Source organism: Sturnira hondurensis, unplaced genomic scaffold (genome assembly GCF_014824575.4).
Source record: "Sturnira hondurensis isolate 20B ecotype Veracruz unplaced genomic scaffold, ASM1482457v3 Scaffold0006413, whole genome shotgun sequence".
NCBI classification, from domain to species: Eukaryota; Metazoa; Chordata; class Mammalia; order Chiroptera; family Phyllostomidae; genus Sturnira; species Sturnira hondurensis.
Genome location: NW_028079044.1, coordinates 58,154,915 through 58,276,810, shown reverse-complemented (window position 1 = coordinate 58,276,810; position 121,896 = coordinate 58,154,915). Strand labels below are relative to the sequence as shown.

Below are 121,896 nucleotides of genomic sequence, written 5' to 3'. Positions count from 1 at the left end.
GCTTTGTGATGAGTTCCTTTTCCTTTCAGATTGGCCAGGGTCTGTGGATTGTTTGCAACTAAGCACCTGGCAGATACGGGATATAAGCAAGAACAGGAAAAGGGCAAAGAGGATGAGGATGTGAGCAGGGGTAGGAGGAGGGGGGGGGAGGGGACGGGAAGAGGAGGAGGAGGAGGAGAAAGTGATTGTCACCCAGGTTGTATGCCTCCTGCTCTCTCATGCAACTCGTGGCAAATTTGTCTGTTTTTCTCTTTAAACTTCCAAACATACAGAAAAGTCGAGAAAACAGTATTTTCAACAATTCGCACAGACTTACACAGACTGGACCATTATTAACATCTTCAGGCAAGTTTCTTTTTGGTGAACCTCAGTTTTTCTCATTTTCCTTATTTTCCTCATTTGTAACACTGGAAAAGTAATACTGCCTTCCTCGAAAAGTTCTAGAAGATGAAAAGAGGTCACTTGTGCAAGACATTTCATTTAGCCTGCCTACCTTGCATGCAATGAACTTCAGGGATTTTATTATTATCAATCCTTGCAACATACACTTTGGGAGCATCCCTATGGGCTGAGACTTTGCAGGCAGCACAGAGCTGATGACATGTCCTGCAGCCTGGGTGTCAACGGGGACATGGATTAGTAAATTAAAAAAAATATACTATAAGACAGTATTCTTCAACAGTGACTCATGTTCAAATGTGCAAGTGAAAATGAAGTCTCAGACTCCCAATGTTGCCTTAACTCTTTTTTAAAAACTTCACTTTGAAACCATCTTCGGAGGAGAGCAAAGTTGCAGATGCACTTGGCCACCTGCCCTTGGCCTTGCCGCCATCTCACATGACCATGGCAGAAGCACCAAACCCAGACATTAACATGGTACAGTGCTGCTGACCAAACTGCAGACCTGATCACCTTTCCCCCTAATGTCCTCTTTCTGTCCCGGGAGCCAGTCCAGGACACCATGTTGCACTTAGGGCTTAATTCTTTTTGATGTTTTACTTAAAGCTGTAGGGGCGTAAATCCAGCTCTAAGTTTATTATGCTTTTAGTTCTTCTACACCAAAATAAACGTATGCATTAATTTCAAGCAAAACCTTAAAACTTCGAGCCGATAGAGCTCCAATTAATTTGATGCCTGGCACGGTTTTGATGAAAACCGGTTGCTACTTTGCTAAATGAGTCCGCGGCCGTGCCATGGCCTGAGTCCCACTGCGTTCTCTCTCCATTGCTGCCTGATTCGGTTCATTCCGTTCTTCCCATCACTGTCCTCTGCTTCATCGACTGCAAAACCTTCACTCGCACAGCAGGCATGACATCGCGGGACTTTGACTTGGCTCTCTCTCACTCCTCTCGTAATTCCTCACACCACTCCCCCTCCTTCTCACGGCTGACCTGAGACACTGGAATTAGGGGCGCGTGTAACCGGTGAGCTATGGACTTAAATGTCCACTCGTGGCTGACTCAGAGCGATAGTACTTTTCCGAAGATGGCCGCCCAGATAATCAGAGGTGCTTATACCTGTTGTGAAAAAAGGTTATCGTTGACAGAGAAAACAAGCCTAAAGGTTATTTTGAGGATACAAACGTAAGCCCGGTTTAGGAAAGACTGCAGTGAGATTACGTACAGAGTATGATGTGAACTGAGATAGTTAAGGCCTCCCGGACCGGAAGGGTGAGCAGGACTTACCGAGGTACACACAGAGAGGGAGGGAAGAGTACTCAGAGGAGCAGGTGCAAAGGCATGAACGGGGTGAGTGAGCAGCTGGTATTTTTCAAGCTCTAAGTAATTCTTCTTGGAGAGTCTCGGGAGTGAGGGGCAGAGGTGGGAGAGTGGGCAGGGAAGGGGCAGCTTGGAGTCTGTGACTGGGGAAGTCCCAAGCGGCCAGCAAAGGTGTTTGGATGTGTTCTCTTGGGCTTTGGGAGAACGACACAGTTTTTTGAGTCGGAGTGCGACATGGTCAGGTTTGTCCATTAGAGAGAGAGATGACTCTGTCTCCTCTGGGATGAATCTGACATCCGACAGGTGGAACCGAAAGGATTTCAGATAGATTGGCCATGGAGATCAAGAATTGGGAGAGGAATTTTGAAGATCCCTTGTAGGTTTCCAGAATGGCAACCAACAGTGGAATGTTTAAGGTTAAATGGAGTCTGCCACTTCACTGGGGTTTTTTTTTCTGGAATGATTTTCAGTGTTTTGGTTCCCAGGAGTAAATGGTGATAACTAACACTTACCTAGCGCTTCCTGTGTCAAGCACTGTTCTGAGTGCTTCCCATGTGCTGTGCGTTCCTGAGTCTAAAAGCCCATTAACTCTACGTTGCACCGTCCCTCCTGTGCCACCAGAGGAAAAAACACGGTCCATTAAACATGCCCGATGTGCAAACCTCATCCCTATTTCAGGGATCTTGAAAATAGATGTCTTGGACTCAGTGATCTATGGCATGCATTTCTTTATCTTTACAACGGCCCGCTGGGTATGAGTGAGGAGACAGAGGCCCGCAGAGATGAGATGAACTCGCTGTATCTGGGTGTTGCTGGGTGGCCAGGACTGGACCAGGCAGTGTGGCTCTGGAACCCGTGCTGTTCGCTCCAAGCATAGGCATCGAATGAAACATTATATTCAAGTGCATGGCAGCCTATGGCCTGAGTGCCAGTGTTCGAAGTGATATAAGAAACACCAGAGGATCTTCTCTGTCCTCGGGGTGAGCGTAATCCAGGAGTGCTCAAGCCCTCAGGCCAGCGACTGTGGGGACGGCTGTCCTGGCACCAAAGACCAAGAACACCCTGTTTATCTCATAGAAAACACTGTGGCCCCTCCAGTGTGGCCCTGACTCTAAGTGCTGACATTTTCTGTGGGAGAGACTGGCCGTGCAATCGGACATGTTTGAAACAACACTCGCCTGGCACAGAGCTTCACGGTTTTCATCACCCAAGGCCAACGTGTGTGGGACACAGAGTTAGGACTTTGGGTCAGAATGAAGAGTGATCATGTCACTGATTCATTTTTACCAAGACGTGTTTACCAGCAGTGTGCTATATCCCAGGCACTGAGGCAGTGTCAGGGAGCCCACAGGCGAATTAACGCGTCCAGTCATCAAGTCCAGGTGGAGGGGGCGGTCAGGAAAGTACACCACAATCCAATCACAAAGATAATCGCCATTGGTTTCTTTCAAAAAACATTCAGAATAATCCAAGGATGAGAAAGTGGTGAGGGTACAGCTGAAACATGATGGATGGGTCGTGTGTGAATTGTTGAAGCTAGGTGAAACATACATGAGTTGACTGTGCTATTAAATTTTTAAATATGTTACAAAATTTTCCTATAGTAATAAAAATGAAGGAGAAAGAAAAGAACAGAGTGAAGAATATATTCAGAAGGAGCCCATCCCAAGTTTAATTTAAAAAAATAACAAAACTTTATGGGCTCTTTAAAAATGACATTTTAATTAGCCTTGAGAGGCGGTGGTGACTTAAGGAAGCCAGAGGGCCTGGAGAACTCCCTGGAGCATAGATATTTGGTAGAGCATTACAGCCAAGTTCATTACCATTGTGCTCGTAGGATGTGTTCCTTGCATTTCAATAATAAAAATCTACCAAAAAACCCCATAAACGCCATAAAGGTATTTATTTATACAGTTCAATGAAAGTACAGGAGAATGAGCAAAATACTCAAAAGGTGCGTTTTGAGGAGCTTGTGGGTTGTGGGTATAAGGAGAAGCAAAAGGCATTCCAGAGTCCAGATTAGCATAGGCAAAGATTCAAAATCCAAATAATGAAATTGATGCTAATGAAACAGAAGGCAACTCTAGGGGTCAGTGGGACACAGGGTTGAATAAAGTCAAGTGAAATGATCTAAGGCCCTTAATTATTAAAGTTAGGAGTAGGACTTATCTCTATATATCTAATACATAGCACTTAAAAAGTGACAGATACTATGGTTTTACAGCCAGTGGGCTTTTATAATACACTCTTGGAAATAATAAAAGAAATCTTTTTGTGCACAAAATCATTCAAAATTTCTTGGAAGTCATCCATATTTTGGCAAACATGCATTTTCTATTTTTATGGCTTCCGGAAAGAACTACCTGGTTACCACTCTGAAGCCCGGGATCTTTCTTCCCGCCACGCTGCCTCCCTGAGGAGGACGGCGGTCCTGCACCTTTCCTCAAAGGGTCTCCGACAGGAGGCATAACCTGGACTGGGACTTTGATGGTTATAATAGAGACAGAATTGCTAAACCCAGAAATCCTTACCCTGCCATGACCTAGTATGGGCTCTGCTCAGAATGACCCCTTTGGTTACACGTTAACGCAGTTAACCCACCCTTTCCCCTCAAGTTTTCATCTAAGCCAAGAATTCTCAAGTCCTAGGCAAAGATAAAAGAGGTTCTCTACGAAACTGGTAGATTGACAGTTTGTGAACTGTGGAACAATGGGGGCTGCCTGTCGTTACTGCTGCACACACATCCCAGAGACATTAGGGATAAATCCACTCTTCCCTGACCTCCACCCCTTCTTCCACTATTCTTTTAAAGTGTGCTTTTCTTTTATTTCCTTCCATAGTGGATGAATGTCTAACAAACCCAGACCAAAACATCATTTTTAACACATCAATTTTAAAGAGCATTTATTTGTAATGTAAGGTTGCAGAAACACTGGGGAGAAAATACACTTCCCATCAGGAGATGAGTGGATAAAAAAAGCTGTGGACTGGCATAGCTCAGCGGGTTGAGCATCATCTGGAAAAGAGAAAGGTGGTCGGTTCGACTCCCAGTCAGGGACATGCCTGGGTTGTGGGCGGGGTCCCTGGCTGGGGCCTCGAAAGAGGCAAACTGATCCATGGTTCTCTCACACATCAATGTTTCTCTCTTTTTTCTCCTTCCCTTCCCCTCTCTCTAAAAATAAAGGTGGGGGGGGGAAAGCTGTGGTACAGACACATAATGCTATCATAAAAAGAAGGAAAATTATAGGATGGTATTCTGTATTATATAGAATATACTATATAGAATGTCACAAATCTTACCATCTGCAACAGCATGAATGGATCTCGAGAGTATTATGCTAAGTGAAGCCAGTCAGAGGAAGACAAGTACCATATGGTTTCAGTCACATGTGGAATCTAATGAACGCAATAAACTAACAAAGTAGAAAGACTCAGAGATCCAAAATAAACCAGACTGACAGCTCTTAGAGGGGAATTGAGTTGGGGGGCTGGGTGAAAATGGGACTGAGTAAAACAAACAACAAACCCTCATAGACTGACAACAGCGTGGTCATTACCAGAAAGGGGGTGGGGGAGGCACGAGGGTAACGGGGCAATAAATGGTTAAGGAAGGAGGCTTGGAGTGGGGAACACAATGCAATATACAAAGTACACAAATGATATAGAATTATACACGTGAAACCTATATAATTTTTTAAAAGGAGATTGCTCTCATGCAACATTTTTTATAACAATTTATAGATTTTTGAAATTTTATTTATCTTTAGAAGGGAAGGGAAGGAGAGAAGGAGAGAAATACCAATGTATGGTTGCTTCTGGTGCATCCCCTGCTAGGAACTGACCTGCCACCCAGGCATGTGCCTTGACTGGGAATCAAACCGAGATCTTTTGCTTTGCAGGCCCGTGCTCAATCCGCTGAGCTACACCAGCCACGGCTCAAAACCTATATAATTTTATTAACACACACACACACTACCCTACACTACCNAATATACAAAGTACACAAATGATATAGAATTATACACGTGAAACCTATATAATTTTTTAAAAGGAGATTGCTCTCATGCAACATTTTTTATAACAATTTATAGATTTTTGAAATTTTATTTATTTATCTTTAGAAGGGAAGGGAAGGAGAGAAGGAGAGAAATACCAATGTATGGTTGCTTCTGGTGCATCCCCTGCTGGGAACTGACCTGCCACCCAGGCATGTGCCTTGACTGGGAATCAAACCAAGATCTTTTGCTTTGCAGGCCCGTGCTCAATCCGCTGAGCTACACCAGCCACGGCTCAAAACCTATATAATTTTATTAACACACACACACACTACCCTACACTACCACTCTGAAATCCCTCCACCAGGCTCCCAAGGCCCAGGTCAGCCCCAACGCAGCCGGCCTGCCCGCCCGGGACTGCGACATTTGGGTTTGGACAGTGACTTTAAGGGCTTCCTGCCGCTCAGGACGTGGAAGGGAGGACAGCGGCTTTAGGCCCTCGCCGGCGGGACGCCGGTATCCCCTTCGCGCCCCCAATTCTCGCCCGCTCTGCCCCGCCACCTCCCTTTCCCAATTGCGCCACTCTCCTTCTTCCGGAAACCGGCGCTTTCCGGCGCCGGAAGTGCGTAATCAGCCGGTGCCGGCGGTGCGTGCCACACAGCACACGCCGCGGAGTCTCTGAGCTGATGCTCGTGGGAGCGCCCTGGTCTGGAGCGTGGGTTGTCGCTCTTCCGCGACACCATGCAGGTCTCCAGCCTCAACGAGGTGAAGATTTACAGTCTCAGCTGCGGCAAGTCCCTTCCTGAGGTGAGTCACCTGGGGTCCCCTCGGGGAGCTGTCCGTGCGGGTAGCCGAGGACGCTGCAGTCGCCGCGCCAGCAGCTGGGCCGTGAGCTTCGAGCGAACTTTGTAGGGTTCTGCAGGGCGGAGGCCTGGCCCTGTGGACGTTCGCAGCCGCTGTCTCTCCTAGGAGGAAACCGGGGCAGGTTGACTGAACGACATTTCTCCCTCGTTTCACTGCCGGTTCACCGGGTGTTTGTTGAGTACCCGTTAAGTGCCCAGTTCGAGAAAAAGCAGGCGTGACCGAGGCGAAGGCGGGCCTGGGTTCTGCAGAACTGATGCTGTACGGGCAGCAGTTTCTAACTCGCTGCACGTCACTGGATGTCGTTGGGTCCCAGGCACCAGGGTCGGAAGGGGCAGGGAAGATGGGTGATTCTTCCTGTGTTCTCATGCATACAACATGCGACGGCCCCAGTGAGGTGACTCATCCAGGGTCACACACCGAAGCTCTGCAGTTTATTGTTTCTTCCTTATAAATAATGGTCAGGTTTCTATGCAAAAGGGCACTTTTTGCAGAAGTTCCTTTCCGTTCTCAGATTCCTTGTTAGATTGTGGTCCTAAAACGTGCTTCATTATTGCTAGCATGCCGCAGTTGGTTCCAGTCCTGCCCATGGCCATCAGACTCCACCTAGCCCTTCTTCCGCATGGCCACCCCTGAAAGACTGGGAGCCAGTGATTAGGTAGTTCCTTTCTTTTTGGAATTCAGGTTAAATAATTCCCTGGCTTCCAGCTGTTCTTCGAGCACCAGGACCTTCTTGGCTTGTTCATTCTACGCAGCTGTGGAGAAGTGACGTGGCGCAGGCAGCCCTGCTCTGGGTGCCGGGTATCTGGGACCACGTTGGGGAAAGAGCTGATAGAGGAGCGAATGGGAGCACTTCTGATAAGATGATAAGCGCTGTGAGCGATGCATGACTTGCATAGAGCTGTTCCGGGTGAAGTGTTTTGGAGAAAGCCTTCAGGAAGGGCCTCTTTACCAGAGATGACCACGGCTGTGTGGAAACTTGGACTGTAAAAAGGAGCCAGTCACGTGAAGATACGGGGAAGTTTTTGGTGTCGAGAGAATGGAAAGCCCAAATGCCCCACAAAGGGCACACACTTGGCGTGTGGGAAACACCGCAAGGCACAGGCGTGACCATGACAGGTGGAATGAGGGGAGGGATTGGGGCAAGTGAGGCTGGAGAGCCGGCCTTGCCGTCCAGGGTGGGAAGTTCGGGTTTTCCATGTGCTGCTGGAAGTCGCTGTTGGGTTTTAAACGGGGCTGTTGTGTCGCAGGTGACCACAGTGGCGGAGGGACGAGTGGGGGCCAGTCAGGTGGTCCAGCTGAGAGATCTGGTGGCTTGGGCTGGAATGGTAGCAAAGAAGATGCTAAGACGCATGGGGTTCAGGAGGTAGGCCAATGGGACTTGCTGATGGATTGGATGGTGGTGAGAAGTTGAGATGAAAGGAAGGAATCGAGAGAGTTCTTAGGGTTGGGGTCTCAACAACTGGGTGCTTGGTGGGCAAAAAGAATCAAAAGTTGTATTTTTGGCACTTGAGGTTTGACGTTCTAGTATCATCAGTGGAGATATTGAGTCAACAGCTGTGTGTGCTAGTTTGGTGGGTTCTCTGAGTCTGCTTTTAAAGTAATTCTAACTTAACAGATTGCCCGTGTTTCTTTTTTTTATTTATTTTATTTATTCAAGTACAGTTTTCTGTTTTATATTCCCTGCCCTGCCCAGTGGGGTCTTTTTTTTCTTTTTAACAGTGAGGCGTCTGTTTAGTGTGAGAATCAGCTCATCGGCATTTCTGGAGCTCTTTTCCTAGGTTTCTGATTAAATTACGGGACAGTGGTAAAGGGCCATTCTCTATTAGCGAGGACTTTATAGAATCCAGAGACGATGGCTGAAATTAGTGACAACTTCCAGTTCTTTGGTGAACTTCGTCCCTGCCCCATGTGGATCTGAGTCTCGTGTGCCCTGTGGTAGAGCTGTCCCTTTGCATAGAAATGCCTGAAGGAGCTTTCCTTCCTTCCCATCCTCATGTGGTAGAGATTTTTAGCCCTTCAGGGTCCCAGGCTCTAATGTAGAAAGAGATACCCATCTCCTCTGCTTTACCCCACGCTTGTTCGCTCAGACTGTCCGAGACCACTGCTGTGTCAGCCGCCCCCATGTGGAACGTAACTTCCTGAGAAGAGGAAATTAACCCCCTATTAGAGGGGCAGCCGTGGTAATATACCTTTGTCCCGCTTGTATTAGGTTGATGTGAAAAAGTATATCGACTGCTCATCACTTTTACATCACTGTTAATTGAAATATTACTGCCTAAAATAAAATCAAAGACTAACAAACCTATAAATCTGTTCCATACATTAGATATAATGTTTGAAGCCTACTGTTTTCTCTTAGATTTATGAGATGAATTATTTTTCTTACATAAAACATGGTACTTGTAAAACTTTATTGTCTATTATCTGCAAATGTGTACAAGGAAAAAATCTAGAAAATCTAGATATGTTAACAGTCGGGTTAGGATTACAGAATATTTTTATTTTCTATGTTACATATTTATATAAGGTTTTAAACTTTTTAAGCATGAGCATGTTAGTTTTGCCAGCAGGAAGACAATTCCAGTAAGCATGTTCTCAAATGAAGCCTCTCCGTTTTCTTTAGTGGCTTTCCGACAGGAAGAAGCGGGCACTGCAGAAGAAAGATGTCGGTGAGTATCCCTTCCCTGCTCCATCAACGCTCCACACCCAGGTCACAACCCCGCCATTCTCTATTGTTCCCATCCTTAAGTGAGGTTGACACACGTGCAACGGGAGACAAGTTTTTGCCCTTTTCCATCTTAAGAAATCTTTTGTTGTGGCTGATATGTTCCTGGTGAGTGTGGGATTGATTTTACGGCTTACAAGCTAATAAGCCAGCCTTTTACCGTTTCGTGGGTAACAGCAGATGTGCTACTCCTGAGTCAGAGACAAGGACTCTGTCTCCCACATGCCGTGGCACACAGTGTGAGTGTCAGCTTATCTGTCACTGCTCCTTGCCCGAAGTCCCCCGGGGCACTCAGCAGGACCCAGATGGGTGTCTGTGTGCAGAGGGCCCGTGTTGCAGCCGAGGAGGGCCGGGGTCGGGAAGCGCCCTGCTTAGATAGCAAGCAGTGAGAGGGCCTGCTCCTTGTCCAGAAGAGCCGAGTTGCTGCCCCGTCCACGTTCCCAGCTGCGTACGGAACCCTGAGGAAGGCTCAGGTGAAGGAGTGGCCAGGGCCTGGCCGCCTGCCACTCCCAGCAAGATGTGCGGGGATGTCAGCGGCCCACGGGGGACTGTCTCCTACCGTCTCCACCACCGCTTTGCTCTCCCGTGTGTGAGTCGTCCTTTGTCAAGTCTGTTTGCAGTTTTTTCAAGACAGAGACAATGACCGTTTTCGTTCTGAACAAAGTAGTTTACATACAGGACATAGGAACGTGAACAATAAAAGATCATCACGGAAGATTTTGAGTCTTTAAGTTACGACAGCAGGGAAGATGGGCATTAAGGCCAGCTCTTAAATTACTTTGGACAAATTTCCATCATATCTTCTCCATTATAATTTTTTTATATATGAAGGATGACTTACTTTCTCATTCATTTTATTTGTTATTCTCTAAAAATCAAAAGACCTAAGGCATTACAGGATTTTCTCGATGAGAGAGAAATCCCCGAGGCAAGCATTTTGGAAGAGTGGGCTTTCTGTAGTACTGACGCTGGACATTGGATCTGTCCACCAGGGGGGAGCAGAGGCTGCTGCTCCGGTAGCGTTGACTGGCTCTGATTCCTTCACAGTCCGTCGCTGCCGTCAGGTGCGCTGGCGTGCGAGAGGGCGTTCGGAGCGTTTGGGGGGAGCCGTGCCTCACTGACTGTGTCTGTCAGCCCATCTCAGAGCTGTTCTGTGTCTTCCATACTCAGTGGGCCACTCCTGCTTCATTGGTCTGAATCTTACAATTATATTCAATGGACAAGGCAGTAATGGGCCATAGTCCTTTCTTAAAGAATTATTTTTTATTTATTGATTTCAGAGAGAGAGGAAGGAGGGTAGAGAGAGAGAGAGAAATCTGTTTGTTTCACCCGTCTCTGCGCCCATGGGCTGCCTCCGGGACGTGCCCTGACTGGGAACCGAACTCGCAACACTGGCACATCTGGACGATCCTCCAGCCAACTGAGCTGCCTGGCCAGAGCTAAACAGTCCATGTAATAGGCACATTGTTATGATAGCAGCCAGCAAGAATCTATACTTTTTTAAAATATTTTTTATTTGTTTATTTTTGAAAGAGAGGGAAAGAGAAGGAGAGAAAGAGGGGGAGAGAAATAGCAATGTGTGGTTTCCTCTTGCACACCTCCTACTGGGGGCCTGGCCTGCGACCCAGGCATGTGGGCTGACTGGGAATAGAACTGGTGACCCTTGATTCTCAGGCCAGCGCTCAGCCCACTGAGCCACCACAGCCAGGGCGGAACCCACACGTTCTCGGGGGAGAGAACCAGTTTCTGGGAGAGCCGGTGCAGGTTTTGGTTCGGAGAGATCTCAAGTCCCCCTCTCTCCCGGACCCTCTTGGCTGTGAGTCGCTGGTGCCAACAGAGGCACGGTGGTAGCCATTTCTTACGTAACGTAAGGTTTCGAAGGTTTCAACTTACTATTGAGAAAAAACGTGGTAAGATTTTTGTCTTAGCCATGATTGAGTGATGGTAGTGGTTTAGTGTTTATTCTATTCCCTCATTAGCCAGGTCTTAAAACCTGATGTTTTCTAATTAATGGTGTTTTTTTCCTTTTTGAAAAATTAACACAAGATACTTAGTGTAGAAAAACAATGTATGAGCTAAGAAGAAACTGTGCCGTGTGGTAGGTGGGGCTCTATTGGTGGGTTTTCCCGAGGCTCGGAGGCCCGGGGCCTTGCAGATCTGTTCGTCTTCCTGCGATGCGATCACGTGACCACTAGGCCAGCTCTCTGTTTTCTCTCTCTGCAGATGTCCGTAGAAGAATTGAACTTATTCAGGATTTTGAAATGCCTACTGTTTGTACCACTATTAAGGTTTCAAAAGATGGACAATATATTTTGGCAACTGGTAAGCATCTTTTTTGTTATAATTTATGTACATTTCATATCAGGAAATATTATGGTGGGATAGGTCACTTTTTAAATTACCCTAACACTTTACCATAAAGAATTTGAAACATAAACATATTTTTAAAAAGTATATAGTGAACTTTCATTTATTTACCTACCACTTGGATTCGCCAGTGGTTTGCTGCATTTGGTTCACCACATGTCCATCTGTCCGTCCTCACATTGCAGATGTCAGTACACTTTCCCTCTAAAAAACTCACGTGTACACCATTCACCCGAGTTCAGTGTTTATTTGTGGCTTTTTGACGTAAACTTACAGTGAACTGCAGGGGTCTTTACCATTTGATGAGTTTTAACAAATTCGATGCCCGCAGAGCCCGCACCTGTTGAGGTTGGAGCTCCTGGTGCCCGAGGCCGCCTTCACGCCCCTCTCGGTCAACCCCGCTCCCTCAGGGCAGCGGGGCTCTGATCTCTTGTTGTTTGTACCGCAGGCGAAGTTAGCCTGTTTCAGAACTTTATGTAAGTGCACCCATACACTGTGTTTGCACGAGACTTAATTCATCTGGGACTGCGTGTTTGAGCTCCACACGTTGTCACGTGTGTCTGCAGTTCATCCTGTTTAACAGAATCATTATTACCAAATAGTTCTTCCTTACAGGAATGCACTGCATTTTGTTTGTTCTCCCTGTGCTGCACCCCTGGCTGTTCACACTTCTGGCCGTTACCGGTGAAGCACCGTGCACCAGCCTGCTCGGGGGACAAGGCCAGGTCCCGGGGGACATGTGTCTAGTTTGGTGTCAGCTGCCAGACTTTTCCCACAGTGGTCGGTCATGTTACCTTCCGACCAACAGTGAATGTGAGTTTCCAGAAGGCCACTTTTAATACAGTGATTTCATACATCGCATACTTAGCATTGTATGTCACTAAGGCTCCGTGTTAACAGTACCGAAGAGCTATGAGTATGTGCATATTTGATGCGTTGCAGTTTAAGAACAGTGTTACCCAGACATTTTTGGTGGCGGTTTTGGCACACAGACCCTGGGAACTGTCTGTGTACGTTTTCTTGCTGGCCGAGCACTGCCCGTCTCTGTCCCTTTTTTAGCCACTTTCTTACCCCACAGAGGTTTGTTTGTCTGCATGCCAGTCTCTCGTCCCGCGTTCTGGCTCTGTCAGTGTCAACGCTCTCCACGTCTCCTCCTCCTAGCTTTATGTTTAGAACAGATAAGACACCATGTCACACATGTAACTAACTACATAGAACATACACACTGTTACATGTGTAACATGTGCTATATGTAGTCACGTGTGCACAATGACAGTTTGGTCATTGACTGGCTACCTATATGACAGTGGTCCCAGGAGATTACAGTGTAGCTGACAAGTGTCTGTCACCCAGTGATGTCTTGGCCACTATAATATCAGCACGACTCACTGCTCGCATGCTTGCGGAGGTGTTGGCAGGAAAACCTGTGCTGGCAACCATGTGAACCTACAGCACATGCAGGTACAGTCAGGGGGCTGTCCAGCTAGGTGCATGTGACTGCGCCCTACAGTGCTCACACAAGGATGAACACGCCTGAGGACGCAGTTCTCAGAGCGTGTCCCCACTGCTAAGCAGCATGGGACTGCATAGTGAGAGAGAGAGTGTGTGTGTGTATGATCTGTGCACTCTGCTGTCTTCAAACAGGACCTCAGGCTTTGGTGCATGCCCGTACGCATGGGACCACCATGTCCTATCTTTTAAAAATATTGGTTTAAGAAAAAGTGAGTCTATTCTTGACTGCAACCTTGATGGAGGTGCATAGGATAAAACACGAAAGGCCCGGAACTGCACTGTGCTCTCTGCTCCGGCTTCTCTCTGTCCAGAGTGCGGCGTTACCGTTGCTGAGTTTACAGAGATGGGGCACGTTGTGGATGCCAGTCTTGGGCACCCTCACGCTCTCCGCGCGCTCTGTCGCAGTGCACAACATTCTGGCAGCTTTCCACGTCTGTGGCAGCCCCTTTATGAACTGTGTGATGATTTCCCCTCATTTATTTAAACATTTCCTATCAGCAGACATTTTATTCGCTTTCAGATTTTTTGACCATTCGTAAACAGTGCTGCTGTGAACTTTCTCATGTCTTCGCTACACTTGTGGGTGTGTGTCTTTCCATTTGATTTTGTTTGTAAATTTCAGTTTACATTCAGCATTTTGCAGTAGTTTCAGGTGTACAGCATAGTGGTCAGATTGTCACGTACCCGCAGGGTGCTGCCGTGGACCAACTCAGCACCTGCCTGCACCACATACGGCTGTCACTGTGTCACTGGGTCACTGGTTGTGCTCCGTGTGCCGTGCCATGCCATATAGACCGTTCTGTGACCTCCGGGCTCTGCTTTTCTGCCTGGCACCTGTTCCACTCAGTCCCTCCCTCCAGCCCCTCCCCTCTGGCAGCCGTCCTCTGTTCTCTATCTGTGGGTCTGTTGCTGTTTTGTTTGTTCGTTCATATTGTTCTTAATGACTTAAAGTGTCGAACGTGTGAAGTCTTGGGAGATAATGTCTGAAAATAAGGTGAAAGCCAGACATGGCATATTGCTTTGATAAAATGAAAAGTGCAGGAGTAAATTACAAGTAGGTTTTCCAAAGGCAGTTGGCATGGCCCCGTTGAGACTGAATAGGGAGAATAGAGAGAAAAGAGAAAAGAAAATAAAGAGAAGGTACGTGAAGAATACAGTGTATAGTAAGTGCTTAGCTAATATTAATCCCATTCTCTCTAAACTGATTTAAGAAAAAAAGTTTTTGTATTAAAACATATTTTTTCTTTTAAAGGGGAATCTAGTTTTCATTTTTATTGCAATAGAAAGTAAGGTATCCATTGAGCATATTTAAAATATGTTTGGCTGTAGATAAAATTTGATATATTTTCTCACATAACAAACTGTGGCCAGGCCAGGTGTGCTGTGGGTGTGTTTCTATAGGACAGATTTTTGTAAGTTGAAACACACACACAAAGAAATGTGGATTCAAGGTGCATAAACACCACGTAGTTTTCAGATACTGCCCGCTGGTCCCCAGAGAAGCTGTAACAGTTTGTCACCAGCAGTGATGACGTGAGAGCACTGTGAACCCTGCCCCAGCTTTTCGTCTTTGCTGTTCTGATGGATACAGACGATTTTACTGTTTTACTCTGCTTTGTTAGATTATTTATAATCTAACACTAGATTATATGTGTTAATTACTTGTATTTCGTTTTCTGTAACTTCTTTTAAATATCCTTGCTCATTTTCCCCTTGGGACATTGGGGAGGGCCGCTTCTAAATTCTTTCCTTACATGTGGTTATAGTGAATCCTGCTTACCTCTGCAGAAAGTACATCTAGCACATCTACAGGAGACTGACAATGATAAGTGTGTCCTGAAGGTTTTACATCACAGTAATTTTTTTTATAGGAACATACAAACCTCGGGTCCGATGCTATGACACGTATCAGTTATCCTTGAAGTTTGAAAGGTGTTTAGATTCAGAAGGTAAGTAAGACGTTAAATTTGAATTCATGACAGTAGCTACTTATATGTGGCTGCTTTTCTGCTTATTGAAGTGAGAACAGGTTGTGTGTTCATTTTCTTTGCTTTGTGACAAAGTACCATAGATACCCATTTACTGGCTCCCAGCTCTGTAGGTGAAGTCCATCAGCACTCTGGTGTGTTCTGGACTCAGGGCTGGGCTCAGGGTGTCTGCCAGGTCGGACGCTCATCCAGAGGCACAGGGCAGGAATCCCCTTCCGAGCTTTCATGTCACTGGCAGCATGAGGTTTGTTGTGGTTCTAGGATCAGGGCCTGTTTCCTGGTGGCTGTCAGCCCGGGGCCACACTCTGCTCCTAGAGGCTGCCTGCAGTCCCAGTTACCCAGTCCCCTCCACCTTCGAACAACAGCTCTCAGGGCCCTTCTTGGTCCTTCTGACTCCCTTCTGCCGCCAGCGGGAGGAAACTCGGCTTTTAAAGGGCTCCTGTGGTTATAAATCGCCCCTTAGCCACATGAGGTGGCGACTCACAGCATTCACAGGTCCCACCCACACTCTCCAGACAACGGGACTGAGCGTGGGGAGGCCCATTCTTAGAATCCTGCCAGCACAGAGGCAGGTTGAAGCGGGGCAGTTCGGCCATCTTTATCAGGCGGCCTCCTGTTTGAGATCAGGGCAAACGGGTGGGGCCTGTGTCCTCCTAACTTGTCTCACGGAGACAGACTCCCTGTGCTGCTCATCATAACTGTTTCCACCACGAATGAGTAAAGAGTTACTGTTCTATGTATTGATTTCTAGAGAGAGAGAGAGAAACATCATTTGTTGTTTTACTCATTTATGCACTCATTGGTGGTTTCTTGCATGTGCTATGACCGGGGATCGAACCCACAACCTCAGCGAATTGGAACGATGCTCTAAGCAACCGAGCTACCCGGCCAGGGCCACTATTATCTTTTTTTAAGCGAAATTTTTAGTGTTCTTTAATGTCTATTTTATTTTGAACATTTCAGAAAAATTGGCAAAATTTAGAAGTCATTATGTTTTGTGAATTTATTTTTAAATTGGTGTTAGTTCTCTACAAAATCTAGTCGATGAGTACTGAGAAATTAAAAGTTTAAAGTTTTCCATTTGGTGTTTTGGGAGCAATATAATATGGCAACTTTGTTTTTATATAGGGCAAAAATTGTAGAAAGCTCAGCGTTTGTATATTACTTTTATGTTGAATTAGAATCTTTGCATTAAGTTTGCATTTATTAATTGATGATTCTGTTTTCTTCTTACTGTTTCTTATTTTTCAGTGGTCACATTTGAAACATTGTCTGATGACTATTCAAAGGTACACTTGAGTGGTTTGTGCCCTCAACACATGAATGAGTGGCATTTCTTTTTGTAATGTGTCTTTATGGTGTTTCCATTGTGAAATTTAAAATGGTTGTTTAGTAAACCTGTCATTTTCTGTTAATATATTTTTAGTTGGTTGCATGTGTAATGTATGGTGGCTTTTCAAACAACAGTGATAGAGGTAGCGTTTGTCCAATCTGACATTGAAATAAATTTTCCATACCACATAGGAAACCTTGTCTGTATTTTTAAGAATTGGCAGCAGTCATGTTTTTTCGATTCCAGATATGTGATTTTTCATTACTGCACTAAAGCTAGAGAGGTATTTGCCAGGTCGCCGTCATATTCGTATGCGAAAAGTAAAATAGCAATGTTGTATGTTTAATTTTATTAATTCTGCAAATCACTGGTCATGGCACATTCTGAAACAATTCAGAACACAGCCAGCTATGTATATATATATATATATATTTTTTTTTTTCCTTTGCCATATTCAATTTCAGCGAAAAACTTTTAATGATGCCCGATGTCATCTTGAAGGGAAATTGAATTTCCTGAGCTGATAGACTTCCTATGTTGTCTTCAGTTCTGGAAACTATGGAGTGTAGTCCATCCTTTTGCCTATGGTAGCCTTTTGTCATGTGTTTGGGGACATGTAATTCTATAATCTGTTTGACCTAGATATTGATTTGCTTTTAAATACCACCTGCAGATTTTAAAGATACCTTTGTAATTCATTAAAGTTAAGTTTATACACATCTATCAAACCCTCTGTGATGATGTGTACGTGGGAATTACTCATCGAGGGTGCTGAGCAGTGCTCTGTGCTGTGAGGTGTCGGTGTCAGAGGAGGGAAGGGCTTTTGTGTTTAGCCTTCCAGTCAGAAGGCAAGGTTTGCAGAAAAGCTCTCAAGGGTGCAGGAAGCCACTGAGTGCCCGCGGAGGGTTTGATTCTTAGTCACAGTGCCTTGTCGTGTGGGGAGCTGTGTGTGGAGATGCGTGTTTACAGAGGGAAGGAAGGCGGGGAGAGAGATCAGAGGCTTCTGAGCTTTGTTAGTTTTAGCGATGATGACACCTAAGCAAACTAATTTTCTTGTTTCATTTTCAGATCGTCTTCTTACATAATGACCGATACATTGAATTCCACTCACAATCAGGTTTTTACTACAAAACCAGAATCCCGAAGTTCGGGAGAGACTTCTCTTACCATTACCCGTCCTGCGACTTGTACTTCGTTGGCGCAAGGTATCGGGTCTGACTCCCTTTGTGTTCGCCTCCACCTCACTTCCCAGGCAGCTGCTGTTCTTAACATCGAGGAGAGGAATCGAAAGGAGAATAAGCCACGATCCCTAGTTCCAAAGCAACAGGATGTCCTAGAAATTCCATCTCTGACTCTTTCTGGCATGGTGCTGTGAACCCAGGGGGAGAGGGGCAGCCCGAGGGGGTCACATTAGTGGGGAAGCAAGTTTCTTAGCACCATTGCAAGGCGTTTAAAAGCTTTTTATTCTTACATGATGCCTTCTTTATGATTGTAAAAATAACACAGCTATTTGCGGATATTGGAAAATATAAAAATATAAAAAAGAAAAAAATCATAATTACGCCATCCGAGGAGAACCCTTATTAGTCTTTTATTGTAGTTCCTTCTAGTCTTTTCATATATGCACATGTACGTATGTTTTAGGTCTTGTATTCTCTGCGTTACTTATAAATAATAGTCTCCTTAATGACTTCATTGTATTTCCCTGGCACACGGGTGGTTCAGGTCACTTTTGTACAGGAGCAATCTCACTAGTAAATGATTATTTTTAGGTTTAGAGTACACTTTTGTATTTTACAAAAGAGTGATGGTATGTGAGTGAGACACGCACATGTAAGGGTGGGTGAAAGCAGGTTGAGTATACAAAGCAGTTTATTTTTGTATTATTAATTATTGTATCATTCTCCATACAGACAACTGTAAGCCTACTTTGCCCACCCTTGTCTATATTTTTAAAGATTATATTTATTTGAAGAAAAGTTTATCGTAGCTTACCTTTAAAGTTACCATATATTTAACTTTTTGTATTACTTTGCAGCTCTGAAGTTTATAGATTAAACTTAGAACAAGGACGGTACCTAAATCCTCTACAAACAGATGCTGCGTGAGTACTTTGGTTTAAGAATATTGCTATGCTTATTCTGGCCAGGAGGTGGAGCCAGATGCTCAGGGTGTTACTGAATAACGTTCCCTGCGACTGCGGTGCTGGGCCACTTAATTAAAAGGGAGTCACATTAAGTTTTCTTTCTTAGACAGAAAATTTACTGAAAGACCTAATGATTTCTTAAAATTTTTAATAAAAAAACATATTTGAAAGTTTCAAAATTCACTAAAAAGTTCAGTTTATTGTTTTTCATAGTCTTTAAATTTTCATTCATAATTTTGTTCTCATGGAAAATTTTGAGTTAACTTGGTACTATTTTAATTTTTTTTATGTTTTTGCTAGCAGAAATTTAAGGGTTTTTTCACTTTTATTTTATCATACATTATTGCCACATTCTTGTTTTATTTAAAGAGAAGTCTTTTAAATAAAAGACTTCTATCATAATGATAGAAGCTATCATAATGATAATGTTGAGTAGTAATAATAATAATAATAGTGAAGGGAGTTACTATGCCAGGCATTATTCAGTACTTTATGTATATTAACTCATTTTAAACTTGTAATACATTCTTATGGTGGGAGCTGAGGCTCAGAGACAGTGAGTGTGGCTTGTCCCAGTCACACAGCTAGTAAGGGGTGGAAGCTGGATTGCTTCTTATCTGTGTGTAAAGAGCTGGTTGGATTTTCCTTATTGCTTTGAAAGGGTCTTTAAAGGTTGGAAGAACATGTCCTGATAAACAGGTGAATTCTCAGTATTTCTTTTCACATTGACTTGAAATCCTCTTATTTCCTTTAAAAAAATGATAGTGCATTGTTGAATAACAAAAATTTATCTTTCCTTTAACTGTACAATTTTCTGTGTATAATAACAGCCATTTTATTTTTTACCCTCACCCAAGGACATGCTCATTGATTTTAGGGGAGGGAGAGGAGTGAGAGAAATGTCAGTACGATAGAGAGACATCGATCGGTTGCCTCGTACGCACCTTGACCAGGGACTGAACCTGCAGCCCAGCCATGTGCCCCAAATGGGCATTGAACCTGCAACCTTTTAGTTCACAGGATGATGTTCTAACTGACTGAGCTATACTAGCCAGGGCATAAAAGCCATTATTGTTGCATGTCTTGTACACTGTGCTGAGCATTTTATCGTTTTTCCATTTAATCTTCAGAACAACGAGATGAGGGAGATGAAGTATCCGTTCTTCAGACAAAGAAAACAAGGCTTAGAACAGCCTGCGCAGCTGAAACTGGTCACGGCTCAGCGTCGGCCCAGTTGCAGCCTGTGTTCTTTTTGCCTTGGGAGCAAATGTATTGAGAAAGTAGAGTGAACCTTTGTTCTCATGACCGTGTGTCTAAGGAAGTTCTTCCCTGTCTCATCCCCTGGGAGATGGAGTGTCGCCCTGGGAATCAGACACCTTGGTCCCTGTGTGCCTGACTTAACTCTTCCGTGCCTGGGAGTTTTTCACGTGCAGATGACCGAGAGAATCTGCGTGTCTTCTTTCTCCGCAGGTCATTGTTCATTGAGCGAGTCTACTGGGTGTCCCTCCCCGTAAAGTAGAGGCTAATAGGCTCTTCCTTGTTGCTTTGTTGTTTTAGGGAGAATAATGTTTGTGACATCAATTCAGCGCATGGCTTATTTGCCACGGGAACAATAGAGGTAAGTGTATCCTGACTGAGTTTTAAAAAAAAATACTTGTTTTACTTTTGATAATGAACAAAATTTTGTTTAAAGACAGAGTTGCTTGGTTCCTGAGAGCCGCATGCTAACGAGACGACAAGCCCCAGGTGTGGTTTCTGTGTAGGACGTTGTTAGGTTGCTGCCGACTGTCCAGTCTCGCCGCTGGTGTGGTGCGCTTTGACTCTGGTCTCCCGGCGCTAGACGGGAGGTCACTGCTGGGTCCCAGCTCCAGGGGGCAGCATGACAGCCATTCTTGTTCTTAACAGGAGGCACCGTGTCACGGAGCCCAGCTCTCTGCTGCTCGTTAGTTTGATGGCTGCGAATCACTTTCCCTGAGGCCGTTTCCTCTTTGGTGAAACGGGAATAATAATCCGACCGTGCCACCTTTAGAAAGGTGCTGGTGAGAACCCTGTGACCCAGCCTGCACGAGAACGTTATCACCTGTGAAGGCAGGTGGGGCTGTCACTTGTACGGCCTGTATAGTGCATCCAGTAAATACACAGTACTTTCCTTTTGTGTATTTTTTCTTTGAGGAGGGGCTTAAAAATTTTATGTATTGATTTTAGAGAAAGAGGAAGGGAGGGAGCGACACCGCACTTCCCTTCAGACCGCAGTACCTCTGGTTCTGTGTCCTTCACACTGGACAGGGTTTTTCTAGATTCGTGTTCTTAAATACAATAATGTTAAGTACCCGTGGTAGTTTTTTTTAAAAGCAAATATGTCAGAAAGATATTATTTAAAAAGTGTCCTCTGTGCCTTTCAGTCACCGGTCATACCGCCCAGAGGCACCTCGTTAGTGGCTGGCAGTGTCACCCCTCGGGTTCCCTGTGTGGATGCGCGCGTGCACTAGTGCTGGGACTCTGTAGCTCACTCACAGATGAAGTTTCCCACGGCACTCCGCTTCATGTGATGGTGTAAAAATACGCATTTTTGTACAGCGGTGCTTACAATCAATCACAATACCCAACTAATCTGTGTGAACAGATGGACAGGATTCCATCGTTTGAATATTCTGTAGTTGATGAAACCAATCCCACACGGACGAAGCCTAAGTCTCTTTACTCAAGTTATTTTTATGTTAGGAGATCAGGATTTGAAACAAGATGCATAATGTTGATTTAATGGAAACATGTAAAACGATATTGGATGTGTTATAACACTCTTATGCCTAAATCAGGCCAGTGGCTCATTCTCTTGGTTAATTCTTTTCTTGAGATTACCAAGGGAGGTTTTAAAATAGTTTCCTTGAAAAAATAGTTTTTAAATAGAGTCCTTACAGAGCAATGTAGGCTGGACAGCAGGACAGCGGTTTGAGAGGGAGGGCACCTGTGAGGCCGGTCGCTCGGCCACCAGGGCAGCCCTGGGATGCGGTGGCGGGGAGCAGACCCCTGGCCCCACGGCTGGGGTTCCTGAGGTTTCCTGATTGTTGGGGCTTGAAATTTCATATGCATAGTCAGACCAGACTTTTAAAATTCATTTTTACATTAATTTTGGTGATTTTAAGGATTTTTAAAAAGATTTTATTTCCAGAGAGAGGGGAGGGGAGTGGGGGAGGAAGCAATGGTGTGCAGGGGAAACATAGATGGGTGGCCTCTCTCGTGCCCCCACTGGGGACCTGGCCCACAATCTGGTCATGTGCCCTGGCTGGGAATTGAACCGGCAAACCTTTGGTTCACAGGGCAGCATTTGGGCCTCTGAGCCGCACCAGCCAGGGTGGTATGTTGGATTTTGATTTCTTCTGTTTCAGTTGCTCTAATATTTATTACTTGTTAGTATCAAAGTCAGACAGTGAGGGTTTGCATTTTGTGCTTTTCGAAGTGCGTTAGATCGCAGGCTTTAGCAATAGGAACAGTCACGTTTGGTCCCAAAATCACTGTGGTTAGAAAAACCATTTTGTATTTACTCTGCAATTTATCTGCACACCCATTTTTTATTTTTGAAGTGTAGACTTGTCTTCTTTATGTCTGTGAAGTCTGTTGGCTCATTTGGAGGAGACCTAGACCAGACCAGACCGTTGGGAGTTGTCTGCTGCGTGATTTATGAGATTTTGTTTAGGTGTTTGTGACAGACACATTTGTTAATAATAAACGATGAATGAGATCACACCTTCCAAATATATTTGAGGCCTTGCTTTTAAGATGGTTAATGGTGTAAGCGATTTTTTATCTTTGTGCATGTCTGTGTTTTATTACCAAGGCCTTTTTGGTGTTCGTCTAACAGCTTCTAGGGGCAGCTCGTGCCTGAAACTGCTGTTTGTCTGTGCAGGGCCGAGTGGAGTGCTGGGACCCGAGGGCGCGCAGCAGAGTGGGCCTGCTGGACTGTGCGCTAGGTGGCGTCACAGCGGACTCGGAGTAAGTGGGGGTCAGTTGGCAGTTTCAATGTCGATCAGCTTCTGTTTGCAGATGCGTCGGTACCAAACTAATGTCAGGCACCAAAGGATGGGCTTGTTCAGACTTGGGTCTGAGGTTGTAGTTTCTGTGGTCATTTTCTGTAGAAACCCTGGGCTCTGAGAGCCCACTGGGTGGGTAAGCCGGGTGGGGTCCCTCTGTTAAGATGGGTGCAGATACGGATAGGGATGGCAGGCTGCCATTCTCTGTAGGGGACGCATTATTTGCCTGCCTGAGAACCCAGTAGACTCAATTGGAAAAATATAGAAACTATTGTGAGACTTAAGTAAATTGGTTACAAAATAAATGCACAAAATATATGGCTTTGATATTTATCAGCAATGTCCAGTTAGAAAGATACGAGGGAAGCAGTTTACATTTGTAACAACAAAAATCGTAAAATACTGAGAGATAAAGTTATCTGAGAAAATGACAATTTATTAGGAGACAAAAAGTTTGAAAAAGTGAAGAAAATAACATATTACTGCACTGAATATCAATTGGAGAGTTCATCTCGAAGAGTAAATGACTGCGAATAAGGTAGGCGAGCGGCCTTGAGGTTTCCACCTGACGCGCACTGTAGTTCTGGGCTGAGGCTGTAGGGGGCGTGAGTGACACGAGGATGCTGGCAGTCAGCAGTCTGGACCGTGTGCAGGTCCTGGGCCAGGGACACCCAGGCGGTGAGTGGTGAAGCGAGGACTGGCGTTCGTTCCCGACTTGTCCCCAGCGCCTTCTCCACCCCAGCTCACTGCTCCTGGTGCTGCTGCTGGTGGCTGCCGAGTGAGATGCCTGTTCCGGGTCCGTGACCATAACCATTCATCATTCTCGGTACTTTTAGAGATTCCTGGGCCCCCCTTTGCACCCCAGTCTTTTATCTCAGCCTGGACACAGCCAGCTTTACAAAGGGGAACGGGCACACCCTGCCTGGTGTAAAGTGGCCTCCTCCGAGTTGAAAGGAGGGTGTTTCTGTAAATACCTGATCCTGACTTAAAGGGGGAGATGCTGCCCTACAGAGTCTTTTAACTGGTTTTGTATTTTCAGAAGGTTTTGTTTGTTTGTAGCTACTTTTAGAATATTACAGTTTTTAAGATGATGTACAGGTTTTTAAAGGTAGATTACTTTTATACACAGCTTATTTTTTATTTTGACTAAGAAAGTTTGGATACAATTGCCTTTTTACAAAGCAAGCTAGACATGGGACTTCCCCATTAGAATTGAAGGATTTTTTTTAATGATTTCGTTTATTGCTTTTTAGAGGGGAAGGGAGGGAGAAAGAGAGGGAGACATCAGTGTGTGGTTGCCTCTCACGTGCCCCCCACTGGGGACCTGGCCCACAACCCAGACACGTGCCTTGACTGGGAATCAAACCAACGACCCTTTGGTTTTCAGGCTGGTGCTCAGTCCACTGAGCCACACCAGCTAGGGCTAAAGTGAAGATTAATAATGAATCTGTTTCTTGGAAGAAGGTTTGGCCATGCACACAAGGGCCGTGAATGTTTTGCCTTCCAGGATAAACAGCCTACCAACAATCTCTGCTTTGAAGTTCCATGGCGCCTTGGCCATGGCAGTCGGAACATCCACAGGGCAGGTGAGTATGTTTAAGTTGGAAACTTCACATGTGAGTTAGTACTTCAAATCCGTGTATGTGCCGTGGGAAACATCCTCGGGTCTTCGCCATGGAAACGTGAAGTGAGGCCCTTTGCAGGGTGGGGCAGGAGCAGGTTTACCGCTGTGAGTACATGAAGCACAGGACTTAGTCCTACAGTATTCTTCATTGATTACCGCATTATTTTCCACACGACTGCTGTGAACCTCCTTCTGCCCCGCCCTGTGTGAGGCGTGGAGAGAACACTGTAGAATGCCATGTTCGTGGCACCCCAAGAACTGTGCTTCTGGCCTCAGGGCAGGTCCGGGGGGCACTCGAGCTGAGCTGCAGGGGGTCTGTGAGCAGAGTGCTGCGGTCTGAGCGTTTAGAATTCGGGCCGGGTCCACTCCTGGGATCCATAGTGCATTTAAATGTACGTTGAGGGCCCGAGAATTCCTGTGGACAAGAAATGTGTTTAATAAGTATTTCCAAAATGTGTTTGTCCCGGGTATGTTTTTCCTGCAGCACATGAGCTGAACCCTATGCGGTGGGGGTGCTGGTCTAGGACCGTGGGTGAGACGCCTGCAGAGGCTGCGTCCCATCTGCTCCTCCTTCCCTTCACGGCAGAGCGCCCGCTGTGAGTGCGCTCCTCCCAGACCTGGTCTGAGACCCAGCCTCCAGGACAGGCACTGCCTCTGCTGTCATGATCAAGGGAGGGCCTGTCACCTGGTTCAGAGATTGTTTCCCCAGGCTCCTGCTTCTAATGTCAGGGCTCTTCCTCTCACCACCCCCCGCCGGCCCCAACTGCCCCCAGCCATAGCCTGGCCACCACCATCTGTCTTGACCCTCCCAGGACCATCTCCTGTACGCCCGTCTGTCTGGTGTCTGTCACTCGCTGCGAGAGCACCTGGTACTCAGCAGGCCCACAGTCCATACCTTCCTCGAATTCCCAAATGACAGAAACCCTCGCAGGCTTTCCTATCTGTTCCTTTCTTGGCGTAGCTCAGGAGTTCTCGGTCTCGGTGTACCTGAAAATCGCTCTCAGGGCTGAATTTGTGAAACCACCTTCTCTGAGGGCAATCGAAGGGCTTGTTCTAGAGCGTTCTGCTGGCTGACTCGGGGACCCGTGCATCTGGGGGGTGCCGATCCTTGTACTCATAAAGTGGCAGGGAGGCAGAGGTGGCCACTGTTGTCAGCTTGTAAAGTTGCTTTCTAAGATAAAATGTTTAGTTTGTTTGCACAGAAGTAACTTGTTTTTTTCCTTTTAGGTCTTGCTCTATGACCTGCGGTCAGACAAGCCGCTGCTGGTTAAGGATCACCAGTACGGGCTGCCCATTAAGTCACTTCATTTCCAGGAGTCTTTAGACTTGGTTTTGTCTGCAGACTCTCGGGTCATCAAGATGTGGAATAAGAACTCAGTACGTGTTTTTCTGTTGAAATTTCTATTAAAACCAGTATTTTCTTAAGAATATTTGATGTTCTCTCCCCTCAGCTGCAAGTATTGTTTTAAAAATGGCAAAATCTTACGTTGCTAGTTTAATCTGCCTTCTGCTTTTCATTTTAAAACCTAGATATTTTCAGAGAAGTAAAGGTTAGCTCAACTGAGAAAACACTCATTCAGTACAGCCTTTAAGCATTCTTTGTATATAATTAATTACAAACTTAGCATCTTTAGTAAAAAAAAAATGTCACTTTTTTAAAAAAGATTTTATTTATGTATTTTTAGAGAGAGGGGAAGGGAGGTAGAGAAACATCAGTGTGTGATTTCCTCTCACATGCCCCCTACTGGGGACCTGGCCCGTAACCCAGGCAAGTGCCCTGACTGGGAATTGAACCAGCAACCCTTTGGTTTTCAGGCTGGTGCTCAAACACTGAGCCACACCAGTCAGGGCTCTTTTTTTCCCCCTTTTAATTCATTTCTGAGATGAAGTGGGTGGAAGTCTAGCAGTTTCGACCTTAGTTTCCGGAGGGCGAGCATCTGTCTCTGCTGTGGTGCTGCCCATGCCCAGGACAGAGGTGCTGCTCACAGCCCCACACAGTTCCGCTGCTTGTCAGAATCCATGGCTGCTCGGACCAGCACTTCCGTGTGGTCAGTTCCCAGAGTGGTGACCTGACTGAGCCGACGCTCTTTTCCCCTCTGGACGTGTGGTGGAGATTCTGAGTTGTCCCCAGGTCGTGCCCTGCCTCTCAGGGCCAGGTGTCTGCTTACCTCCTGCGGCTCCGGCCAAGTCAGGGAGGAGGAGAAGGCTCCAGCTTGTCTCAGTTCTGGGGAGGGTCGCCCCGATGCTCCCCCAGGAACCGACTGCTGCTCACCTTTGTTGGCTTCGAGTTGGGGGGTTGTGAGGGCTTTCTTAGGAAGTTTCCTGGTGTGGCCTGGAATTTTCTATGTTCTTTTTCTGGTAATCCAATCTAATGTCCTTTAGAACAGTATTTATTGTCAATGCTAGAAATGCTGACATTGTATTTTGTAAAATTCATAAACTGCTAGGCAAGTTAGAAGGTGCCGTTGACCTGGCTTTCATGCTAGTTCAAGGTAATGAGTGTCGTCAGTTTGGATGTGTCCTCCCAGGCCCTTTCACTGGAGCGTATTTTTCCCGAGTGTGGAGTTTTTTTCTATTCCATGCTGTTATAGTTCTCTTTTTACCCTTCCTTTTTTTCTTCTCTCTTTCCTTCCTATTTCTGTGGGAATTGAGAAGAACACGGGGGTAGCTGTGTGAATTGCAATGTCTTGAATGAGAACTTGGCTGCTGTTTTTCAATGAGCACGAACTTGAGCCTCCCCCTTGCCGTGGGAGGCTCTGCTCAGGAGCTGACGCGTGCAGGAGCTTTCACGTCGGCCCATCAAGTCCCCGGGCTGCAGTTGCTACGATAAGTTTTATTTTGTTGTTGTCGATGACTAAATACGCCCTGTGGACCAACACCCACTCTCTTGGTTTTGCTTGACTGGCTTTCCCTGTGTATCTTTCTCGTCAACTTTTTCCATTCTCATCTTACCTGCTGCCTCTTGTCTTACTTTCCTTCTGTGATTCTTTTAAAAAGAGCACGTTCCCCACCACAGTTAAAATGATGTGTGACAGCCATCGCCTCGTGCGTGTGCAGGGTTTCGGGGAGAGTTACTCTGCACTCCTCATCGTGCTCGGCCCTCGGAGCCTGTGGCGCAGGGGCAGCAGTGGTGGCCCCTCTACCACGCCAGCCCCCGCTGCTCCTCGGCTTCTCTGGGTGCCAAGTTTGACTGGGGCGTGTTTCCCAGGTTGTGGGAATTTGTTCAAGTTGGTGTACAACTTTATTTTAAACTTTACCCTCCCCTGTTGTGTAGACACTACCTTAAACCGTTTGTTTATTTTCTTGGAGAAGTCACCTCTCCCCCATGGGCCTCAGTTCCTTCGTCTCTAGAATGAAAAGTATTTGATAAATTGATCAAATGAATTCTCTAAGATACTGTTGAAAAACTTAAATTCTGTGATTCCAACGAGCTGATTTTATTTCTTCACATACCAGTATGTGTTTGAGCTATTTCTCAGTATATTTTCTTTACATGGGATTGCCAAAGCTGTCTTTCTCTATTTTAATGATTCCTTTTTTGGTTATTCTTTTAGGGAAAAATATTTACTTCCTTGGAGCCAGAACATGACATTAACGACGTCTGCCTCTATCCCAACTCAGGTATGCAGTATGTAGCCCTGGGTTACTCAGCGAGACCAATCTAAGCTATGCATTATTGGGTTTTAAACTCACTTTATTTCGTAAGACAGAATTTGGCTTCATCGGGACAGTTCTTAGATGTTGTATTTGCTTGAAAAGTCGAGAGCAGGAAGTGGTGTGGCTGATTCAGACAGTGGCCTCTCAGTGACTCAGTGCTCAGCCAGCCTCTTGTCAGTGGGAAGAGGTAACAGACAGAGGCAGGTGGCAGGTGAGGTGCTGGGTCAGTGAGCTCTTCAGCTCTTCCGTGCGATGAGTAACAGTGAGTGGGAATCCAGGTTAGGGACGGAGAAGGCCATGGGGCCGTGGGGTCTGGTGTGTGCAGGGCAAATAAGAGGAGATGGCAGGATTTAACAGTCCCTGCAGGGCAAGTCTGCGGAGAACTGGGGTGTGTGAGAACATGAGAACAGTCCCCACTCTCAAGCATGTTGCGCCGTGAGGGCAGGCACGCACGGGTCACTTGGCACGGGATGGAGGCAGAGCAGGAGAAGCTCAGTGGTGTGCTCAGGAGGCGCCTGACAGCGTGCGAGAGACCGGCTTCGACCGAGCAGCGAGAGAGGCTGTAGAGATCTCCGTTTGTGCTGCGTGTGCAGTGGCGAGTGCGGTTTCCTGGTGGCGTCTGGGACAAGGCGGTCCCTGTGAGGGACCAGTGTAAGGACAGCACGAGGCTAAGAGTGGGGTAGGTAGGACAGGACAGGCTGAGCTAGGGTTGGGTAGGGCTGGGTGGGCAGTGGTCGGGGAGGCGAGGACAGGGGAGGGCAGGGTACAGGAGCACAAGCTAGGCTAGGCAAGTCTGTGACATGATACCATCCAATGTGGCGCGATGCATGGGGCTTGCTTGGGGGAGGGGAGGTGTCTCAGTCCAGGGTGGGGTGGCCCTAGGAAGAATGAAGTGGGAAGGCAGGTGGCGGTTGATGGTGGAGGTCCAGGAATGAATGGCATGCTGGATGGTTTGGGCTGTGTGGTCTGGACCTGTTCAGCCTGCTCATAAAGGGTAGGTCCGTTTTGAACTGGCTTGAGCAGGAAGTGTGTTCCAAGCTGAGATCAGGAGCACAGAGAAGGAGCAAGTTTGGGAGAGAAGGATTATTCTTTTTTAACCATTTGAATATTAGGAGGAAATAGTGGCAGTGTCTGGCAGAGGGTCTCAAACCTGGCTGCCCATCAGTATCACCTGGGGACCTTTTAAAAGTACAGACTCCTCAGTCCCATTCCACATGTACTGACTTGGAGTGTCATAGGGCTGGCCCAGAAACATGTATTTTTAGCGGCTTCCCAAGTGATCGTGAAGCTCTGCCTGGACCTGCAGCCTTGCGTTGGTCCGGGTCACAGTAGAAAGTGTGGTCTCGAGGTGAGTGGGTCTGCAGACACCACCTTTAACGTAGGTCAATACAGGCTTTCCCAGCATGAGAGTGAACGGGATTTCTGGAGGGGAGAGAGCGTGGGAGATAGGAAGGGACAGGACCTTTGATGGGCTGACAGTGAGAGAATCTGCAGCTCTTGGAGTAGAACAGGAGCTGAGACAGGGTGATTCAGTGGGTGCTGCTCAGCAGAGACTAGGACCACCGAGGTCGAGGCAGGAGGGAAGAAGCAGACTTAGTTATTGCACCGGTGCCGCCAGTCTGGGGGACACATGCTGTGCGATAGTTTATCATTTACTCTTTTTAGAACCCTGTGTAGTTTTGAGGCACCCAGTGTTTTTTCCTTTCTGTCTGTCTGTCTGTCTTACGTCTCAGGAGGCGAGGGAAACTGTGGTCACCACTGGTGTGTGGCAGAGCCTTGGGTGAAGCCGCCTTCACTGGCCCCAGAGCCCAGGCTCTTTCTCGTTACTTTACGTGCTGTGAGCTCAGGAGAGACAGAAACTTGGGGTCTGTGTGATTAGTGCTCATCTGTGGCAGCCGGGAGGATTTTAGTGTAAGAGTGGGGTGTGTTCGACTCTGACGAGCTCAGGGCTGAACTGCAGATACAGGGTGGGTCCTATCCGGGACTGAATGTTCCACAGTGGAGTCTGGGCCAAGTGCAAGTTGAGTAAAACCAGGTGGAATTGAACTTGGAACACAGGAGGTGCATAGGTTTAGCTGGATAGGGGGAGAGTTTGAGGGCGGCAGACAGAGATGAGAAAGTTTTGGACCTGTGCTGTCCCCTTGGGTGCCACCAGCCACCTCTGGCCATTGAGAACTTGAGTGTGACCACTCTGAATTGGGGGGAGTGCTCTCTAAGTGTGACACACACCCCGGATGTTAAAGACATAGTAGTAAAAAAAAGGAATGTGAAGATCATTAATTTTTATGTTGATTACTTATTCAAATGAAAACGTTCGGGCCTACTGGGTTAATAAGGTAGATTAAAACTAATTTACTGGAATATTTTAAATCGAGTGTGTGGCGCCTGTGGGATTTCTGCGGGACACTGGTGGCCTGGACTTTAACAGAGGTCTTTCACAGTTCGGGGTGCTGGCGAGCTCAGGGCAGTAAAGTCAGCTGCGGGCGTGGTGCAGCCTCGCGTCACGGAGCGCAGCGCCAACCTCGCGAGAACGGAGGTGCTCTGCTCTTCTGGTAGTCGGGGCAGCGCCCGCCCGCCTGCCGAGTCCTTCCCCGGAGTGTTCTCTCACACCCAGGCCATGTCCAGCTGTCCCTGGTGATTGTCCCCCAGACGCCTTAGTCCATTCTTTAAAAAGTAGGATGTAATTGAAGTGTGAGTTGCACATCATTGTCGCATGTCTTCAGCTTCTTTCGATCCAAAATGGTCCCCTTATCTTTTTTTCCTGCTCCACAACACTGGGTTTTCCACGATCCGGTCATTAGTCTTGTAGAGACTTGTCCTTGTCCTGGATTTATGTGATTTCTTTCGTGCTGTAAGATAGTGTTTACCTTGTTCCTCGGGCTCCTGTATTTTTTTCTAAAACAGAAGTTGAATCTAATGCCTTGATACACCACGGGTTATGTGCTCTGGACAAGAGTAACGCCCAGGGCTGCTGGTCCCCCGTGCCGGCAGCCCCACCCGGGGCTGGTGAAGATGCACATGCTCGCTCTGTTGAGGTGACCACCAGGTCTCTTCATTGCAAAGCACACTTCTCTGAAACGTAAAAATTTTAAGAGTGATGCTTGGGACAGAGGCCATGGCTGTGCTGTCAAGTAACTGAGAAGAAGCTAATCAGACACAAAAGTAGCCAAATACTTCCTTTCAGGCGCTGGCAAGCACAGTAAGACGGGCCTCAGCTGCGTCCCTGGGGCGTGGGTCCAAGCGGGGCTGGTTCACGTGCTCCTTTCTGTCCCTAACTTCACCACGTCTTCTCCCTTTAATGCTGCTCTTGTTGTTCGGTGCTGAATCATTGTGAGCATGGTGATGTTTTAGAAAAGCCAAAATGTTCCTCCTCCTTTATCTTCTCTCTTACTCATTTTGGAGTGAAGTAGAGTCATGATTACTGTTTTGTAATGCTTTTCTGGTACTGAGATTGCTCAGAACCTTGGGAAATGGCTGCTCTTACATCCTGGCTTGTGTTGCTCATTCAGCTCTGCAGGTCAGGGCGCCCCAGAGGCAGCACTGCCCTTAGACCTGGTTGTGCGTCTGCCTCACTCAGTGCTTACTGAGCTCATGTATGACCGAGCCCCTGCCCCGGCCTTGGGCAGTCAGGGTCACCGGTTCCAGAACCGCTGGCAGGGAGAAAAGGAGAATTAGACCCAGAAAGACCTAATTTGGGCTTCATGATCATGCATATTACCCAGCTGCCATGTTCCCACCTGCCTTCTAGGGCCGTGGAGACGGCCAATACTGCCAGAGGTGAGAGAGGCTTTATTTTCGCCATGCAGAGCACAGAGCTGTTCGGGTCATCTGTAACATCCTTGGTGTCCCGTGTAGTAATGTCACCTGCTCCGCACTCAGACCAGAGTTGAGCACGTGGGAAGAAGCATCCTGGCTGCAGCTGGTCTGTGCCGAGCTGTTCAAGGCAGTGAACGATGCAGGGATGGACTGGGTTTGGTTTTGCTTTGTTTTTCAATTTCCAGTTTGTTACAGGTAGATTCTTTTGTAAAGTACAATGAAATGAATGACTACAGAAGGGTCACATGTTTGAATCTCACTGCAGTGTCGAATTGCTAACATAGGTTTATAAATGTTTCCTTTCACTTTCTACACTGTTCTGCCAGCCCTGCGCCAGCTGGGCTGGCCCCGGGACCACTGTGAGTGAGGAGTACTGTGTGGGGCGCTGCCGCTGCAGACTGGTGGGCCCCGGGGCGCGTGCAGGCCAGTGTGGGTGTGCGCAGGTTCCTGGCAGGTGCTGTTGCTAGGCCACTTCCCTCTGACTGTGGTCACACCACCCAGTGCACTGCCCTCTGGTTCACACTGGAGGTGTGTTCTTTCCACTCTAGGTGCTGGTGGTCTTTTAAAAAATATCTTTTTACTTTTGAAACCATAATAAACATCAGTATAGAGGTAATTTAAAATAAAAGCCATACATAGTTATACATTACTCTTTTCATAGAGAAATTCTTCTATTATGCACATTTTGAATTACCCTCACCCTCTATGTATATTGTCTTTTGCTTTTCAGTTTGATAATATATTTAAAACATCTTCACGTTGCTATATGGAGTTTATATTTGTGCTTTTTCGTGGTTTATAATTCGATCATGCAGGAAGTCCTTTCGTTTTGTTTTACTCAGTGGCGTCTCAGAGTCCTGTGGCCCCTAGGCTCCGCTGGCCAGGAGAGTGGCAGGTCCCCTCCTCGTTAGCTGTGTGCTGGCCTTAGCAAGTGACCCCATGGTCTGAGGCTGAAGCGCCTGGTGCAGCGTCCCACACTCTCCTCTCTCACCACTGATTGCCTTCACTTCTGCAGAACTTCCACTGGTCTGATTTTTCTGTCTCTTTCTCGTTAGGAACTTCCCAGACTCCTCAGGGCTCTGTGCAGCTGTTGGTCTTTCTCATTCCCAGTTGGGTTCCATCCTGACCGTCCCCACTTCAGTTTGGTTGGAGGTCAGCTCATGTCACTGTCCGTATATGGCCAAGTGAGGTCCTGCCCTGGTGTGGAAAACATCCGTGCCCAGTCAGAATTCTTATGCATGCTTGGACTGGAGCCTTTCCTGGGGGTGGCTGGGGAGATGGGGCTGTTTCTCTGGGGAGTGTTCAGTGTCGAATGTTCGGTGTTCAGCATTGAGCTGGTGAATCCAGGTGTGGGCATGTCTGCGGCACGAGCCTTCTCGTTGGCTCTTCAGCCATGGTCTGGGTCTGGGTCTGGGTCTGGGAGGCCCCCAGTATTGCTGCCGGGAGATGCAGGCAGCGCCTCCGAGGAGGTTGGGTCCTCCCACGGTGACCGCAGGGAACGTCGGTATCCAAGGCCAGGTGAGTGCCCAGATGAAACGTTTGTAGGAGTGAGGATCTGTGAAAAGGACTCTGAGTTTTGCTTTGCTTTTAGACACACATCCTCTTCTCGACCTCACTGTGTGCTTTCGGATGCTTTCGTGGTTCGTCTCTGCTTTGGTGAGCGTTGGTCTCGGCTCAGGGCCAGCTGCCGCTTAGGAGGCGTGTTCGAGATGTGAGTCCGCTGAGGCTGCCTGCTGTCTGATTATTGGTTGTTGACCTTATCCAAATGTTTCATTTCTGTAACAGCACAAATATACTTTTACAAGCTTTCTTTTTAAAGATTTTATATATTAACTTTTAGGTAGAGAGGAAGAGAAATACCAATGTGCAAGAGATACATGAATTGGTTGCCTCTCTCTCACCCCCAACTGGGGACCTGGCCTACAACCCAGGCCTGTGCTCTGACTGGGAATCAAACCAGTGACCTTTCAGTTCACAGGCGGACACTCAGTCCACTGAGCAACACCAGCCAGAGCACAAGCTTTGTATTAACAAAGAGCAGGAAAAAATACTTTTTAAATAAACTCAAATCGTTGTCCTTAACATTTGGTGTATCTGTGATTGTGTGGCCCGACAGTCTTGACATCGTCTTGCTGTGGTTCCTCTGCCGCACTGCACGAATAGGTTTTCTGAATGAGTGTAATTTGGTTGGTTTGTCAAAGTGTGCAAAAACCAGAGCTCTTGAGTCTGCATTTCAGCTCCAGAATTCTGTGGCTTGAGACAGGACATCAGTTAAGAGCTTTGTTTTTTGACCTGTGAGAGTGGGGTGCTGGTGGGTCTCACTGAGTTGATATACAGGGCCCGGCAGGGGGAACGGCACTGAGTGCGGTGTGTGGGGCGCGTGAGTGTCTTGCATGAGGTGAGCCTCCATTCGAACAGTTCACCTAAAATGTCACATGGTGTCCTTGAGTGTGACATTGTTATGTTACAGAATGACATACTCGTGATTTTGCAATAAGAGATTTTTATGTATTAAAAAGGGGCCTTATTTGTGCCAGACCCTGTGTGTGAAAGCTCTCAGTAATCACAAAGGACCCTGTGGTGGCCGACTGCGGAGTTACTGAAGGGCAGGACTGTGGAAGCGGCTATGAGGGTGGGAGCTGCTTCAGGGGACTTGGAGGGGGGCCAGAGGGGGGCCGGAGGGGCCTGTGCGGACGCAGCACGGAACCAAGACCAGACCCTCAGCGCCATGGCTCCGTGCCAGAGAGGGAGGGCACGGAGGTTGCTGCCGCTCCTGGGGTGCCAGGGAGACGCCCGCTGCGGGCCGGAACGCTGCCCCGACTTCTCTGCCTTTTGGGAGGCTGACCTGAGAAGACTGAACTACTAGCGGCCTGTGGGCTCTGCTGCTCCCATCTCTTCAGAGCTCACTGTCCCGGGGTGGCCGGGTCGGGCCAGGCTTGACGGGCCCTCCCGCATGGTGTTCTGTTTTCAGCAGCTGTGAACTTGAAGTCAGGCGTGCGGGACTACTTTGCTGTGACATATCATGGGAAATACTTTGCCTCGGTTCTCTGATTCCTGATTGACAGGAAGGAGCCTTTCTTCTTTCTAGCTTTTATTTGCGCTAAATAGCACATGGAAACTTCGTTTTCTCTGTGTGTCTCTGTGTGTCACTGTCCCTGTGACACGTAATGGCCAACGTGTGCTGACCTGAGCCCCTGATGGTGGGAGGGGCCCTCTCTGAGGCTCAAGGAGCCGCCCTGGAGGGCCTGGGTGGTGGCCCACGGCCTGACCCCTGGGCGCCTGGCACTGTGCACTGTGTTCCGAGCACCTCGGACAGTCCACAGTATCAGACAAATAGATAAGGGTGCTTGTCCCCACGTGTTTACCTTCTCATTGTGTTTATTTTTAGGAATGCTCTTCACCGCCAATGAAACCCCCAAGATGGGCATCTATTACATCCCGGTAAGTTATATAAATGCATGGTAACATAAAAACAGGGCAAGCAAAGATGCTTTATTTTTAAACGGGGCATATGGAGAGATTTTGGGTCTGCGTGTGGCCGTGTGAGCCACACACAGCGGGTGTACTTTTGTAGGTCCTCCTTGGGTCCCGGAGCCAGTGACAGTGTCTGACTGTTCTTTATGGGCGACAGCTCAATGTCACGTGGACACAGGCGCCAGAAATCGGTCTGTGCTCTCCAGTTTGCGTCTGGTTTTGTGTCTGGGCATTTCGTAATCTTATACTCTCGGCTATTGGTGACCAAGAGGCCACATTCTGAAATGAGGGTCTAGGGCTTGTCCAGTCTTCTCACTGGTTTGTTTCTTCTCCAAGTGAGCCACGTGTGAAAGGGACTCTTAGGTTGACCTGAGCAGTGAGGACGTGCAGTTTGCAATCCTGTCCTTTTTGAGTTTTGGTTTTTAAGAATGTTTCTCTTACCTGTGCCGGAAGCCTCCCTCCTTTACCTTCCAGTTTCTACCAGGTAAGAGAACTGGGGAGCGCGCTCTCCTAAACAGGCCTCGCAGAGCCCACATGTGGCCGGCCGTAGGTGCTCGTCGGCAGGCTCCTTCCTCCCTGAGGTTGAGGGAGAGGGAGCTCTCCAGACCGCTGCTGGCCTTGTTAGGAAGACTCTTCGCGCGTGGGACGGGCCTTTCATGCTGGCTTGGCCGTGTGTGCCTTTCCGAAGCAAAGCTGTCTGCTGGCGTCGACTTTCTGTGGTTTCAGGAAACCCATTTGTTGTTGGAAGCGCTTTGAGACGTTTCCTTTGGCTGCTAGTAGAATGAAAGCCATTCAAACAACAGCTTTTCCATTTTCCTAAGTTACTTGTTCCTTTTCCCCCGGACTCTCACAGTTTTTCATATTCCTGTCTGTTTGTCCGTCTTCCCTTGTCTTCATCTGTTCAGTACTCATTGATGGCGGCCACTGTGTGTCAGGCATGGTGCTGCTTGCTGGCACTGGGACTTGGACCGAGCATTGCCCCTTCCTCAGTGTCAGTCCCGGGTGATGAGCGCTGGACTGGCGTGTGGAGGAGGTGGGCCTGGGGCCTGGTGGGAAGTGAGGGGAAGCTCAGAGAAACCTCCAAGGGGAGTTGACTGCTGCAGAGAGACCTGCGGGCGGTGGCGTATGCTGGGTGCAGGGAGTGGGTGCGGAGTGGGAAGAGGATCTTGGGAGTGGCATGTGCAGAGATCGGGGGGCATGCCGTCCATATGTCTGTGAGGAGGGGTGGGAGCGAGGTCGAGGCTGAAGAGGCCGGGCAGCCAGCCCGTGGAGCCCTGGGAAGCCAGGTGTGGCGGTGCAAAGCAGGCAGTCCTGGGAATGGTGTAAGTGGGGAGTGCCGGGGTCACGTGTGCGTTCTGGAAGGGTTGTTTCGGCTGTGCCTCTAGGAGGATGGATTAGCATCTCAGCGGGAAGCCACTAGAATAGGTTGGAGCAGTCCTTTGGGAAGATGATGGATTTTGTGAGCCCTGGGCCGGGCCTCCCGGTGTAGTGGCTGGAACTTGGGGGTTCTAGATGGTCTGAGCAAAGTCCTACGGGCAGGCAGTAGTTTCAGGGGTTCGTAATCCTGGAATTGCCTGGCAGTGCGTGTCAAGTCCTCGACAGGCACTCGTGTAGACTACAAGAAATGCCTTCCATCATCTGGCATGGCCGACATCTGAAATGCTCATTTAAGGAGAGAGCTGTTCAGTGGAGCGACAGAGGTGGTTCTGTTAGACACTTCTGTTTCTGGTGCCAGCTGCAGCGCTCCTCGTGGTTTAGGGGGTGGAGCAGACGCAGAGGAAGCGCCGCCCTGGGAACTCGAAGCCTCCAGAGGACGTCCGAGAGGGAGCGCCCTCGGAACAGGAAGCAGCTGCGATACCTTCTTCACGTGAAAGGGTTTTTCAGCCGTAACACGAACTGTGGAAGCTTTCGGAACAGAGCATTAGCACTGGAAGGGAGATTTGAGGTTGTCTAGTCCAACCCCTTAGGTTGTAGCTCAGGAACCAGTTATTTGTTCAAGGTCAAATGACAGGTTGGTCACAGACCTGGATCTAGAGGGCATTTCTTCATTCTGCATTGCGTAGTGGAAAGAGCTTAGATTTTGGCAGTGGTCTGGCCTGAGTGTGAATACCAGCTTTGGCAACATAAACTCTTTGACCTTGAACGAGTTACTTACCCTATCTGAACTTTAGTTTCTTGAACTACAAAAGAGGGATTTTGTTGTATGTGAGGCAGCAGGTGTACTTTTTCAGTCATTTTTTGTGGGCCTGGCCGGTGACAGAGGTCGGCTGGTTGTTGCTGTCAGACGTTTTGCCGGGAGCAAATGTCAGGGGTCTCGTGGCGAAGAGTGTCCGGGACCGGGACACTGTGGGCACAGGCTGCTGTGTGGCTTTTAGAGAGAACATGCTATGGAGTAGGGTAATGGTGTTCCGAGAAGGTTCTGGCAAAGGTCAGAAACGTGAGCAAGGAAAACGACTTCAGAAATACTTTGTGGAGTTGGTCAGTCTGTAGAGATGTGTAAAAACCAGTGAGAACCGTCGCGTGCCTCTGGTTTTGCTGTCAGTTATTGACACAGAAAGCAGCGGTGCAGTCCAGTTGCTAAAATAAGAAATCTAAAAATGAAGTTAATTCCCCCTGTTTTCTATCAGCACACTCTTGCTAGAAAATGGCGAATAAAGTAGAAGAAAACTAAATACCTTCCCACCACCCAAAGCCAAACACATCAGTTTTTTGCTATTTTTCTATCGTTTAAATCAGAAACAACATTTATATGGTTTCATATCTTGCTTCCCCCCCTTAATATTCCCCATGTTATTATAATTCTTAGAGATCATTAAAAAGTGAGTTTTGCATATGAATATAAAAGTAATACATGGTTTTAAAGAAATGTTTAAATACCAGAAAAAGATGAAAAACCAACTATATTTTTCCAGTTTGCATTTGGGGATATTGTAGTGACTTTCAAGTCCCTCGAGTGCTAGGTGGGGGGAGCAGTTTCAGTCAGGCCACTCGGTGGGCACACGGCCCGGGCTGAGCTTGAGCCAGAGCCCCCCCCAGCTGAGAGAGTTGAGCCCCTCCCCCCATTCCTAAAGCGTCGGCCGCATGTGACCAGGTGCCTTCTCCACTTTGCGTGTAGGAAGGGTCAGCTTTGTGTCCTTCCCGGGGCAACTGGGACGAAGTCAGTGATACTTTTTTGTGTTACGGGGCCAAGAGGAGGAGAGCCCTTTGGAGAAAGGCTGCTGGAGCCCGTCGTTTTCTCCGAAAGATGTTTGGCCCAGCACCTCTCACTGGGTGGGATTTCAGTGACGTAAGATGCGGGGCTTTTGTTGTGTTTGTTTGGGGTATGACAAGGCCACTAGGTGCACGTCACTCCCTGTCTCTGGTTCTCTTCCAACTCCTGAGGAAGATAGACACTGGAGACTTACTAAAGGCCACCCCGGAGGGTTGAAATCTCGCCTCCTTGACTTTATAACCTGATCTTTAGATAAGGGCTCAAAGCAACGAAATTGAACTTCAGAAATAGTAAATGCAGTGGCTGGAGTAGGAGAAGGGGAACAGTGCTAAAAACACCGCAAGTTCAGAATGGGCCTCCGTCCTGCTGAGCAGCAGCATCTGTTAAAGAAGAGAAAGAACAGAGATCTGGGAGTTTACTCAGCCAAGGAACAAATAGAAAGCAGAATGTTGGCCTTGATTCCACACATGAGCGGGGACGGACACAGCGTGGTGAGAGGCCACCTTGCGTAGCAAAGGGTCCTTGGGGAACGTGTCCCAGGCTGAGTGTCGGAGAACAGCAGCGAGCCCAGGAGTCCCAATCGCCCTCCCCTCCCCGAGAAGGTGTGTTCTTAGGGTGCAGGGAAGGGGCCTGCTGTGGGGCGGGGAGCCGTGGACTGGAGAAGAGGACCGTCATGGTGGAGGCCACAGGAAGAGGCAGCAGAAAGGTGGGGGGCAGGGGCTGACCTTGGTGATCTTCTAAGAAAGAAAACAGACGCACTTGAATGAAAAACAATTCATTTTAAATTGAGTTCAACTTTGTGTTCAGAGGTGCATAGTTTTTAGATGTCTCGATTCACAATAATGCAAATGGGAGACACGTGCTTAATTTCGTTCTCAAAGAAAACATCTTAAAGATCAAGCCAAGCCTAAAAAAGATCTGGGAGGATGAGACATCCTAGGAAGGGTAGAAGACCCAATTTTAGGGAGGAAAAGATGCAAGTCACTTACAGGCAGAACTGGCAGGTAGTGGAAGAGTTAGGTTCCGATCTTGGTGTATTTCCATCACCTTTTTCTGATGGTGATGGTGACGCAAAGCGGGTACTGCAAGGGGTGGAGCGCTCCTTTTCACTGAGTTTCTTTTCCGACTCACAGCACATCGGTTGGGGCTTGATTTTACCTTATGCTGGAATTGCTTTGTAAGGTTTGGTGTTTGTTCCACCTGTAAGTTTTCAGTTACACGTAACTATCAGTGGGAAGTAAGGACAAAAGTCAGGTGGCTAAGAAAGTGCTCTGTTCTCACACAAACAGGGTGTTTGTGTCTTTATCAAGAGGAAATGTGGGCTTCCTATTTTCATCCAAACACTTTCAGGCACTAACACAGTATCTGTGACATTTTTCTCAGCAAAGGAAATCCTCTCCACTTCCCATGACAATTTATTGAGTTACAAGAATAGCAGACACACAGAAAGCGTTAACGTGTGACACTCAGGAAGTCATTTTCTGAGCATCCTGTCACATCTTCAGATGTTAATTTAGTTCTGCCTGGGTAAAAATACATAGAAGATGTCTGGTGCACATGTGACCTGCATTTTATCACGTTAGGGTACAGATGGTACTGGTGGGGTTTGACAGTGACATGTCTGACACGCCTACCTGAGAGTGAACGGCAGCTTTCTGTTCGGAGGCCGGTTACTTAGTGGGGCTCAGGGGCAGACCAGAGGCCTTGTCTACCAGCCCGGCTGGGGCCTCGCCATGGTTGTGCACCCCACCGGTCTCTTCCCGGTTCTCGGTCGGGAAGTGCATCTGGGGGGGTTCCGGGGCTGTCTTGGTGGGGCCCCGCAGCTGGTGGTGGCAGGAAAGGACACTCGCAGCCGGGGTGGGTCTTCCTCCCGCGTGTGCCTGGCTGCTTGACTCCTGTGGCAGTTTCACTGATAAATGTGCCCCTTCTCTGCTCTGGTTTTTTTTGTTATGTTTTGTTTTTTTCCTTAAAATAGAAAGTGGGTTATACAAATAAGTAAGAAATTTGGGCCACATGCTTTTTTTTTTTTAAGTTTTTTTTTAAAGATTTTATTTATTTATCTTTAGAGGGGAAAGGAAGGAAAGAAATATCAATGTATGGTTGCTTCTTGTGAGTCCCCCGCTGGGAACTGGCCTGCAACCCAGGCATGTGCCCTGACTGGGAATTGAACCGCGATCATGTGGTTCGCAGGCCAACGCTCAATCCACTGAGCTACACCAGCCAGGGCCGGGCTGCATGCTTTTAAAAAGCCCAACTTATACAGCAAATATTAGAACTCACACTGTCTTCACCTTGTTCGGCGTTCTTGGATCCCAGGAAGCTTGTCTAGCTTCTGGTGCCTGTGCGCTGAGATGACAGTTCCCAGAGCAGGACCTCTGTGTCACACTGCCTGTGCATCCCTGGGGCCGGGGACAGCACCTGCTGCTTCGTGGGCCCTCGCTGCAGGCCTGTTGATTCAAAGGAGTGAATATTGTTCTACTTCATTTTTAAAATTTATGGAAATTTTTCAAATACACCTAAGAGTAGAGAGAAATACAATGAGCCCCCTTCTGCCACCCCTTCATTTCGGTGTTGTGTCATCAGCTTCCCCATGCTTTTCTGAGGGCTGGGGAGCGGGAGGCTTGTATTACTAGCCCTTTAAATTCCTCTGGAAAGTAGTTGTTGAACGTGGTTAAATGGGAATAAGTACTTGATCTTCACATTGGCACCAATCTTTAATTAAGCTACGTATTTGCCTTCTTGAGGAAGGGAGCATCATTCTGGGTTGGAAAAACAGATGGTGTGTGAGTGAGGGTAGTGAGGCGCTTGGGAAGATGGGTTAGGTCTGCCGTCTGGATTTTTTGTGTATCTGCACGTGGTTGCATCACACGTTCATTCACTTGACTACATTGAGAGCAGTTTTAGGTGCAGAGCAATATTGAGTGAAACATATAGCGTTCCTGAATATCCCTTACACACACTTCTGTGTGCGCACACACAACACACGCCCTCCTGTGCTGTCAGTGTCTCGAACTTCTCTCCGGGAACCTACACTGACACATGGTTACTACCCAAGGTCATCAGGGCTCACTCTCCCCTCCGTGCGTTGTGAGGGTTTGGACAGATGTGTCATGGTGAACACCCACCACTGTGTACTGCATGGAAGAGCTTCACCACCCTGAATGTCCCCCGTGTGCTGCCTCTTCGTCCCGCCCTCCCTCTCCCCCAGACCCCCCGTGACAGCTCACCTTCACTGTGTCTGTAGATTCACCTTTTCCAGAATGTCACACGTTCGGAATCATACACTTGGTAGCATACCTTTCCAGTTTCCTTCATGTCTTTCTGTGGCTTGATAGCTCATTTCTTCTCACTGCGTAATACTGTTCCGCTGTCTGGAAGAAGCCCAGCTCGTTTATTCATTCACCAGTTGAAGGGCAGCTTGTTGCTGGGAGTGAGAGCATGTCTAGTTTGGTGAGCAGTGCCACCCTGTCTTCCAGAGTGGCTCCCAGCAGCGAAGGAGGGCTCTGTCGCTCCATGCCCTAGCCAGCGTCTGGGGGTGGCAGGTGCGGGGTTTCAGGCATCCGGATAGGTGTGGCCTTGTGCAGTATTTTACTGTGTAGGTAGGTCATAATTTATTCACCTAGCGTCCTCTTCGTGAATATTTATCGCCCATTCCTTTAAATTCTGTAAACCAGCGCCGTTCGGTGGAACTTTCTGTGCTGATGAAAGGTCCTAGGTCTGCTGTGTCCAGTGTGGTGGCTGCTGGCATGTGTGGCTGCCAAGCACTCGCAATGTCCCTAAGGAACTGGCTCTTACATCTCATTTTATCTTGACTTAATTTTGAACAGCTGCACGCATCTGCTGTACGAGGCCGCACAGCTCTCAACTATGCCAGAGCCAGGCCAGGTCACCGAGCTGCTTTCAGTGTTTAGTGCTCGAGTCCCTTAAAGAAAGAACTGTGATGTGCTTCTTGAGTCTAATTCCGAGAGTTTCTCTTTCAGACGCGTCAGTCCACCTCCCCTACTCACCTGAATGACGTCTTTGCACCTTACCGCGCGTCTGGAGGGAGCCCTTGGGTACATTGCTGGTTCAGCTAAAGCAAGTGGCCTTTGCTGTCCCCGAGCTACCCAGCCTCCCTTTCACTCTGAACTTAAAGATCACGTGACATTTGTGGTTTATCTCTCGTAAAGCTCTTTTTGAAAACGTTTAGATTTTATACGAAATTTTGAGGATCTACCCTAAGATTTCTCTAAGAACAGCTTAATACTGGCCCTGGCCGATTGGTTAGAGTGCCGTCCAGGAGGGCAAGGTTGCAGGTTTGGACCACAGCAACCAGTGGTTGCGGGAGCAAATAAGTGGAGCCATAGACTGACATTTCTCTCTCCCTTCCCCTCTCCGTCCAAAACCAGTAAGTTAAAAAAGAGTAGATCAATACTGCGTACTCAGTACTTCCTTCTCACAACCCTATATACACACGTGTTCTACCTGTTAATAGGACACGGTATTGTCATGTGTGAGAATTCTTTTTATCTTCCCATGGGGAAATACATGCATTTAAAACTCTGCAATAAACATTCTACCTAAGTTTATAGAAAGGTACTTAAGGAATTAATAGTTGGCCATGTTTTATTCACTGTGAATCAGAATTTGGTTCTTTAGCCTCTTCTTTTGCTCTGCACGTGGAATGTTCTCCTCGGCTTTCTTTGGAGACCACGGCAGGTCTAATCTGGCTTGGATTTAGCGTGTGTTCTTCAGGATTTCCTAGTTCCGTGCGCGGTACCCTGCGGATAAACAGTGGCCGCTGAATGTTTTTGACTCTCCTAGAATAGCACTGTTCGGGTGTATGGCCTTGAGGGGAAAGTATACGTAAATTTAAGAGCAGTTCATTTTTCCTTTGTTTCCGCCAAGTTTCCGTCACTAGGTATTTTTAAATATTAGGGTACTTCTGTTTTTACATAGACTTCAGAATTAAGAATTGGGAAGGCATAAGGATATTTTGAGAAATTATTAACAAATTCCTTTGCCTGCAAGGAAGTAGGCCGGAACCAGGAAACCACTGATGTGGTAACCAGGATAACACACCAAACCATCTGTGTAACTCTTGGCAGGAATAGAATGACCAGACAAGGTCTTGGAGAGTGCTTGTTACCAGGTGTATAGTCAAAAAGACAGGCACATTCTCATGTGATGAACTTGGCCTAGTGCCTTCCGCACCCTGGAGGAGCTGCGTGTGCGGGCACAGCCGGCCAGGTGGAGCCCCGTTAGCATCGTTGGGAGACTGGGAAGGCACAGTGCTGACGGCAGAGGAGGTTAGCACTGCCTGGAGTTGCTGTCACTGCAAACCGCGTGTGAACTCCAGGAAACTGCCTGGGATTTCAGGTGTAAAACGACGATAAATATCCAGCGGTGGTTTGTGGCGGCGGTGCGAGGCCAGGCTCTTCAGGAAAGAATTCATGGGAGACCTTAGAAGAGACATGTGTTTCCTATTTAGCAGTGGACATGTAGAAAATCGGGGCCACCTTAAGATACTGTTTCTTGAGAATGGAAGGAAGAAGATGGAAGCTGAGGATCTTTTCTTGCTTTTTAAGGCATTGTTTGCAGTTTTCATGAAAAGCGGACAGAAATGGAACCTTAGCGAAAAGGCATCCAGTCTTGCACCATTAACTACAGTGTTAGCTGTGGGGTTTTTATAGATGTTTTGTTTTATTTTATTTATTTCTTTATTTTAGAGGGGAAGGGGGAGAAAGAGAGAAAGAGACATCGATTGTTGTTCCACTTACTGATTCATTCATTGGTTGCTTCTCGTATGTGCCCTGACCAGGGATCAAACCTGCAACCTTGGTGTGTTGGGATGACACTGACCACTTTGAGCTGCCTGGGCAGGGCCTTGTAGATGTTTTTTAGAATTATGTTCCTTTCTGTGTCTAGTTTGTTGAATGTTTTTGTCCAGAGTTGGGGTTGGATTTTTATCAAATGTGTTTTCTGTCTCGAGAGTTTGTGGATTTTGTCCTTTATTAATATGAGGTACTATATTGATTTTCATATTTGAACCAGCCGTGTGAAGGCCTTGACCACTGGGTTTTCTTCTGTTCTTTTTGTCCTTGTCATATTCATTACCGCCATTTTAACTAGGTGTGGGACAGAAAGAAAAAACTTGTAGTCACCGTGGTTCCTGACACGTTTTGTTTTTGTATTTAAATGTGTGCTTGGGGTGTGCTGTGCCCCCTAACCTGGAGCGCGATCACTAAAAGGTAAAACTGACAGTTCTTCTGACCAGGCACCTTCTGTGTAATGAATGAGTGAACTGCACGTTAATGTTACATGGCATTAAGTTCTAGCCGTGTGTTTCACTGAGTATAAAATCGTAACCTCTTAGAGGTTTTCAAGATGGCCTGTCTCCTCCAACGCATTCTTGATCTCCTGCCTCAGAAGATGAAGGGCTCCCCGGAGCCATTAAAATTTTTCTCTTCTCTGGCATTAATCACAGTGTATTGTACGTGATTGTTTTCTAAACTTGTTTTACTTATGTTTGACGATTAGCACTTAAACTTTTGAATGAATGAATGGAGTTAAGAAAACTAAGAATCATCTGGTCCTTTCCCCCAAATACTGCTGTATGTGAAACAACTCTTCTCCTGCCTGGTTTCCGGCATGTGCTGCGCCCGGACATCGTGAGTAGGGAGCTCAGTAAACAAGCAGTGAGTGAAACCTGCCTCCGGACCTTGACTGGCCCTGCTGTGGTTGTCGGAACTTCTGAGCCCTCTGCCCCACAGGCTGCACGCTCTGACCATGTCGTCACTCTCTGGTGTCACTCACGGAGAGGCACTCCCTTGCCCCGTGTGCTGCCTGCATTTTGAAAGGTTTTAAAGAGTATTTTAGAAGCCGCATGTACTTGGTGTGTCACATGCTTCCATGTGTGCTGATGTAATGACACATCCACTCAAGTTTTTCCATGTATGAGCCCGTTTTGGTTCAAAGTTGTTGTTTTTTAAGATTTTTTTTGTTCATCTTTAGAGAAAGGGGAAGTCAGGGAGAAACAGAGGGAGGTACGTGCCCCCACCAGGAACCAAACCAGTGACCTGTCCCTTTGTAGGGTGACGCCCACCTGGCTGAGACACGCTGGTCAGGGCATTGGTTCAGCGTTTCTGCCTGCTGATAAAGTTCTACTGGAATAATTAAAAATTTCCTTAGTTGCTAAGGTTTTCTAAATTTTTTAAATCATTAAAAATATGAGATAATTTTTGGACTTCCGCCAAGATGGAGGCATAGGTGGAAACACTGTGCCTTCTCCCACAACCAAGTTTGAATACAACAAAGGTTTAGTAAACAGAGACACAGCCAAAGAACAGAAAATTGAACTATACGGAAGTCCAACAACAACGAACCTTTCAACTGGGACGGTAAGAGGGGCGGAGCCAGCAGCAGAGCAGGGTCGGGCAGAAAAGATCCCCCAACCCAGGCTCACAGGCAGTCCAGACCCAGTCAGGGTGCGAGGCAGACTGACCGTGGTCGCACATTCGCGCACAGTGAGACGGACCGCGCAGGCCCCAGCGGGCAAACCCAGTGGTGGAGGGCTGACCGTGGTGGCACATTTGCATTCGCCTGCGGTGGGACAAAACGCACGGGCCCCAGTGACTGTTGCAGCAGCAGCAGCAGGAGGCGGCAGACGGGACCGCCATTGCTCCTCTCTGACCCCGCCCCCGTCTACAGCGTCACAACCCAGTGACTGAGTTGCCCTGCTCTGGTGAACACCTAGGGCTCCGATCCTGATACGTAACAGGCACGAACAGTTCAAAAGATGGCTCAAGAAGAACTCAAAGCCCCAGAGCCAATAACTCTAAGCGACCAAGAGATTGCCAGCCTCTCAGAAGCACAGTTCAAGACACTGTTTATCAGGATGCTCACAGAACTGGTTGATTATAGTCACAAATTAGAGGAACATATGAAGGCTAAACTAATTGAAATGAAGAGAGATACACAGGAAACCAATAGTGATGGAAAGGAAACTGGGACTCAAATGGAATGGACCAGAAGGAAAAACGAAACATCCAACCAGAAAGGAATGAAGAAATGAGAATTCAAAAAAATGAGGAGAGGCTTAGGAACCTCCAGGACATCTTTAAACGTTCCAACATCCGGATTATAGGGGTACCAGAAGGGGGAAAGAAACAGCCACGAGTGGAAAATGTATTTGAACAAATAATAAAGGAGAACTTCCCCAGTCTGGCAAAGGAAATAGACTTCCAGGAAATCCAGGAAGCTCAGAGAGTCCCAAAGAAGCTGGACCCAAGAAGGAACACACCAAGGCACATCATAATTACATTAGCCAAGACTAAAATGAAGGAGAGAATCCTAGAAGCAGCAAGAGATAAGGGGACAGTCACCTACAAAGGAATACCCATCAGACTGTCAGCTGATTTCTCAAAAGAGACCTTACAGGCAAGAAGGGGCTGGAAAGAAGTATTCCAAGTCATGAAATCCAAAAACCTACAGCCAAGATTGCTTTATCCAGCAAAGCTTTCATTTAGAATGGAAGGACAGATAAAGTGCTTCTCGGATAAGGTCAAGTTCAAGGAGTTCATCATCACCAAGCCCTTATTATATGAAATGCTAAAGGGACTTATATAAGAAAGAGATGATGAAAAATATCAACAGTGAAAGGACAGCAAACACACAGATATTAACAACCACACCTAAAACAAAAGCAAACCAAGAGGACAGCTAGATCAGGAGTGGAACCATAGAAATGAAGAACGCATGGAGGGTTAGAAACAGGGGAGTGGGAGGAGGAGAAGGGGGGAGAAGGCACAGAAAATAGCATAGATGGTAGGTAGAAAATAGATAGGGGGGGAGGGCGAGAATAGTAGGGGAAATATAGAATCTAAAGAACTTGAGACACATGGTTATAAACTAAGAAGGGGAGAATGGTGGGGGAGGGGGTGTGCGGGTGGAGGGGAATGAAGGGGGGAAATAGAACAACTGTAATGGTATAATCAATAAAATATATATTTAAAAAAACAAATGTGAGATAATATTTAATTGCTGTTCTGTTATCAGTTATTTTCTTTCATGTTAATAGGAAAACAAAATCATTTTGTCATACTAGCATTGTAAGTAACTAGAAAATGGTGGCATTTATACTAAACTGGTATTGTGTGGATCTTTGTCTCCAGTATGTCGATAATTCTTTGTTGTGCTTCGTTAATCACCCTTGATCTGCTAACACTATCTAGTAATCCTGAGGCTTTACTTCTCCCTGACACGGTTTGGGGTGCGGCAGGATGGTTTTCAAAGTACGCTAGAGAAAGGGGGTGCCCTTCTCCGTCACCTCCCTGTGGACTTTAATGTTTGTCCTCTTGGCTCCCCACCCGTAGTTGTCTTTGTCCATGACCAGAACATAGGAGAATTCTGAGTTTTAAAATTAAATGTAGAGTTAACATTTTAGAGAGACACACTGTAATCGCAGCAGCAAATGGTCTTGGGCACGTGGCTTATACTCTGTGTGCTTTAAAATCGGTGCTCCCACCTTAACGGGTTAGAGCAAGTGGACGTTTGGCCCTGTTTGAGTGGAGGCTGTTCCACAGCCTGTTGATGGGGATTCTTTCCTATTTTGGAGGCCCATGCACGTCCGGTTGGGGCGGGCGACGGGATTGGCATTGCGGTTGCTGAGGGACCCGGTGTCCCTTTATAGCAGCTTGATGGGTCAGTTTCCAGTTCTCTGCTTTTATGACTTGTGACTGTAGGACATTTTTATAAACAAAAAGTAGAAGGTCATTAACAGATAACAGAAGTTGAAAATAGAACAACCCTCATCAATTTCCTGAAACAGAACTCTTTAGGTGAATAAAAATGTAGGTAAGCATGCAATAATCGGCTTTGACTGAATTATGCAAGGTAGCAATATGGTGACCACAGAAAGCCTGGAGACTGTGACGTAGCGGTGGGACCGCACTCCAGTGGTCAAGAAATGCTTTCTTGAAGTTGGAAAGCCTGAAATTTAGGAGGCAAGTTCCTGTGTTTTTAAGGATTAGTTGAAGGTTTATAAATTTTATAAATGAAGACAGCAAGGGATTTTTACATGTTAATTGACATTGTGGTCCTGGGCCCGGCAGGCCACGGTGCGTGTGGGTGAGCCCTCCTCACTGGTCCAGTGGCCACGATTTTGGCACCTTGCTAGCAGACCTCTGAGAAAAGCCCTCCCGTGGCTAAAACCCAAGGTCAGTGCCACTCACATCAGTGGATTCAGCTTTATTACGGTTTTTCTGATGTTTTTTTCTCTGAAAAGGAACTCAGGAAGCATGGTTAATAAAGTCAGCCCGTTAGATTTCATTTTGTTTTTGTTGGAAATATTTCCTCCTATAAAGTTTAATGACCGTGGGTTTGATTGCAGAGATCACGTACCATACATAACCAGACCTGTCCCCGAGAGACCGTTTAAAACAGTTCCATTAGAATCCAGATAACGAATCAAAAACCGTGCTGTGGAATATAGTGAAAAAGGACTATTATGGTGTTTTGATATTTTTCCCCTTCATCCCCCAAGAATAGCCAGCGAACACAGTGTGATCTTTGTGTTGTCGTGGTGTGTTGACGGCAGATCGGAGGCTGAACGGCGGAGCTCCTGTGGCGGAGCTCCTGTGGCCGGGAGCCCATTAGTAACCGGTGTCCACCGCCCAGGGGGCCAAAGGGGTCGGATCTCACCAAAAAGGGTTCTCCTGCCCAGGGGTTTTATAGTGAGGTATTTGAGTGTTTTCATCTGAATGAGGACAGTTAGACAGTTTTTAAATCATCAAACAGGACCTTTGGAGTCTCAGTACCTTACACACATGAAATCCATGGTGCATTCACATGTGTTTTGCGCATGAGTGGATTTACTGGTGAAATATTTATCGAACGCTTCCTGCTCGGCAGGTGGTGTTCTAGGCGCTGGAAACTCACCTTGTAGAACAGGTGGGGCTGCTCTTCTCCCAGAGGGACAGGAACTTGGGTCTTGTGTTCCGGAGCAGTGGCAGTGGTGTGCTTCTGTCCTGAGAGGGCAGATGGCTCTCTTTGGTCACACGCCACATGCCGTAGTTTTGCAGGGGACGATGAACGACTGTGGTGGGGGGGGCGGTGCAGACACCCTCAACGTGGCCCTCAGAAGGTGCCCAGGGTTTCCCCAGGTGCCTCCTGTGCTTGTTCCCCCTGGGCCCTGTTTCCTCCCACCCTCGCCTGCTCCCCCGTGGACCCGGTGCCCTCTCCGTGTGTCTCTGCACAAGGCTGAGTGTGTCTGCCTGTGTGCACTGGTGGTGCTCGCGGCTGTGTGCTCCCATGAGACTTTAAACTCCTTCCGGGAGCTCACATTCAGTAACTAGGTTTAGCACGGTGCTCTGTGTGTGGTGCTGTTCGGCGCTGACTTCAACTCCTGCCCTTAAAAAGTGTTCCACGCAGAGGTTTTAAAGATGCTTGCCGTTTCTTGAAGGTTTGTCTTCTACAGTTAGAGTTGAATCCCTTTGTATATGTAATTTTCTGCCTTCAAAAATTTTTTGGTCCAGGTTCTACTAATACGAAACTTGTTGGTAGGACTCTTTCTGTGCTATTAAGAGTTGCTTCTCGTGCTCACGAACCCAGCAGTCTTCAGTGGTTAGAGGTGGGGTCATTCTCTCTAATCAGGCAAAATAATATAGTGATATTAGTATGGCTGTTTCTAACATTGTTTGTTTGTTTGTTTGTTTATTGAAGAGGGCATTAGGGGCCATTTTTCTTGGCTGTAACTCTCCTCCTCCCACCTACCTTTTCCTAAAAAGTTTGTACTAGATTGAATCATTTCCACTGCGATTGCTGTTGTTTTCCCGTGTAATTGGTTACTCCCAAAGTTCCTAGGCAGGTAGTCGGTGGAAGCTCCGTGTGGTCAGAGGCCAGTGTTCTCTTTTCTGAATCCACACTCCCCAACCCCCACCAAGGATTTCAGTGGCATCGCTTCCCGCTGGACCAAAAGTTTCCGCAGTGGGCAAGCATCTGCATCAGAGCCAGAAAGTAAAAAGCAGCCTGTACCTCGTGGCTCACGCGCCGAAGTGCCCAGATTTGGCTTGTTGGTTGTAGGGTCTGTTCAGCCCTTTGCTCCTGAGCCTTTCATTGGGACCAATTCACAGATCCTGGCATCCTGTTCTAGGTTAAGTTTACAGAATTATGTGTACAGAATTTTAATTTTTAATGAATTAAATGAAGTGGACCATGCAAGAGTAAGTGTAGTTATGAAGTAAACTGGTTGAAAACCCCTAAAAAAACTACGTCTCATTTTAGACTTTTGTTCTTCATGAGTGGCAAGTATAAAAACTGTACACCATATATGTGCTTAGAGACTTTAATATTGTTTTGAATGAAAGAGGCCAGAGATGAATGGGTGGACATTGTCATTATAAGTACGCGAATTGTTTGTGCTCTCAGTTCTGACGTAAGCGTGTTCATGGATGTCTTTGCTTCCTGCCCTGAGTCTTCCTCTCACCGGCCTCAGTAGCTCCTACATTATTCTCTTCCACTACCCGCCTGTCAACCCTACGTGTTGCAGTGACTTCCGATACTGCTGCCAGAATCAGGATTTAAAAATCACATGTAAGGAAATCTGGCTGTGAGTAACAGACTCGCAGCTGAGCTGTGAGGACGTGCATTTGCTAACCTTCGCCGACACCGGCAGGTGCTGGGCCCCGCTCCCAGGTGGTGCTCCTTCTTGGACAACCTGACGGAGGAGTTGGAAGAGAATCCGGAGAGCACGGTATACGATGACTACAAGTTCGTCACCAAGAAAGACCTGGAAAACCTAGGTAAAAAGTCATTTGGTAAAGCGATGATAAGAGTGTTGTATCTCTCCCTGTTTGGTGGTGGTGGCGGACGCTTTACAAGTGGTGGAGTCACTTTGGTCTGATTTTCCAAGTCTCTGCCCAGCAGATGTTACACATGGCTCACATTGTCAGATTTACAGTGCGCTCAGAGGGAGGCTCAGGGGAGTTCAGCCGCTGAAGCTTTTTTGCATCGTGACTGAGTGAGGAGCGGCGCTCCCTCTGTGTGGAAAAAGGGTCTGTCGAGAAAGCAGCGATGTACTTTTTCAGGTGCCAGTTGAATATAATCAGTTGTAAAGCACCTTAAAGACTGCAGGTGACTGATTTCTGGCTTCCTGTCGGTTTGCTTTTTAAAAGATCCAGTCCAAGACTTGGAACCCGCAGACTGACTCCTCCGATGTGCAGACCCCACTGGGTGCTCTAGGTTCAAAGACTGCAGACCGAGAAACACCTCTTGATAATAGGCGGTACTGGAGCAGGGCTTGCATGTGCGGGCGGGATGCGCTCCCTCACCCCTCCCAGCTCCAAGGAGCGGACACTGTTGTGGTGCCACTTCGTCAGTAAGCAGGCTGAGAGTGGAGTGAGTTGCCGAAGGCTTCAGTGCCTGTACAAGTGAGGGCTGGAATTTGGCCGGGAGACCTCGCTCCTGGCCTCGGGCTCTCCAGCCTGTCAGAAGAGCGACTTCATCCCAGCACGGGTCTGCAGGGCAAAGCGAGCAGGTGCTGCTAATCCCACTCCAGAGGCGGGAAGAGGTGACGCAGCAAATCACGGAGAACGGGATGCCCAGGGAGGGGCCTTTCCCACAAGTCTACGCACCTTAGTTGTCCGTGAACAAGTAGGTGTGCAGCAGCAGCTGAGTGGTGAAAGAAAATAGGGTTGTGTAATAAATAGGTGTATTTGGTTCAGATGTATTTAGATAAAATGTAATTCGGCTCACTTTTAAAACTGAAAATAGGTACAATATTCAACAAAATATGTTATACTAGGAGTTTTTTCATGTACACTATTAGTATTTTATAATACTAAGTGAGCCATTGGCTATCATTTTTCAACAGATTTCACCATCACATATAAACCTTTAAAATAATTTATATTAAAAGTAGAAGTAAGGCTTCGTAATTAACTTCTCTTATTTCTTAAGATTATTACTATTAAATACTTACAGGTTCTGACTTTCCCCACCTATGGCCTTTAGCAGTTCCATAACTTGGTGTTTCCCAAAACGTGTTTCATGGGCTAGTGTGACTGCAGGAAGCACTTGGGGAGAGAGCGCGCAGTGGCCAGTGTCGCGGGCATTGGAGACGGATGGACACGGGTCCACATCCCACCTCTACTCTGGCTTGGCCGGTGTACTTGACCTCAGCGTGCCTTGGTTTCGTCCCCTCCAGAACGGCAGTAGCAGCAGCACCCGCCCTCGGGGTGCTCGGCGGCCGACGCACATCGTGTCTGAAAAGTACTCAGTGTGGTGCCTGGACGTAGTCAGTGAATGTTGGTTATTACTTAAGAGATTTCTTTCTGATTCACTTCCCAGGGCTCACGCATCTCATCAGCTCGCCCTTTCTCCGGGCATATATGCATGGGTTTTTCATGGACATAAGACTCTATCACAAGGTAACACAAAAGCACAGTCACTTTGGGTGGTTGGTGAGCATCCGTAGCCATGTCTTCTTTACTTACTTGCATTTTCACAAAACATACTTGATTGTAAGAAATCTGTCTGCTCTTTGACATAATAGTGACAGTGTATATGAAATTGCTGCTAACTACAGTTCTTTACAGTTTTTTTTATTTTTTCATTTTAATTTTTTTACTTTGAAAAGGTGAAACTGATGGTAAACCCATTTGCTTATGAAGAATATAGGAAAGATAAGATCCGACAGAAGATAGAGGAAACTCGGGCACAGAGAGTCCAGCTAAAGGTGAATATTGTACTCACCACTGAATTTACTAGAGGAAAGAACTTAATTTTCATTTTGTTGTTATTCCAGAGGAACCTGCCATCCATTTCTGAGTTTTTCCATCGTTTACTGGTACTTTAGGTATATTTTATTTGTCGTGCGGATGGATGCTGTGCAGTTTTATTGTGACAGACTCCATTGCAGTAGTATTATGGAAAATCAGTGGTATTGTGGGAAATCATGTTAGAGGGACTGACGTCATCTCTGCTGCGCCCATCCAGTGGCATCTTCCGATAGACATTCGGATCTGGGGGGTGGGGCTCTGTTGAGCCCCATTTATTACTGATAGCCAGCTGAATCCTAGGCCAACAGTGTGAGCCGCCAGAGAAACAGGCCATGCACAGTGCCAGGGTCCAGGCTGCTCCTGGGAACCCCCACTCTCCTGGGGCCACCGTTGCTGCCAAGGAGAGCAGTGTCTCGTGTGGTGCCAGCTCAGCAACAGGCGGGCGGCACCGGGCGGTCCATCTCCCCGAGGCCCCCCAGCCCCTCTGGCAGCCCCTGTTGATTGAGGTTGCCCCACCACATGATGTCGTCCCCCCCTCCCCGAGCATTGGCTCTGACACACGCACACCCTCTCTCGGTGCAGAAGACTTTTCCTCGTCCGGGGCATCTGTTAAGTGTTCAAGAGTCAGGAATGAGTGCTTGGTGGCAGGGGCGCTGGGCTGTGGAGTGCCTTTGTCCAGCTCTTTGCTTTTTTAATGAAGCTTGTCTTTCCTCTTCAGAAATTGCCAAAAGTTAACAAAGAGCTGGCACTGAAATTGATTGAGGAGGAGGAGGAGAAGCAAAACTCCGCACGGAGAAAGAAAGCCAAGGTGAGATTTTGTAAGGGCGGTTTGCAAAGCGTGCACCCCTGGTTTGCTTTTTGGCGGCCGGTGACCCACACCAGGCCCCGACCTGAGCTACCGTTGAAGTTTGTCGGGCTGGTTGGTTCACAGTGTTATCTCCCATAATGAAGACCTTCAAAACCACTCATGAATTAAGGAAGGAGTCCTTCCCTATAATTGTAAAGAATACTTGAAAGAATTGTTAAATCCATCAGCAGTTCATTAGTCTTGCCTTTGAACTCTGCTCGTCAAACCCTCAAGAGCTGTAATCGGTCTGCTGCCTCCGGAGCTGAAAGTCAGTGAGGTGCAGCTATGTTCTGCTTTGGCTCCAGCGGGAATTCCACGGAGGCAGACAGTGAAATATGCTGTCCCGGTGAAATGGGAAGTCCCAAATATTGGCCCCAGGTGGCTCCCGGTGACACCACCTACGTCTAACAGGTGTTTGCCGCCAGTTGCTGCGGACCCACAGTGGACAGCGACCCACCTCATAATGTCAGGACGCATTATCTGGGCCTTATCCAAACTCGGAAGTGTGGTGGTATTAATTCTAGTGAAAAGTTAATCCATCTGTTCTTTGAACAGATAGGTGCCGAGCGTGGTGCTCAGTAGGCAGGGCACCCGTGACCCATTGGTTTTGTGAGGGCTTGAGTTTCGTTAGAGCCATTTTTGATTGCAAGTGTCTTTTTCCACCTTTTCTGCCAATTGTTTGTTGCCCCGAGTCCGTGTAAAGTGCCGCTCTCGGACTCTGCAGCAGCTCGGTCATGGGGGGCAGCCGTGCGTGACCTCTGCAGGCCAGGGCTCTGAGTAGCCTTGGGGGTTACTCCGCACCATTAAGAGTTCACATAACAGTTCATCTCTCTGGGGGGAGGTACGATCATGCGTGGACACTGGGTTGCATCAGGTCAGTTCTAACCAAAAAAATTGTTTTGGGCTTTTACTGCAGCGGTTCACACACGGTTCTAGAGACCGGATATCTCTCCGAGGTTGGTTGGGGGCGTCGGCTATCCCGCTGTTTTTTGTCTCTCTTGCCCTCCCTTCCCTCCCCCTCCACCACTTTCACTTCCCCTGAGATAAATGTTTTCCCCTTTTCAGCTGACTGTTTTGGTCTAAAACTCTGTCTCTTAGTAGTGTCCTCTTGACTGGCACATGCCAGGCACTGTCTCTTGGCAGCCGTCCCTCCCAGCACCGTCCCGCTGTGGCTTGAGGGGAGTCAGCCTGTCTGTGGTTGTGACTTTGCCTGGGTCCCACTTCCGGGCGGCCCTTCCCGCAGAGCCCCCATCTTCCCTGGACACCATGCCTGGCTTTGTTTGTTTTCTCTGTAGTTACCACTGCTGAGCCCTCAATTTTGTGCCCGTTGTCCGAATCACATCTCAGGATATTTATGTGAGACCAGTTGTTAGAATAATTTTGTTTTGCTGAAAAGTCTCTTCTAATCTTCCTGCCCTGCCATCTAGACTGGGCATCTGGGAAGCCTGTCCTTGGCCAACATCCTGGGACTCACTCCCTGCACCCCGCCATGCGAGGTGGGGTGGGGGTGAGGAGAGGGTCAGCCCTGTAGGTTCTGAACAACAGGTTAACCCCACGTGCTTTTCTCCTCAGGGCGTTCCTGGGGGTTTCTCCTCCAAAGTAGGAGAGGGAGGCGGGAAAGAGGAAGAGTCCGAGGAAGTTCCCGGGGCTGGCTCTGTGCTGCCTCTCAGTGCTGGCCACTCGTTGGGCCCTCTCAGTCCAGACACTTAGGGCCTTTAGCCGGGAAACTTTCTTGGAAAAAAAATAAGTGGTTTCTCTCTGCTGTGATCCATGGCCACGGTTCATGAGCAAGGGAAGAGTTCAAAGAGCTGAAGGGACCCTCTCAGGCGGGGGGCGGGGGCCTGGCCACACTGTTGATTTAGGAAAGCTCCCAACAGCAGTTTCTTCGCGGCCCCTGTCTCGATGGTTCAGATTCTCCTGCTTGGAGAATGGCAGCCCACCACCAGCATTCTGAGAGGTGAGGCCTGGAGCTGGAGGGCGCAGGGGTGTTGGCGGGCGGGGCAGCTGCCCTTGCCCTCAGGGTGCTGCTAGCCCGGCCGATACCTCCCCTCCACAGACGAGGCCTGCAGTTAGACAACCCACGTGCTAGGCCTTCCTTTTTTGTTCCAAAATTTCATTGCTCTGGTTCCCTTTTCTGTCCTCTTCATCCTTCAGGGCCTGTGGCCTCTGAAAGCCCCCTTTCTGTTGTTTTAGTGGGGTGTTAGCGGAGCGTAGCATGAGGTGCTTGTGTTCAAACCGCGTCATTACTCAGGAGTCTGCATCGCCTTCATCTCCCCGGGACCACTGTGTTGGAAGAATGGATCTGTTTTAAATGTCGGACATTCCTCATGTATGTTACCGTGTTAGCACAAACTGTTAATGAGTTTCCTACTCAGATGGAAAGATACACTGCTTTGAGGTTGGGCCGTGGTATAAACAGTGCTTAGAGATGTTTCCCAAATTTCAGGGGCAAGTGTTTAGGGTGTACACGTGAGTATTTATGGGGCGGATCACTAGCCAGACGTTTGTAAACTCCTGTAGAACATCACTAGCTACACCTTATCCAACTTTAAAAAAAAAAAATAGCTGTGAAAACCAAGCAATTAGACAAGGAAAACTCTCTGGGGGAAATATTTTTGCAGCTAGGTCAGAAGAGTTTTTATTTATAAATGTTTCTCCAATGCATACTTGTCTTTAGGCAAAGCAATTTATTTGTTAAAAAGTAAGAAAAATCTTTAGAGTACTAGCAACATGTTCTTTTAAACATGTTTTTCTGTTTTCTATTAAATATTGTTATTTAATAAATATAGTAAGATGAAAAGGAAATTTTTTCTTGGGTTCTATTTATTTTTTTACCTGAAAATATATAGTAGGTTAATAGCTATTCATTTGAAAATACTTAGATCTTTGGCAATGTTGCCTATCCTGTATTTACAGGTAACTCCAAAATTCATACAATTGAGCCCCTCGCCTCGGCCTGAGCCCAGGCCTTGCACCCAGGCCTCTGATGGTTCCTGTCCGAACCTCGGTGGCTTCATGAGTCAATGCCGTAGGCTTCACCAGTCTTACATGGAACCGTTTCTTTTCTGCTTGCTCATTTTTTTAGTTCACTGGGTTTTTTAAAAAAGACTTAATATTTTAGCGGGAGTTATAGGTTCATAGAAAAATCTAGGGGAAGGCACAGATCCCCACAAACTTCCGTCCCCACACACGCATAGCCTCCCACTGTTCATGTCCCGCCGAGAGTGCCTTTGTTATAGTGCTCAGCCTTCATTTGCTCTTGGTGGTGTGTGTGCCCCAGGCTTAGACAAGTGGACAGTGACATGCACCCACTGTCACAGTGTCACACAGGGTGGTCTCACTGCCCTGAAGTCCTCTGTGCCCCACAGGTTTGTCTCCCACAGCCCCTGGCCACTACTGATCTCACTTTCTCCACGGTGTGACCTCCTCCGTGTCACAGAGCTGGAGTCGTGCAGTGTGTGGCCTTTCCAGACTGGATGTACTTCAACTTGATGTACACGTTTAAGTTCCCTCCATGTCTTTTCGTGGCCCGATAGCTGATTTCTTTCCAGCGCTGAATTATACTCCACGGTCTGGATAGACCGCAGTCTGTGTCCGACTCACCTCCCCGAGCACACCCGGTTTCTGAGCACAGTGTCTGGCTTCTCCCCCACCCTCTGCTGCTGCTGCTGCTGTCCGGGACGGCGCCTGGCTCCTGAGGCCCCCGGCTTCCGGTCACTAAGCTGGACGCTTGAGGAAGATTGCTTTCTTTTTTTTTTTAAGATTTTATTTATATGTTTATTTTTAGAGAGAGGGGAAGAGAGGTAGAAAGAGGGGGGAGAGAAACAATTACATGTGGCTGCCTCTTGAACTGCCCCGCCCCCCCCATCAACCCAGGGACCTGTCCCACAACCCAGGCATGTGCCCCAATTGGGAATCAAACCAGTGACCCTTTGGTTTGCAGGCCAGCACTCAATCCACTGAGCCACACCAGACGAGGTTGAGGGAAATTTCTAACCTTGCTTCTTACTCTTTTCCTCACATCTCCTTTGTAGCATCTGTCGGCTCTAACCTAAAAACACGTCTCACGCACATCCTTCCCTTACACGGGGTTGTTCCCCCCGTAGCACCACTGTCCTCACTCAGCTTGGCTCTCCTCTCGGTTTCCTGAAGGGGCCACCCAGTCTTCCTTGCAGGCCCGGCCTCTGCGTCAGCACCTGTCACACCCCGTGCTGCTGGAGACTCAAGCAGGGTTCTCTGCGTCACCCAGAACTCTGGAAGCACGCTTCTGTCACTCCGCCGCCTCTTCCCTTCCCTAGCGCTTCCCTCCCCTACAGAATACAGGTCATAGCATCGAGCGTCCTTTACAGCCAGGTCCCAGCAACAACCCAAAAAGGCTCTGCCTGAGGTCGCCGTTGTTCTTGCCCCATCAGACTGTTCCCCGGCTCGGTGGGCTGGAAGTGCTCTTCCCATGTCGCTCTCAGAACCTACCTGTGTCTTGGCCCTGCCCCCTGGTGCCACCTCCCCGACGAACCCTGCTGAGGTGTCTCTTGTTCACGTCGCTCTCGGCCTCCCCCCCTAGAGCGCCGTCCACTCCGCTCAGCGTTTCTCCTAAGGTCCCGTGTACGCACCATGATTCCTTTCTCATTAGGTTGTGGGTGAGCGCTTTGGGGTCAGGAGCGGGACCTCACCTCTGTTTCTTCCTCTAACCTGTGCCTGTCCTGGAGATGAGGTCTGGTCACTGCCTGGTATGTGTTCACTGTGATATGTGTTCACTGTGATATGTGTTCACTGTCCATCATAGAATGCAAGGTGAGAGCGTGCCAGATTTTTAAGTGCACACTAGTGAACAGCCCACATTCTGGAATGTCTCGTGATTTGACAGTCATGCATGTGTGCATAGCCACACTACACAAGCACAGGCTTGGAGCTTGGCTGCTTGCAGCCGTAACACTCTCAGGAGCAGGAACAGTCCTGTCTGTCCGGGAGCTGAGTGCACCGTGCACAGGTCAGCATTTCCAGTGGGTGTCCACCTTGTTAACCTTGCCAATCACACTAAGTAGGTTGATTTATCTGTTTTCCAAGCCTGTAGCAGATAAGGGACAATGCAGAGCCCAGAGTGTGGAAGACTCACCCGTCGAAGGAACTGGTGAGGGTACATGTGGTCTTGTAAACGCTCTGCTCAGAGTGGTGCGTGTATAGGGGAGGCAGGCCTGAGCTCCCCAGATGGGCTTGATAGCAAAGTTCGACTATGTCAGAATGACAGGGGCTTTGCCCTTGACAAAGTTAAACAGCCTAGGGAAAACTGACGAGACTCTTCTGAAAGGGGTTGAAATATTCCTGTTTCCAAACGACACACCTGGAGCGAGTAAACCCCCACCAGGTCAGTCTTGATGTGTGCTGCTTCTTCCAGTTTTGGAACATGAAATTCAAGACTCACTAGTTTTAATTCCATATATTAACTGTGCCCGTTTTGCCCTGACTGGTGTGGCTCAGTGGGTCAGGTGTCCTGCAAACTCAAAGGTCGCTGGTTTGATAACCGGTCAGAGCACGTACGTACCTGGGTTGTGGGCCAGGGGCCCAGTTGGGGGCTGGGAGCATGCGAGAGGCAACTGATAGGTGTTTCTTTCCTTCCCTTCCTCTCTCTCTAAAAGCAAATAAAATCTTTTTTAAAAAGCCATGTTTGAAAAACATATTTCCTTGGAAGGTGGTTTTGCATTCAAAATGTTAATGTAAGAAAATTCTCTCTGATGTATTAAGTATAAAGTTAGTCAGAAGTCCTGTCCTTAGCTCCTTACATATGATGGCCAAGAAACGAGTGTCGTCTCTGAGACAGAGGGCTAGCGTTCCGTGTGGGCGGGGGACAGAGCAGGGGCAGCCGGGAGCTGCACGAAAGGACCGCGTGAAACATTCTAAAGCCGTTGTGCCAGTCGAATTTTACTCAGATACTAACTTCAAACTTACATTCTTCTTNAAAAACATATTTCCTTGGAAGGTGGTTTTGCATTCAAAATGTTAATGTAAGAAAATTCTCTCTGATGTATTAAGTATAAAGTTAGTCAGAAGTCCTGTCCTTAGCTCCTTACATATGATGGCCAAGAAACGAGTGTCGTCTCTGAGACAGAGGGCTAGCGTTCCGTGTGGGCGGGGGACAGAGCAGGGGCAGCCGGGAGCTCTGAAACCAGCTCTGAGGGACATTTGTAGTGATCTGGTAAGTCACACCACGTGCAGTTTGTCAATCTGGGACCGCGTGAAACATTCTAAAGCCGTCGTGCCAGTCGAATTTTACTCAGATACTAACTTAAAACTTTTACATTCTTCTTACAGAGCCTTCCTAACATTCTTGCTGATGATCGGTTTAAAGTTATGTTTGAGAACCCTGACTTCCAAGTAGACGAAGAGAGTGAAGAATTTAGGCTTTTGAATCCACTTGTTTCAAAAATCACTGAAAAAAGAAAGAAGAAACTAAGACTCTTAGAGCAACAAGAACACCAAGACCAAGTAATGTACTGTCGTGCAGAATTTGCCGCTGTTTCTTTAGTATAAAACGTTCTTTGTAAGTTAGCATAGTCTTTCAGTGCACTTGAGAAGTGACTGGTCCGACCTTCAGCTTGGGCTATGTCTTGTTTAATGGCAGGCATCACTCTCACGTACTTGGATGGGCTAAGGCTGTTTGAAAGAAGATAACGGGTGGGGGTTTGGTCGGGGAGAGGACCTGCGTCTCACTATTTTTACCCTCAGGAAGAGGAGGAAGAACCGGAAGGAAAACCGAGCGACGCGGAGAGCTCCGAGAGTTCGGACGACGAGAAGGCCTGGGTCGAGGAGGTCAGGAAGCAGCGCCGGCTGCTCCAGCAGGAGGAAAGAGCGAAGCGGCAGCAGCAGCTCAGGGAGGACCGGCAGACTGTCCTCAAGCCCCAGTTTTACGAGATCAAAGCAGGCGAAGAGTTCAGAAGCTTCAGAGACTCAGCCACCAAGCAGAAGCTGGTGAAGTGAGTAGCACCGCCCACGGACATCAGGGCCCTGCCCCTCCTCGCTGCTCCTGGCCCTGAGGCTCCCCGCCTTCGGGCCTTTGAGGGGAGCGAGGCCCTGGGAACATCCTGGGCTTTGTCGTGCTGCTTTGTAACAGCTTTTCCATCTGTGTTTCGAATGCAGGGAGCCGTGGGGTGTAGCCTGTGAGTGTTGGCAAATGCATGCTTACCAGTTCTGCTCTGCCAAAGCCACACTCACACTGTCCTCGTCTGCTCCCATCGGGTCCCCTAACCTGCAGGCGTCTGTCTGCTGTCCACCCTACAGATCAGTAGTCTTTTGCACAGTGGCAACTGAGCTGACCTTCTTTGCCTCTTAGCAAGTTTTGTTTTGTTTTGTTTAAGATTTTATTTGTTTATTTTTAGAGGGGAAGGGAAGGAGAGAGGGAGAGAAATATCAATTTATGGTTGTCTCCCGTGCGTCCCCTGCTGGGAACTGGCCTGCAACCCAGGCATGTGCCGTGACTGGGAATCGAACTGCGATCCTTTGGTTCACAGGCCTGCGCCTAATCCACTGAGCTATACCAGCCAGGGCTTAGCAATTTATTTTTAAAAGTTAGAATGTCAGTTATCTTTACCTGCTGCGGTCCAGCCGCAGCTGGGTCCAGAGGTTCCTGAAAGGTGGGTAAGGCATCGGCGATGGAAGACAGACACCCAATTGGATGCTGGAGAACAGCCAGCCTCTGTGGGACTGACCGAACTCCTAGTTTGATTTAGGCTTTATTTTTATAGAGATTGTTGTATAACATTAAGGAACAGGTGTGTGGCATGATCAGTCAAGTAGAAAAAACAAATACCAGGAAAAGTACAAGAATTTCCATAGTTTCAGTTATGTTAAACAAAAGTTGTTTTGACCAGGAGAACCATTAATCAGACAATTTGAAATAGCTCTGTGTACAGAGTTTGAATGTCTTATTGTCTATTAAAGGTCTTAGAATTTGACATGGGGCAAAAGGTACGCTAGACCAAGCAGAGGTTGGGAAATTCATTATAAGTCTTTGTGATGTGTAACTTAGCTATCTATCTTTCTGTCTAAAATGTACTGTGGACTCTGACTCCTTCGCAATTGTTTCTTCGTGCTTAGTTTGTCCTGTTTCTTTGTCTGTCTAATTCTAATTGATATAATTCCTATTCAACGTAAAGGAGGGGCTGCTACTCCATCAACTTTTAGACATTCAGGGGCTATTTCATTAGAGGGGATTTTGTTCTCTGGTCAAGAAATTATTTTGTACATTGTAACTGATTCATGAGTTCTTTTATGGGGACAGTGGGGATAATTTCTTATTCAGGTTTATAAACACCTTGTTTATACAATTCTGGGCATGATTCAGTAGTCTGGGGAGAACTGGTTGTCTCTTCAGAATTTCTCTCAAAGTTAATCATTGACTCACTACGAGCCTCTTTCTCCTCATGGCCTGTTCTTAGGAGAATCGGGGTGCAAAGTAAGACCATGAATAATATCAGCAAGGAAATTACTAAGAGCAATCCCCCAAAATCACCCCCCCCTTTGTATGCCACGTCTCTTCCATGAAGATGGATTCCTTGAATTCCTTCTTTCCACGTCCGGACCTTGTCACACAACATGGTTCGAAGAGGACGTGGCATTTACCCTCATCTTCATTTACCTGATTGTTGAAAAGGTCACTTGGAGAAAATTGCCAGGAATTTTAAGCCTTTTGTGGGCAAACGGAGAGATTAGAGTGGTATTCTGGAGCAGTGAGGTCCACCAAGGCGCGGATTATTTAAACTTTGGAGGAACTGCCAGGCTGCTTCCAGAGAGGCCGCTCCCTTCCACGTCCCCACGTGTGCGCTTGCACCTCACCCCGCACCCCGCCCCGCCCCCGTGGGCGCTGCTCTCCATCTCTCTCTGGGCCGCACTCTGAAGCGCCTTCTCTGCTCGTGTCGGGCTTTGCTTACTTCATTCCTCGCGCCCGAACCGGTGCCCAGATGGGAGCAGGCACAGAGGGAGCCCCGCAGACACAGCCTCCGTGCCTGTGCCCAGGAAGCAGATCCTTTCAGGATCTCTGAGAAAGGACTCATCCCCCCTCCCCCACCCCCACTGCCTGGGACCAGGCTGGGGCAGCTGTTTTTAGTGTCACCGTGGTAACGGGGCCTGGCCTGGGAGTGGGAGGGTGACTGACCTTGGGGCTGGTCATCTGCTGCCTATGGGTTCAGCAGCAGGACACGAGGTAAAAAACAAAGGTGAAAATTTAGTGACGAAATAATAGTGAAGTTAATACGCTGCACTTGCACTCTTCACTAAGTTAAACATTTTTTGAGAAGAGGAGCTGTATAAATAGTAACGCTTTTATGAGCTTGAAAGGAAACCCTGCTGTTCGATGGCCTCTGGCAGGAGTAGCCTGCGGTTTGCCGGCGTCCGGCACAGAACTGCTTATCGCATCCCGGTGTCGACTGGGTGGTTTTGGCGAATCCTGAACTTGCAGTATCTTCATGTTGTTTAACGAAGCACTGATCCTTGTCCTGCCGGGAACTGAAGTGGCTCCTTAGGTTGGTTCTGGGAATTACCAGGAGGTGGACAGTGAAACACAGCAAAGTCGAGTGTGTCATGTGTGGGCGCTCACTTCGACCTCCCGGCTCGACAGCCGTGTCCGTAAAAGGGAAGAGCGAGTAGTGAATTGCAGCTCAAACTTGAGTCAGTTCTCTTCTTTGCTTGGCACAGCGACCTGGCTTTAGATAAACGTGCATGTCTGTCGACACCTTTCTGTGGTGTGCTCTGCTCCGTGTGTGAGTTCATTCATCCGCTTCTCTGTCAGTCCCTCCGCCTGCCCACTCACCACTCAAGCATCCCAGGAGAGCCTGGTGTGAGCCACGTGCCACTCTGGCCTGGGGGTCAGGAGGGAGGGCACAGCCCACGGGCCTGTCGCCGTCCCTTCTCACTGGGGCTCCACGCACCGTGAGGAGGCACGTAAAAGGCGCATCGGGAAGAAAGGGTTTCGGCTGGAGGCTGACGGAAGCCTCTGTACAGGGCTGGGTTGGATCTTGCCTTTTCGGAGATGAGCAGGTGAACACCAAAAACAGGGTGGGGAAAATGTGTTGTTTAGGCAGCGGCCACAGTGCAAGCGCCGGAGCGCACTGCGACCACTGAGGGGACAACTGTTTTCGTGCAGGGAGAGTGCAGGCCAGCTGGAGGGAGAGGCCGGAAGGATGCCCTGGGCCCAGCAGGCCCTGCAGAGCAGGGGCAGGTTTCCAGCCCTAGTTTAGGAGACCGGGTCCACCTGTATTATGTAAATCCTTAGAGAAGCAACGCGTGCTTGTTGTCCAAAATAATGACAAAACCGTTTCCCAGAGATGGTTAGCAAGAAATCTGTTTTAGAAAATTTAGGGGCAAATGGGGCACTTGGGCCCAGCTAAGAAACTACACCCAGGTTCCAGCTGGAAGTGACGGAAGCCTGACGCGTGAACTGGAGAGGAACAGACACACTGAGACCCAAGTCCCCTCCGCCTGAGACCAAGGGAGAGAAACAGCAGTCACCCAAGGCGGTCTCAGGTCACAGCCGAGAGCCAGCAGGCAGTAGTGGAAAAGCGGGCAGCGCTGCACCCAGGGAAGGACACGGTGAAGAGCAGGGTGACGGCCAGAGGTGCTGACTCCTCGTGGGACTGCGCACGGGCACGCCACCTGGGGCCTGTGGGGGGTTTTGTTGGTGTTTTAAGAACTTCTTTAGAGTGTATGACCTAGCGATGGAATTTCCTGGACCTGCAGGGTGTGTGTGATGGGCAAGGCCAGATGGGCACGTCACGCTCCTGCTCTTAGAGTGAGCCTGTTTCTCTGTGGACAGCGGCAGCAGGCCAACAGCGCCACTGGGGGTGGTGTCGGTTCCCCTGAACGCCAGCTACGTCAGCTCTGGGGACAGGGCCTTCGAGGCTGCGTGTGCAGCTGGAAGAGCTGAACCGGATTTCCGGTGGCCTTCGTCATGCATGTGGGTACCTGCTGGAGTTGCGCTGCAGTGCGCTGGGGACGGAGTGCTTGAGGCTTTGACAGACTCGGAACGTAGCATTTTCCTGTGGACTCCACGTGTGCACGCCCCGGATGGAGTCTGCGGGGTGCTTTTCTGAAGGCCACACCAAAGCACTGGCTTGAAGGTCACCTTCCACTCCCCCAGTCCGTTTTCCCAAAAGCGATTTTAAAAACTCTTAAGCACTGTTTTTAGTCAGGTGGCTTTGAGTAAAGAAGTGTTAGTGTGTATGGACTGTAAAGCTTCAAACAAGCCATCCAGCTGTGCCGTCCCCAGTGTATGATTCGAGTTCCCCTGGGAGTTTGGGCCCACTTTTCTCCTCTCCTCTAACGCAGCCCATTGGTCATTTAGGCCCCTCCTCCCTCGTGCTCACTCCCCCAGTCCTGAATGATGCTCACTTTTCATCCTTCTGTAGCCCAGCTCTAGCTTCTTAGCAGTCCTCACCAATTGGGGGGGCTTTTGTTTATCTGCGACAGTGAGATTTTCCCCTAAAGTTCTTTACTCTCAATTACAAAGTAGCCCAAAGCTGGTGGACCCGAAGCTAGGAGGGAAAGAAGCAGGACCCAGGAGGGCGGAGGGGCGGGCACGGCACTCGCTGGCACATGGCCCTCCTCCGCCAGGCCTGGCAGTGCAGGTCTCAGCGTTCTCTTCCGTTCGACAGACAGTTTTGGGGGGGTCTGTCTACCTCTTCAGTCATCTCCGGCCGAATTCACACTCAGCAGCAGGCTTCGGGGCTGCTGGGCGGCAGGCGCTTGCTGTAAACCGACTTTCAGAGGGAGGGACGGGGCGCGCGCGCTCCTGCAGCCGGCTCCCCTCCCAGCCCACGTCTGATCTTCTGCCATGGCTCCTTCTAACGCAGCTCCACGCGGCCCAGACAGGCAAGTCCCCACAGGCACATGCCCTGAGTGCCAGCAGGCGGCCAGGACTGGTCTGCCCTGTCATGGAGGAAATGGGTCATTCTTGAAAGAGTAGTAATTTCCCACAATTTACTTGAAAAGTCTGTTTCTTCCCAAATTAGTGTTTTCGTGTGCCGCTTGTCTCAGCGGCTCCATAGTCGCTCGCGGTCCCCGTGCGCTGTAAGACAGCAGACTGTTTGTAGCCCAGAAGGCACAGAAGGAGAATGAGCAGGGCAGGCAGTCTGTCAGGCCGACACAGTCCGCGTGCAGGGCCAGGGTCTGTTTGCAGAGCACTTGGGATTCTTGTTTAAAAAAGGGCTGAAGGAGATCCTAATTCCCTGGGGCATGTCATGGGGAAGCTTGTCATTTAGAACCCACAACGGATCCGTTCCCTGAACAGGACTCGGCGAACCAAGTGTGGTCTGACTGACACACGCCCGGAGCCCCGGAGTTCGTAAATGGGAGTCCCAGCTTTCAGCCGGAGCCCACGTCGCCCGACGGGCCGTTACTGCCCTCCTCCCTTTTGCCATCTGTAAAGGGTAAATACCTCTGTCTCAGGGATGTCGAAAGGATTAATTAGTTGGCCTGTAAAGAACTTTAAAGATGAAAAGTGCTTTAAAAGTGCTTCTTAATAATATTACTGCCTAGGAAAGAGTGCCACTTTTATGCTAACCGCTTTGTGCCTCAAATTATGCAAAGAAGGCGTGTTTCGGACACTGCAGCCCTCGTAAACCGGGGCTGACGCCCTCACGCCGACACATCAAACGGGGCTGCGGGCTCCCGAAGGAGCCCCGGCCTGTCTTGCGGGCCTTCCGGGAGCTGCTGTGCTAGTCACCGAGACGGAGGAGGGGGCCGTGCAAAGCACCCCTTTCTCACTCAGCCGAGTTTTCAGGGCCGATGTGCAACAGGGACATTCAGCTTTAAGTTGGGGCAAGGAGGGTGGGTCGTGTGTTTTCTTCGTTTTGAGGAGGGAGGGACAGCCAGTCTTCTCCTTTTCTTCAGTTTTGCATCAGGGGGGTGAGGGTGTGGCTTCAGTCTGTTCCAGAAGGATTAGTGCTGAAGTGAAGAAGTATTGGAAGTATCTCTCTTTGGGCTTAATTCCTTTTGCTCCCTCTAAACCCAGTTAACAAAAAGGGCCAGCGGGGGCAGGACTGCGGCAGAGGATGGGGCGCCACAGGGCGTGGGGATACCAGTTGCATAGGGGGACCCCACAGAAGTTTGGGAAGCACAAAGGAGGTGTGCCATGAAATTAAGTTGGGGGTAAAGTGTGTCACAGTCACTCAGGTGAGATGCTGAGAGGCCCCTGGGGCAGTCGGGGGACTGGGGCCAAGTCGGGGATGGACCCTCACTTGTCCTGGTCACTCTTGTTCTCCCTCCGAGTGAACAGACCGGGTCACCTGTCCAGTTCACGTTGTCCATCCCGTGGGTGAGGGTGAGGCCCAGGGCTTAGACGGAGGGAAGGGCGAGCCGGCCCTCCCAGTGCTGCTCTCTGGCTCGACCTGGGGAACCTCACTGTGGCCGCTCTGTGCAAGGAGAACGGGCTGCTGGGATACCGCAGGTGTAGAGCGCCATAGCGGTGGGGGGCCGCTGACCCTGCACCAGATCGCAGGCTGAGAAATGCGACTTAGCGGGGAGAGCGGCAGCCGTGGGAGGGCCTGGGCCACCATGCACACGGTTAGGTGAGTGGGCATCCGACAGCCACCGTCGGGGCCGCGTGTCTGTGGGCCGTGAGTGGCGACCGAAGCTCGCTGTCTGCGCCGTGCACAGTGCAGGCCATGTCTGTCTTCACCTCGCGGGCGGAGGTTTTTCTCCATGTGACCAGTTCTGATTAGGACTTGTTTCCAGTGGTAAATCATAGCATGAGGCTAATCAGTGTGTTGTTCTCTTACAGTAAAACCCTGGAGGATCGGCTGAAACTTGAAGCAGAAAAGGGGGCTCTGAGTGTGTCAGACACCACGGTTGGCAGCAAGCAGCTGACGTTCACGTTGAGGAGGGTGAGCCTGCGTTTGTGTTTCTGCACTCCCTGGCACAGCCAGGCTTCCACGGCCCTGAGCCTGTGTCTGACCCCAGGACCGCATCCGTGGGGGAGCAGCGCCCCTGCGGAGCCTCTCCCCGCAGCCAGAGGCCCCAGGGGGACAGCTGGCGGTGTCCCGGTGTCCACAGTGACCCGAGAGTTGGCACTGTTGGTTCCTGGGCCACGGGGCCACCTGACGGGCCTGGCGCCTGGTACGGCAGAAGTCCTGCCCACCTGAGGCCGTGAGAGGAGGCCTGAAGCGCAGGTGGGCTTTGATGGCCAGGGCTTCCATACATTCCTGATGGACGTCCCGCTGACCTGGGAGTCGGGTCTCAGAGGCAAGTTACTCGTCACTTTGGAGCCTGTTCTAAACCTGTTTCTGAGAGTCGTTTCTTCAGCCAGCTCTGGCCAGGCCAGGCAGGTTCTGTAGGAGGAGCAGGCCGCTTCAGTGTTTGCTATTTAATGAGTAAAAACCCTGTGGTTTTATTTTCTAAAAAAAGGTTTTCATTCAGTAGATCTCCCTTATTATATATTGTTACCAATTGGGGAAAAATGACAAAGATTCTACCTCTGACCCTTTTTTTTAATCAGATGTAATCCCCACACCATGAAATTTGCCCTTTGGGAGTGCAGTCAGGGTTTTGAGTGTAGTCACCATTACCTAATTCGAGAACGTCCTCGTCTCCCCAAAGCAAAGCCCGTAACCGCCAACAGTCACCCCGGTTTCCCAGCTCTGGGCAACCGGCCGCCTCCTTTCTGTCTCTGTGGCTTTGCCTATTGGGACATTTGCTATAAATGGAATCGCACGGTGTTTTCTTTCATGACTAGCTTCTTTCACTTAGCGTGTTTCCATAGTGTGGATTGTAGCTTCAAACTAACCCTTCATTGTGTGGGTAGCACCACGCTTTGCTTCTTCGTCCATCTGTTGCTGGACAGGGGGCTGTAGCCCCCTGTTGGCTCTTATGAGTGATGTGGCTGGGAACTCCAGGTGCGCGGTCTTGCACGGACACGTGTGTTCATTTATCCTGGGGACAGTGCCCAGGAGTGGGTATTTGGATCATCTCATAACTTTCTGAGGAACTGCAGACGGTTTCCCACCGAGGCTGCCGAATGTCACATTCCCCTCAGTACGTGTACGAAGGCTCCGTTTCTCCGCGTCCCCACCAACACTTGTCATTGTCCGTCTTTTTATTGTAGCCATACTCGTGTGTGAGGTGGCATTTCCATGTGCTTATCGGCCATTTGTGTATTTTCGTTGGAAAAATGTCTGCTCAGATCCGCTGCCCATTTGCCTCTGATTCGGCGACACTTCTCTCTGATGGCATAAGGATAAGAACGTTTTTTCAGTTAGCATTCATCATCCCCTGTAGATACAATTTTTTTAAAAAGCAAAAAAAATTTTTTTGCTCCTGATGAGCACTCTCAGGGTTCACTCTTCACTGTCCCTGTGTGCCCCCCGTGAGGCACCCACTTTGCCTGGGTGCTCGCAGGTGTCTGCCACCTTCCTCCGGGTTCCCACCCTCCCCTTCTCGAGAGAGGCGTTCATTCCAAGTGTGAGAAGCCTTTGGGGTGGCGGGTCTCTGCTTAGAGCAGAGTCCAGGTGAGCGGGCCTCACGAGCGTCTGCGGGTGGTGGTTCGTGGCTCTCAAGACTGGTGTCCCTGGCAGTTTGCTGGGCTGTCTGTGCGGTTCTGCCGCTGAGACTGTTGTCTGAGCTTGTGTCAGCAGCTCACGTTACCGAAACCGCCAGGCGTGCTTTATAGCTGCTTGGCTCTTGCCTCCATCGTGGGCCCTGCCTTGCCCATCCCATCCTCGGTGCTGTTTGGGGCAGGCAGCTGGGGAGGTCGGGCTCTCACCCAAGCAGAAATGCCTGTTGAGAGCCATGCCATCCCAGCAGTCAGTGTTTGGGATGACAAGCTTGGGGCTTTTGTCAGTGTTAATGGTAGCAGGTCTTTGGCTTTGGGGAGCAATTTTATTTTTTGAAAACAACCAAAAATTCCTTGGAACCAGTTCTGGTGAATGAATGCTTGATCGTGGGTGGGTCATAATACACTTCTAGTGCATGCGAGGTTGTTTTCTGTTTTGTTTCTAAGACATGAATAAACCAGTGGTTCTGGCTCATAAATGAAAGACTGTTCTAGAAGCAGCCAATGCCATTTTGTGAGCAGTAGTGTCTTCTGAAGTTGACCATAATCCTTTTAAAGCATGCTGTGTGTTGTCTGGAAAGTCACTGTCATGCTTCGAGGTTCAGGCTGCTCCGTCAGGGAACTTGTCTTGCCTGGGGGTTTGAAACTTTGTGTGTGACGGTGGCAGTGAGCTCTTGCCCTCTGGCTCCTGCCAGGGTGGCGTCCAGGCGCCAGACCGTGTACCCTGGGGCCTGCAAGCCACGCCTGTCCAGCAGCAGGGCTGGGACTGTCAGTCGCCGTTGGCATTCTGACGGTCACCAGAGGGAGTGCTGGAATTCTTCCTCTTTCCCTCTCCTTCGATGTTCCCTTCTAGTCTGAGCAGCAGAAGAAGCAGCAGGAGGCTGAGAAACTGCACCGCCAGGAGAGGAGAGCGCTCCGCCGCTCAGCCGGGCACCTGAGGTCCAGGCGCATGCGAGGACGGCCCTTCCACTGAGTCTGGAGAGGACCTGGCCGTGCGGCTCAGAAGGTGGATCGGCGTCAGGGCCCGCAGGTCACAGCCTTGTGTCCGTTCTTGACAGGGGTCCCGAGGCCAAGATTTGGCAGCTGTCCCTACACCTTCCAGGTCGCGCTTTGCCCCCAGCACTGCAGCTGTCGCTCCCCGTGAACCTGGTCTGCCCTCCAGTCCGGATCAGGTAGACCAGGCGGTTGTTCCCAGCCCTGCGCAGCGCGCGCTGCATGTGCCCGGGCGGCTCTGCTGTGCCGGAGACCGGGCAGAGGTGGGGGTGGGGGCACGTGCGCTAGCCCGGAACTCTCTGCCGCTGCCCCTCAACAGCGACTGCCCACCCCCCGCTCAGCCGCCCTTGGCCGTGGTTGCCTGTGTCCACATGTCCTCATAGGGTAGCTGCTGCTCTGTGTGTCCGTTTGGGATTTTTGAAAAATATTTTTATACCAAGAATATAAATTAATGGTAAGAACAACGTGAAGCATGAAATAGAAGTTATTACTGGGAATAACTGAAGTTATCTTTTATACTTGTCACAAGATGAAATAGAGATTTTTTTCGTGTTTCTTAAGTGCATAGAGATAAACTGGCTGGAGACAACATTTATAGAAATAAATTCTTTCATTTGAACAGCTTCTTTGAGAAAGACCCATTTCTTGAATTAACTTGAAAATTAACTTTGGTTTCCTGAGTTTCTAAGTGTCCGTGTGATTCTGGAGGTGTTTCTTCTCGTGCAGCTGGAACAGTGACTCGGGCTGTGCATTCGAACTGGAGATGTCAGATGCGGGAAGGCGACGGGGGCACGACCAGGCCGCCTCTGGAAGCTCGGGTCTGGTCCCCGCCCTCCTCCCTCTCCGTCCGCCTGGCTCAGCCTCGCACCTTCTCCCCAGGTCTGCCCTCTCGCTTCCTGACAGCTCGTGCCCAGCCCGTCCCGTCTCTGCTGCGCAGGCTGGCTCACTGCTGCAGGCAGGGGACTGCGTGGCCCGGCGTCCACTTCTGGGGTCTGAGAGGTACAGTCTGTTTCTGCAGAGAAAGAGTGTGTGTCTGTCCGTGTAGATTTGCCGTGTGGTGTGTGTGTGTCTGTGTGGGTTTGTGGTGTGGTGTGTGTGTGTCTGTGTGGTTTTGCGGTGTGGTGTGTGCAGACAGACATGGTCAGCAGAAAGACCCTCGTTCCCTGGGCAGCCAGCCCAGCTCGACTTGTGGTGCTGGCGGGCGCCCCCCAGCCCCCAGTTCGGCCCCTGGTGCTGACGGCTCTCCTCTTTCACCTCCGAGTCCCCAACTCCTCTGCGGGACTCTCAGCTGCCCTGCAGCTTCTCACCTTCCCGCTTTGCTTTCCTCAGGCCCAGGGTTTCAGCCAGGGAAGGACACCAGCCGGAGTTTCCCCAGGGCTCCAGGCCTGACTCCTGGGTCAGTTCCGCTCCTGTACCTGGCTTCCCGGGCCCCTCTTTTCCTTCCTCCTCTGCGTGGGGTTGGGGCGCTACCCTGTGGGAGCCAGTACGCCAGGGTGTGGAGCCCCGGCAGCAGTGCCACAGGCTAGCGGAGGGAGGTCACTTGCCCTGTGGGACAAAGCCCCTTGCAGGTCAGGGTGTCTCGGCACCCCTTCCCCTGGGCGCAGGGCCAGGAGGACCCCGGGGCGCTGGCAGCAAGCCGGCCTAACCAGGGTGGTGTCTCGGCCTGGCCGCCTGCCAGCTCCGCGTGGTGGACTGTTTAACCCCTTTGAACCCCACTCCCTCCTGTCGGGGGGCCCGGCACCTGCTGCTGGGGAGGGTCCAGGGATGTCCGTCTGCACTGGGCACGCCTGTCGGTGTTTAGAGCCATGAAAGGCCAGGCCGAGGGGGTCGCTGCCCATCCTCCCTCCAGGCCCTGCTCTTCCTCTCCTGGTCCCTTAGAACAGCCCCGGGGCTTCAGGGCAGAAATCCCTCACATTTCTTGGAAGTCTTCTGTTTTCAAAATATTATGCAAGTTTTGTACACTGTAACTTTTCTATATCTGTGATAGGGCTCTTTCTCGCCCCCCCTCCCCAGGGAAGTGAGTGTGGGGCGCTCACCAGCCAGTGGGAGAGGCCCAGCCTGAGCCAGGGCTTGGTGTTCACGCGGCCGTCCTGGGGGTTGCTGGGTAATGGCCCCTCGCAGCCCTGCCCAGTCCCCTCCTGCTTACTTTTTTTTTCACAACTATTAAGAAAAAGTTGCTTTGAGCTGTTGAGGTAGCGGTGACTGGGAGAGGTGGAAGGTGGTGGACACCCAGGACCTGGTTGGTTCTGCTCCTGAAGCCAGGTGCTCAGCTGCTGTCCCAACCTTCACCCCGTGCTGTGTGCGGGTCGCAGACACCCACTGAGAAGCCGCAGGAGAGCTGCCCAGCAGCCTCACGTGGACCCATCGTGACTGGCCGTGCCCATCTGGCCCCAACTCCACCCCAGCAGTGTGCCTACCCAGTCTCCTGTATTCGTTTGGGGGTGACCACGTGGGGCCACACTGCCCGTGACGCCCCGCGTACCCCGCTGGCCAGCCCTCACCCTGACTTCCACGATTTACAGTACGTGAGGAGGCGTTTCTCCAAGTCGCGCACACAGGGAGAGCTGCCTCATTCGCGCGTGTGGATGTCGGAGTGAGTCTGTTGTTACGTGGCTGATCCATAAGCAAACGCTTCCTCTGTTGCTCATTCCGCCTAAAAATCTAAGGAGGGGTCTTTTGAAAGTCATTTCTGTAATAACTGTCACCCAAGTTATTTTTCAAACGGACATAGTAACTTCATGAAACACCTACATGTAGTAAAGGTACCTCGGGTCATTTCTGGCTTTTCTTTTTTGTTTCTTGTTTTTTGGTGTATGAGATTTAAGAAGGAACCTCAGTTCTACTTGCTAGGATAAGTTTTACTTTGTTATCCATAGGATTTCCCATTTGTCATAAGAGCAGAAACAAATACTTTGTCACATATTGGGCAAATCTTAATGATACATTTTTTAAATTCTCGCCGGAGGATGTAGGATGTAGACAGAGCAGAGGGAGAAACATCAATCAGTTGCCCCTCCCTGTGCGGCCCCGGGGAGGGATCGAACCTGCGACTTTTTGTTGCACAGGATGATGGTCCAACCAGGTGGGGCACCCGGCCCGGGCTTAGCGACGTTCTCTGACGTACCGTTCAGGGTGTGTTTTCTTAAGGCCTCCAGCTGGAATTACTGATGTCCCCCAGGCTGTTGGGTGGCTCTCCATCTCTTGCAAACAGCCCCCATCGTTTATTTTCCATCTACTGTGACAGGACGGGTGGGAGTGGGGGGCCTGGCCTGGGCCCAAGCAGGGGAGCCCCTGACAGGCTGTGGGGGAGGAGAGGAGCTGGGCGTGGCTGCAGGGTGGTCGGCCGTGGCAGAGCAGGGTGGGCCGCAGAGGCAGTGAGGGGTGCCAGCTGACCAGTGGGGGCTGCTTCAAAGCCTGTTTCACAACCCCTCGTGGCCCGCCCCGGGAGGGAGAGCCGAACCTCGTACAGCGGCAAGGCTCAGTGTGGCTGGCCGGCCACTCTCTTCTGTGCTCACTGTCCTCCCCACGCCGACCTTGCTGTTTCTAGAACACTCTGGCGTTCCCTCAAGCCTTGGCTCCCTTGGCCCTCAGGCCCCTCCAGTCACGACCGCCCTCTCAGGCTGTCACTCTCCTGCTCTCAGCACACCCTGCACTTTTCCGGCAGCGGGTACCCGGCAGACGTGATGTACTTAGAGAAACTTTTTATTGTGGAAAATTTCAGACACATACCCCAGTAGAGAACAGTTTAATGAGCTCCCATGTACTCATCAGCAGCTCCAATAATTAACAACAAAAGCTCATTTTGTTTCATCTTGACTCCTCCCCATTGGCCCTATTATTTGGAAACATTTTGATCCCAGACGTATCATTTTATCCATAAATATCCGCAGTGCTTTGCCACCCCCGCCCCGCACCAGGGACAGAAGCCGCAAGGAAGGGGTCGGGCTCTTCGGTCTGTTCGGTTCGCCACCATCCCAGCATCCAGTGCAATGGCCGACGGGTAGTCACTACTCCATAAATGTTTAATTCTGCGAGGACTGAAGAAGGAACTTCGCCTTCAGTGCCAGCCTGGCAGGTCCCACTGAACCCAAGCGGTTTCAGGGGCGGGGAGCTGGAAGGCCCGTTCAGAGTTGGGGAGATGATAGGGAGAGGGGGGTCAGGGTGAGTGGGCTGCAGACATTGGGAAGGAGTTTTGGACGCAGAGGAGCGGAAACTAAGACGCGTGAGGCCAAGAGGGTTTTCTCCGAAGTGGGACAAGCTCCCACTGGCTGCGTGCTGCTGGGAGTAACCCCAGGATGAGGACAAAGTGAGGACACTGAGTGGCGTGACTCTCAACCCCCTAACTGGGTGTAGCAGGCGCCCACTGTCACCCACATCACCCCAAACTTGGTGTCTTAAAAAAGTAGCTCTCCAACCCTTCCAGCGGACCAGCGTTTCTGGAGCGGCTTTGCTGGGTGGTTCTGACACAGGGTCTCTCACGAGGGTCTGGCCGAGACGTCAGCCGAAGCTACAGTCCCCGGAAGGCTTGGCCAGAGCTGCAGGCCTGTCCAGGGACTGCTGAGTGTCCTCGCGACATGGGAGCCACCTTCCCCCCAGCGAGGGACCCAGGAGAGCAAGAGCCCAGGGTGGGAGCCACAGCGCTGTCGTCACCTGGCGTCAGGGGCTGTGTGTCGTCCTCGTCCCCTCCCTCTGCTTTGTTAGCAGGGGAGTCTCAGGCCAGCCCACGCACACGGCGGAGGGCTTAGACGCCATCTTCCCAGCAAAGGGCATGCCTGGTGGGGTCATCGGGCCACCCACCGGACGCCCAGAGAAACCCGGGTCTCGGACGGACCGGGGGGCTGATGGGTGCGGCGCTCTGCTGCGGTTCCCTGAGGGTGACTGTGTCTGCCTTCCTTCTGTTTCAACGCTCTCTTCAGCGTCCATGAGATGCAAAACATTTTATAGAAGCACAGTTTTAGAGGCTTAGTAAGAAGAGTTAAAAGGTTTCTGTGGCTCCTAGGGACACTTCCAGTGCATTAAAAATCTGAACTTTTTTATTTGATTGGCTTCAGTTTTGAAATGACTTTCAGACCTCACTTCGCCTGTGTAGCTGCGAAGGCGAAAGAAAAGCAAACGGGCGGCGGCCACGAGGTGACTTCACGTTTGCTAAGGGCCGTCTTCGTGCTTCGTAGCCCGTTGAGACGCATCTCTCTCGCCTTCGAGATGCTCACGGCAACATGTCCCACTTCAGGAAGGGTCCGAAGTGGATGACTGCATTCGAGTGACCAGATTCTCCTCGGAACTTGCAGAGAGGATGGCAAAGTGTTAGAAAAAGTCTAGTACAAGTAAATGCTGTACGTGGATACTGGGTTATTTCTTCCGCCCCCCAAAAGTTTGTATATCCAAATTGGCATAAATTATTTTTTTTCTCCTTGGGAAAATGTGGAATTGTGTTATTTGGGGGCTTTCTTTATAAATATGTGAGCACACATACAGTAGCTTGATTTAAGATGTTATATATCTTTTTGAACGTGCAGGGAAATTTCCAGTCCTCATCATTTTTAGTCGTAGGATTTATTTTTTATCCACTTACAAATTTTCCAGAATTCCCGAGTGCCACAGAGAACGTCTAAGTGTCGTCTAAGTGCCGTCCTCGAATGGGCTGTTCTAGGAACTGGCGGGCGGGCTGCCCACTTCTTGGACGTGGAGCCGAACCTTGCACACATACTGGGTGAAGGGGAATTCATTAGGATGCGCTCTGTCCTTGGCCTTGAAGACATGGGGGCCTGGCGCCAAGTTTCAGGAGGGACGCAGCACCCCACCCATGAGTGGTGTCTGGTGCCCAGCTCTCCTGCAGTGGGTGGAAGCCCCCCTTGCCACGGGCTTCCAGCCGGGAGAATCCCACACACACGTGACCGAGGAGGAAGCTGTCGACTTGCTGACTACTTTGTCAACCCAGGTGGGACTTCAGGGCTGTCAGCCCAGTGCTTTCCTGTGGGCTGGGAGGCCAGCTGCGTCTGCCTCGGAACCTGGGGTTTCCTCCAGGTTCAGGAAAGAACCATGAATCCAGGGGACCTTCAAGGTCAGCAGCCCAGCCACCTGCCTGGTCATGTGTCCTGGTCATATCCCTTTGAACACACCACTCCAGTTTCTGCTTCTGCGCTGGGGGCCAGTGGCCGTCTCTCCCGTTTCAGGTCCTCCAAGGGGGGCTCAGGGGCCAGGAGTTGAAGCCTTGCTCCCAGCCTGGCCCCTCCCTGTCTCCGCTCCCCTGCGGAGTCCTCTGTCCCTGGGGTGCCCTCCTGTACTGTGGCTGTCAGGCTCCTCTCCTGACTGTCCACCTTCAAGGCCAGACTCTTCGACCCTGCTTGACTCTGGCCTGACCTTGGCCTCCTGGGACTCCGCCTCCTGCTCACCCTTGCCCACCCAGGCAGGTGGCGACAGGCCCTGGGATTTCTTTCTTAATGCTTTCACTCTTCCTTACCTGGAGTCACCTCTCCCAGGTGTTCCAGAGCCACCTCCCAAACAGCCTCTGCGCCTCTCGTCTGGGAGGCCCGCGTGAGCCTCAAGTTCTGCGAGCCCGAGACAGAGCTCATCGGCCATGCCCTCCCCAGCACTGTTCCTGCTCCCGCCCCTCATCCAGGACCCCAGGGCGGAACTCGGGGTTGGGTCCCCAGTCACTGGTCACGCTGCAAGCAGCTCAGCAGAGGGCCCATTCTCACGGGGCTCACACTGTGCGGGGCTCACAGACCACGTCCAGCCACAGTGCAGCGAGGGTGACAAGGGCCAGGCAGGGCTGTCCCTGAGTTTGCAGGGCTGTGTTGGGGAGGTCTTGTGGACAAGCAGGGTCTGAGGAAAAGCTTCACGAAGGGCAGTCAGCCGGGACATCTGGGGGAGGAACATTCTAGGCAGAGTCTGACTCGGTGGCTTTAAGCTGGGGCCAGAAGCTGTTTCTGACGTGACAGCTACCAAGCTGGGCCCTGCTATGAGGGCTGCTGAGCCAGGGCATGGTCCCAGTTGTCCCAGGATCAGCCCATCGGCCACTGTGGCCTCCTCAGAACATCATACTCTCAGGATGGGCGTCTGCCGATGCCTCTGGCCCCAGCACTCCTGGGAGCACCGGGAACTGGGGATGTCGGTTCCGCAGGCTGAGCCCACCGGGAGCAGCGCGCCCACCCCCTGACCCCCTTCCGGCTGCCTCTCTCTGCCCTGCACTGTCCCAGCAGCAGCATCCTGGCCTGGGAGCCTCTTCCGCACACAGATGGCAGCGGGCTCCGGGTCCCCAGACCGTAACCACAGGAAGCTGAGCAGTTCAGGCGGCAGGGCTTCCAGAAGAACACAGAGCCGGACTGTGATGGAGACCAGTCGGGAGACCAGTCAGTCGGGAGACCAGTCGGGAGACGCGAGGAGGCCGGGTCCGCCCAGATGNCAGGCTGAGCCCACCGGGAGCAGCGCGCCCACCCCCTGGCCCCCTTCCGGCTGCCTCTCTCTGCCCTGCACTGTCCCAGCAGCAGCATCCTGGCCTGGGAGCCTCTTCCGCACACAGATGGCAGCGGGCTCCGGGTCCCCAGACCGTAACCACAGGAAGCTGAGCAGTTCGGGCGGCAGGGCTTCCAGAAGAACACAGAGCCTGACTGTGATGGAGACCAGTCGGGAGACGCGAGGAGGCCGGGTCCGCCCAGATGGGCCCGTGGGGAGCTCCGGCCTCGGCGTCCGCATCCGCGGGTGGGTTTAATAGCACCTGTCCCCCAGGACTTCAGAGGGTGTTTACAGCGCTTGATGGGGCGGGCGCACGGAGGCCTCAGAAGAAAGGTGGGCCGGCCCGGAGCACTAAGTAATTAGGTCTTCAAGCCAGGCTGAGTCTCGTTTTAAGAGGGTTACCGTGACGACAGGGTTACAAAAACCATGTGACACGGAGCGGCTGTAGATCTCACAATAATCCGTCGGTTTTATTTCGCTGGCTTCTGCGGCCGAGAAGAAACTTTACCGACCGGCTCACGTGGACAGCCCGCCCTCGCTGAGGCTTCCCCTGTGCGCCCCTGAGGGCGGGGCCGCACCGCTGCTCCTCCAATGAGCCTGCGGGGCCTGGCGTCCACAGGCGCTGGGCGGCTACCGGCTGCGTAAATGGAGAGACACAGTATGGTCGCCTCCCCCGCAGCCTCAGTCACCGCGGTCGACAACTGCACCCGACATGTTAAATGGGAAATCCCAGAAATAAACTTTATAAGCTTTAGATGGAGCACCGTTCTGCATAGCGAGAGGAGTACTTCCGCGTGGGAGGCACCCGCGTCTCTACCCTGCGCCTGCTCCCTGCCAGCTGGCCACTCAGCGGCCAGCGAGGTACCGGGTAGTCAATCTGTCACAGCTTGGCAGCACTTGTGGTCACGGAACTCCTTACTTTTTTAATCCTCGCCCGAGGATGTGCTCTTGACTAAGAGCACGAGTGCTCGGTGCTCCCAGGAGTGCTGGGGCCAGAGGCATCGGTCTGGCCCGAAGGCCGGTCCCCTCTTCCCAGCCCTTCTGTCCCATTCACGTCTGCAGCTAACTGGTTGCAGCCCACCCACCCAGGGGACCCAGGCCCTCTCCTGTGCTCAGTCCACTGAATCCAGCAGCTGCCTTGTCCACAGGCCCCCCACAGACGCGGCCAGCATGGCGTTTGACCGGACACCAGGGTGCCCCGTGGCCCGGTCAAGTTGACACACAGAATTAACCACACACTGACACCTGCCCCTCCCCTTCTACGTGCCAGGCTTAGAACACCACACACAGCAAGGTCTTCGCCAGCCTTGCGGGTGCATTGATGGCCCCATGGGCGTGGGGAAGCTCAGGGGATTCAGCCCACGCTTTGCAGATACCAGCTGCCATGTCAGGACGTCAGCAATGGTTTGGGGCGTGCGATGAGGAAATGCCAAGATTTCAGGTCGGAAGATGAAGCCGGAAAAATTCTGGAGTGTGGCAAAGAGCACGCCTCGTAATTCACAACCGGGAACGTGAGGAGGTTTGGGTTTCAGGCAGGCGGACGGCCAAGGTGCTTCCCAGCTCTGCCTACGAACTTCAGAGAAGGAGGGTCCCCTCCAGGCCCGGAAGGCTCCCGGCAGTCTGGCATGTCTCAGCCTCAAGTTGTCAGAGAGGAATGTGTTCAGGAGCATCAGGCTTTGAGTGTGAAAATAAAGAGGTTCCAGGAGGAAGACAGAGAAAAGACAGGAGGGACAATGCAGCCCGGGACCCTGGTGGATGGAGTCCAGTTGCGCTGGGACGGTGCTTTGTGGAATCTTGACACCAACCTGCGAAGGTGGCTCTGGTGGGGACCCTGAGGTCGCAGTGGGGACAAAGACGTGGCTGGTACATGGCAGAGCCAGGGCTTGAAGTCAGCGGGGCCAAGCCGCCAGTGATTGCCAAGGTCACTCGGGCCAGGCTGGCCGAGGGGCAAGGGCAAGAGAATGGACCAAGGCCAGCAGTGGAAAGCCCAGAGCTTTTCCCTGCAGTCGGGAAGCAGCTGAGGCAGCAGCAAGAGGCCAGAGGACGTGAGGAGAGGGAGAAAGTCAAGTGGAGGCCAGTGTGTAAGGGGGGCGCCGGTGCAGGGGGAAGGAGCCCTTAACGAGCGCTCCTGGGTCGGGTCAGACGGCCCTGGCAGCTGTTAATGTTCCAGAGCTGCGGGCTTCTCTTCGGGGCATTCCTCTCGCCAGAGCGGTGGGGGTGGATCTTCGGAGACTCATTGAGAAATGTCTGCTGGAAACCATTACTGTCCCTCTGGGTCTGGCCTAGTGAGTAGGGTCAGTGCCTTCCCTGCAGTCAGGTGCACGCAGGCCACTGGGGTGCTGATGCTGCTGGCTCACTCTCAGCCTCGGTGGGGGGGGGGGAGGCGGTCCACAGGGTCACGCCATCCTCTTGGCTATTGGGTTCACAAGGCCATTGTCGCCTATACCCTCAGCCCTCAAGTTAACCAACCACTCCCAGCCCTGCCCGGGCCCAGGCAACCAGGTGTCAGCCACAAAGCCCTATCCCAATCCATGCAGACAAAGGGTGGGGGAGCCAGCACCCCATGAGTCTGTCTGCCCTGTCTGGCTCCTAGTGACAGAGGTGACATGAGCAAGGCTGGGGACAGGGACAGGCCTTATTCTCCTGGGGCTGGGAGTGCCCTTGAAAAAGCCTTCAGAGTGGGAGTGGCTTGCACCTTCATAAACTTTATCAAACGTGTGGATGGAGAGTTCCATACTCGTTACAGGTAACCATAACAACATCCTGGTCTTGAGGACCACACCACCTCCAGGTAGGCCTCCAGGCGCCACATGCTCAGGGAAACCTGGACATATCTCACAATCCTCCTGGACTTCTTCATCTACCACATGGACATCATTATTTATACCTCCTGTGGATGTTCAATGAGATAAAGCCCATGAAGAATCTGACAGCTCCCGGGGAAGGCTGCGGGTGTGCCCCTTCACCCCCCCCCCTCAGCCCGCGGGCACCCAGCTCAGCCACAGGTGCAGCGGTGGTGGCACCACAGCAGAGATTCTGCACCATGAGGTCCTGAGGGGGACCCTGCGGGCGCCGAGGGGACACTGGAGTGCACAAAGCAGCCAGTGTGCTTGTTTCTAGGTAGAGACAGAAGCAGGAGTCGGGTAGAGACGCCCAGCTGCCTCTCTCTCGCCCGTGCCACCTTCCACCTCACCCTGCTGCTGCAGCAGCCTCCAGGAGCCCCACAGCTCCCTGCCCCCAGGTTGTCCCCTGTCCCCAGCTTGTCCTCCACCACCAGCTTCCTGTCAAAACACTTGGGGAGTGCTGGGGGCCAAGGGAATTGACCAGCAGATCCGGAGAAGTTCCTTTCCTTCTGGTTCCTTCCCCCCGGGGTGTGTTTCGGAAGGGCCCTCCTTGCACGACCATTTGGAAGAGCCTTGGAATAGGAAACACAGTCCCAGCTGAGTGCACAGGTTACATGCGAGTCTTTAAAGAAAAACGAAGATCATTTCCTTCACAGGGGCCAAGTTTGGAGGTCACACCCAGACGCCCACATCCTGCAGGTGGCTCCGTCGAAGTTCCCTCCCCTCCTTCTCCCTGGTGTGATCTGCACCCGTGAAGCTGGGGCAGCACCGTGGGGGCCCTGCGCCAGCCTCTGCTCCGCCATGTGAGAGAGGACCACCCCAAAACGGAGTTTATCTATAAAAAATTGTGTGTTTATTCTTACACATTTAAATGTCAGCTACCTTCCAAGTCCTCTCCATTGGATGCAATACACCCAGCGAGACATTGTTCCCACTGCCCAAAACAGTCTGTGAACTCGTTGATTTTGATGCCTCTTAGTGCGTCTGCCATTTTCTGTTTCGCCTCTTCCACATGGGCAAAAAGTTTCCCTCTGAGGACTTTTTTCATCCCGGGAAACAAAAAAGAAATCACTCAGGGAGAGATTGGGTGAACAGGGAGGGCGGGGCACTGGGGCAGGCTGTTTTGGTCAAAAACTGCTGAACACTCAGCACAGTGTGGGCAGGTGCACTCCTAAATCACCATTATGAAATGGGCAAACCCTTTGAAAAAGTCTTCAAAAATATTCACTGAAGCCAAATGCAGCCTCTCACAACAACACCAGCTGGCACACGGATACTGATGGGCTCCTAGAACACTCACCTAACAGAGTGGGGGAGCCTGGTCTACAAGGGGCCCACCTCCCACAGAATATTCCAGGCCTTTTTTAAAGCCAAACACTGGCCTTTGCTAAGCAAGCTTCACACTGCTAACTGTGGCTTGTTCTGGCCTGAGAATGCCATTCACTAGATAAGTGAAAATGGGTTGGGGTGGGGGCAGGAATTAGTCTCTTCTAGCCATTGTTAGGTGCACAGGTCAGTGACACTGAGTACATTCACGGTGGTGTGCAAATGGGTTGGGAACACAGAGGAGATGGCAGAGCCCCCGATGGAAGGAACCCTGGCCCCTCGATGGCTGCTGGCCGCTGGGCCCCCACCCGCTCACACGGCCCCCCCAGGCCACCGTGTGAGAGAGCTGGAAGGCGGTTTCTCTGGCTTTTCCAGCCTTCTTGTCACGGCAGCCTCGCATCCGGTGTCACCCAGCCTCAGCCTCCGGTGTCCACACTGAGCCGGTCTCCTGGTGGCACTGTTGGTGGGGACCTTGCCATGCCTATGACCCTAACCTTGACCTTGACCCTAGGCATGTCAGAGTAAGAACTCTGTCTTGGAATAGAATTGGACTGGGTGTGGCTGTCCCCAGGTTCTGAACCTCAGGTGCCAAAGGATGGGACTCTGGGCTGCTAAGGTCAGCAGCCCCTCAGTGCCCAGATCTGCCCTCCATGGTCACCGAGGGCATGCTGTCTTGTCACGGGGGAGCAAACTAAGTCCCCAAGGCCAGGACCCAGTCCTACTCAGCAGTGAACCCCCAGAGGGGCCCCCTGGTTCAGGGCTGAGCAGCAAGAGGCCCTTCCCTGACTTGAGGACAGGTGGGAGGTCCCTAAGGAGTCGGGCGCCGGGGCGCACCCTGCAGACGCTGCTCCGACCACAGGAGGCTGTCCTTTTGAGCGTGAGCCTCCCCAGTTGTCCGGGCTATGCCCTGCTGAGGCTTAAGCCAAAGTCGAGGTCCCAGGAGTGGGGAGTTCTGAGTGTTCGTGGGCATGCTGCTTACTTGAACTTGATCTACAGTGTTATAAACATGTTTGGAACAAAAACGTAAAAACCTGCCCCTGAAGAAGCTCCTCTTCCTTCATCCCCAAGGGAACATTCCAGAAGTCCCAAGGCTGTCTTAATTTCTTAGTCTACCTTATATCGAGGGGTTGCTTGGCTACACCCTTGGTGTTCTCTGTCAGCCCTATTTTTCTCACTTTTCACGATGTGGGTAGGCTGAGAAGTTTCCCAGTCTAAGTTCTGTTTCCTTTGTGCTTAACCATTTTCTGTTCAAATCCTGTGTCCCTGGCGTTTCACCGTAAACCCAAGAGAGCCAGCCAGGCTGCTCCCTCACCACCGTGCCGAGACCATGGGGTTCAAGAGTTCTTTCTTCCCCAAAACACTAGACCACGAACACGAGGTAGCCGGGTAGCAGGGGCCTCCTCTCCTCCAGGTTCCGGGACCACGGTCCTCGTTTCCTCTGAGGCCTCATCAGAATGGCCTTGGCCGCCCGACTTCTGCTCACCCAGTGCCCGTGGTCAGTTGCCTGGGACGCTCTGGACACCGAGACTTCTTCTGCCAGGGTCTCCCTCAACGTCCGTGTTTCCAGCACGCACCTCAAAACTCAGGTGGCATCTCCCGATGACCCAGTGCCAGAGTAGCTTCTGGACTTGCGGGGATTTGTCACAGAGCACCCATTTCTCCGCACCCCACTGAGGGGCTGGGCTTCTCGGCCCCGCCTCCTGGGGACGGTCCCTCCCTGTCTCACTCTGCCGCCCCACTCCTGTGTCAGGCCGCCCTCTCCTAAGCCCCCTCCGGAACAGCCACCGCTCCCACCCGCTATGCCCAAGTTGCCCCCTTCCGGTGCCCAATAGCACGGGGGCAGGAGCTTCGCCCCAAATGCTCGGTGGGTGTCTGAGGACACGGTGTCGTCACGAAGGGACGCAGTGAGTGTGGGCACAGAGTGACTGTCAGGAGAAAGAGCCACCGGTGCAAAGCACTGAGGCAGACGGCAGGCTTACCCAACTGAGTCAGCCGCTTTATTGCCCAGATTCTCCAAATTGGGCAAACCTCCCGATTTCTCACCTAATGGGTGTGTGCCACCCACACTCAGGCTCCCAGGATTTGGGCCTCTGTTGTCACCGCTTGGATTTGAGCTTCAGCAAGGCTGGACACCCAAGACTCCACCGGGGCTGGGGAGCAAGAGGCAGTGAGCTGCGCATCAGAGGGAAGATGGGAACCAAACGTGGGGGGCCAGACCAGAAGGGGTGCCTAGCGCAGCGCAGGCACGAGGCAGGGCCTCTGGCCACCAGGAGCCGGTGCCAGCTCTGTCCCTTTGCTCAGCAGGGCCGAGCTGAGCCAGCCCTGAGCCACCACGCACCGGTCCCAGGACCCTGTTCTCCCAAAGCTTCTGCCTGTCCTGCTAATTGCCCCCTGTCTGGTTGCAGGTGAGTCACCTTGCATGCCGCCACTCAGAAGGACACCATCATTCCACAGCACCCCAGCCGTGGTGGAGTTCAGCTCCTCGGCCTGAGAGAACCTGGGTGCATGCTGACCGCATCCGAGACCACCTGTTGGACTACCTCTGCTGCGATGTCCCCGTGGGCCGCTCACTGCAACAGAACACTGGGATTCGGGAATGCTGGATAAGGTCACGGCTGTGCCCCCACCCCTCCCTCAAGCCGGCTCGAACGGGGACCAGCCCCACCAAGGCCCAGTTTGTGGCCCTTTGTTAGGGCTGCCCCAGCAAAGCAAGGCAGCTGGCACCCTGAGGGAGACCCCCAGCCTTAGCCCGGACGCCCTCCAGGCTCAGGTGGGGGTTTGTGATTTTCCTCGCAGGCCCCAGGAGTGGAGGGAAAGATCATGGCTGACTGAGGCTCGCTTTATGGGTCAGGATAAAAGAGAGGGTCCCCAGGCAAGGGGGAGCCTGAACCCCCAAAGGTGGGGCTCAAGCAGGGCGGTGCGTGCACATTGGAAGGGAAGTCAGCGCGTGGGGCCTGGCGAGGCCTGGTGTGTGACTGGGCCTTGGACCCCGTTTGCTGGTGGATGGAGCGGACGGCAGCCCCCGCCCGCCGTGCCCCGTGGTGCTGGAGTGTGAGGAAGGGTGCCTGCAACCGCCGGGGAGCAGAGCGGCTGTGAAATCAGCGGTGCCGCATTATTGCTTCCTGACGTGCAGGCCGGGCTTCCTTCCTGCGAGCAGGACGTCCGAGCGGCGGCTCCCTCCCTGGAAAAAGGCTGCCTGCACGTGCATCCTGGACAGCTGGGGCCCAGAGTGTCTCCTCTGAACTGTTGGGAGGAACTCGGGAGCAAATACGGAAAAAGCCTGCCAGGTGCCAACAGGCCGTCTGACCCCGAGAGGCGTGGCCCAGCCTGGCCGGCAGGAGCATGGGCTTCCAAAATTGGGGATGTCCTGCAGGGCTTCCAAATTGGGGATGTCCTGCCCCCAGGCCTTTTTGTCAGGATGGCCTGTAGACAGGGACTGAGAGGAGAGGGGCAGCGTCATTTCCGGGGGTGTGGGGGCTCCCCACGACCCACTGTGATGCGGGGGCCTCGGGAGCCCAGCAGAGCCACCCTGCGGTCCACCTCGCCTCACAGAGGGGCTTCCACGCCGGGCTTTCACTCTGGGGCTGGGGAAAGGGCTCGGTGGCCGAAGGCACTTGGAAAGCAGTGGCCTGAGGACAAAGCCGCAGCCCCTTGGCCGGTCTCCCACTTTCACCCTGCTCCCGCCTCCCCGGGGTTGCCCTGCGCCACTCACCCACGGGGACACTCCCGTGCCCTCAAGCTCAGTGCCACTCCACACACATCCAGTCTGGACTCGATGGTCCCTGTGTCCCCCACCTGGCACTCGGTTTGTGTTGCTGCATTTAATTGTCCCTGGGTAGAAGTTGGGAGCAGGTTCAAGTTCAAGCCTAAGAAAGGACACACAAGTCAAAGAAAGGACAACCACCTAGGACGGTGACAAGTGCCTATCGAAGGGTCTGTTTGAACAGAAGAGGGGAAACCCCAAGACAGGAGAGCTACCAATGGCTGGTGCGGAAGGCATGGGGACAAGCGGTCCCGAAGGCCTTTCAACCTCCTATTCTGGGGACCTGCGTGAGCAGGGGGAATGTGCAGACCTGGGGTGTCCCAGTGTCGATGGGCCTGTCACAGCCCAGTGTCCCCCGGACGTCACCGCTTTCTGCACACCGGTTGCCCTTATGCAGACTGTGTGCTTGTTATGTCCCAATACCTCGCCCCTCTCCTTCCCTTGGAAACCCCAGACACCAGCATGTGCCCCCTGGAATAAAGACTGCACTTCCTAGCCTTCCTGGAACTGGCGTGGCCATGTCACCGAGTTCTGCACAAGGTGATATGACAAAAAGATAAGTGCCACTTCCAGGGGCCAAGGTCCCTCCAGGAGGGAACAGCCCTTCCAATTTTCTGCCTCCTCCCTGATGGCTGGAATTTCAGCGCAATGGCCAGGTTCCAGCAGCCATCCTGGGCCATGAGGACAAGGGAAGCACCCCAGGGAGAAGGTGCTGAAAGATAATGCTGAATTGGGCCCAAGTGACAGAAATACCCATGACTTCCTATTTGCTTGAAGGGAGAGACCATGTTTTAGGTCTCCAGCATCTAGCACCCAGTCAAGGTTTTGATTTGATTCGATCCAACTTTTTCCAATCATATTACTCAGGCAGTAAACAAAATCTGGCCAGTGACCCTTGGCTGTGTCTGACGACACTGCCCTTTCACATTCTAAAAGCCTTCTCTTTGAGGTTCTCCCCCCCCTTTCCGGGGAGTGCCTAGCCCACCTTTGACCCACTGTGTGCTGGACAGGCCTGGACTGTGTCGCCTCTCAGGTCCAGCCTCTCCCCACCGGAAATTCCTGAGTGTCTGCTGAATGAAGCCTTGCCTGAGGCCACGTGTGGGTCAGTGTCCAGGAGAGGATGGGCCTTAGGAAGGAAGGGCTGGGGCCGGCAGTCCCGGCTGGGCCTGTGGCAGGTCTCCCGGGCCTTCGGGTGCAGAGGCCTCGTGCGTATCCTGTGGACTGAGCTGGTGTCGGCCAGGCCTGGGGAGCTGGACCTGCTAGGAGTCACCCTCGTCGGGGAAAGGCACGGTGACAGGGATGACAGGGCAGAGTGTCGGGGGCCACCAGGTGCACTGCCTTTGGGGGAAAAGCAAAGGCACTTTCTAACAGCACGAATTTCTTCCTGGCCTGGGCTTCCCCCGCCAGGGGTTGCTGGGGAGACAGACTTTACAGTGTCTTTCACATCTGTCTCACTTCTAGTTTCTCAAAACCTATTTGCCTATTTCTGTCATTGAGGAAGAAGCAACTGAAATAGAGTCATTAAAAAGAAACCGTTAACAGTTACAGATAACAGGCCAGACGGGATTCCACAGCCTGCTCTGGATCTGGACTCGTTTTCAATGTGGGGTCAGCCAGACAAGGGCTCACTGGCGAGAAAAACTCTGGGAATTCCAGCTGCTCCAAGGACGTGGCCTTGGGGGGAAACATCGGAACGACTCGGGCAGCTGCAGGGGCTGATTGGAAACGTGTCAGACGTCCCTGTCCTCTGGGCGCGAGGCAGGACCTAGGTCCCAAGGCCTCCCTTGTCGTCTGGTGACCAGGAACCCAGACCCAGATGGTTTTGTCATCAATTCTTTTCTTCTGTGAAATCAGGAGCCAGGCAGCTGTGGTGAGCCATGTGGCCGGCCAGTGAGAAATTAGGACAGGGAGGGGACGGTGGCTGGGTGCCTCCCCCTCTGAACTCTGCGCCTTTAAGAACTGGAGAGTGAGGTGCTCCACACATGCCCCACTGCTGCCCACACAACCCTGGGCACCCCAGAGGGTCTCCCACCCACAGACGGAGAAGCCAAGGCCCGCCAGTGTCTGCAGCTGCAGAGTGGCCCAGTGTGAGCGGGACCCGGTGCCTCTCGGCCTGGAAGCCGAGCTGCCCCCACCCCAGGCTGAAGCAGGTCTCACGCCACTGGGCTGGTGGGCCCCCAGAGTGCCAGCTGGACTGACCCGCTGTGCAGAGGGTGCTTAGGACAACTCGGGTTACTGTCCATGCACTTTGCATTCACTTATCCGGCCCCTGTTGTGGGCACAGCCTGCTGTGGAGCCTGCCGGGTTACCAGGGAAGCACAGTGCCGTCTTCCTTCAGGAGGCCGGGTGGCTACTTCACACCCAGATTACAGGCTGCAGGCTGCAGGCGGCAGGTGTCGTGGGGCCCAGGAGAGAGAAAGCCCACCCCACCCCAAGGGGAGCGGCATCCGTCAGGAATGCTTCTCCAAGACAGTCAGGCTTGAGTTGAGCTCCAAGGCATGAGCAAGGGTTTGAGAAGAAAAACAACTGAAGAACATTCCAGAAGGGACCACTCAAGCAAAGGGTCAGTCAGAGCCAGGCACAGACAGGGAAGGCCTACGTGGGACACAAAGACCCGCCTTGGGCGAAACATCAAAGGTCACAGGAGGGTCACGGGGAGGAAGTCTGGATACGGTTCTGACTCGTGCCACAGCCTGGATATGCCTTGAAGACACAGTGGTGGGTGAGACAACTGTCATTCACAGCAACATCACGGCAACTGTCACGGCAACGACGGACAAATCAGTCAAAGAATCGGTCGGCTCAGCAATAACAAGGGCCCCGTGATCTACTCAGACGAAGTCACATTCCTCTTTTAAACCCACCAATCATGCAGAGATTGTTTTGTTGTTATTGTTGAATTCAGACTCATAACTCCCCACCTTCCCTGCTGTCCATTATGGTTATCTCTGCAAACGACCGGAAGGTCTTGGCCGTTTTAATAAATGAGAGCCACATCCGTCTGAGCTCTTCACTGGGATGATCTTAAGACAGATCGGAGAACTATGTTCCCCCGTTTTGGGTCATTGCTCCCAGGTTTTTCGAGGGCGCAGATACACGCATCTTCTCGTCAGTGCATCATCAGCCGTCCCCCCAAAATCACACAACAGCACCGTTTTCAGGTCTGCCTTGTGCTCAGTTGCACAAGGCAAAGTGATTACTTTCTTAGCAATTACTTTCCCCCCCAAGGGACAGTGTGTGGGGGGGGGAGGGGGGTTGGCACCTGCCAGGCAACAGAGTAGGGTCGTAGTCGCAAACCCAATTATGTTCTGTTCGTTTTTGGCTCAGGGGGTCTCTAGTTTTCTGTCACAACATCACCTCTGGGCCTCTGGGGGACAGAGGTCTTCCTCTCTCCTACCTCACCACAAAGTAGGGAAAAGATCCCACCATGTTTAAAGGTCTTGTTTTTATAAAAATCAGCGACTTGTCGTCTGCTGCTCTCTGGCTCGGCTTCTTCATCCTTCTCAACAACGAAAGGAATGAGTTCTCTCCGTCGCTACGTTTGTAACTGAATCCTGAGCGCTTTATCTTTTTTTAGAGAATTCCATGTAAAGGGCAGCTCTGGCCGCTTTCAATAACGCATTGTTTTGAGGAGGTCATTGCAGGTGAGAAAAACACCTCTTTGTGCTTTATCGGAACACGGCAACAGGATCCCTCGGGGTAGCCCCTTGTCCAGCGAAGTCCCCTGAGTCGTTGGTCCTGATGACCGGTCACATTCTCACTGCTGTTTTCTAGGCATTTTCCAGCAGTGTTTGCCCACTGAGGAGTGTGTTCTGGTGTGTTACCGTCTCCTGTTCCGGTACCTAATTCATTTAAGCGTTTGCCCAATGGTAATGCCTCTTGAACTCTTCCTATTTAAAAACAAACAAACAAACAAACAAACAAAAAAACCCTCAGCCCTGGCCGGTCTGGCTCAGTTGCTTGAGCGTCATCCCTTACTAAACCCTAGGGTCGCAGATTTGATCCCCGGTCAGGGCACATACTTAGTTTGCAGGTTTGATCCCTGTCAGGGTGCTCATAGGAGGCAACCGATTGATGTTTCTCTCTCACGTAGATATTTCTTCTCTCTCTCTCTCTCTCTTTCCTGACTCTCTCCCTCTCTTCCCTCCTTACTCTCTCTCCAAAATCAACAAAAACATATCCTCGGGTGAGGATTGAAAAAAAATCATTGCCAACCAGGAGCGTTCACCCGCACTTTGGTGTCCAGGATTTCACTGGAATTTCGTTGTGTAGGCACCGTGGATGGAATCCTCGGCTTTAGGGGTGACCTCAGTCTCTAGTCCTTCACCCCACCCCTGGTCAGATCTGATGCCTTGGGGCTCATGCCCGAGCGCCCTAATCATACGGTTGGTCTTCCAGGTGCCGCCAGCCCCCATCCCGAGTCATCCGAGACCACGAACTATAGGGATTGCACCTGGAGTCCCCTGAGCAGGGACTCAGGTGTGGCCTGTGGGGCCCACCGGATGCTCCTGACCTTCGGGAAATCCCAAGGGTTTCAAGTCTGGTCCCGGGGAGGCCACTGGTGCCAAGGACACAGGGCCGGAGTGGGGTGTGGGTCCTGGAGACGGGGTAAGCTGGAGAGGGGGTCTCTGAGTGACACGGGGTGGGGGGTGGACCATGGACGGTTTCTATGGTGGGAGGCCCTCAGGAAGCAGAGTCTGCTCCTCTTTTATTTTCTTCATGTCTTGTGCTTTGGGGGAAAATGTGTAAGAAGCATTTCCCAACCTCTGATCTTACAGATTCTTTATCACATTTCCTTCTATTAGGTTTGTAGTTTTCTCATTTAAGTGGTTGAGTTATCTGGAGTCTACCTTTAAGATGGGCTGTAAGGGGAAGGAATCCAGCCTGATCTTGTGCACCTGTGGCACCAACCTCTCAGCCCCCTTGACGAAACACGCCCTTCCTGTCCCCTGTGCTTCCGGGGCCATCTTTACTGGACAGCAAGCCCCCAAATACAGATATGCAGAACCACTCTGAGCTATCTGTTCTGTTCCGTCGGTTTACCGGCCTGTTCCTGAACTGGACCACACTGGTTTTATTTCTATGACTTGGTGCACACGGAGTCTGTCGTCCTTAACTCACACCGGCTGTGGGGCAGGTGCCTCTGAGCCAGCTTTGCCTGGGGGGTCTCCAAGTTCTGCCGGGTCAGAGCAGGGTCTGGGAAGGAACTCAGAGCTCCATCCTCGGGAAAACCTACCTCCTCTTCTGAGGGCCCTGCGCCCCTGGCAGGTCAGGTGTAGCTCATCAGCACCCACGGAACCCCGGGAAATGCAGAAACAATGGCACCCTCCTTCTGCAAACCAGCCCCTGAGCTTTGGATGCCCGCAGGCCTCCCTGCCGGAATAACCTCCACCAGCTCAAGGAATGAACGTTTTCCAGAGACAAGATCAAAGCCCACGTTCCCGAGAGAGGCGTTTCCAAATGACCAGGCTCGACGGTTTTGCAACAAGGAGCGCCCTTCCCTTTCTGGGCCACTCTTTGTATGAAAATGCGGCAGAGCAACAGCGAGAAGTGGCCGGCACGCGTGGATCTGTCCAGGAGCTGGGGCTGGAGCTTGATGGGCAGGCGAGGGGGAGCCGGCCTATCTTCCCCAGAGGGGGGTCGTCAGACCGAGGCTCCCCCCTCTCTAAGGCCCAGAGTGCTGCTGGGTCCAGTGTGAAACGCCAGCCCAGACAGCTGTCGTCCTGCTGGAGGACGCATGCTGAGTCTGGCTGCTGCCGCTCCGTGTAGCCAGCGCGGCTCTGGGAGCTTGTTTCCCCAGTGGGGAAGCATGGCCGAGAAAGACAGCCATCTCGAAGACAAAGCCCTGCTATTAGGCCCTGTGTTTAGGAACCTGGGCCAGGGCAGGGGGCCCTGTGTGTGCAGGAAACCTGGTGCACCGTCACTGCCTCCGGGGGCTCAATGCACTCGGCAGACTCACGTCCTTCCTCTGAGGTTCTAGGTGCCAGGGGGGACGGTCCAGGTGTCAAAGCCAGGGCACTGCATCCGTCTGCCAAGTGTCTCTAGCCTGTGCGCACCCCCAGTGGTGGGGAGCAGAGCCCCTCACCCTCTGAGCTGCTCTGATGTTCGGTCACCTGTCCTCTGTCCAGCCATGGGCCTCGGTTCCACGCTGGGGGCTGTGCAGAGTCTCCCAGGTCCTCCAAGTCGACATGCCCAGGCCTGCCAGATGCTCCAGGGCAGGTTGCCCCCTGCCCTGGTCAGGACCAGCTGCCTAATTTGCAGAAAAACTCAATAATTTAGGAAAGCCTCACTCTTCCCTGTGTGTCTCTCCTTGGGTCTCACCCTGCGGCCACACTCACTCTGACACCAGGTGTGCGGGGTGAGCAATTCCACACAGCGAGCAATTCCTCAGCCCCGGCTGTATCCTAGCCTTTCATTCAGCTCCAACCCTGTCTACCTGGAGACTGTGTCCGATCCAGCTGGACTCCGGGCTCAGCCCCACAAACCCCCGGCCCGCTCCCGGAGAGGCCAATCTCAAATCCAGGTTGCCACCTGCACTTTTGACGGCCTGGCTATAAATTGGAGGTTCCTACCACGCCCTCCTTCGATGAATTTGCCGAGAGCAGCTCCCAGAACCCAGGGAAACCGTTGACTTGCTGGGGACCATTTATATAAAAGGACGTGATAAAGGACGCAGGTGAGCCCTCGGAACAGGTGTGTGAAGCGCGGTGCGAGGGAGTAACACTCTCCCCAAGGCTCCCCGAGCCCCCAGCCCAGGAGTTCGCCAGACCCCAGGGCTTTGGGGATTTTGTGGCACGCCCCTCCTGTGGGTGTAACCAATCACGGGGTCCATTTCCAGCCCCACCCCCCCGCAGAGCGGAGGACCAGGCTGGCAGGTCTGAGCGGCTATTCACAGCCGGTTCTCGGGCGACCAGCCCCAGCCAGGAGCCTGCCCAGCGTCACCTCATTTAAACGATGACCCTGCTGTCACTCGGAAATGCCAGGGGATCCAGGGGATCCAGGGGCTCAGCATCACGCTCTGGGGTCAAGGCCCAAACACGAGGCAGAAGATGCTCCTGACACCCTTGTCACTGAGAAAGGCACAGGGGTCTTGGTGCTCCGTGCCAGGAGCCAGGGCAGAGACCAATGTGTATGTGTATTTATATATTTATATTTCCCATCATCTCACACTAGCACAAATCAAAATGTAGGGCCCTTGTTCAGAGGTGGTTACAAATTCAGGGTGGCGGGGGTGGCGGCCGCAGCGGCAGGGCCCCTTGGGACTTCACGACTGTGTGGCTGGGATGCTGGTGTGTCCTGCTGAGGGCAGAGGTCAGGCTCCTTTGCTGGGGTCAGGGTGGCATCACCTGGTCAGGCCTCATGCCCATGCCCAGTGTGGCAGCCTGCCTCAGAGAGTCCAGGCCCTGGCCTCTGACCCCTGCAGGGCTGGCTGGAAATGCAGATTCCAGGGCCCTTGCAGACCTTCCGGCTCAGCCCCTGGAATGGGTGCAAACTGCGGTCCTATCGAAATAGGGCCCACCTACTCCAGTATGACACCCTCTTAACTAGCTACATTGGTGATGGCCTTATTTCCAAATGGGTCACATTCTGAGGTGCTGGGGGTTAGGACGGCAACATGTCTTGTTTTTGGCAGGGGACACAATTCAGCCCACAGCAGCAGTGGACTGAGGGGGAGGGGCCTGAGTCCGGTGAAGGGTGGCTCCGTGTACCCAGCGTTGCTGGCACCTGCCGGAGTGGAGCCGCGGTCCCTCACACTGCAGACCTGGAGGGGGCTGGGTCTGAGGGAGCCAGGGTGGGGTGGGGGGCACGGAAGGCATACTTGACAGTTCCCCGGCCACCCAGACACTGTGGAAGGCTAGCCGGCACCCTGGAATAAGCATCCTTCTGCCTGAGCCAGCAGGAAGGGACAGTGTGCCCCCCACAATCACCCTGTGCTGCACGCACCCCTTCTGTGATCAGAAACAGAAAGTTTCCTGGGGGAGCACGGGGATGGGAGGCAGGGGCCCTCACTAAGGGTGGAGAGGACCAGAAAGGCCCAGGCCCGAGGGAGCCAGCCCACACGTGTGATTATAGACAGAGTCCCTCTGGCAAGAACGTGGGGAGTGAGAGAAAAGGAAAGAGATGCGGGGAGGCGGGAGCCGGCAGGGGTGGCTCCTGGCTGCACCTGTGTGAGAGGAGGTACAGGCAGGTGGGGGCCCCATAAAGCGGGCGCTATGGCACTATCCTAGGTGGGGGAGGTGGAGCCTGGCCCTGGTCCCTCCGTCCTGGGCTAGAAGGGTGGGGATTGAAGAAGGGAATTCAAGCCTGAGGACGTGGGGGTCAGGGAATTTGTAGGAGAGGAAAGAGTGAGAATCGACTGTTACAAGCCTGTGTGGCGGAGAGAGGGACTGAGAGACAGAGGAAAGGGAGCGCGGGAGGAAGAGGGAGAGACTGGGAGGGAGCGGGCAGAGGAGGAGGGGCAGAGAGGGCGTGCCAGCAGGCCGGTGTATGACAGCCCTGGGCTGACCTGTGCTGACCAGGCCGGCACCGCATTGTTCACAGACCCGGAGGCAGGTGACATGGTCGCTACTGGGACTGAAGATCAAAGAGGTTTAGGAATTTTTTCAAGAACACAACGCTGTTTATTTCCAAATGCTGTTTTCGGCGCCACCACAGGACTCAGGCCCTTTGGCTCATTTTTCTACAGTGGGGTTTTGCCTGCACCCCCTCTTTCCAAAGCCTGCCCTAGAGGTTACAGCCCTGAGGTGCTGGGCCAGCCTGAGTGGCAGGGGCCACCTGTGCCTGCCCAGTTGTGCCCCTTGCACCAGAGAAGGGACGACTTCTCCACCACAGGCGAAGTTGTCGAGTCCGCCTGCTGAGACGGTTGGAGGTGACGCCACCCCAGGAGGTACTGTCCCAAGCTGTCACACACTCAGGGGCCCTGCCTCAGCCTGTGTCCTCCCAGCCTACCCCCCAGGTCTTCTGTGATCTGCCCCCCATCCCCTCCACTCCAGCCAGGCCCCTGACCTACCGCTCTCCAAGGAGGCCCCCCCGCCCCACCCCCACTTCCCTGCCTCCCAGGCCCAGGGGAGCCAGGACCCTCCCTCTGCAACTCTGCCCGCAGGTGTGGAGACCGAGACCCCCTGGGGACTTGGCTGTGGGGAGGGAAACTCTTGCAGCTGGAGAGGGGTTAGCAGAAAGTGCACCAGGAAGGGGACAAAGAAACAGTTCCCATTAAAGGCAGTAGCCACCCTGAAGCCAACCTGTCCCCTGGATCTGTCCCTAAAGCCAGGGACTCTGAATCCAGTGACGGGTGGCCTGCCTCTGTGCTGGCCCAGCAGGAAGAGCCGGGGAAGCACTGCCTACCCTTCCACAGGGCAGGTGGGAAGCAGGCAGGAGACTGGAGGCCAGAGCGGCATCAGAGCCCAGGCCTCATGTGCATCCCAGCTGGCTGCTCACACTGCCCACATCCCCAGCCTGTTTCAGGCTGTCCCACCAGGCTACCCGTGTCCTTCCCTGCCGGTGTGACCCAGAGGTCCTGTGCAAAGAATGCAGGAGAAGCCCCCCACCCAAGGGAGACAGCAGAACGGAGCCCTGGGGAGGGAGCATTCCACCCCAGTGTTTGAAGCGTGGCGCACTCACTCACGAGGCTCAGCTTGCTGCAGGCCCAGCGGAGGTCCAGCTGGAGGTCCAGCCGCTCTTAGGGACACTGCCCCAGAGTCGGGTTCTCTGGGGAAGCTGGCAGCGGGATGTCCTGCCTGGCGTGGCCTCCCTCGACCTGGAGCCTTTGGGTTCATCTTGCAGAGGGCACATGGCGGTGCAGCTGGGCCCCCACCGTGAGTCCCAAACCTGAAAGTGCACCCAGGACAGAGAAGTGTGAGTCTTTCTCCCCCTACCCTCTACCTCCCGCCCCCACCTGGGACCTACCCTTACCTGAACTCTAAACCTGGGAAACAGGGACAGTGGATGGAGTCGCTGTAAATCGTTGTAAATGTAAAAAGCGGTCACCACGGCACCACGCCGCCTGCTGTTCCCTGTGCCAGGTTTTTAAAAAACGGAATGCAGTATTCTGCGGGTTTTCCCACGTCGACAGACATTACCCAGAAGCAATATTACTAATTCACTTTTTCTCTGCCTGCACTTTTGGAGAAGGTTACGGTGTCCCCAGAGCCCAGCACGTGGTGCGTGCTCACTGCCAAGTACACGTCTAAATAAAAGTGCCTTTGTGTCCACATTCCACGACTGCTGCCCGGAGCCGGCGGCCTCGGGGCCTTACTCGGGCCAAGCAAGGCAGACTGGAGGGATTTGGAGGCCCCCACCTCCGGCAGGGAAGAGAACCCTCCAGAGGACAGGCCCACTTTCCAGCCGAGATGGGACGAGAGCCTGTTAGGAGTCAGCATGTGCTGTCCCGTCAACCCCCATGGCAGCCCAGGGAATGGGGCAGTGGGGTGGGGGGGGCCTATCTTCCCACCGTGCTCCTCCCTCTTCCTCCTTGAACATTAGGTCCCCAGTTTTATCTGGACATATGGCTACTGGAATGACTGCATTCCTCAGAATTCCTTGTTGCTCAGCAGGGCATGTGACAAATTCTGTCCAAAAGTCTGTAGGCCAAATTGTTCAGCTTCCAGGAAGGGTCCTTTAAAGAGACAAAGAACCACACTATGCTCTTTACTCCTTCCAGCTAGCTGGGAATTGGATATAGTGGCTGGAGCTTGGCAGCCAAATTGGGCCATGAGGTGAAAGCTTCCTGCCAAGGATGACAAACCCACAAGAGAAGAGTTGCTTGAGTCTCTGCAGATTGTAAAGTCGCCCTGCCAGCCTGGATGGCTTACTTGTAGAACTTTATATGAGACAAATACATTTTTATCTTGCTTTAAAAAAAAACAGTCATGGGTTCTCTCCATAGGTAATTCCCAGTATTAGAGAATGTTATTAACATTTACTAAGTGCCTACCACTTGCCAGGCGTTATATTCCTTCTTTAATTAAATGTATATGATTTAGGTAAACTTAATTTCCCCAACAACCTCGCAGTGTTAGTATTATTACCACCACCACCACCACCACCCCACCCCCTGCTCCACCGATTTCTCCGGGCTCAGTTGTTTTTGCTCCTAACCAGACGCTCCGACCAGAGGAAGCCCAGTCGCTGACGGTGGCTCTGTCTCCTTGTTTGCCGCCGGCCTCACTTTTGACAGAACCCAGCCATTCCCCGGGGGTTTGAAGAAAAGCTAAAATGTTTTAATATCAGTAAATTATCTTCTTTCTCTACTTAAAGGGGTGGGGAAGCACATCGTCAGCTATAATAAATCCAACTCAATTACCCTTATTATGGTGATTACTATTCACGCCACTCTAATTGGTTTCTCTTGGCGTTTTCATTAAGAACCTGTATCTTCAAAGGTTCGAAACTCAGACACATCTTTACTTGGAGCTGAAATTTGGCTTTGAGGGCCAGATGGGGAACCCAGGCGCCGGGGGTTCTGCTCAGGAAGGCAGACAGCCCAGCGCCTGAGCCAACCCTGCGCCTCCGTGGGGCTGGCGGTCCGTCTGGAGGACTGGCCCCTCTGCACAGTCGTCCCACGAGGAGCTGCGTCTTGTCAGGACAGGCCCCTGGGCCTGCCAATGGCAGTCTGGCCTCAGCCTGGCCGCCTCGGACTCTGGCAGCTCTTCTCACTGAGAACAGCCCCCAGGGGACCCAGCCAGGCCTTGCAGAAGGAGGCCAGGACGACATCTCAGAAGCCCTGGGTCATTGTCCTCCGTGCTGTCCTGTGGTCTTGGGCAAGGTGCTTGGCCCTTTGGGTGCCATGGCTTCCCTGTCTTTAAAGTGTCTAGTGGTTTCGTAAGGCTCCCACGAGACCGAGCGTGGGGAGCACTTGCAGATGCCCTAGGTAAGTGCGAGCCTCCACGTGGGCTCCCAGCATGCGGCTCCCCTCTCTCGAAAGGTGTGGGTTCTGGGCCCACCGAGACACATAAACTCAAGTGGGTCCTGCCAGCGTGTGTCAGGCCATCGGGAGTGGCCGTGCCCCTCAGAAGCACTGTCTCCTGGGCAGTGGAGGTACTCCCATAGGGCGAGTCCCCTGGTCTGGGCTTGGTTCAAATCCTGCCCACCCCACTGACTCTCCATGGGACTTGGAGAGTCACTTGGCTTCTTCGAGCCCCAGTTTCCACTTGCTTAAGACACAGGGAGTAATTATGCGAGGTGCAGGCCAGCACGGGCTGGCCCTCGCCACGGCACACCTATTGTGACTAGCGGTGGGCACCTAGCAAGATGCAGAGGAACGGACGGTGATCGGAGGGGAGGGAGCTGGCAGGCAGCCTCACTGTGCCCTGCTCATCTGCCCTGGTGACTGCCTGGAGGACGGATAAAACCTGCCCTGCCCAGAGAGGGGAGGCCCTGGCCCCCACCACTGCAAGACAATAAAGCTTCTGTGAGCCACTAGGACTGTGGATGTTTGTTACATCAGCAACAGGTAAACTAATCTGGAGGCGAAGCTGACTCGCCTGGGACCACACGGCCAGTCTGGAAGACAGGGACTGGATTCTGTGTCGGTGAGACTGCGCTGGCTCTGGGGTCCCACCTTCAGCCGCCTGGACCCCTTGGCCAAGGAGCTGCCACAGGCCCAGGAGCTGGGCACAGCCCTGGAGGGTGGATTTGTCATGAGAAGGTGCCTGCACAGCAGGGGGCGGCTGTGAGGTGGTCCTTACAAGGGCCCCCCTCCCCACTCACGGGCAGCTGGCTCCCCCCTGCCACCAGGTCAGACCCTGCAGTGGAGTCATCCAGGCCCCACCTCCTCCTCCCCTCTCCCCCTCCCCTCTGCCTGCCCCCCATACCTCTCCTCCTCATCCCAGCTGGACCCTGGGCCCTCCAGAGGCTGAGCCCTGATTCCGTGCTCCGCTCGCTCACTCGTTCACTCATGGTTCTCCTTCAGCAAGCATCAGCCCAACACCCACAGGTGCCAGGCAGCTTCTGGGCACTGGGGCCACGTGCGTGAACAGAACAGAAGAAAGGGCCCTGTCTTGGGGACAGGCCCCTACAGAAGCACTGAGTAACTACTTCGAGAGGGAGGGGTGCAGAACAGGGTGGGCCGGCCACATCTCTTGGGAGCTGCTGGGGGGTTGGCAGGGGCAGCGTTAATAAATATGGTTCGGGCTGAGCAGAAGTGTGGTGAGGGGATGCATGAAGTGGATACCTGGGGCGGGCGACCCTGGCTGAGGGAACGGGCGTGCAAAGGCCGAAAGCCACTCACACACAGAAGGCCCCAAAACACACCTGCTTTGGGGGCGTGATGTGCCCCCAGGTACACCTGGGAGATGTGCCCAGGGCGAATGCCCAGGGCTCTGGGTCCAGGTTGGGGACTGAGGGGGGTTCCGGACAGAAGACCCTTCCGCCCTGGGAACCGTAGCAGCGGCCACGGCAGTCAGTCCCCTTTCCAGCCTCTATGCCCTTCACTGCAGCAGTCACACAGACCTGCAGATGTCCTCCCAGACCCCCCTGACCGGTGCGCCCCTGCCCAGAGCGGCTCTGACTGTGAACAAAGGCGCCCACGGTCAGTGCAAGGTTTCTTGCAGTCTTTGTCTGTGGCGAGGTTCAAACATCTTTTCTTTTTTTCATTTTGAAGGTAAAGAAGTATACTTCAGGGAATTCCAGAAATTACAGGAGGACACAAAAATACTAAAACCCCTCGCCGTCACACAATCCAGAGCTAAGTAGGGGTAGCGTTTCACGGTATTTCTTCGCACTTTGCCCCCAGCGTTTTCCCACAGGCACTTCCTGTAAAGTGTGTGCTGTGCAGTTGTGTATGCATCTGTGACCCTCCCTTTGTCTGTCTAACTTAACATGTATGGCGAGCATTTTCACGTGTTATTAACTGTCCTTCCATTTGTGGATTTTGATTTTGCATCCCCTCCTTCATTCAGCGAAGGCAAGCTCTGAGCGCTCCGCGCGCCAGGCACTGAGGCAGCAGCCATGGGCGGAAGGAAGGGGCGGGGGGCGGATGTAGTCCCGCCCTCAAGCAGCTTTCCACCCAATGGAAAGCTGAGTAGCAAATTAACTCATCTGAAGGGTGACAAGTGTTATGAAGAAGGGCAGGGGGTGCTCTTGGCGTGCCCACCTGGTCAGGAGATACTGTAAGGTGCTGATGTCCGACCTGAGATCTGGAGATCTTGTGGAGGTATCTAAATCCGGGTGTGGCTGGGAGGTACCGTTTCAGCCAGAGGGGCACGTGCAAAGGCCCTGCATCTGGGAAGTGCGTGGCCCTAGGAGCGAGGAAAAGGAAACCACGAGGATAGCCCAGGAAAAGCCTGCCCCTCCCCCTGAATATCTCCGCAGGGATGGATTTCTGCTCTTCCCCACACGCTGCCACCCCACCCCCACCCAGGGAACCCTGCCTGTCCCTCACCAGCCCCCCGGGACTGAAGACCGAGGTGTTTGGCCTGTGTCGGGCATACGGAAACAGGGGGCGTCGTGCATTTGCCCAAGCGGGCTCCCAGCTTTAGGTCTCGGAGAATGGGCGCCGCTGTAAATCCTGTGAAAGACAGGCCCCACACTTTCTCTGCCCAGAAGGGAAGACAGCCACCCACGCCTGTCAGACCTGGTTTCCAAAGCGTGGCAGGCCTGTCCTCTTGGAGCCCTGCCCTATCTGATGCTTATGCAAAGATAAAATGCTGGGGCGTGACTTGCCGAAGGGGTCAGGACTGGGGAGGAAGCTGCGCTGGTTCCAGTATCACTGTCTGCACCACGCCTGGCACCCAGCAAGCCCTAATGGGTTTCACCCAGCCAGGGCCCGGCCCAGCAACTGCGCACTGCATCTACGTGGGACTCGGCTGGCCGCCTCCGCCCTCATCTGTATCCAAGTGGAAACTTTTGCAAGGGCTGTTGTCTTTGTTTAAACAAAACAAAGCAAAACGAAACTGTTATTAGGAAAATTCTCCTCTAGCTTGGAAGCCCTCTTCCGGATGCTCCCCAGCAAGGCAGGTTTTCGGCTCCGCGGGCTTGGGGCCGCTTTGCTGAGTGGTGGGCTGCCGCACCGTGGGCACTGTGACAGGCGGGGACCCCCTCCCTGCGCCCAGTCTCCTCTTCCTCCTTTCTAACAGAGTCCTGCTGGTATCCAGGGCAGGAATGTACTCAGGCCAAGGGAGAGCCAAGACTGGTCTGACTAATCGTGATGACTTTTTTCTATTTGCTAGACACATCCTTGGTTTCTCAGGGTCCCTCGTATCCAGGGCTAGTTGAGTGACCCTGTCCCGGGCAGTACGGTGCGTGGGGGCGTCTACTGGGGAGGCTCCGGCTTCTCTGATAAAACAGACAGATGTTACTGGCACTACCTCTTTCCTTGTTTCCGGCCATAATCTTGGGCACGGCGCCTGGAGCTACGGTGACCATTTCATAATGATGAGCTGATCAGCAGGAGGAAAAGGCAGCATGCAAGAGGGGAGATAGGGAGAGGGCCTGGACCACCCCCCACCCCAAAGGCGCCCGCGAGCAGATGACCCAGGCCCCCCAACTGTCTACCTCTAGACTTCTTATTATACAAGAAAAATAAGCCCGTTGGTCAGGTTTCGCATATATATATGTGAACTACATATATATATGTAGTTGAAAGCATTCTTACTTGATTTGAGTTGGATATCTAAAACCCTAAAGTTCTCTAAAGTTGGTTGTGTAGCTTTGGGAGTCCCAGGGTGTGTAACCTGAGCAGATACCGTATCTGATGTGGCAGAAAGAATGTCCTACGTTTCGTTTCAAGGAGCCTTGCCTTCTGTAACTTTCTGAGATGGAGTGTGCTCACAGGGCATTCACCACTCTGCTTGGAAGAGGTTAACTTGTTAGAATTCAAAGCCCAGGACCCAGGTAAGTCGGAGAACCTTCTAGATGAGCTTCAGCTCTCTGTGCTAAACTCTAAAGAGCTCCACGCCCAGGACTGCTGGGACCAGAGGGAAGTCTCCACTCTTCGCCCACAGCAGCGAGGTGGCACTGGGAACGTCGGGGAGACTCAGCTCCGGAAGCTGGAACCACTGGCTGGCCCTTGTGCGGACCGACAGTCCGAATTCACGTTGCCTGAAGGGTCCGGGAAACATCAAGACCAAGTTCAGCCTGAGAAGATCCTTGAGTTAAGGTGCTTCCAGGTGCATGGAAGAAGCAAGTGCAAATCATTTCTGGAAGAAGTCACATCCAGGCCTCAAAAAAGTCCCACTAATTTTTCAAGAACAGTAGTGACGCTTAGTAAAATACAAAGAGCACAGGGAAATAAGGCAACAAGTGCAAGAATCATCAGCAAAAAGAATAAACAGCTTAGTAGAGTCCCTTAATATAATACTTAATATAATGGAAAAATATAAATGATTTACAAAATTACTTATTACATTAAAAGAAATAACATACAAAGTTAAAAATATCTTCAGGAAACAGAACACTATAAAAACCTAACTTGGAAGATTTTTTTAAGAGAATCAGATAGATTTTTTATTTAGAGAGAGAGAGAGAAATGAAAGATACAATAACTGAAATGTAAAACTCAATAGCTGGGTTTAATAAGAGATTAGATACAGACAGAGAGAGAATAAGTGAACTGGAAGATGGGTCAGGAGAAATTACCCAAATGACAGTACAGATTGACAAAAAAGATGAAAGTTATGAAAAAAGAGGTTCAGGAAGAGGAAGGAGAGCATGAGGAGGTCCATCTACATTTAATTGGGGTTCTAGAAGGAGAAGCAAGAGAGAGGGGGAAGGCTGTTAAGGAGAGGGTGTCTGAAAACTTTACAGGACTGACAGGAAATGCCAATCCACAGATTTTAAAAGCCCAACACATGCCCAGGATGAGAAATAAAAAGTGGAGAGGATGTTCAGACCTTGAGTGCCCGTCACAGCCCTCTTCTGCCCAGCGATGTGTCCAAGAGGCTAATATTACTTGGCCAGTCCTGGGGCCTGGAGCTCCTGTTGGGGAACAAGCGAGGCAAGGCCAAGGGCAAGGACAATAACTGTCTTTGAGAAGCTACATCTTTCTTCCAGGCCTAGACCTGCTGAGGGCCATGATGAGTGACCGCTGAGGGATCACGTTCTTCCGTCTTCCTTCTGCTTGTTATGTTTAGCACAAGAGAGAGGAGACGATGGAAGCCCCATTCCAAGGCCATGTTCATGTATTCTTTAGAACCTAGCATAAATCCACTGCTTCCTCCATGCCCCCCCCCCCCCCGAGCTGAGTCTCCATCCACTGTCATGGGGCCGTGCACTTAGCATCTGATGGCACACACTCTGGGAAGTCTCGCCTCGCAAAGGGACTCATGAAGAGTCCAATCCTGTAAATTCTTTAAGTACCAAAGCTCAGTCCAGTGATGAGGGGGACCCAGTCCCGTGGTGTCCCCTGGGGTTGCCGATGGATTGAGACTACCAAGACAAGATCCGCTTGGAGAGAAAAGGTTGGCTAAGCTCTCCGATGTCCCTTCTCCTGAGGCTTTTTACTGAGAACAGTCTACCCTGCTTGGGGGAAGGCAGCAGGCACGCAAAGCCCACCCAGCAATGTCTAAAGGCCATAGTTACAGTAAATAGGTAATAGCTGAGGAAGCACAGAGATCTGCCTCAGGTCAGGGTCCCTCAGACTTGCCGATGCCAGAGGGTCGTTAAGGTGGGGCTCATGACGCTAGGTGTTCGCTCCTTCTGCTTTGGACTGAGATATCTGATTCACGGCAGCAGGGCTACACACAGCAAAGCAAGCTTCGAGGGCTATCCTGCATTCTTTGGGCCTGATCTCCCACGGGAGCCCTCGGTGCTAGTACCAGTCCATGTCTGCCTCCCCGCATTCCCAGCGTTCTGGTCAAGACTTCCAGGCCCTTATTCAAGGCCTGGCTTGCGTGGGGCTACGATTCCCGACACCACACAAAGTGGTCCCCAACACAACGCCTCATTTTAGGATGGAGAGACGGAGGCCAGAGAAGGTAAGGAGCACAGGGTCGCTGAGAGCGAGGCCAGCCTGACTACCTGTCCAGGGCACAGGCCACCGTTTACCTGCCCACTTCCTAGAGAAGAAGGCGGCGAGTTATTTCACTCTCGGGGATGGCGTTTCAACAGTCGTTTGCTGTAGCTGGTACCGGGTGTGTGGAAAAGAAGATTCCCCAAAGCTTCCCAGGGATGACATAGAAATGCAAAGATAGACACCCCAACAAATCGAAACAGCCCCGGTTACATAACTGGGACAGCACACGCTGAATCACTGCCGTGCTGTGCACAGATCAGACGGGTCACTAGGAAAGTAAGAGCCTGCTGCGGTGAGTCACGGGGCCCACCCTGCTGCGGAGCCTCGGACGCGCTGCGCCTGCCGGTTGATTCAGAGTCTAGGCTTTGTCTTCCTTTCTTCCACGCCGGCGTTCCCCTGTTTCACAACGGAGCTTTGCAAGTGATGTCAGATTGTATGGGAGGCTGGGCCAGAGCCTCACGCTCTTTCTCTGGGCTCTTCCACTGCGTGGGCTTGGTGCTCACTCCCATGGGAGATGAGAGCTCCTGATGCAGCAATAGCATAACTGACTGCCTATCGCGCCCCAAAAGGCACTTGGACTCCCAGGATGTGCTCTGAGGACTAATCCTCACAATACCGCAGTGAGAGAGGCATTGTCCATTTCGCAGGTGGCCAAAGTGGGGCGTGGAGGGATTCAGGACCTGCCCAGAGTCTCTCAGGCAGTAGGAGGTGAGACAGGCAGGTCCATCCCAGGCAGACCTATCCTAAGGCCTGCCCTCTGTCTGCCAGGGCGAGAAGGCTTCCTGTAGCCTTTTTTTTCTGAGTAGTATAAACAGAGCTTTATTTATAACATAATAAACACACCTTGCATAAATTTCTGCACAGTTAGTCCAATGAATAAAACCTCTGGCTTAATTAGAATTTACGTTTTGCCCTAAATATTCCAAAATCCACCCATATCAACTTTGGAATTTTGGGCAGTGGCCAAACTCCCATCTTTTGCTGTTCAGCAATTTTTCTCGACCTTGCTTTCTGATTCCATATATTCCCAAATTTTCAATGAATTTGGAATAATCTTCCAAGATGAAGGGAAATGACTTGCTCATCTTTGCCTGAAATCTTGGCTTGGGTTCATCTTATTAATCAAGATATATACTCCAAAAGGCCCACAAATTCATCTACTGAAACTGCTTTGAAGACCTTTGCCAGTGGTGCCAAAGCGCCCGCCATCCTGGGTTGCATGCGGGGCTGCGCTGGGGTAAGGGTTGGCAGAGCCCCGCCCCTCCCGGCATTGGCCCCGCCCCTGCTCTGGCCTGACTGCCCTGGAAACCTAAGAGAAAGACAGAGCCTGGGGCATGGCTGTGACAGGGGGGAGGAGGGAGCCGAGGGCGAGGGTGCTCAGTCTGGTACACCCCAGCGCCACCCCACTCCCGCCCATGGCTGCGCAGTAGGGGTGGGTTCCTCATCGCAGATGGGAAGAGCTGAGCTACTCAAAGAAAACCAAGCACAGCTCTTGGAAGACGCCTTTCTGTTCAGTGGAGAGCGAGGCTTCCATTTACCTGTTACTCCTTTGGGAGACCATGTTTCCACTTAACCACCCAAGACCGTGTGGAACATTCTGGAAGTCAACCTTTTATTCAACACTGATGTGGAGCGCTTTGGGGGAGGTCTCTCAGCGATCCCCTGCGCCAGCTTTCACCACGTGATGGAAACTCACCCAGAAAAATATTTTTCAAAGTAGCTGTTCCCTTGGTGGGCCGGGTGGGGAGCACCAGCTCTTCCTCAGGAAGTCCCAGCCGAGCCATCAAACACACTGTTCCGATGGCCTGTGGAGTAAGCCACTTATTTACATATATTACTGGTATGACCCACGTCCCCAGCCACATTGTTTTTTTAAGATTTCAATTAATGACCTGAGCCTGCGTAGATCCAATTGCCTGGGAACCCCAGGGACTGAGTTCCGAGGGGCTGGGCCCTCTGCCTGCTGTGGCTGAGCAGGAGTCCCCTACCCGGGTTCCCTCCGCAGCAGGTCCCTCCAGGCCTTGAAGGACTGTCGTCAGGCACAGGGCTCACACAGTCCAGTGCGTTCCCTGGTCCCTGTTGTGGGGGTGCCTGGCAGGGCGCTGGAAAGAGGGGAGGGTTCTGCTTGTGCCCCCTGGGCTGCGACCACCCCTCAGGTCTCTGCTGATGCAGGCACCAGCTCGGAAGAACGAGCCCCTCCCTCAGCAGTGTGCCAGACCAAGGGCGGCCTGTGCCAGCTCCCACCTGGGCCCCCCAGGCCCCCACCCTTCCCACCCCTTCACAGCCTGCATCCTGCTGGCCCCTGTGGCGCTGATGCAGCCCCCTGCCCAGCCACAGGGGCCAAGGGCCCTCCCGGCGGTGGGGCCTTGTCTCTCCCAGCCTCAGAGTGCTGCCAATGCAGTTGAACTTCACCCATCTACTCCCTACACTTAGAGAAATCAGTGCCAGGTGGACTGGAGACCGGCAGGGGAGACAACAAAGCCCCACTGTCTGGGGTTAGCAAAGATTTCCTAAACAGGGAAAGCGCCAGCCGTCCAGGGAAAGGCTGATATATGGGACTTCGTTAAAGGGCCCCATGAAGAGGGCGGAAAGGCCGGCCCAGAGAAGCTACCTGTGAAACCTCCTGCTGACAAACGGCACGTATTCAGAATATATGTACTTTGAATTTCCCGTAAACTGAGAGCGATCAGGCAAGCCAAAAGAAAAACGGGCGAAGGGTGTGAACGGGCCCTTCACAGAAGAGTAAATCCAATGGCCAGGAAGCAGATTAAAGCGGCGCTGGACTCCGGCGGCGGTCAGGGTCACGCAAGTAAAGCAAAGAGGAGAGAAAGGGTTCCTGACGTTGGCGAGGTTGGAGGGCTGTGGGGTGTGTCCGGGGTGCGTCCCACGCGCGTGTGGCACAGAAGCAGGCGCAACCCCTTTGGGGGCCCATTCAGCAGGAGTGCTGAAGCTACACAGAGCTGACCTGGGGTCCAAGGCGCCGCTCTGGGGACCCCTCAGACACACAGACACACGTGCACAGGTGCCCGTGAAAGAACATCCCCGGAGCCAAGGCCAGAAGCAACCCAAGCGTCGGTCAGCGCATTGAGGTGTGTTCACACAGTGGACCAGGACGCAGCGCCGAGGACAAACCGCGGTTCTCAGAACAGCTTGCCAGAACCCACCAGGAGGACACTGAGCAGAAGGAGGGATGGCGAACGGCCTCGCGTCCATGCCCGTGAAGTGGCCCCGCAGGCGGTCCAAAAGAGGTCCCCCCTCGGGGTGTGAGCGCCTCAGAGGGGCCGCCACAGGGCTTTGGGAGCACCCTGTTCTTGCTCTGGGTGCCAGCGTCACCTCGTCCATCCATCTGTGCGCTCTTCGGGTGTAGGTCACGGTCAGCAACATTTTTTCTTAAAAATACGAAAGGTCGGGGGCCAAGGCCTTCATCCCCTTTCCGGCAGGAGGTTTGGCCCACTGTTTATGAATTTGCCCAGCCCGAGCCCCTGCCCCTGCCATGAACTCTGCGTGCATTTCAGGGATTCGTTACAGGAGCAGCCTTGGTCAAAACAGTGTGCGCCCGTGACTCCTCCGTGTGCCGAGTGGGGGGCCTCCACCGGGACGACCGGGGTGCACTGCTCTTCCCGCCGGGGGAGGATCTGGCGGTCAGACAACACAGCTCCGCCCCCTCCACAGACACACGGCAGCAGGTTCGGCCGGCATCCTGCCACGCGCATGCCCGTGTGTGCACCCCGCCCCTGCCTGTCTTCAGGCCCCTTGCAGACGTTCGAAGAAAGGAGTGGAGGAGGAAATGAAAACCGTCCATGATCCCACTGCCCAGAGAGCAGTTTTAAGTGTGGGGTTCAGTGACTTGCAGTAAGTTGACAGAGTCAGGCGAGCGTCACCACAGTCCAGTGTAAGGACGCTTCCGTCACCTCTGAGGACCCCTTGTGCCCACCCCCCAGGCCCCGGGCAGCCAACTGACCTGCTTACTGTGTATGTGCCCTTTCTGGACATTTCGCGTAAGCGGAATCTTACAAGTGTGAAGTGCTCTGTACGTGGCGGTGGCACTTGGCACCGTGTGTATGAGGCTCACCCACGTTGCACCGGTAGTTTATTCCTTTTATTGTTGCGTGTTGTGCCGATGGCGGGGAGACCATGAGTTGTGTACCCATGTACCTGTTGATCGCCCCATGGATTTTCTCCATTTTCCACTCTCAGGAATAGTGCTGCCGTGAACATTTCGCACCACTTGGTGTGTGGCTGTGTCTTTTCATTTCTCTGGGGCAGGGCCCACGGGGGACCCTGGGCCTCGTGGTAGACCTGTGTGTAACGATCAGCCAGAGGACACAGATGCATGGCCGATGGGCGCAGGCGGCAGTGTGGGGACGGCAGAGGGGAGCGGGGCGGGGGCCGGGGGAGCAGGGGGTGAGGTCAGCAACACAAATAAAGTTTAAGAAAACATTTGAAGAAATTAAACTGGGTTTTCATGATGGGTTTTTTTTTTTTTTTGAGGTGACTGTAGCCTTTGCCAAGGTTTTAGACAGTTATTGCCATTCCCATTGGTGGGAAGCGGTTTCAACCAACATTTCCCTGTCCTCTTAAGAAATGCGGGTCTACCACCTTCTTCACTGCAGTGTCCTTGTCTGGTTCTGGTGTCACAGTAACTCCAGCCTCATGGGGTGAGTGAGCGGGTGTTCCCTCTGCCTTTGTTTCCTGGAAGAGTTTGTGAAGGATCAGCTATTTCTCCTTCAGTGTCTGGTGGAACTTACCGGTGAAGCCATCAGGGCCCGGACTTCTTTGCCTGAGAAGTTTTAGTGTTACGAACTCAGTTTCTTTACACACCTCTTAAGATGATCTCTTTCCTCTTGACTCTGTTTTCTTCGGTGTTTCTAGAAACTTTTTCTTTGCCTTTCCAGCTTTGTTCGTTCTTTCACTCGTTCACGTGACTAAGTACTGGGATGCATGGTGGGGGACAAAAAGCCCACCTGCAGGAAGCTTCCAGCGCAGCCAGCCCTCCGCCCTCGCTCTGCCACCCGCACTTGCTGTGACCACGCAGCCCCTGCTCCCATGGATCTCTGGGAAGCCTTCTCTTTCTCACAGTTCCCCCCACCTTTCTAGAATGTTCGTCACCGGCTGGTATGAAGTTCTCCCCACACGACAAGGCTTTTCCGAGACACCTCTTTAAGAGAAGCTGCCTTGGCTCTCTTGGGCCGGGCCCTGTCCTTGGGTTGCACTGGGTCACTGGCATGTTTATGGGATTGAAGGGCACCTGGCCACAGGCCAGCTCCAGCAGTGCCACGGGGCTCCCAGATGCAGGGCTGCTCTGATCCACCCATTCCCATGTTCCCACATTGCCCTCCGAGGGTGCCCAGCAGGAAGGGCGCAGAGGCGAGGTCGCCATGGGCCACTGCGCCGGAGGCACAGGGCCCACCCAGAGTGGGTGCTCCTCAAGGCCGGGCTCTTCCCCATTCCACAGCAATGGTGTATCTAGGGACAAGCTGGCAATGCCACACCTCGGAAGACCTGCCCTGGCCAAGAGGGCAGTCCTTGGGGACCAGGCCAACCGGAACTCCAGCCACCTTTGTCCACCTGAGCTAGAGATTCACGCAAAGTGCAAATGAACTCAGGTGCTGAGCACACCTGAGTGTCACCCGGCCCAAAGTGTCCCTGGTACAGATAAGCAAACAGAAGCAAATGAGCTGAGCGTGGCCCCAGGTTCCCCGTCAGAGAACCCCTTCTCAGCTGTCCCCAGAGGCTGAGGCACTCGACTTCAGTCTGGCTGCCTGTTCCAGGGAGCCATGATGGCTTCCTCTTGGTGTCCCCAAGACGTTCATGGTGATTCTGCACCCCCGGAAGGCGAAAGGCTGCAAAAGGGGTCCCGGTCTCCGACAGCCCCTGGCTCAGCCTGGGTGGGAACGTGCATGTGACACCCCGACCCTTGCTGGACTCCAGGGAAGGAAAACAGACATTTCTTTCTCGTGGGGCTGACTTTGGATGGAGAGCTTCTTGCTTGTCACCAGGGGACAGCAAGGCTTGAAGTAGGAATTTTTATCTCCTTTTTCCAAAGGTGAGGGGAACCCAAAGTCACAGAGACTTGCCTGAGAATCCACAGAAGCATCCCGCTTCAATCTGCCAGGGACGAGACAGAAGCAAGTCCTACTGTGTGACTGCAGCCTTTCCCGCGTGCTTCTGCCTCTGACCTTCCTCTCTCAGGGTGGCCATCCCGTGAGGGGCGCCTTGGTCTCCCCATCTGGCAGACCAGGAAACGAAGGCTCGGGGAACACATGTTCGGCTTGGGGTCGCCTAGCGAGGGAGGCAGAGGCAGAACTAGGGCCTGGCCCTGTCTGACACCCCCTCCTCTGCTTCTGTTCGGGACCCTCGTGAGAGTGTGTAGGGGTGGGGTCAGTGCCGTGCTGAGGCAGCACCCGCCCTTTCACTTTACACGAGGGGAAACTGAGGCTCAGAGCCGAGGACCGACTTGCCCAGGGTCACACCCCTGCACAAAGGCCCCACCCAGCCTGTGAGCCCGTGCCCGGCGGGTACTCCCTTCCCTCCCCAGCGATTCCCAGACCGCCTGGCTCATACTTGTGACTGGAGGCTGTCTCGGGGCCGACCTGTCAGCATGGGACCCAGGCCCCTGGTGAGGACACGGTACAGAGGGCCAGCAGGGAGAGACCTCCCCAGCCACCCTGCTGAGGACACAGCCATTTGGTACTTTTGGCTTTTTTTGAATCCTGAAATATCACCTTTTAATTGCTTAATTTTCTGCATTCGTTCATTTTATTGAGACTAGCCTGGGGCTCTCCAGCCTGGCATATGAGAGAAGTTTTTACTTTTTAATAATAATACTTAGCATGTATAAAGTGCGTTTCATGTTCAAAGAGCTTTGCAGGGTTCACTAATTAATTGGGAAGCTCACTGCCGCCGTAGGCAGGTTTGACCAAGTTCTCAGGCTCCTGATGGGGGGGGTAACTCTTTCTGCTGCCCGATCTCTGGGTCCCTCTTGGGACCCCTTTTCTGTCCACAGCCAGGACTCAGACCACCAGAGGTGGCTCGGCCACTGTGTGCTGGTTCCCGCCCAGGGCTGGGGACACAGAGGGAGGTCAGATGATCTCACAGGTGAGATCTTGTGCAGGTCACCCCAGTGCTGGGGTGGACGACACGGGGCAGAGAAGCTAGGGACTTGGAGCGCCGAGGACACCATGACCCAGTGGGCCTGCCAAGCAGGGCTCCTTGGGGGGTTATGAGGGGCGAAGAGGAAAGCCCCAGGCAGGGAAGGCAGGAGGCGCATCCTGGGCGGAGGGAGCAGCCTGTGCAAAGAGGGACCACCAAGAAGCAGGGGCTCGATGTTGGGACCAGGAGGGGAGGCGCAGAGGGGCACGGAGGCCAGAGGGCCAGGCGCAGCGGGCTGAAGGGCCCCCGGAGGGCCCTCGATCTTGTGCAAAGGCCACAGACTGTGGGGTTCAAGGCGGGGGGGGGGTCTGCTCATTCGAGGTCATTCTGCCAGCAGTGNGCAGTGCCAAGGCTCAGTGGGGGGGGGGCAGGAGGGCAATGGGGGGAACAGACCCAACAGTGGCTTAGCGGGGGGTCGTAGGGCTCGGCAGACCATTCTGGGGAGGGGGGGTGGAGGGGCACTGGGGGCATGGGAGGGGCAGCCTGTGGTCCCCTTACCACTGAGGGTGGGCTCAGGGACAGTGGTGTCTTCCTGCAGACTTCTTGCAGGGGTGTGGCCCCTGAGCCACTGTGACTGAATCTGTAGGTCCCGTACTTGCAGGAGGTTTGGACAGAAGGTCAGCAAAGAGGCTTGGAAAGGACTCGATGCAGGTGTCATCCGAGACCTGTGAGTGGCCTGGCCCCCTGAGAATATCTGTATTGGAGGGGCGGGCTGAGGGGGGGACTGACACAGCATGCAGCTGAGACGGGGTGGCAGAAGGAGGCAAGATCAGGACGAGGTCAGGACAAGGTCAGGGCACTATCGGGCAAGGTCAGCTGGACGGGATGGTGCCACCACAGGGACCGACCTTCAGAACTCTCCCAATTTGGCGAGGCTGGATTGAAGACCTGGGAAGGGTCTAGAGCAGTGGGCCCCCGGGGTCCTGGGGAACCAGTGCTGGAAGGACAGACGGCCGGGTGAGGAAGTGCAGCAGGAAGACATGCTCGGGGAATGCCGATGGAGGAAAACGTAAGAGGCGGTTTCGGAAACTGGGAGAACTTGGCCATGGTTGTGTCCAGGGGAGCGAAGAGGACAGGGGCAGGCGAAGGGTCGGCACAGGGGCGGAGGCGGGGCCCAGGCCTGGGTCTGCGCATCCTCCTCCTGCAGAGTGGGCAGAGCCAGGGACCACCAGGGTGGGTTTTCACCGCCTGGAGGCTGGTGGTCTACGCCTCAGGGACCAGCCGTGCCCATCGAGGACTCTGCTGTTCTTCCCTCCTCCTCCTGGGGACCCTAACAGTCCAGTGGGGGGAGGACAGGGCTCAGCTGTTGGCTCCTGCTCCGTCCCGGCCTGGACCAGCCAGGGCCTGCTCGGCCCTCCTCCCAGTCAGGAGTCCAGCCGCTTGCCCTGGTTCCCGGTTCCCGGTTCATTCCCCACCCAGCCTCCCAGAGGGTCAGAGACGAGGCTTAAAACTCCAAGTCTGTGGGCCTCATGGGGTGCAGAGGGTCAGACCCCTCCTCCCTCTGACTACCAAATCAGGCCCCTTGTCTAAGGAGATCAGGGGACTTCGGAGAAGCTTGGGGGTGGAGTGGACAGAGGGCCTGAGGGCAGAGAGTGGGTCCACGCAGCTCTGCCCTGGGCAGGGAAGACAAGGACAGCAGGTACGTGGGGAGTAGCAGGGGGCGGGGCAAAGAGGAAAGGTGCACGAGGAGGAGCAGGCCTGTGCCCCTGCGTCTGTCTCCTGTCTCGCTGTCGCAGAGAGAGCCACTCGGCCCGGCAGGGAGGCACTGTCTGCGGCAGCTGGGGCTCTGCCAGGTCTGGGCGCCTGGGCGACATCGCTCCCCGGAGGGAGGGAGGAGCGCGTGGTTCTGTCTCCACGAGGGCTTCTGACTAAGGGGGTGCTCAGTGCCCAGGCCCAGCAGAGTCCTCAGGGCTGGGAAGGAGAGGAAAGTTAATTGAACAGCTAATTGGTAACAGGCCCCAAGCCAAAGAATAATAATTAACTTTTATTGAGCCCAGTGCCTGACACTCCCCTACGCTCTTCACAAGAATTATCTCACCGAAGGTTCGCCGTAGCCCCAGGAGAGAGGAGCTGCTGGAGTTGTCCTCGCTTTACAGGTGGGGAAACCGAGGCAGGCTGCAGCTCAGTAATGTCCGAGGGCTCGGCACCCGGACCAGAACCAGCACCCAGCACTGTGCTGTCGCCCACCTGTGCAGGCGGGACTCCCAGAGTTGTGGTGTGTGTGGTTGTGGGGGGCATGTGTGCGTCCAGAACAACTTACTCCTGACCCAGTGGTGAGCTTCCTCACTGGCAAGGTGAGCACTTTGGACCAGAAGTGACTATTCCAGTCTTTTTATTGACAAACTCTTGCTCAATGGAAATCTCACATGGGATTTGCAAGATATAAAACAGATAAAGGAACACTTCCAGCCCTGGCCGGCGTGGCTCAGTTGGTTGGAGCATCATCCCATAAACTGAAAGGTCGTATGTTTGATTCCAAGTCAGGGCATATGTCTAGGTTGTGGGTTCAATCCCTGGTCAGGACCATACGAGAGGCAACCAATCAATGCTTCTCTCTCCCTCCCTTCCCTTCTCTCAAAATCAATAGGACCGCGGGCCAGAGCTGACTGGGCTTCTTCCCCGGCCCCCCAGATGGCCCCAGATGCCTCGGACGGGCAAGGAGCCCTGCGTGCTGCCGGTCTTCGACTCCAAGGCCCCGGCGTTGCTGGGAAAGATATAACTTCCACGACTGTGAGTTACCAGTGGCACACACTGCCAGCTGGTGCAGGAGTGTGTCCCTGTTATAATGACCGGTGTAGACAATCTCGGGTGCTTGGGCCACACTCAGACATAAAAACGCTACCAACCAGAGAGAAAAACAGCCACCATGTAAGAGCTATAGACGGTTTGCATGTGTGAACTCAGGAGGCGTAGCCTCAGCACAAATGTAACTTCGCTTGCGATATATAAGGTTATGCAAATTAAATAATGACAAGATAGCGATGTTTTAAATTATTTGGCACCCTCTCCCAAAATGCAAATTGAAACCAAAGCCACTTAGTAAAGAACGCCACCACCAGCACCCATGCGTGTCACGAGCGTTAATCCGGGGAAGTCCCTGGGGCCCCGGCTCCCACCCACTGTGGCAGGCAGGAGATGCCAGGGCTGCGGGGATGACTCCGGGCGCCTCCGGGGGGCGCTGCAGAGCCTGCGGGCACAACGTGCTGTGCGAGTTCTCCCTTCACCCTCGCTGTTGAGGCGCGTGGATTCAGCCAACGTGCACCAGAGACTTTCTGCCTGGCCTTGTGCTGGGTGCTCAGAATCTTGGGGGGCTAGGACGGCGGCAGCTCTGCCAGCTGGTGCAGGAGTGTGTCCCTGTTATAATGGCCGGTGTAGACAATCTGGGGCGCTCGGGCCACGCATGGGGTACCCTGCTCTTGTCCCCCAGGTTCTGCCCCTCATTCATTGCAGGAAAATGAGCTCAGCTGCACCAAGGACCTGCCCCAGCTCCCGGGAACAACAAGCTTGGGGTGACAGCTGGCAACAGCTCCCGGAACACTGGCTTCCCTGTATGGGCCTGCAGACGTGCCTCCCTCCACCCACCCTCCTCTTCCTCCCTCGGGGCCTGGTCCCACTCTCTAAGCCCCTTCGTACACTGAAGGCCTGAATACAGGGACTGGCGTCTGCACTGAAGGAATTTAGGGGCAATGGCTTCATGCAATAACCTCAGTGGGTTTGTCAAACAAATCAGCATCCTTGAGTGTCCCCATTGGGAAGTCCCCTCACCATGAGGCCATCCACATTCACGGAGCCTAAGCAGATGGCTGCCCTGCCCTTGCTTGAACACCTCCCACAACAGGAACCTCACTGTCTGTAAGGCAGCCCCTTCCATTTCTCAATGATTTTCATTAGAAACTTTTTCTTAAATGTTCCCCTTAGTAGCATATACCCACACATCTTTGAGGCGGCCTAAAACAGTTTCATCCTTTTCCATGGAACACTTCACGCCTAGAATACGGGGCTCACATGGACCAGGCAAGGCTGCTGTCACTTCTACACCCAGTGCCACTTGCGTGCCCCTGCCCCAATGGCACAGAGCTCAGCGTCTGCCCCTGTCCCCTCCACCAACTGTCATCAGGCCCTTCGCTTCAGCCCCCGGCCCTCCTGGGCTCTTCCTGGTCACTGTTCCGTAAAAGCTCTTCCAGTCTGCTTTTTAAGACCAGAAATGTCTATTTCAGCGAGTAGAGATTGTGAAAGGGTGCCTCAAGGTGACCCCCCCCCTTGAGACGTGTGGCAGTGGAGGGAGGCTGGGAGGGAGTGTGTGGCTGGATCCCTGGGGCCTGGCTGGGCCACCCCACTGGCCGTGCATTCTTGGGGGCGAAGCTGGGGTCCCAGCCAGGGGCGTTCCCCCTGCCAAGCCATGTGTCCTGCGGAGAGGAAGCAATTCCCAGAAGTAACCCTCTTCCGATTCACCCGGAGACGCTGCAAGGGCCAACTCCAGCCCTTCTGGGGGGTCAGACATCTCTGAACCCCAGCTTCCGCGTCTGTGAACGGATGCAGGAGCACTGGTGCCCAGGAGACGCTCGGGGTGTTAGAATGAGTGAGTGACACCCATCTGGCTGGGCTGCTGGGAAGATCCAGTGAGATATAATCAAGGCGTGTACATCGACCTGGCACCATGTGGGTCCCTGATACATGACCACTTGCTCCACCTGCTTCTGTGGTCAGAAGAAGCCGCTTTTCCGCGCGCAGAGGGCCCTGCTTGCAGGTTCACCTTGCATTTCCTCCTGTGCCAGACCCTCCCAGCTGTCCATCTGGACCAGGGTAAGGTGAGCAGCAGCTGCAGGGGGTGGCGACCTGGGCCTGGCTGGCACTCGGGGCCTGGCCGCCTAGCTGTCGTGGTGGTGGTGGTGGTGGTGGTGGGACGGCCATACCCACCCTCACCTGCAGTGGAGAGATCAGAGGCCATGGACAGTAAGAAAGTTAGTCGGTCTCCGGCCACCCAGCAGCCACGGCAGACTGTTACATCACAGCCCACACACCGGGCCGCCTGTCACCCACCCAAACGTGTTGGACAGCGCCCCAGCCCCGACCAGTGATGCATCGTGACTGTAACTCCCCACAGCTCCCCAAGCAGCTGGCGGGCCCTGTCTTGCCTCAGCGTCCTCGGCTCCTGTTCTTCCCGAGGTCATTATGGGGAGTGAGGCGTGAGCAGCCACTCTGTGTCCCGAGGGGAGGTGGCTCCGTGTACTTGCTCAGGGTTCCGAGGGACCTGGAGTTCACTCTCCATGGGCCTCAGGACCCGCCGCCAGAGGCCCGGGGGCAGCTTTGGAGGGCTGTCAGTTTCAGTCATGCAAATGGGCTCTGCCACCAACCAGCCGTTACTCTGAGCACATCCCCAGTGTCTCTGAGCCTTGGTGTCATCAGCTGTGAACTGGGGACAAGTGGATCTGCTTTGCAGGGCCTGAAATGAGATATCGCATCTCTACCCACCAGAGCCTGACACCGAGTCAGCACTCTGTCCCAAAGGGACGGCCGCTGGTGGCTCTCCCAGTGCCTGACTCTCCTTTTCCTTCTGTCGGCCAAATGGCCAAACTCAAATGCCCATCCCAGTGAGATATGGCGGTGTGGAGAGCGGAGAAAAAAACAGCACGATCTTCGAAGTTTATTTTAGAAAATTGTGTTGGGACAACAGGCAATGACAGGCTGACACAGAAATGGCCAAACGCGGATAATTATTGGAGCTCAGCGGTGGGCACATGGGGTCAAATACACAGTTCTGTGTGCTCTATGCGTGTTTGAAGTACTCGCAGTAAAGCCGGTGAGGCTGCCGTGGCCCTGTGGACTGAGCGCCGGCCTGAGTGTGAACTGAAAAGGTTGCCATTTGATCCCTAGTCAGGGCACACGCCTGGGTTGCAGGCCAGGCCCCCAGTTGGGGGCGCACAAGAGGAGACCAACAATGCTTTCCTCTCTCTCTTTCTCCCTTCCTTCCCCTCTCTCTAAAAAATGAATTAAAATCTTAAAAAAAAAAGAAGCCACAGTCAGTGAGTCAGGCCGCCCCCTGGGCCCACGCAGGGCACTCACACGGTGGGTTTGATGCTGGCCTTTCCCAAGGACTTTCTCTGTGGCGGGATGTGAACTGGCGGCACGGGCAGGAAGGGCCCTGCCTCTCAGTGCTTCGGTGTAACAGAGGAGACACAGACACAGCTCGCTTAGAGATGCTTCCAGAGAGGAAGTTTGCTCCAGGTCTGAAGGCAAGGAACAGCGTTTCAGCACCGAAAACGGGCTGAGCAAAGGTGCAGCTTGCACAGCGGGCCCCAGAGCACTGAGTTCTGGACTAGGGTGACCGGCGAGGCCGGAGGTGGCAGGTGACAGAGCCAGCAGGCGGCTGGCGGCAGGTGGCACCCAAGGGCAGCCGGCATACTGGGCATTCAGCTGGAGGCTGAGGCAGAGCCCGGGGGCTGCCAACAGGTGAAAGAAGGGCTTGCCTCGAGCGTGTGCTTCGGGCAGCTCAGCTCCAAGCTGCAGGAGGAGACCTGCGAGCTGGGCGGCGGCTGGGCCGCTGTGGCGAGGGCATGAGGCCTGAACCAGGCTGCTGGATTCAGGAAGTCAGATCAGTGGGACTAGGTCTGATTCAGTGGAGGTGAGGGAAGGCCTCTGGCCCTTTCCCCGCAGACCCCACTCCTGGCCGGGGTGATTTGCTATGTGTGACGTTCTGGCTAAAACAGTGAAGCTCCTTCGGGATCTGCTGTTGGAACTTTCTGGAAAGTGATGCCTAAAGTTCAGCCACGGCTGCAAACGGAGGTCAGTGTCTTGGGCATGGAAGTGCCAGGTAGGGAACAGGAGAGTCACTCAGGAGGAACCTCGATACAGTGAGAAGGGCGGGGTCCCGTCAAGAGCACCTCAGCATGAAGGGTAGGAGAGAAGGAAGGAGAGAGTGTTGTCATGGAAACCAAACAGAAGAGGGGGCTTGGCAGCAGTGTGACATAGGGTGGGGAGAGCATAAAATGTGACATTGGCTTGCTGGATCGGACCACACAACTGCCTGGAGACCTCCGCCAGAGGTAGGCAGGGGCCAGGGCTGCAGAGCCAGGGTTAGGAGCCAACAGGAGGCCAGACCCCGGGCACCCAGGTGGGTGGAGTGAGTAGGATGAGTCCTGCAGAGCAGGGAGGGGGAGGGCCTGGAGCAGGTGGGCTGTTTCGGGCAGAGGGGAAGGCCAGGGGAAAGGCGCGGATGAGGACCTGGCCCCGGCCTTCGGCAGGGGACTCTGGCCCCCTTGTCCCACCCATGGGGCACAGCCTGCGACCAAGGCCAGCCTCGACCCAGTCCTGCGACAGCGAGCTCTTCCCTCGTTGACACCCGGTGACTCAAATGAGGCCGACAGGCCGTTGTGGAAAGACCAAGCGTCTGCAGACCAGGGCTCTGGTCCCAGCTCCACCAAACCTCGGTTTTCTCATCGGTGAGATGGGCACAGACGTCAGTCATTACCCAGCTCGGGCCAGGTCACACACGTGGGAGTTCTTGGCATGTGACGAAACACGCAATGGCATGGGGAGAGAGAGGGGCAGCACCGGCCTGGTCCGCCGGCCGTTCTGTGGCGCCTGCCCCCTCGGGGGCACCTCCAACGGTGGCAGCCTGAGATGTGTAAGAAGCTGCAGTGGTCCACTTTTCACCGTAGCGTGTCTCCCACTCTAGGGAGCTCACTTCCCGCGTGGTTGGTTCCGGAACTTCCCTGAGCCCGCGTGGCAGCGTCCCCCATTCGGCAAAAGTAAACACGGCTCAGCCTGGCTGGCTGGCTGGTTTCTGGGTGAGTCAATGGGGCAGTTTACATATCCTGTGAAGCAACCATCCTCTCTCCTGGGGGTTCCCCTCTTTCCAGGATGTGATCTTCAGGAAGCTGCCGTCTGGGGGTGTGCCCCGTCCTAATGCCAGTGCCGGGGTTGTGCAAATCGCCCTGAGAGTGAAAACAAAGGCCTGCTCGGCTGCTGGGGCAGGGCGATTCTGGTGGAGGGGACTCCGGCCTAGGGCCAGAAGGCCCCGGGCTCCTGAGACCGCCTCCAGGGTCCTCACCCAGAGCCCATGTGCTCCAAGGGCCGTCCTCATTATTTTATTGTTTTTTAGGTACCAAACTATCAGCCCAGGGGAAGGACAGACAGACGTGGTCTCCTAACCCAGGGGTCCCCAACCCCAAGGAACTGGACCACACAGCAGGGGAGCTTGAATGTAATGCTCTTCCATCATCCCAAAGCCACCCCCACCTGCCACCAGCCCCAGCCGCCAGCCCTAGTCCCTGGGAAAAAGGTCGGGGACCACTGTCCTAACCTACGAAGTCTAGTGGTTTCCAGATTGGACGCCTGCTCCCTTGGGCTTGAAGGCTTCAGCATCTTGAAGACAGCACAAGACTTCGAGCCTAGGAGGGTAATCCATGGTCAGCTGGGTGCAGCCGACATGGCACTGAGCACCTACTATGTGCTCGCCATAGGTTCTCTTAACCTGCCATGAAATGGTGGTGCTTTAGACTCAGGAAGGGTTCTTACGGTCAACCCTCTGCGTGGATAATCTCGCCAGCAGTTCTGCCTGGTAGTAATCAGAACCCAGCTTTGTCAACTCAGTCCACCACCACGGGACTCGCTGCCTGGCGACAGGGCCTGGTAGCAGCCCGCGGTGAGCAATTTCTGCCGCATCAAGGTTTCCGTCACCCATGGGGTCTGATCACGCACTGACAGTGTGGAGCCCTCACCCATGGGCCCGCCCACAGCTGCGGCTTCTTCCTCTCACACTTCATTACTTATTTTGTTTGCTGAGATAGAATTCACGTGCCATGATAGTGCCCCTTTAACATGGACCATTCAACGGCGTGAGAATATTCACAAGACTGAGTGACCATCACTAACCCCCTAACTCCAGAATATTTTTGTCACCCACCCCCAGAAAAACCCATCCCCACTAGCGGTCACTCTCCATCGCCCCATGCCCAGCTCCTGGCCACCACTCGCCTACTGGCCGTCTCCGCAGACTTGCTTCTCCTGGGCGTGCTCTGTGAGTGGGGTGACAGCGAGTGGCCCCGGTGTTCGGCTCCTTTCACAGAGCGTGATGTTTCCATCCGCACTGTACAGCGTCAGCCCTTCCTTCTCCTTCCATTGCCAAGCGCTCCCCCGCGCGTGGGTAGGCTGCACTGTGTTTATCCACGCATCGTTGATTTGGGCTCCTTCCACTGTGGGGCGGTTACGAATAATGCTGCTCTGAACACGAGTGAACAAGTTCTTATGGGGACGCATGTTTTCCAGTTCTCTTGGGCGTTAACCTACGGACGGGATTGCTGGGTCACGTGGAAACTCGATGTCTGTGTTTTCGGGGTACCAACAAGCTGCTGCACAAAGCAAACACGTTTTATATTCCCAGCAGCAGCGTGTGGGGTTCCCGATTCACCACGCTGTCTCTGATAGTGGGCGTGGTCTCTTTTTGGCGGTGGTCCTCCTAGGGGGCGTGAAGTGCTCTGCCCTTGCAGTCTGGATTTGCATTCACGTAATGGCCAGAGATGCTGAACAACTTTCCACGTGCTTACTGGCCATTTGTATAGCATCTTGGGAGAAATGCCTATCCAAAGCCCTAGCCAGTCTGGGTTACTTGACTTTTTATTGTTGAGTTGCAAGAGCTCTTTATATATTTGGGACCTTTATAAAATATAGAGTTTGCAAATATCTTCTCTCCTTCTGTGGGTTATTGTTTCACTTTCTTGATAGTATCCTTTAACGTAAAAATTCTAACTTTTTTCCAGCTCTGTGGAGGTTTAGCTAACAAAATCATAAGATACTTAAAGTGTGCAACATGATTGGAAAGCTTTGGTGAAGTTTAATTTATCTATTTTTTTCTTTTGTTTCTTGTGCCTTGGTGTTACATTTAGGAAACCATTGCCTAGTCCAAGTTCACACAGATTTACATCTAAGAGTTTTCTTCTAAGAGTTTTATGGTTTCCAGTGTTACATTTGAAAAGCTTTGATCCATTTTGAGCAGATGTGCTTTGCACATGGTGAGAGGCAGGGGCCCAGCCGAATCCTCCCCAACGGGCTGTGCCGCCGCCCTGGCACCGCCTGCCGGAAGCCTACCCATTGCCCCAGTAAACTGTCTCGGCACCACTGTTAAAACTCAATTGCTCACATGTGTGTGTGTTTATGTCTAGACTCTTAATTCCACTCCATTGATCTGCACGTCCCTCCTAACGCCAGCAGCCTACTGTCTCGTTCACAGCATCTCAGGGGTGAGCTTTGAAATGGAAAGTGTGAGTTCTCCAACTTGGTTCTTCTCTATCAATAGTGTTTCGATTCTCCTGGGTCCCTTGAATTTCTATGTAAATTTAAGGGCCAGTTTGTCTATTTCTGATAAACAACACACACACACACACACACACACACACAACAACAACAACAACCACCCATCTGGGATCTTGACAAAGCTTGCATTGAATCTGCAGATCAATCTGGGAAGCATTGCCATCTAGCCAACATGGAGCCTTCCAATCCGTGAACTGGGGCTGTCTTGCTATTATTGAGCTCTTCTGTGATTATTCAGTGGTGTTCTCCATCGTCCTGTGCCCCTCCCAGCCTTTCCCTTCCCAGCAAAATAACTGCAGTGCCTCGAAGTTGCACACCGGACGTGGTTACCAGCCGCTCAGCCTCCTGGCCACTCCTCCAAATGAGCTCCTATTTGTCCAGGTCCCCCTGAAGGTGTGAGGTCAGGAACCCCTGAGCACAGTGCTGCGAACACATGAGAAAGGTTCTTACGTGAACCTGCCAGGGAGGAGGCTTGGGGGACACCACGCTGAACGCCAGAGACCCACCCAC

At 52.1% G+C, this 121,896-nt stretch overlaps 1 protein-coding gene across 1 annotated transcript; it reads left to right on the top strand.

Annotated features, from left to right (window-relative positions):
* The first annotated feature begins 6,350 nt into the window (after nt 1-6,350).
* NOL10 (nucleolar protein 10) lies at nt 6,351-71,217 on the top strand. The gene is made up of 21 exons (XM_037048713.1): nt 6,351-6,520; nt 9,201-9,246; nt 11,526-11,624; nt 15,053-15,130; nt 16,421-16,458; nt 17,571-17,707; nt 18,541-18,606; nt 20,206-20,266; nt 22,553-22,638; nt 24,184-24,262; nt 25,528-25,677; nt 27,855-27,921; nt 35,162-35,214; nt 51,111-51,237; nt 52,784-52,863; nt 53,073-53,171; nt 53,933-54,022; nt 60,368-60,541; nt 60,782-61,029; nt 67,827-67,929; nt 70,447-71,217. Exons 1-21 carry the CDS (start codon nt 6,455-6,457, stop codon nt 70,564-70,566), a joined length of 2,067 nt encoding a protein of 688 aa, XP_036904608.1. The 5' UTR covers nt 6,351-6,454; the 3' UTR covers nt 70,567-71,217.
* Nucleotides 71,218-121,896: the final 50,679 nt, after the last annotated feature.

What these genes read in the sequence shown, in the direction of transcription:
- NOL10 (XM_037048713.1), top strand. Translation starts at nt 6,455, where the DNA reads ATGCAGGTCTCCAGCCTCAACGAGGTGAAGATTTACAGTCTCAGCTGC. An exon ending in TTGCCACGGGAACAATAGAG is followed by an intron (nt 20,267 to 22,552) that starts GTAAGTGTATCC and finishes TTGTCTGTGCAG; the next exon opens with GGCCGAGTGGAGTGCTGGGA. An exon ending in TCGGAACATCCACAGGGCAG is followed by an intron (nt 24,263 to 25,527) that starts GTGAGTATGTTT and finishes TTTTCCTTTTAG; the next exon opens with GTCTTGCTCTATGACCTGCG.